The sequence below is a fragment of the Nomascus leucogenys genome, chromosome 17 (assembly GCF_006542625.1).
Source record: "Nomascus leucogenys isolate Asia chromosome 17, Asia_NLE_v1, whole genome shotgun sequence".
NCBI lineage: Eukaryota > Metazoa > Chordata > Mammalia > Primates > Hylobatidae > Nomascus > Nomascus leucogenys.
Window position 1 is genome coordinate 39,274,105 of NC_044397.1, and position 115,280 is coordinate 39,389,384.

A 115,280-nucleotide genomic window follows, 5' to 3' on the forward strand; every position below is an offset into this window, starting at 1 on the left:
GGCGGGAGTGGGGGAAGGTTGAAATGGTAAATTGTTATGTATATTTATTACAGTAAAAAGAAAACTAAATAATGGCTACATTAGAGTTCCAAATACTAGTCTCTACCTTTGTTTACATATGAAAATGTTAAGATTAACTTTTAAATGTTAGAGAAGTGAAAGACTAGAAAATTCCAGTCCAATCTAGACCCACTGATATTCTTCCATTAACAAAAAATTACTTACGGATGGGCACAGTGGCTCACATCTGTATTCCCAGTACTTTGGGAGGCCGAGGCAGGAGGACTGCTTGAGCCCAGTAGCTTGAGACCAGCCTGGGCAACACAGCGAGACCCTGTCTCTATTAAAAAACAATTATTTAGCTCAAGCAGCAGTTCTTTACATTTGTGCAGTCTCTGAAGAAGGCCAAGATGTAAGCCTTTGGTCCTATTCTGGCCTGGAGGGCCACACCTTTCTTCCACTCAGCAGTCCCAGTGACTTAAGAGCTGCTGTATCACTGCTGCTGAGGCTTCTTTCGAAGGTCCTCACTGAAGTTGTTCAGCCCTTCCTCCTAAGATGAAGTTTCAGAGCCTGGCCATCCCCACTATCACCTTCTTCATAGGCTCCAGTGTGCTGATGCCTTAAAATATGGTTCCCAGAATGGTTCACAATATTCCACATTTATAAAGCAAAGACCTATACTGATCTCACAACAGGTCTTTGTGTTAATACAAACGAAGGCAGGGGCACCAAACTGCATTACTCATGCTTTCCCACCATGCACTTGAAGTATTTAAAATAGGAAGAAAAATCACAGCTTCAATTAGGAATATCCTTGGTAAAGCAGTAAAAATGAATCGTGACCCACTTTTTAATACCCTATGTTATGAAACACGCAAAGCACTTCTGCTGCATACACAAGCATGATGGCTGCTCCAGGAAAAGCACTTGAGCTACAAGCTGAACTAGCTGTTCTTTCTATAGAACAAACTATGGTTATTCAGACATGGGTATTAGTTTTTTAAAAATGAAGTTAAGTCTGTTCCTTAAGTAAAAGAACAGTATTTGGGTTGTTTTGAGACAGGGTCTTGCTCTGTTGCCCAGACTTGAGTGCTGTGGTGCAATCACTGCTCACTGCAGCCTCAACCTCCAGGACTCAAGTGATCCTCTAGCCTCAGCCTCCCAAGTAGGTGGGACTACAGGCATATACCACCACACCAGCTAATTTTGTTTTTGAAAAGACCAGGTCTGGACATATTGTCCAGACTGGGCTAGAGTGATTCTCCTGCCATGGCCTCCCGAAGTGTTGGGATTACAGACATGAGCCACAGCGCCTGGCCAAAATAACAGTATTTGTTGCCAATGGTAAAATTTAAGCTTTCAAGCAAAAAAGAGTTTCAGAAAACCTGTATCCATCAACATAAGCCTGACAGCCTTTCAATACTCACAGACTTTTCTAACATCTATGGTGAATGTGACTTTGACACTGTATAACAAAATGTACCAACATTTGGAAGATCTGCATGGCTCTGCCTGGCTCAGTGAACAGGTCTTTTCCAAATCACCAACACCTTACAAATGTATGCACTGGTAAAGGATCCAGTCAGAGTACAAGATAAAGTGACTTTTTTTTTTTTGGATACAGAGTCTCACCCTGTAGCCCAGGCTGGAGTGCAGTGGCGCAATCTGGGCTCACTGCAAACTCCACCTCCCAGGTTCAAGCGATTCTATGGCTTCAGCCTCCCAAGTAGCTGGGACTACAGGGGCCCCACCACCATGCCCAGCTAGTTTTTGTGTTTTTAGTAGAGATAGGGTTTTGCCATGTTAGCCAGGCTGGTCTCAGACTCCTGACCTCAGGTGATCCACCTGCCTTGGCCTCCCAAAGTCCTGGGGTTACAGGAGTGAGCCACCGCGCCTGGCTAAATGATGAACTTTAATGTAAAAGTATGAAGAGTTTATTGATAAGGTTTTAGGTTTCACATTGCAACTAACCTTCATAGAAACTACTGCTTATTGAGTTTTGCTATAGAATCAAATATTAATATCCAGAATTATTTGATTACTCCTTCCATTTCCAACTATTTATCTGTGCAAGGATTGAGCTGCTCCATAAAAGTCAACCAAAGCAACACATTCCAAGAGTGGAGACAGATGCAGGTATGAGAAACCAGTTGTGTTCTATTAAGCCAGACATTTAGAAGGCTCCAAAAATGTGAGTACACATGAAAGACAGAGGAAGAGTGTGCAGAACAAAGGGAGGTGACGGCCCCCCTAGCCCTGAACTGGAAGGCCATGCTTAACCAGAGGCTTGTCAACCGTGGAGCAGCCACATACTTGAGCACCTTCAGAAGGTCCTGATCAAGATGGAAAATCACATAAATCATGACGTGGGCAAACTTCGAAGAACATTCAACTTACACAAAAGAAGTCTTAGACGTACATACAGCTGCCATTAGGTTCTATCAAAATCATGCAATCACACTCATTTCGTGCCCGGGTGTGCAGGTCTAATCAGCTGCACACATGATGCAAAAGCAACCAGGCAGCAAATACTTTCCTGAACCTTCCAGGGGAAGCTGGAAGCCAGAGTGTGATCCTGGACAGACATTCAGAGTCTGCTTTGTATGTTCTAAGCTTCCAGGGAGACTCCTTAAAATTGTGAAGTCCTTCCAGAACACTAAGCTTAATTTCTTTTTCTTTTTTTTTTTTGGAGACAGTCTCACTCTGTCGCCCAGGCTGGAGGAATGCAGTGGCATGATCTCAGCTCAATGCAACCTCCGCCTCCCTGGTTCAAGCAATTCTCCTGCCTCAGCCTCCCAAGTAGCTAGGATTACAGGTATGTGCCGCCACACCCGTTACTTTTTGTATTTTTAGTAGACGTGGGGTTTTGCCACGTTGGCCAGGGTGGTCTCAAACTTCTGGCCACAAGTGATCTGCCTGCTTCAGCCTTCCAAAGTGCTGGGATAAGAGGTATGAACCACTGCACCCAGCCACTAAGCTTAATTTCTAATAGAAATATAAATTGAAGGCCGGGCGCGGTGGCTCACGCTTGTAATCCCAGCACTTTGGGAGGCCGAGGCGGGCGGATCACGAGGTCAGGAGATCGAGACCGCAGTGAAACCCCGTCTCTACTAAAAATACAAAAAAAAAAAAAAAAAAAAAAAAAAAAATTAGCCGGGCGTGGTGGCGGGCGCCTGTAGTCCCAGCTACTTGGAGAAGCTGAGGCAGGAGAATGGCGTGAACCCGGGAGGCGGAGCTTGCAGTGAGCCGAGATTGCACCACTGCACTCCAGCCCGGGCGACAGAGCGAGACTCTCGTCTCCAAAAAAAAAAGAAATATAAATTGAAGGCTGGGTACTGTGGCTCACACAGTAAGCCTTGGGAGGCTGAGTACTGTGGCTCACACAGTAAGCCTTGGGAGGCTGAGGCAGGAAGATCCCTTGAGCCCAGGGGTTTGAGAGTAGCCTGGGCAACATAGGGACACTCTGTCTCTACAAAAAATACAAAAATTAGCTGGGCGTGGTGGCACACCCTGTAGTCCCAGCTACTTGGGAGGCTGAGGTGGGAGGATGGCTTGAGCCTGGGAAGTCGAGGCTGTATTGAGCTATGATCCTGCCACTGCACTCCAGCCTGGGTGACAGAAGGAAAGCCTATTTCATAAATAAATAAATAAATAAATAAATAAATAAATAAATGTTTCTAACTCATATGTGGGGAAAATATGAGGTGAAGGAACTTACTTCAGATCACACAACTAACACATGGCTGAACTGATGAAACTCTGGTCTGCCTTATTCCAAAGCCAGGGCTTTTGCATGAACCATCATGCAGAGACCTCTCAGCAAATCCAAATATTTCTGGTAACACTTTTCATATAGGATAATGGTTTGGAATTAAGCAATGGAACACTTGGAGTGAAGGATAACAAACCCAAACGACTTGACATTTGACAGGTAAACAGCATTTTAAAATAAGCTTTTCAATAGCTTTACAGGCCCTAGCATCAGTGAAAACCAGCTGTAGTTTTTATACACTGCCTTCCTTCCTATTTCATACAAATCTTAAAATATGCTCAGAGACAGGAAGTAGAATGGTGGTTGCCAAGGACCAGGGGGAAGGAGGGCAATAGGGAATTACTATTCAAAGCGGACAGGGTTTTAGTTTTACAAGCTGAAGAGTTAAGGAGCTGGATAGTGGTGATGGTTGTACATTACGAATACACTCAATACCCCTGAAATGTATACTGAAAAATGGGTAAAGTGGCACATTTTATGTTATGTGTATTTTACCACCATAAAAAATTTGGATAAAAATATGCTCAGAAATTTAGACAGAGATGCTAAGTTTAAAGATTCAAAGGTTAGAATTCTAAACTCCTAGGCTGGGCGTGGTAGCTCATGCCTGTAATCCCAACACTTTGGGAGGCTGAGGCGGGAGGACTGCTTGAGTCCAAGAGTTCAAGACCAGCCTGGGCAGCACAGTGAAACCCATCTCTATTTAAAAAAGAATTCTAAACTCCCTAACTGAATACTGATAAAGAATAAATTTGGAGTTTTGCCAGTTTTTAGATGGCACCATTTCAGGCACCTCAATTCTTGCCACCTCCGATTTCTACCCTAATTCTCAGGATCGGTGGTTTTCCACTAAGCACTCACAGCTTTGTTGCAATCAGAAATATAAAATCAGTATTACTCTGCACTTTACTGCCAATGGCAAATGAGAAACTGGAACCTCAAAAAGATAATTTAGCAAACTGCAAAACAAAGTCCATTCAAGATCTGGTACAATCAACTCTTGATCATTTGGAATTTTGTTTTGATTTGCTTGCTGAACAATGCAGTCCCTGGTTCTCTCCCTGGCTGCTGGGGACATGCCCTAATAGGCTCGGGGGAAAAAAGCAGTGGTTCAATACTGTTTCCTGACAACTGCACTGGTTATTAAACACAACTACGAAATAAACTTAGGAAGATGTATAATTACCAAACTATGTTTTATGATTATAACTGTTCATTTGAGGCCTACCATTTCTTTCACCTGTGACCCAAGTAATTTAGAGGGAGATGTACTAGCCTGTCTGAGGCATTTCAGACAAGGGAGAAGGTGCCTACACAAGTACCAAACAATGCAGTGCTAAAATTGCTTTCCATAGGTGGCAATCTTCTATGATGCTTAAGCATTGTAAAGCAGTGGCATTTGTTCATGTGGACATAATTAAAATAATTGAGGCCGGCCGCGGTGGCTAATGCCTGTAATCCCAGCAGTTTGGGAGGCTGAGGCAGGAGAATCACTTGAACCAGGGAGGCGGAGGTTGCAGTGAGCCGAGATCGCACCATTGCACTCCAGCTTGGGCAACAAGAGCGAAACTCCATCTCAAAAAAAAAAAAAAAAAAAAAAAAAAAGAATACACATGTATAAATGAATATGTAAATTCACCAACAGGTTTTTAAAACTACTTGTAAAAGTAGCAATACTTATGTACTTTCACATGAATATGAAGCCAAATAGAAAATTCCAAGTCAGACATAGAAGATGCTTAATAGTAAAGAGACTCTATTAAGAAGTTTAAGTGATGCACAGTGCTACCTAGGAAACTCTCCTATCAGTTTTTGGAGTACACCTGGGGAAAATGGCTAATATTTTCATTTGCCTGGGGATATATGAAATTAATAGCATCTTAACAGAATTTTACTTTTGATTGTTCCAGGCACCCCCAAATGTCAAAATTTGACACCAGAAGAGCTGGCAAATGTGTCTGAAGGAATTTTTTTTTAAATCCCCACACTCAGTTTAATAAGGCCACCTTATTGTAGTACCAATGCAACTACAACTTAAACCGACCACGCTGTTTAAGAAGAATTTTTCTGGGTACTTCTGTGAACGTTTTTTGGAACTAGGTAAAACAAAACAATACAAAAAAAAAACCTAGTTGTTAAATTTCGAAATGATTTGAGAACAAATTTGATGTCTAGAAACCTACCCCAAAGGCGATAATTTCACGTCATCCAACATTTATTTCTTTTTTTATTAGCAAATAAAATGTTCTTTGGAATGACAATAGCTCCACCTACCCCAACACACTTCCATGAAACTTACAGTATCATGAATGATATTAGCTACACTACTGCACCGAAACAAGCTTTTGTTTGAGCCGTTCCCAAACCAAGGTATTAAAAGTGATCATTCTTTATCAAACAAGGATACTTTTGGACTGCAACCCAGGAGACTGAACACCTCAGTGTGTACTATTGTGGTGTTATCCTGGGAAAGTAATCCTTTCTGCAAGAAAACACAAAGCCCAAGTGTGTCCTTGACAAACAGCAAGATGTTCATAGCCTATATTCTAACGAGGCAACTTGTATTTAAAAAAAAAATAAAAAAAAGTGCAGATTCCTGGAATTAAACACCATGAGCTCTCTATTCAAAGATGTTTCTTTTAAGCAACGTGTTTCAATTATACATAGTTGTCTGCATTTGACAACAATCAGGACGACGCTAAATGCGGTTCCTTCTCCAGGTCAGAGCGAGAAACCAGGGAGAAATAAAATTGTGCCAAAGAGCACGTAGCACCTGTCAAGGCACTGTGACCCAAGAAAGATTAATACAAAGAAGCTACGATGGATTTGTCTCCTTGGTCTCCCCCCGCCCGCAAGGAGTCGTACCATCCCCGGGCCAGAGCCGCCAAATTCCTGCCTCACACGTAAGGGGAAGGGAATCGCCCCGCTTGGCTTCCGACCTTCCCCAGTCGGCCGGCCTCATGGCGAAGGGGCCAGGGGCCTGCAAAGCGGCCAGACAACAGAGGGCAGCGAAAGAGGCCGGGACCGGAGCGGGGCAGGCCGTGTGGCCCGCACCCCAGCGCCTCAGCTCAGCCCCGCGCTGGCCCTACCGTAGGGGGGATGGGGCTGGAAGCGGGCGCTCGTCTCCGGGCACTCGGCGCTGCCGCGGCCGAGGCAGGGCAAAAACCAACACGTTGTCGTTGGCGGGAAGCGGTGGAAGGGATCCGCCCCGCGAGCAAGACCCCGGGAGCCCATCCGCCGCCGCCCCGTCTCCGAGCGCGCCATTTCCAGGCCCCGGCCCTCCAGGAGCCGCTCCTAGGCCTCCGCGGGCCCCCGGGCGGGCCCCCGCCTCCTGCCGCCCCGGCTGAGCGCAGGACGGCCGCCACCCTGACGGCCCCGACTCCGCCGGTCCCGCAGCCCCAGCCGGGGCCCGCGCACGCCCGCCTCACCCTCTGCCGCCGCCGAAGCTGCTGTAGGCCCGATCGTCGTAGGTATCGAAGTCCGCCATTTGCCGTCTCCGCTCCGAGAGGAACCAGGGTGAGCGAGGAAGGACCCCGCAATATAACTCCCCCCGCCCCGCCGCCGGGGTTGTCCGCCGCGCCGCCTGATCGCAAATCCCTTGGACGCACGCGCGCGCGCGCGCGCGCACGCACGGACGGTCGCTTGCCGCGCCGCGCCCGGCCCTGGGCCCACGGGCAGCTGCCTGCCCCGTGCGCTCTGCGGCCCACGTGGTGCGGCGGCGCCCCAGCTGGACGCCTGCCCGGCCGCCGCGGCCCATTATGTGCTGGCCCTGGGGTGCGCCCGCGGCTGCCTCCTATCCCCGCCGCACCCCGCCCGTGTGCGCCGGCCTTTCTGTCCGTCGGCGGGAGGTGACCTGGAGAGCTGGGGGTGGGAACTCCCTCTCCGATTCGCGTGGGACCCTGCCTTTCGGCCTCCAGACATGGCAGGGACCGCGGAGGCCTGTCCCGCTTGGACCCGCAAGTGGTCCCCGGGTGACACCCAAGTAAAGGCCACCTCCTTCTCCAGGCAGGAGCTGGCCACACGATGAGGATGCCCCGGAAGGGGGTGCGAGGCGGTGGGATGCAGACACGAATCATGCCTTCCAGGGCTTACTCTCAGCCTGGGTATTGGCGGGGTGGTTTTGAGAGGAGAGAGCATAGGTGGTTGGTGACTTAGCAAGAGAGACTGCACATCTCGGTTTTTTGCAGAAGTCGTTGCCTTGGAAAAAGAATTGGATACTGATGCGGATTCCATCATCTAGCAATAACAAAACATGGTTATGCAGTGGGAATTAATTACACGGGTAAATTTCCAGGTTTGTGATTGAGATGGTGGTAATTGTGGGTGCCACGATGTTGACAAACCTTAATTATCTAAGCACACTTTGAAAGAACCTCATAGAATTTTCTTGTGATGTGTACCTAGGTATCTTACGCTTAACCATTACTTTTTATTATGTATTTATTTGTTCGTTGTTGAGACAGGGTCTCACTCTGTCGCCCAGGCTGGACTGCGGTGGAACAATGGTAGCTCACGGCAGCCTTGACCTCTTGGGCTCATGCCATCCTCCCGCCTTAGCCTCTGGAGTAGCTAGGACTATAGGCGGGCAGTACCTCGCCTAATTTGCTTTTTTTTTTTTTTTTTTTTTGAGATGGAGAATCAGGTTGGAGTGCAGTGGCGCAATCTCGTCTCACTGCAACCTCCACCTCTTGGATTCAAGCGATTCTCCTGCCTCTGCCTCCCAAGTAACTGGGATTACAGACGTGCACCACCACACCCAGCTAATTTTTGTATTTTTAGTAGAGACAGCGTTTCACCATGTTGCCCAGGCTGGTCTTGAACTGAGATCCACCCACCTTGGCCTCCCAAAGTGCTGGGATTACAGGCATGAGCCACCGTGCCTAGCTCTAATTTGCTTTGTAGAACATTTATTTGTAGAGACAGAGTCTCACTATGTTGCCCAGGTTTGTCTCGATCTACTGGCTTTTAAGTAGTCCTCCTGCCTCTGCCTCCTAAAGCGCTGGGATTACAGGCATGAGCCACTGTACCCTGCCAACTTTTATATTTGAGTATCTTCTCCTTTATAGCAGCATTGAGATTGACAGAGCAGGCCGGCCCAGTGGCTCACCCCTGTAATCCCAGCACTTTGGGAGGCCGAGGTGGGCAGATCACGAGGTCAGGAGATCGAGACCATTCTGGCTAACATGGTGAAACCCCATCTCTACTAAAAATACAAAAAAAAAAAAGTTAGCTGGGCATAGTGGCGGGCGCCTGTAGTCCCAGCTACTCGGGAGGCTGAGGCAGGAGAATGGCATGAACCCAGGAGACGGAGCTTGCAGTGAGCGGAGATTGTGCCACTGCACTCCAGCCTGGGCGACAGAGCCAGACTCCATCTCAAAAAAAAAAAAAAAAGATTGACAGAGCACTATCAATTCATGAGTTAATAGTGTTGAACTCACTCATTTTTCTGTGCCTTTTTCTTCCCAAGTAATAAAACACTTTGCTGCCTGATAGACCTAGATTGAACCTAGGCTCAGTTAACCTTTTACTGGCTGAGTGACCTCAAGGACGTTGTTTAACCGCTTTAACATGCCCATTTTCTCATCTCTATAATAATGTCACCTACCTCTTCAGTGTTGTAAAGATTTAAATTAGTAAATATGTACAAGTCCTGGCACACAATGTACATTGGGGACCTACCAAGGTGTCTGGCACCATTATGGGTGCTTTACCTGTAGATAATAATTTCCAAACCTGTTTAACAGCTGTGGAACCACCCAGAGAGAAAGAGACTTGTCCAAGGTCACCTAGTTTTGACCTTAGCACGTGGCTCAGAAAATAACCAATGGTTTCTTCTCCTTTCACAGTTTAAGCTTGGTCCCCTGCTCCATACTCCTGCCCCCATTACTCTATTACTCTTATTTAATTTACTTTTTTTTTTTGGTAGAGATGGGTCTTGCCATGTTGCCCAGGCTGGTCTTTTTTTTTTTTGAGACGGAGTCTGGCTCTGTCGCCCAGCCTGGAGTGCAGTGGCGCAATCTCGGCTCACTGCAAGCTCCATCTCCTGGGTTCATGCCATTCTCCTGCCTCAGCCTCCCAAGTAGCTGGGACTACAGGCGCCTGCCGCTATGCCTGGCTAAGTTTTTGTATTTTTAGTAGAGAAGGGTTTCACCGCGTTAGCCAGGATGGTCTTGATCTCCTGACCTCGTGATCCGCCTGCCTCAGCCTCCCAAAGTGCTGGGATTACAGGTGTGAGCTGCCGCGCTGGGTCCCCCAGGCTGGTCTTGAACTCCTGACTTCAAGTTATTCTCCCTCCTTGGCCTCCCAAAGTAGTGGGATTACAGGACTACAGGTGGGAACCATGCGCCCAGCCACTCCATTACTAATTTTTTTTTTTTTTTTTTGAGACAAGGTCTTGCTCTGTTGCCCAGGCTGGACTGCAGTGGTGCGATCTCAGCTTATGCAGCCTCTGCCTGCAGCATTCAAGCCATTCTCCTGCCTCAGCCACCTGAGTAAGTGGCATTACAGGTGTGCGTCACCACACCTGGCAAATTTTTGTATTTTGGGGGGAGATGGGGTTTTCATGTGTTTCCCAGTCTGGTCTTGAACTCCCGGCCTCAGGTGATCCGCCCACCTCAGCCTCCCAAAGTGCTGGGATTATAGGCATGAGCCACCATTCCTGGCCACTCCGTTACTCTTTTTTTACTTTTTTTTTTTTTTTTTTTTGAGACGGAGTCTCACTCTGTCACCCAGGCTGGAGTGCAGTGGCATGATCGCGGTTCAGTGCAACCTCCGCCTCCCAGGTTCAAGCAACTATCCTGTCTCAGCCTCCTGTGTAGCTGGGACTACAGGCACCAGCCACCATGCACGGCTAATTTTGCATTTTTAGGAGAGACGGGGTTTCACCGTGTTGGTCAGGCTGGTCTCGAATTCCCGACCTCAGGTGATCCACCCGCCTTGGCCTCCCAAAGTGCTGGGATTATAGGCGTGAGCCACCACACCCGGCTACTCCATTACTCTTGGAATGCATCAAATTGCATTTGACTAAAGGGAAACATTAAGGGCTGGGTGCAGTGGCTCACGCCTGTAATCCCAGCACTTTGGGAGGCTGAGGCAGGAGAATCACTTGAACCTGCGAGGTGGTGGTTGCTGTGAGCCGAGATTGCACCATTGCACTCCAGCCTGAGCAACAAGAGCAAAACTCCGTCTCAAAAAAAAAAAAAAAAAAGGGAAATGTTAATATTTATTCCTGAATGGCCTTACATTTTTTTTTACTTCCAAAGAGTCCCAGTCCAAAGTCACTTCAGGGTGAGATCTTGAAGGACAGGAGCCATGTTAAGGGGTTTATGTCCCACGGGGCCTTACATGTGGGAGAAGGGGTGCAATTTGTCATTAATAAAGTAAAAAGCAGGGCATGGTGGCTCACACCTGTGATTCCAACATTTTGGGAAGCCGAGGTGGGAGTGTCGCTTGACCCCAGCAGATGGAGACCAGCCTGGGCAACATAGTAAGACCCCATCTCTACAAAAAAATAAAAATTAGCCAGGTGTGGTTGCACATGCCTGTGGACCCAGCTACTTGGCAGCCTGAGATGGTAGGATCGCTTGAGTCAGGGTGTTGAGGCTGTAGTGAGCCATGATCACACCACTGCACTCCAGCTTGGGCCACAGATTGAGATCCTGTCAAAAAACAATAAAGTTTTTTTTGTTTTTTTTTTTTTTTTTTAAAGGAGGGCTGTGCATGGTGGCTCATGCCTGTAATCCCACCACTTTGAGGGGCTGAGGCTGGTGGATCACTTGAGGCCAGGAGTTCAAGACCAGCCCGGGCTTGGTAAAAATATAAAACTTAGCCGGGCTTGGTGGCGTACAACTGTAGTCCAGCTACTCAGAAGGCTGATTCCGGGAGATGGAGGTGTCAGTGAGCCGAGGTCGCACCACTGCACTCCAGCCTGGGTGACAGAGCAAGAATCCGTCTAAAAAAAGTAAAAAATAGAAACACTTTCTAGGAAGGCTGGGGCTTTCTCAGCACTGGGACCAACCACAGGTCATCCCCTCCTTCCTGGCTTAATACCCCTTTCTCCCCAGCCAGCAGCTGGGGCCAGTCTTTTGAGCCACACTCGTAGACCCTCCAATCTATAGGGACTTCCCCCTTCTTTTGGTCTCCAGCACATAGCCCACCTCCACCTGGGATGCAGAGGATTGAGGCCAACCCCAGAAAGTTCTATATACATTGTGACTGCTTCCATGGCAAAGTTAAATGTCAGCCTCTCCTGAGGTTATCCTCATGAGCTTTGGTTGTATTAATAATTTGTTCCCTGGCCGGGTGCCAGGCTCACACCTATAATCCCAGCACTTTGGGAGGCCGATGCAGGCAGATCACATGAGGTCAGGAGTTCAAGACCAGCCTGGCCAACATGGTGAAACCTCGTCTCCACTAAAAATACAAAAATTAGCCAGATGTGGTGGCAGGCGCCTGTAATCCCAGCTACTCGGGAGGCTGAGGCAGGAGAATTGCTTGAACCCGGGAGGTGGGGGTTGCAGTGAGCCAAGATCGTGCCATTGCACTCTAGCCTGGGCAACAGAGCGAGATTCCATCTCAAAAATAAATAAATAAATAATAATAATTTGTTCCCTAAGCCCTTCCCCAGAGTGGATATTCCAAGCTTCACCAGTTCCCCTGAGCCCTGGGGTGGCTCTCAAAGGCCCAACTCAGATAACACTTTCTCCGACAAGCCTTTATTGCAGCGGTGAAGCCTGTGGGCTTGCATTTCAAACTGCCTGTCTTCAAATCCCAGCCAAGCCACTTACTGTTACTGTGTGACCTCCAGCAAGGTGCCTAATCTCTCTGTTCTTTGTCTATAAAACAGGAATAATAATTGTGATACCAGTTATCACTATTCATGCTGTTTTAATGTGCTGAAATGTTGGTGTTTTATTGGTATAATATGGCTATTATCTAAAGAAATCTGAAATTAGCCTGGCACGGTGGTGACTCATGCCTGTAATCCCAGCACTTTGGGAGGTGGAGGCGGGCAGATCACAAGGTCAGGAGTTCGAGACCAGCCTGGCCAACATGGTGAAACCTCGTCTCTACTAAAAATACAAAAATTAGCCGGGTATGCTGACATGTGCCTGTAATCCCAGCTACTCTGGAGGCTGAGGCAAGAGAATCGCTTGAACCCAGGAGGCAGAGGTTGAGTGAGCCAAGATCGCGCCACTGCACTCCAGCCTGGGCAACAGAACAAGATTCCATCTCAAAAAAAAAAATATATATATATATATATATATCTGAAATTGGGCATGTTGGCTCACTGCTGTAATCCCAATACTTTGGGAGGCCAAGGTGGGAGGATCACTTGAATCCAAGAGTTTGAGACTAGCCTGGGCAACATAGTGAGATTCTCATCTCTACAAAAATAAATTAGCCAGGCGTGATGGCACGTACCTGTAGTCCCAGCTACTCGGAGGCTGAGGTGGAAGGATAGCTGGAACTCTGGAGATGGAGGTTGCAGTGAGATGGCGCCACTGCACTCTAGCCTGGGTGACAGAGTGAGACCCTGTCTCAAATAAATAGATAAAAATAAAGAGGTTTATTCTGAGCCAAATATGAGTGACCAAGGCCCATGACACGATCCCAGGAGGTTCTGAGAACATGTACCCAAAGTGGGTTGGTTACAGCTTGATTTTATACATTTTACAGGGACATAAGTGATAGGGAAACATCAATCAATCAATACATGTAATGTATACGTTGGTTCTGTCTGGAAAGGTGGGACAACTTGAAGGAAGGTTTTTGGGGGAGGCTTCCAGGTCATACAGGGATTCGGAGATTTTCTTTTTTCTTTTTTGAGATAGGGTCTCACTCTGTTGCCCAGGCTGGAGTGCAGTGGTGCGATCTCAGCTCACTGCGACCTCCACCTCCCAGGTACAAGCGATTCTCCCGCCTCAGCCTCCCGAGTCACTGGGATTACAGGTGCCCACCACACCCAGCTAATGTTTTCATTTTGTGGAGGCAGGATCCTGCTATGTTGCCTGGGCTAGTGTCGCACTCCTGGCCTTAAGCAATTCTCCTGCCTCAGCTTTCCAAAGCTCTGGAATTACAGGTGTGAGCCACCACACCTGGCCTCATGTGCTTAATTTTTTTAAGATCACCCCTCCTAAAAGAAATACATGTCATTTTTACTTATTCATAATTAATTTAAACTTTTGCTAATTTTTTTTTTTTTAAGAAAGGGTCTTGCTCTGTCCCTTAGGCTGAGTGCAGTGGCGTGATCACGGCTCACTGCAGCCCTTGATTTACCAGGCTCAAGCAATCTTCCCACCTCAGCCTCCCAAGTAGCCAGGACCACAGGCACGCAACATGCCAGGCTAATTTTTTGATTTTTTGTAGAGGTGAAGTTTCACCCTGTTGCCTAGGCTGGTCTCAAACTCCTGACCTCAAGTGATCTTCCTGCCTCAGCCTCACAACATGCTGGGATTACAGGCATGAGCCACTGTGCCCAGCCTGTCTATATTTAGAACCATCATGATGAAAATACAGAACAACCCCGCCTGTACTGAAAATACAAAAATTAGCCAGGCGTGGTGGCACACACCTATAGTCCTAGCTTCTCGATAGGCTGAGGCACAAGAATCACTTGAACCTGGGAGGTGAAGGTTGCAGTGAGCTGGGATTGTGCCATTGCACTCCGGTCTGTGTGACAGAGTGAGACCCTGTCTCAAAAAAAAAAAAGTGCGGAACAAAGACAAAAAGAAAAATGTTTAGAGCTACCAGAGTGAAAACAAATGCTGTTTACCTGACCATAAGACTGACGATGACAGAAACAGTAACAGAAGATAATAGAATAACATCATACAAATTCCACTGGGAAATAATGCTGAACCACAGACTCTATACCCAGCTTAATCATCCTTCAATAACGAAAATAAATGTATTCATAGAAACCTGAGATTATTTATCTGTCACAAATCCTTTCTAAAAGAATTGTAGGCCAGGCTCAGTGGCTCATGTCTGTAATCCCAGCACTTCGGGAGGCCGAGGTGGAGGGATCACTTGAGGTCAGGAGTTGGAGGCAGCAGTGAGTCCAGTTCTTTCTTTCTCCTGATAGAATCCTATAGACCTATATCACATTTTTTTTTTTTTTTTTGAGATGGAGTCTCACTCTGTCGCCCAGGCTGGAGTGCAGTGGTGCGATCTCGGCTCACCACAACCTCCGCCCCCTGGGTTCAAGCAATTCTCCTGCCTCAGCCTCCTGAGTAGCTGGGATTAGAGGCACACACTACTATGCCTGGCTAATTTTTGTATTTTTAGTAGAGACAGGGTTTCCTCATGTTGGTCAGGCTGGTCTCGAACTCCTGACCTCAGGTGATCTGCCCACCTCGGCCTCCCAAAGTGCTGGGATTACAGGCGTGAGCCACCATGCCAGGCCTATTTTTGCTTTTTAAAAATAATTTTGATATGGTTTGGCTCTGTCCCCACCCAAATCTCAAATCTCATCTTAAATTGTAGCTCCCATAATCCCCACGTGTCACGGGAGGGACCCAACTGAATCATGGAGGCGGGTTTTTTCCACGCTGTTCTCATGATAGTGAATAAGTCTCAATCTGCTGGTTTTATAAAGGGGCGTTCCCCTGCACACACTCTCCTGCCTGCCGCCATGGAAGACATGCCTTTGCTCCTCCTTTGCCTTCCACCATGATTGTGAGGCCTTCCCAGCCATGCGGAACTGAGAGTCCCATTAAATGTCTTTTTCTTGATAAATTACCGAGGCTCAGGTATTTCTTCATAGCAGTGTGGAAGTGGACTAATACAAATTTAAACTTTTATTTTAGAGTCAGGGGGTGCACGTGCAGGTTTGTTACATGAGTATATTGCATGATGCTGAGGCATGAGGTACAAATGATGTGATTACGTGGTTACCCAGGTAGTGAGCATACCTGCCTACAATTTTTTTTTTTTTTTTTAGACGGAGTCTGACTCTTGCCCAGGCTGGAGTTTAGTGGCGCAATCTTGGCTCACTGCAACCTCCCTCTTCCGAGTTCAAGTGATCCTCCTGCCTCAGCCTCCTGAGTAGCTGGGATTACAGGCTCCTGCCGCCATACCCAGCTAATTTTTGTATTTTTAGTAGACACAGGGTTTCACCATTTTGGCCAAACTGGTTTTGAACTCCCGACCTCAGGTGCTCTGCCTGCCTCGGCCTCCCAAAGAGCTGGGATTATAGGTGAGAACCATCACACCCGGCCCTGCCTACAGTTCTTAGTAATAAACCCATTAACCGGCATCATCTCAGTCAGGACACAGAACATTACCTGGACCCCTGAAAACCTCCCTATGTTCCTTCCCACCTACAGTACTGAGCATACCAGCCTACAGTTCTTTTGTTTTGTTTTTTGAGACGGAGTCTTGCTCTGTCACCCAGGCTGGAGTGCAGTGGCGCAATTTTGGCTCACTGCAACCTCCGCCTCCTGGGTTCAAGTGATTCTCCCGCCTCAGCTTCCCTGTTGCAGTACACTGAGGAACGGAGAGACCAATACGGAGTACAGGAGGATTGTTTATTTTAGATACGCACCAGCTCTGTGGACTCACATCCAAAAAACTGAGCATTAAACAAAGACTGAGCAGAGTTTTTATAAGCAGCATTACAGAAGCAAAACAAAAGCAGTTAATCATACAGTGACAGGTCACATAATCTATAGCATAACATAACTTGTGACCTTGCGTAGCTAGTGACCTTGTAGCTGCGTTGAAAGAAAAACAAGAACTCGCTAAATACAGACATTTGTAAAACATAATCATGCTTAAGAAGCCTGGGAAAGGATTCTTTCTCTTTTTTCCCTTCAACCTTGCTCTGGAAGGGGGCGCTGTCTGGAGCCCATTCCTTTGGCCTTGGCTATTCGGACAACGTTATAACTGTCCTTGAAGTGAGCTTGCTAGGCACAGGAAAACTTGTTCTTTTTTTTTTTTTTTTTTCTTTTTAACCCTTGCCTTGCCACATTCTGGGCCTTAGCTTTTACTTTTCTTGGAGTGAATAAATGCAGTACTTATTATTATTATTATTATTATTATTATTAAATTTCTGCCTCATCCCAAGTAGCTGGGATTAGAGGTGTGCGCCACCATGCCTGGCTAATTTTTGTATTTTTAGTAGAGATGGGGTTGCCGGGCGCGGTGGCTCACGCTTGTAATCCCAGCACTTTGGGAGGCCGAGGCGGGCGAATCACGAGGTCAGGTGATCGAGACCACGGTGAAACCCCGTCTCTACTAAAAATACAAAAAATTAGCCGGGCGTGGTGGCGGGCGCCTGTAGTCCCAGCTACTCGGAGAGGCTGAGGCAGGAGAATGGCGTGAACCCGGGAGGCGGAGCTTGCAGTGAGCCGAGATCGCGCCACTGCACTCCAGCCTGGGCGACAGAGCGAGACCCCGTCTCAAAAAAAAAAAAAAAAAAAAAAAAGTAGAGATGGGGTTTCACCATGTTGGTCAAGCTGGTCTCAAACTCCTGACCTCATGATCCGCCCACCTCAGCCTCCCAAAGTGCTGGGATTAAAGGCGTGAGCCACTGCGCCCAGCCTACAGTTCTTTTAGAAAGAATGTATGAGAGATAAGTGAGCAATAGTTTTTCAACTCCTTCCGTGCTCCCTCATGTTTTTTAAAAATGGTTTTATTTATTATTTATGTTTTTATTTTTTGAGATTGAGTCTCATTCTGTCACCCAGGCTAGAGTACCGTGACATGATCTTGACTCACTGCAACCTCCATCTCTGGGGCTCAAGCGATCCTCCCACCTCAGCCTCCTGAGTAGCTGGGACCACAGTCACGTACCACCATGCCTGGTTAATTTTCTGTATTTTTAGTAGAGACAGGGTTTCACCATGTTGCCCAGACTGGTCTCAAACTCCTGAGCTCAAGCGACCTACCAGCCTCGGTCTCCCAGGGTGCTGGGATTGCAGGCGTGAGCCACTGTGCCCGGCCTTCATCACCATTTTTATTATTTTTATTTCATTTATTTATTTATTTATTTTGAGATGGAGTTTCACTCTTGTTGCCCAGGCCAGAGTGCAATGGTGCAATCTTGGCTCACTGCAACCTCTGCCTCCCAGGTTCAAGCAATTCTCCTGCCTCAGCCTCCCAAGTAGCTGGGATTACAGGCATGTGCCACCACACCCCACTAATTTTCTGTATTTAGTAGAGATGGTTTCCCATATTGGTCAGGCTGGCCTCGAACTCCTGACCTCAGGTGGCCCACCCACCTTGGCCTCCCAAAGTGGTGGGATTACAGGTGTGAGCCACTGTGCCTGGCCCGTTTTTATTTTTAAAGGTTGTATTTAGTTCTTCTACAAAACTACCTTCCCCTGCTACCCACAATGTCTTATTCTTTTAGCGTTCTGATTCTTACTGTTTTTATTTTAATTGGTTGTTAAGTTACTTCCTTGGGTTACAACATACATCCAGAAAAGTGTACACATCACACAAACTCCCTAAGTGTTAAAAAACAGAATAAATTCATGTAACCAGCATCTCCACCAGGACACAGAACATTATCAGGACTCCCAGAAGGCTCTCTTATGCTCCTTCCCACCAAGGTAACCACTGTTATAAATTATTATTATTTTGAGAAATAAGGTCTTGCTCTGTTGCTCAGGCTCTAGTGGAATGGCACAATCATAGCTCACTGTCGCCTCGAACTCCTTGGCTCAAGTGATCTCCTGCCTCAGCCTCCTGAGTAGCTGGAACCACAGGTGCACACCACCACACCCAGCTAATTTTTAAATTTTTTGTGGAAACAGGGTCTCCATACATTGCCCAAGCTGGTCTTGAACTCCTGGGCTTAAGCAGTGTTCCTGGCTTGGCCTGCCAAAGTGCTGGTGATACAGGAATTAAAAAGAAATTATTTAGGCCGGGCGCGGTGGCTCACGCCTGTAATCCCAGCACTTTGGGAGGCCGAGGCGGGCGGATCACGAGGTCAGGAGATCGAGACCATCCTGGCTAACACGGTGAAACCCCGTCTCTACTAAAAAGATACAAAAAATTAGCTGGGCAAGGTGGCAGGCGCCTGTAGTCCCAGCTACACGGGAGGCTGAGGCAGGAGAATGGCGTGAACCCCGGGGGGCGGAGCCTGCAGTGAGCCGAGATCGCGCCACTGTACTCCAGCCTGGGTGAAAGAGCGACACTCCGTCTCAAAAAAAAAAAAAAAAAAAAAAGAAATTATTTAGGCAGACAGGGAGGGTAAGAAAGTCCTTGGTAAGGTTTCCCTTTTAATAAAAAGCAGTGCCAAAATCATTTCTTGTCTTTTTTTATTTTTTTTTTGAGATAGAGTTTTGCCCAGACTGGAGTGCAGTGGTACGATCTTGGCTCACTCCAATCTCCATCTCCCAGGTTCAAGCGATTCTCCTGCCTCAGCCTCCCGAGTAGCTGGAATTACAGGCATGAGCCACCACGCCCGGCTAATTTTTGTATTTTTAGTAGAGATGGAGTTTCACCATGTTGGCCAGGCTGGTTTCGAACTCCTCACCTCAGGTGATCCACCTGCCTCGGCCTCCCAAAGTGCTGGGATTACAGGTGTGAGCCACTGTACCTGGCCAAAATCGTTTCTTTTCTAACAAACAGCAGCCTGTAAAATCGAGCTGCAGACACAGATAAGCAAGCTGGAAGCTTGCACAAGTGAATGCCTGCAGCTGTGCCAAAAGGAAAAGGCTACGGGCATGTTGAACATGGTGGCTCCATCTTCCCTTTTCTTTGTCAACATGTATGTAGTAAGGAACAGGCAAGATGGCACCGGCCAGGTAGAGATTCTATATGCATAATAAAAGATTAGGGGCCAGGCACGGTGGCTCACACCTGTAATCCCAGCACTTTGGGAGGCCGTGGCGGGCGGATCACGAGGTCAGGAGATCGAGACCATCCTGGCTAACACGGTGAAACTCCGTCTCTACTAAAACTACAAAAAATTAGCCAGACGTGGTGGCGGACACCTGTAGTCCCAGCTACTCAGGAGGCTGAGGCAAGAGAATGGCGTGAACCCGGGAGGCGGAGCTTGCAGTGAGCAGAGATCATGCTACTGCATTCCAACCTGGGCAACAGAGCGAGACTCCGTCTCTAAATAAATAAATAAATAAAATAAAAGATTAGGGTGGGGTGGCCAGCTTCTTTACATGCTTTGTAAGTGGCACACCTGGTCCAACCAACCTTTGGCTCCTATGCAAATCAGACACAGCCTCCTCAAGTCAGTCTATAAAACCTGTGCACTTGGCCACAGATCAGAAAACCCACTCCAGTGCCCCTCTGTCTCTGCAGGAGAAAGAGCTATTCTCTTTTCTCTTCCTTTCACCTATTAGACCCCTGCTGTTAAACTCACTTCTTATGTATCCTTGACTCTCTTGGAGACAATGAACTCAGGTATTTACCACAGACAACGATGCCACTTCATTGAGATTACTGGTGTGAGCCACCTCGCCTGGCCTTATAAAATCATTTTTAATAGCTCTATTTTGTCCTGTTTTTCAGGTGGTTATCGTACATTCTGGACACTTTGGGCCTCTCCTTCTTCTGTTTCTTATTCTTGTGTTTGCTGAGTTTCAATCCTGGTGGATTGTGCCCCAAAATGTTTGACATTTCTTACTGTGAGCTCATCAAAGTGGATGGATGGTTCTTGATTTTCTTTTCCCCCAATAGAATCCATTGCTGGCCAGGTGCAGTGGCTCATGCCTGTAATCCCAGCACTTTGGGAGGCTGAGGTGGGCAGATATCGAGACCAGCCTGGCCAATACGGTGAAACCCCGTCTCTACTAAAAATACAAAAATGAGCCAGGCGTGGTGGCACGCATCTGTAGTCCCAGCTACTCGGGAGGCCAAGGCAGAAGAATTGCTTGAACCCAGGAGGCAGAGGTTGCAGTGAGCTGAGATTGTGCCACTGCACTCCAGCCTGGGCAACAGAGTGAGACTCTGTCTCAAAAAAAAAAAAAAAAAAAAGAATCCATTGCAGCCTCGATGTTGAGAACACAACTTCAGAGCTTTTCCATGCTTTGCCTGGAATCATCAGATTGTAGTACTGGAAAGGGGTCCCTATCCGGACCCCAAGAGAGGGTTCTTGGATCTCATACAAGAAAGAATTTGGGGCAAGTCCATACAGTAAAGTGAAAGCAAGTTTATTAAGAAATTAAAGGGGCCCGGCATTGTGCCTCACACCTGTAATCTTAGCACTTTGGGAGGCCAAGGCAGGCAGATCACTTGAGGTCAGAAGTTCCAGACTAGCCTGCTCAACATGGCGAAACCCTATCTCTACTAAAAATACAAAAATTAGCTGGTGTGGTGATGCACACCTGTAATCCCAGCTACTCAGGAGATGGAGGTTGCAGTGAGGCAAGATCGCACCACTGCACTCCAGCCTGGGTGACAGACTGAGCCTCTGTCTCGACAAACAATAATAATAATAATAACAATAAAAAAAAGAAACTAAAGGAATAAAGAATGGCTATTCCACAGGCAGAGCAGCCCCGAGGGTTGGTGGTTGGCTTTGTTGTTGTTGTTGTTGAGACAGAGTCTTGCTCTATCACCCAGGCTGGAGTGCAGTGGCATGATCGCGGTTCAGTGCAACCTCCACCACTCAGGTCCAAGTGATTCTCCTGCCTCAGCTTCCTGAGTAGCTGGGACTACATGCGCATGCCACCATGCCCAGGTAAATTTTTGTATTTTTAGTAGAGACAGGGTTTCACCATGTTAGCCAGGATGGTCTCGATCTTCTGGCCTTGTGATCCACCTCGGCCTCCCAAAGTGCTGGGATTACAGGCATGAGCCACTGTGCCAGGGCTGGTTGGCTATTTTTATGGTTCTTTTTTTTTTTTTTTTTTTTTTTTGAGATGAAGTCTCACTCTGCCACCCCAGGCTGGAGTACAATGGCATGTTCTCAGCTCACTGCAACCTCTGCCTACTGGGTTCAAGCAATTCTCCTGTCTCAGCCTCCTGAGTAGCTGGGTCTATAGGCGTGCAACCACCACGCCTGGCTAATTTTTGTATTTTTAGTAAATACGCGGTTTTACCATGTTCCTCAGGCTGGTCTCACACTCCTGACCTCAAGTGATCTACCCACCTTGGCCTCCCAAAATGCTGGAATTAACAGGCGTGAGCCACTGTGCCTGGACGGTTATTTCTTGATTATATGCTAAACAAAGGGTGGATTATTCATGAGTTTTCCAGAAATGGGGTAGGCAATTCCCAGAACTGACGGTTCCTCCCCTTTTTAGACCATATAGGGTGACTTCTAGACATTGCCATGGCATCTGTAAACTGTCATGGCGCTGGTGGGCGTGTCATTTAGCATGCCAGTGCATTATAATTAGTGTATAATGAGCAGGGAGGACGACCAGAGGTCACTTTTGTCACCATTTTGGTTTTGGTGGGTTTTGGCTGGTTTCTTTACTGCAACCTGTCTTATCAGCAAGGTCTTTGTGTATCTTGTGCTGACCTCCTATCTCCTCCTGTGACTAAGAATGCCTTAACCTCCTGGGAATGCAGCCCAGTAGGTCTCGGCCTCATTTTACCCAGCCCCTATCAAGATGGAGCTGCTCTTGTTTCGATGCCTCTGATGACTGGGCTCAATATTTCTGTCAGTGGTTGACTAGGGAGTTCCTGGACCACTCCTGTCCAGTCAACAGATATCTGAAACCGTGTGATGCAAGGTTGGGAGTGTCAACCTAAAAGGAATAAATGAGGACAAACTTATATAAGGAGAGAGTTTATTTGGGGCAAGCTTGAGGGTTACAGCTTGGGAGCATAGATTCCAGTTGTCCTGAATATACACTCTGATAAGCAGCAGTTACAAATAGGTTGTTTTTTCTTTTCTTTATTTTTTTGAGACAGAGTCTCGCTCTTGTCGCCCAGGCTGGAGTGCAATGGCACAATCTCGGCTCACTGCAAACTCCATCTCCTGGGTTCAAGTGATTCTCCTGCCTCAGCCTCCCGAGTAGCTAGGATTGCAGGCGCCAGCCACCGCACCCAGCTAATTTTTGTATTTTTAGTAGAGACAGGGTTTCACCACATTGGCCAGGCTGGTCTTGATCTCCTGACCTCAGGTTATCTGCCTGCCTTGGCCTCCCAAAGTGCTGGGATTACAGGCGTGAGCCACTGTGCCCGGCTGTTTTCTTTTTTCGAGACAGAATCTCGCTCTGTCACCCCGACTGGAGTGCAGTGGTGCCATCTTGGCTCACTGCAACCTCTGCTCCCTGGGTTCAAGTGATTCTCGTGCCTCAGTCTCCTGAGTAGCTGAGATTACAGGTGCCTGCCACCACAGCCGGCTAATTTTTGTATTTTTAATAGAGACGGAGTTTCACCATGTTGGCCAGCCTGGTCTTGAACTCTTGGCTTCAGGTGATCCACCTGCCTTGGGCTCCCAAAGTCCTGGGATTACAGGCATGAGCCACCTTGCCTGGCCACAGATAGGTTTTTTTGAGTCAGGGTCTTGCTCTGTTGCCCAGGCTGGAGTGCAGTGGCGCCATCATAGCTCACTGCAGCCTCCAACTCCTGGGCTCAAGCGATCCTCCTGTCTCAGCCTCCTGAGTAGCTCAGACTATAAGTATGTGCTACCACACCCAGCTAATTTTTTAATTTGTTGTAGAGATAGGGTCTTGCTGTGTTGCCCAGGCTGGTCTCAAACTCCTGGCATCAAGCAATCCCCCTTCTGCCTCAGCTTCCCAAAGCGCTGGGATTATGGGCCTGAACCATGGAATCCAACACAAGGAGGTTTTTAATGGAAAAGAAGAGGCAGTTTCCTAAATTAGTTACCAGGAATTTATATGACAATAACGTGAGCTATTGATTGGCTACATACTGTTATTTGTATCACTGATTCTGAGAATTTAAAGATAATGGAGCTGTAATCCCAGCAGTTTGGGAGGCTGAGACAGGTGGATCACCCGAGGTCAGGAGTTTGAGACTGGCCTGACCAACATAGTGAAACCCCTTCTCTACTAAAAATACAAAAAATTAGCTGGGTGTCGTGTTGGGTGCCTATAATCTCAGCTACCAGGAGGGAGGCTGAGGCAGGAGAATCACTTGAATCTGGGAGGCGGTGGTTGCCGTGAGCCAAGATCGGGCCATTGCACTCCAGCCTGGGCAACAAGAGCGAAACTCTGTCTCAAACAAACAAAGATAATGGATGAGACAGCACCTTGGGAACAAAATGACTTTAAACAATTGCCCCAGGCCCAGCACAGTGGCTCACGCCTGTAATCCCAGCACTTTGGGAGGCGGAGGTGGGCAGATCACTTGAGCCCAGGAATTTGAGACCAGCCTGAGCAACATGGTGAAACCCCATCTCTACAAAGCATGCAAAAATTAGCCAGGCATGGTGGTGCATAGTTGTAGTTCCAGCTACTTGGGAGGCTGAGGTGGGACGATCCCTTGAGCCCGGGAGGCAGGGGTTGCAGTGAGCTGAGATTGTGCCACTGTACTCCAGCCTGGGCGACAGAGTGAGACCCTGTCTCAAAAAAATTAAAATAGCTGGGCATGGTGGCTTACCCCTCTAATCCCAGCACTTTGGGAGGCCAAGGCTGGTGGATCACCTGAGGTAGGGAGTTTGACCAGCCTGACCAACATGGTGAAACCCCGTCTCTACTAAAAATACAAAAAAAGTTAGCCAGGCATGATGGTGTATTCCTGTAATTCCAGCTAGTTGGGAGGCTGGAGGCAGGAGAATTGGTTGAACCCAGGAAGCGGAGGTTGCAGTGAGCCGAGATTGCACCGTTGCACTCCAGCCTGGGCAACAAGAGCCAAACTCCGTCTCAAAAATAAATAAATAAATAAATAAAAATCGCCCCCTGGGCATGGATTAGGGAGGGAGGGTGGGGAGAGGGTTGGTGCAGGTATGGGGGTCATGCCTGAATTCCCATTCACGTGTCTTTTTGGACCTGCTTACATCACAGGCCCTAGATTGCTCCAAGCTATTCACCTTTTCTTAGGAGTTTTGAATTCTTGGGCTGAAACAGACAAGCTTGCTTGTCACTTCTCTGTGTAGATGGGTACATGTTCTCAAGCTGATCCTATAGCTGTAATATATCTGTTGTCTGATGCTCACAGCAAGTCAGTAAGCCCAGATGCCAGGTTGCAAGAGATGTTTCAGGCCAGGTGCAGTGTCTCATGCCTGTAATCCCAGCACTTTGGGAGGCTGAGGCAGGCGGATCACCTGAGGTCAGGAGTTCAAGACCAGCCTGGCCAACATGATGAAACCCTGTCTCTACTAAAAATACAAAGATTAGCAGAGTGTGGTGGCACAGGCCTATAGACCAAGCTACTCAAGAGGCTGAGGCATGAGAATCACTTGAATCCAGGAGGCGGAAGCTGCAGTGAGCCAAGATCATGCCACTGCTCTCCAGCTTGTGTGACAGAGCGAGGCTCAGTCTCAAATAAATAAATAAATAAATAAGAAAGACAAAGAGGTGTTTCATCATAGAATCACCAAACAAGGAGAAGGGAAGAAACCTCAAATCTGGCTCCCCAGGAGTTTGGGACTGGGGCTATTCTGGGTCTTAGAGTGGGCTGAAGTGTGGAGGTCATTGATTGGTTGAAGAGTGCAGAGTAAAGTCATGGGACAAGGAGAGGTGCAGCTGTGTTTTGTTGTTGCTGTTGTTTTGAGACAGAGTCTTGGTCTTTCGCCCAGGCTGGAGTGCAGTGACGCGATCTCGGTTCACTGCAACCTCCGCCTCCCTGGTTCAAGTGATTCTCCTGCCTCAGCCTCGCAAGTAGCTGGGACTACAGGCTAATTTTTATATTTTTAGTAGAGACTGGGTTTCACCATGTTGGCCAGGCTGGTCTCGATCTCTTGACTTCATGATCTGCCCGCCTCAGCCTCCCAAAGTGCTGGAATTACAGGCATGAGCCACCACGCCCAGCCTCTGTTGGTTTTTTTGAGACAGGGTCTCAGTCAGTTACCCAGGCTGAGGTGCAGTGGCGCGATCTTAGCAATCTTAGCTCACTGCAGCCTCAACCTCCTGGGCTCAAGTGATCTTCCTACCTCAGCCTTCCAAGTAGCTGGAACTACAGGCATGGGTCACCATGCTAATTTTTTTTTCTTTTCTTTTTTGTTTTTGAGACCGAATCTCACTCTGTCACTCAGGCTGGAGTACAGTGGTGTGATCATGGCTCACTAAAACCTCTGCCTCCCAGGCTCAAGCGATCCTCCCACCTCAGCCTTCCAAGTAGCTGTGACTACAGGTTTGCACCACCACATCCAGCTAATTTTTTTGTTTGTTTGTTTGGTAGAGACAGGGTCTTGGCTGTGTTGCAGAGACTGGTCTCGAACTTCTGGGCTCACCCAATTCTCCCACCTCTGCCTCCCAGGTGGTGTGATTACAGGTGTGAGCCACTGCCCCCAGCCCAGGAAGAAGCTGTATTCTATGCTGATACTGTTTCTCTGTGGGGATCCTCAAACTGGTTGGTATTAGCTATTTCACAGGAATTTGGGGCCTGAAAAACATCTTAAGCAATCTTTACAGTAAGCCTTATGATCCTAGTGTCAAAGATCCTGTCTGTAGGAACAATGGGATGCAATGGTCAGGAACTAGTGCTACGTGACATTTAGCAACAAGGAAGTAGGCCAAAGTGCAGCCTGAAGGATGCTAATTATAATAATATTTCTGTCCGGAACCGGGTGTGCAGTTCTTGTCAACCCTGTGGGGATGGTTTCAGTCCTTTCGGTGAAGGTGTGGCTCCTGAAGGATGAAGTGATCTCAGTTCTAACTCTGTACCTTAGGTGGGCCTGGGCTTGTCTCCTGTACCCCACATGGGATTTAAAACAAGCCCTAGCGAGGTGCAGTGGCTCACACCTGTCATCCACTTTCGCGGGCCGAGGCGGGTGGATCACCTGAGATCAGGAGTTCAAGACCAGCCTGGCCAATGTGATAAAACCCCGTCTCTACTACAAATACAAAAATTAGCTGGGCGGCTGGCGTCCTCTGGACGGAGTTGCGTCCGGCTCACTGCAGCAAGCCGCTCCCTCACCATTCTCCCCCAATTACTCAGGCGAGGCCAAGGGCCACCTGAGGAATCCACTTGAACCTGGGAGGGGCAGGCAGAGGTTTGCCAAGGTGCAGGCTGAGATCACCCTATTGCACTCCAGCCTGGGGGACAGAGCGAGACTCCGTCTCAAAAAATAAATTAATTAAGAAATAAAAAATAAAACACAAGCCCTGGCCAGGTGCGGTGGCTCATACCTGTAATCCAAACACTTTGGGAGGCAGAGGCAGGAGGATTGCTTGAGACTATGAGTTTAAAACCAGCCCCAGGCAACATGGCAAGACCCCCATCTCTCCAAAAACTTTAAAAAATTATCCAGTTGTGCTAGTGCACACCTGTTGTCCCAGCTAATCAGGATGCAGAGGCAGTAGGATCACTTGAGCCCAAGAGCTCGAGGCTGCAGTGAGCTATGGTCGTGCCACTGCCTTCCAGCCTGGGTGACAGAGCAAGACCCTGTCTTACAATAATAATAATAAATAAATAAACAAAACATAAGCCCCGATTGCTCACCCCATCCTCACTCCAGGGCAGAAGCAATGAGAGCTCACCAGTTGTTCTTTGCATGGATCAGTCTTTTCTCATTTCTGCCTTTGGAGATTTCCTTTTCTTTCTTAGAAATGCAGCTGTGAATTTGAAATAAATTTTTCTTTTTTTCTTTTTCTTTTTTTTGAGATGGAATTTCGCTCTGTCACCCAGGCTGGAGTTCAGTGGCGCAATCTCGGCTCACTGCAAGCTCCGCCTCCTGGGTTCACGCCATTCTCCTGCCTCAGCCTCCCGAGTAGCTGGAGGCTACCCACCACCATGCCTGGCTCATTTTTGTGTACTTAGTAGAGACGAGGTTTCACCATGTTAGCCAGGATGGTCTCGATCTCCTGACCTCGTGATCCGCCCGCCTCGGCCTCCAAAAGTGCTGGGATTACAGGCGTGAGCCACTGCGCCTGGCCGAAATAAATTTTTCTTACATTTCATTGACCATTTTAAGGATTTTGTGATGGGAAAATGTTCAGATTATTTATTTGTTTGTTTATTTTTTGAGACAGACTCTTGCTCTGTTGCCCAGGCTGGAATGCAGTGGCACAATCTCGGCTCACTGCAACCTCCGCCTCCCAGGTTCAAGCTATTCTCCTGCCTCAGCCTCCTGAGCAGCTGGGATTATAGGTGTGCGCCACCACACCCAGCTAATTTTTGCATTTTTAGTAGAAACGGGGTTTCACCATGTTGGCCAGGCTGGTCTCGAACTCCTGACCTCAGGTGATCCACCCTCCTCGACCTCCCAAAGTGCTGGGATAACAGGTGTGAGCCACCACACCTGGCCCAGATTATTTTGCATGCAAAATCAGAAATACACAAGGAGTTATTCGCTGAGCTATCAAGCACTGGGAAATGTAGCCAATGTGACTGAGGAACTGACTTTTCAATTATATTTCATTTGAATTACTTTTCATTTAAGATTAAGTAGCCACATGTGGCTAGAGGCTTTCATATTGGACAGGGCAGCAGTAGAAAGGAAGGAGGAACTCATCACTGCCCTAGTAGCTGGGAAGGCTCAGGTCATAGCCTAATCCCAGGGCGTGGAACCTGCATTCTAACCCTGCCCTTGTCTAGGTCTCCCAGGTCCTTGGTGGAGGTCAAGATAGAAGGAAGTGGTTGGCCTGGATTCCATACCTTAAATTTGGACCTAGGAAGTGGCTGATGAATGGATTAGCCAGCCTGGAGATCAGCCAGGCCAGAGAGGAAGCCTCAGGGCTTTGGAATAGGCCCTGCCCATTTCCAATTTGGGGGTGGGGCACAAAGTTGAGTAGGATCAGGACAACTTTTTTTCTTTTTTTTGAGACGGAGTTTCGCTCTTGTTGCCCAGGCTAGAGTGCAGTAGTGCAATCTCAGCTCACTACAACCTCCGCCTCCTGGGTTCAAGTGATTCTCCTGCCTCAGACTCCCGAATAGCTGGGATTACAGGCATGTGCCACAATGCCCGGCTAATTTTGTATTTTTTAGTAGGGAGAGGGTTTCTCCATGTTGGCCAGGCTGGTCTCAAACTCCTGACCTCAGGTGATCTCCTCCCACCTTGGCCTCCCTTACTCAAGCTGCCTCGGGCCCATTCCGCACTTTAGTAGCTGGGACTACAGCGCGCCACCACGCCCGGCTTTTTTTTTATTTTTATTTTTTTGATGATGGAGTCTGGCTCTGTTGGCCCCAGGCCTGGAGGAGTCTGGCCAGGTGAGTGGCGTGATCTCACCTCACTGCAACCTCTGGCTCCCCGGTTCAAGCAATTCTTCTGCCTCAGTCTCTCCGAGTAGCTGGGATTACAGGCATGTGCCACCACACCCGGCTACTTTTTGTATTTTTAGTAGAGACGGGGTTTCACCATGTTGGCCAGGCTGGTCTCAAACTCCTGGCCTCATGTGATCCACCCGCCTCGGCTTCCCAAAGTGCAGGGATTATAGGTGTTAGCCACTGTGCACGGCCTTTATTTTTAAAAGTAAGTTTACAGCTGGGTGCGGTGGCTCACGCCTGTAATCCCAGCACTTTAGGAGGCCAAGGCAGGCAGATCACAAGGTCAGGAGTTCGAGACTAGCCTGGCCAACTTGGTGAAACCCCCGTCTCTACTAAAACTACAAAAATTAGCTGGGTGTGGTGGCACACGTCTGTAGTCCCAGCTGTTCAGGAGGCTGAGGGAGGAGAATTGCTTGAACCCGGGAGGTGGAGGTTGCAATGAGCCGAGATCGCGCCATTGTGCTCCAGCCTGGGCAATAGAGCAAGACTCTGTCTCAAAAAAAAAAAAAAAAAAAAAAAAAGTAAGTTTACTTGCACAATATGCAAGATTCAAAAACTATCCATGAGGCCAGGCACAGTGGCTCACAGCTGTAATCCCAGCACTTTGGGAGGCCAAGGCCAGGGGATCACTTGAGGTCAGGAGTTCGAGACCAGCCTGGCCAACATGGTGAAACCCCATCTCCATTAAAAATACAAAAATTAAATGGGTGTGGTGGGCGCCTGTAATCCCAGCTACTCAGGAGGCTGAGGCAGGAGAATCACTTGCACCCAGGAGGCGGAGGTTGCAGTGAGCCAAGATCGCACCATTGCACTCCAGCCTGGGCAACAGAGTGAGTCTCTGTCTCTAACAAAAAAAAAAACAAAACAAAAACAAACCTTCCAGGGGTATATGGTATAAAGTTTGTCTCCCGCATACTTTGGGCAACAGGCCATCCAATTCCCCTTCCCAGTGATAACTATTGTCCCTCAACAAGTTCTCAAGGGCCATATGGATTTCCTTTTGACCTGCCAAACAGATCGGGCCTGCCCGTGGGGCAGGGTTGATCTTGCCCGTTCCCCGCAGGCTCTCTGTGGACACTAAGGAAGGGTGTGAAGCTTGGGCAGATCCCAGCCATGTGAGGACAGGGGCTGGTAAGGGGGAATATGAGAGCTGTAAGGAGGGCTCCAGCCTCACAGTAGACTTTGTGAACCCCTCCCTGGCTGAAGAAAGGACAACAGCACTACCGACAAGCTATCAACCACCAGCTTCTTGGAGGGTTCAAGGGTGGGAATGGGAATTTGTTCCTGGCCAGTGCCTTCTCCATAAAATCAGTCATTGCTGTTTTTGTAGTAAAATTTTTTTTCTTTTTTTTTTTTTTTGAGACAGAGTCTCACTCTGTCTCCCAGGCTGGAATGCAGTGGCGTGATCTTGGCTCACTGCAGCCTCCACCTCCTGGGTTCAAGCAAGTCTCCTGCCTCAGCCTCCCGAATGGCTGGGACTATAGGCGCCTGCCACCACGCCCGGCTAATTTTTGTGTTTTTAGTAGAGACGGGTTTCGCCTTGTTGACCAGGCTGGTCTTGAACTCCTGACCTCAGGTGATCTGCCGACCTCAGCCTCCCAAAGTGCTGGGATTACAGGTGTGAGCCACCGTGCCCGGCCTTTTTTAAATCAAGCCCCTGCCTTCTCTGTTACAGAATATCATGACTGTGATCAAGTATCAAGTACTTGAGCCCCTTCTCCTTTTTTCTCTTTCCTTGTTGATGACCCCAGCTGTCTGCTGGAGAAAATCTTCTAGCGTTAAACACAAACAAAGAAACTAAGAACAACAACAACATCAAAAAGCGGAAGGCTGCAGTGAGCCCTGATCGCACCACTGCACTCCAGCCTGGGCGACAGAGCGAGACTCTGTCCCAAAAAAAAAAAAAAAAAAAATTCTTTTTATTTTCTGAGGCAGGGTCTCACTCTGTCGCCCAGGCTGGAGTGCAGTGGTGCGAGCCTAGCTCAGCCCATGGGGATGGTGGTGAGCTCCTCCATTTATTTATTTATCTGGAGTCTCACTCTGTCACCAAGGCTGGAGTGCAGCAGTGCAATCATAGCTCACTGCAGCGTCAAATTCCTGGGTTCAAGTGATGCTCCCACCTCAGCCTCCCAAGTAGGTGGGACTACAGGCACACCCCACCACGCCCAGCTAATTTGTAAAAACTTTTCTGTAGAGATGGGGTCTCATATGTTGCCCAGGCTGGTCTTGAACTCCTGGCCTCAAATGATTCTCCTGCCTCAGCCTCCCAAAGTGCTGGAATTACAGGCATGAACCACTGTGCTCTGCTGGATAATGACCTTTCTCGAGCAATTACTATGTGCTCTGCCATAGCAGGTACCATCTAGTTTGATCATATATTAGACATGCAAGATAAGTTTTATCCACACCCCCCCCTCCATTTTTTTTTGAGACGAAGTTTCACTCTTGTTGCCCAGGCTGCAGTGCAATGGCATGATCTCAGCTCACTGCAACCTCTGCCTCCTGGGTTCAAGAGATTCTCCTGCCTCAGCCTCCTGAATAGCTGGGATTATAGGTGCCTACCATCACGCCCAACTAATTTTTTGTATTTTTATTAGAGATGGGTTTCACCACATTGGCCAGGCTGGTCTTGAACCAGCCTCAGCCTCCCGTGATCCACTGGCCTCAGCCTCCCAAAGTGCTGGGATTGCAGGTGTGAGCCACTGCGCCCAGCCAGCTTTCTCCCTCTTTTATGCTGACCATGAAGTGTCTGCCAAGAGTCATTCATGCATTCCTCGTTCATTCACTCAGTATCTTCTATGGGCCATGAAACTGTGTTAGAGGTTGGGGAAACAAAAGTCTAAGACTTAGCTGGGGCCGGGCATGGTGGCTCACGCCTGTAATCCCAGCACTTTGGGAGGCCGAGATGGGCGGATCATGAGGTCGGGAGATAAAGACCAACCTGGCTAACACGGTGAAACCCCGTCTCTACTAAAAATACAAAAAATTGGCCAGGTGCGGTGACTCACGCCTGTAATCCCAGCACTTTGGGAGGCCCAGGCGGGTGGATTACGAGGTCAAGAGATGGAGACCATCCTGGCCAACATGGTGAAACCCCGTCTCTACTAAAAATACAAAAAATTAGCCGGGCGTGGTGGCGGGCACCTGTAGTCCCAGCTACTTGGGAGGCTGAGGCAGGAGAATGGCGTGAACCCGGGAGGCAGAGCTTGCAGTGAGCCAAGATCGCGCCACTGCACTCCAGCCTGGGCGACAGAGCGAGACTCCGTCTCAAAAAAAATAAAAATACAAAAAAGACTTAGCCGGGCATGGTGGTGTGCATCTGTAGTCCCAGCTATGCAAGAGGCTGAGGAGGGAGGATGGCTTGAGCCCGGGGTTGCCAAGACTACAGTGAACTAAGATTGTGCCACTGTACTCCAGTCTGGGTGACAGGGCGAGACACTGTCTCAAACAAAACAAAATGAGAACAAATGTCTAAGACACAAAGAATTGAATCAACACTGGGAAAGTGGGTTGTGTGTTATTTTCCAAGCACATAGGAGCCAATCTATACCCCACCCCAATTCTGGCCCAAACTCCATCCAGATTTTGTTGTTCTCGAGGGGGCTATATCAGAATTTTGGCAGAGAAAGAAGGGCTATGAAACATGTACTGAAAAACCTCTCCATATGTTTCTGATTTGGCAGGCAGGGAGAACCAGAAAACCTTCCTATTGAAACTCTTTGAAATGTTTAATATAATTTAAAAAAAATTATTTTCAATGCCCAGCTGAGCTCCCATGAAAGAAAGGGAAATCCTAGGAATCCAAAAACAAAGAGGAAACTAAACGCCACAGATGATAGGCAATGAATTGATCGCGTCTCTGCTCTGAATGGTCACTGAGGGTCAGTGGCCAGGAGCTTGCTTTAATGCCAGTGTCAGGTCAGGAAATGAGGCCCTAGGCTAGAGTTACCAGATAAAATAGGACATTATAGGATGTATGCACTTTTTTTTTTTGCAAAATATGGCTAATTTTTTTAAAAATTAAAGCAATATGGAGTAAATTAAGCTAAGGGCCCCCATGCGCACTAGGAGGATGGGGTGGAGCTAGCAGAAATTCACACCTTATGTAAATGAAATGCCCAGCCCTCATTGGTTTCTTATAAAAGCTTTTGCATTCAACTGTAAAAATGGTCTCTTTTGGCTGGGCACAGTGGCTCATGCCTGTAATCCCAGCACTTTGGGAGGCCGAGGTGGGTGGATCTCCTGAGGTCAGGAGTTTGAGACCAGCCTGACCAACATGGAGAAACCCCATCTCTACTGAAAATACAAAATTAACTGGGTGTGGTGGTGCATGCCTATAATCCCAGCTACTCAGGAGGCTGAGGCAGGAGAATCACTTGAACCCGGGAGGTGGAGGTTGTGGTGAGCTGAGATCATGCCATTGCACTCCAGCCTGGGCAATAAGAGTGAAACTCTGTCTCAAATAAATAAATAAATAATAATGGCCTCTTTCAGGCCCCCTCTCCATGGCAGAGAGCTTTCTTCTTTCGCTTATTAAACTTTCACTCCAGCCTTATCCTTGGTGCCCATGCTCCTAAATTTTCATGGTTGTGAGACAAAGAACTCCGAGTGATACTTCAGACAATGAGAGACTGCTACATTGAGGTCCAGTTCAAATGGAAATTGTATCTGGACCCAGTTCAAATGGAAATTGTGCCTGAGATCCCTTTGAAATGTGATCCTTGAAAAGCCACACTGTCTGTGAAAGGGTAGACTGGAGATCATGAGTTCATCTACCTCAAGGAGTGACAAACTTGCCTGCCTCAGCCTGATAATTCAAAGAATTCAAAGCCCTGACCTGGCTTCACATATGTATGGGTTTCCAGATCATTCCATAGAAATAGTTCAGCCACTTGCAAGCCCCCAAGTCAGAAATAAAGATATTCTTTTTTTTTTAATTGTTGTTGTTGTTTTGAGACTGGGTCTCACTCTGTCACCCAGGCTGGAGTGTGGCAGAACAATCTTGTCTCACTGCAGCCTCAACCTCGTGGGTTCAAGTGATCCTCCCACCTCTGCCTTCCAAAGTTCTGGGATTACAGGAGTGATCCACCAAGACTGGCCATTATTCTTATTTTTTAAATAGAGACAGGATCTCACTTTGTTCCCCAGGCGGGTCTCAAACTCCTGACCTCAAGCATTCCTCCTGTCTCAGCTTCCCAAAGTGCTGGGATTTCAGGCGTAAGCCACTGCACCTGGCCAAGATATTCCTAAGGAAGAAAAGACAGTGAGGAGTGGGAGAATTCCCTGAATCTATGCCCCCAGGCTGCAAGGGATTCTCAGACAATAAAATGAAAAACAGGCCGCACGTGGTGGCTCATACCTGTAATCCCAGCACTTTGGGAGGCCGAGGCTGGCAGATCACAAGGTCAGGAGATCAAGACCATCCTGGCTAACACGGTGGAACCCCGTCTCTACTAAAAATACAAAAAATTAGCTGGCTGTGGTGGCGGGCGCCTGTAGTCCCAGCTGCTCAGGAGGCTGAGGCAGGAGAATGTCATGAACCTAGGAGGCGGAGCTTGCAGTGAGCCGAGATTGTGCCACTGCACTCCAGCCTGGGCAACAGAGCAAGACTCCATCTCAAAAGAAAAGAAAAGAAAAACAAAAGCAAAAGAAGAGTTTACAGTTAAGCAATGTCATACAAAATGTCACCCAGGTGGAGTGCAATGGTGCGATCTTGGCTCACCACAACCAGTGCCTCCTGGATTCAAGAGATTCTCCTACCTCATCCTCCCAAGTAGCTAGGATTACAGGCATGCACCACCACGCCCGGGTAATTTTGTATTTTTAGTAGAGACGGGGTTTCTCCATGTTGGTCAGGCTGGTCTTGAATTCCTGATCTCAGGTGATCCACCTGCCTCGGCCTCCCAAATTGCTGGGATTACAGGTGTGAGCCACCGTGCCTGGGCAGTCAACAATAATTTATTATGCAATTAAAAATAACTAGAAGAGCATAATTGGAATGTTTGTAACAAAGAAATGATAAATGTTTGAGGTGATGGATACCCCATTTACTCTGATGTGATTATTATGCATTGTATGCCTGTATCAAAATATCTCATGTACCTCATAAATACATATACCTACCATGTATCCATAAAAGTAAAAAAAAAGAGGCCGGGTGTGGTGGTTCATGCCTGTAATCCCAGCACTTTGGGAGGCCAAGGTGGGTGGATATCTTGAGGTCAGGAGTATGAGACCAGGCTGGGCAACATGGCAAAACCCTGACTCTACTAAAACTAATAATAAAAAAATTATCTGGGTGGCACACACCTGTAATCCCAGCTACTTGAGAGACCGAGACATGAGAACCGCTTGAACCTGGGAGGCAGAGGTTGCAGTGAGCTGAGATAGCGCCACTGGACTCCAGCCTGGGCGACAGAGCGAGACTCTGTCTCAAAAAATAAAATAAAATAAAATAAAATAAAATAAAATAAAATAAAGCTGAGCATGGTGGCTCATACCTGTGGGAGGCTGAGGTGGGCAGATCCCCTGAGGTCAGGAGTTCGAGACCTGCCTGGTCAACATGGTGAAACCCCATCTCTACTAAAAATACAAACAATTAGGCGTGTGACGCATGTCTATAGTCCCAGCTACTTAGGAGGCTGAGGCAGGAGAATTGCTCACACCCGGGAGCCAGAGATTGCAGTGAGCCGAGATCATGCCATTGCACTCCAGCCTGGGCAACAAGAGCGAAACTCCATCTCAAAAAAAAAAAAAAAAAAAAAAAAAAGAAAGAAAGAAATGTCAAGGCCCTTGAGGAAATAATCTAACATGTGCCCCAACCCCCCTTCCCCCCGCCCACAGGTCCTCTTGACCAAGGAAGGCTTAGTGGGTCAAGGTGTTTACGGAAACCTTCTGACCAAACAGTGGCTGGGCACTAAGCAATGCTGATTCAGAGATGGACCCCTAGGAAGCCAGTCTTGAAAATAAAGGCAAGAATCACAAAACAAAACAGAGGCTTCCTTTAGTGGCTTCAAGTTATTAAACAACCAAACAGACAACCAGCAAACCACAACAACAATGTCAAAATCGACAACAGCTACCACCAGGACATCAGAATTTAGGATTACAATACATGATCTAAAATGTCCAGTTTTTGCTGGGTGCCATGGCTCACATCTGTAATCCCAGCACTTTGTGGGGCTGAGTCAGGAGAACCACTTGAGCCCAGGAGTTCCAGACCATCCTAGGCAACATAGTGAGACTCTGTCTCTACAAAAAATAAAAATAAAAATAAATTAGCCAAGTGTGGTGGCTGGAGCCTATAGTCCCAGCTGCTCAGGAGGCTGAGACAGGAGGATCACTTGAGCCCAGTAGGTTAAGCTTCCAGGGAGCCAAGATTGCACCACTGCACTCCAGCCTGGGTGACAGAGTGAGCCAGACCTTGTCTCAAAAATAAGTAAAATAAGATAAAATAAAATGTCCAGTTTTCTTTTTTTTTTTTTTTTGAGACGGAGTCTCGCTCTGTGGCCCAGGCTGGAGTGCAGTGGCGCAATCTTGGCTCACTGCAAGCTCCACCTCCTGGGTTCACGCCATTCTCCTGCCTCAGCCTCTCCGAGTAGCTGGGACTACAGGCGCCCGCCACCATGCCCAGCTAATTTTTTTTTTTTTGTATTTTTAGTAGAGACGGGGTTTCACTGTCGTCTCGATCTCCTGACCTTGTGATCCGCTCGCCTCGGCCTCCCAAAGTGCTGGGATTACAAGCGTGAGCCACTGCGCCTGGCCAAATGTCCAGTTTTCAACAAAAATGTGAGACATATCTCATTTAATCCTCCCAACAGAGGAGTTTCTACCTCTCATTTGGGGAAAATGAGGCTCAGGGAGGTAAAGTAGTGTAAACCAAAGAAAATGACTGGCTGGGCGTGGTGGCTCATGCCTGCAATCCCAGCACTTTGGGAGGCTGAGGCGGGAAGATCACTTGAGCCTGGGAGGTGGGAGGTTGCAGTGAGCTGTGATTGTGAAGCAGGGTGTTGCCTGAGAACTAGCCAGCTGCTTTGGTGCTGATAGGGGTGAACTCCACTCACTCACTACTCCACCCCTCACAGGTGAGGGAGCACAGGTGAGCAGGTGCAGGAGATGGGGCGAGCACTTTTAGGTGCCAGCAAGAGCCATCTCCATACCAGCCCCATGATAGTGTCTAGCAGAGGGTGCCTGAGACTACTGAAGCCCCAGAGGCAGTGTTAGAGTACTCTTTTAGCTCTGCTGTCTATGAATGACTTAAGTGTTAACAGCTCAGTGGAGGATCGGTGTGACAGCCTTTTGCATCCACACTCGTGGCACCCAAGTTCTTTTTCAGTGTCCAGGAGGAAGGAGGTCACACAAATTAACTGAAGATGGTAAATGCAGGAGACTTTATTGCTGATGAAAGTGGCTCTAAGTGGGAAGGGGAGCTGAAAAGGGGACAGAGCAGGAAGGTAATCTTTCTCTGAAGTCCAGCTGTCCCTGGCCATACTCCTCCAAAGCTACTCCAGCAAACTGTCCCTCTGAAGTCAAGCCACTTCCCTCCAATGTTCAACCATGGCCTTTGATGTCCAGCTGCCTCTCCTCTCTCTGCTGGCTGGGCCTGGGGTTTTTATGGGCACAGGATTGGGGGCAGGGCAGGTCAAGGGTGGTTTTGGAAAAGGCAACATTCAAGCAGGAAAAGAGCGATGTTGGCCGGGCGCGGTGGCTCATGCCTGTAATCCCAGCAGGGTGGATCACAAAATCAGGAGTTCAACACCAGTCTGGCCAAGAGAGTGAAACCCCTTCTCTAATAAAAATACAAAAATTAGCCGGTGTGGTGGTGTGCACCTGTAATCCCAGCTACTTGGGAGGCTGAGGCAGGAGAATCACTTGAACCTGGAAGGTGGAGGTTGCAGTGAGCCAAGATCGCACCACTGCACTCCAGCCTGGGTGACAGAGGGGGAGACTCCATCTCAAAAAAAAAAAAAAGAAAAGAAGGGCCGGGCGCGGTGGCTCACGCTTGTAATCCCAGCACTTTGGGAGGCCGAGGTGGGCAGATCACGAGGTCAGGAGATCGAGACCACCGTGAAACCCCGTCTCTACTAAAAATACAAAAAAATTAGCCGGGCGTGGTGGCGGGCGCCTGTAGTCCCAGCTACTCGAGAGGCTGAGGCAGGAGAAGGTTGAACCCGGGAGGCGAGCTTGCAGTGAGCCGAGATTGCCCACTGCACTCCAGCCTGGGCCACAGAGCAAGACTCCGTCTCAAAAAAAAAAAAAAGAAAAGAAAACAGGGATGTCAGTTCTTACTTTGGGCTGCAGTTCCAGGTTTTTCAGCTTGAGGGCAACACCCTCTCTGGGGACCCACCCTCTTCTGCCCAGAATTTGCCTGCCTCTTGTCCCTATCATTTGCACCACTGTACCCTGGCCTGGATGACAGAGTGAGACCCTGTCTCAGAGAAAGGGGAAGGGAAGGGAAAAGGAGGGGAGGGGAGGGGACTCAATGAATTTAGAGGTTTATTTTGCCAAGGTTGAGGACATGCCCAGGAAAGAGACCCAAGCCAAAGGAAAATCTGTGACCCGTGCCTTTTCCAGAGAGTTTTGAGGACTTCAATATTTAAATGAGAAAGAGTGGGCAGGAGGGGAAGGAGGAAAGAAATGAAAAAGGAGGGAAGGTGGCTGGGTGCGGTGGCTCAAGCCTGTAATCCCAGCACATTGGGAGGCCGAGGCGGGCAGATATCACGAGGTCAGGAGATTGAGACCATCCTGGCTAACACGGTGAAACCCCGTCTCTACTAAAAATACAAAAAAATTAGCCGGGCGTGGTGGCGGGCGCCTGTAGTCCCAGCTACTCGGGAGGCTGAGGCAGGAGAATGGCGTGAACCCGGGAGGCGGAGCTTGCAGTGAGCCAAGATCATGCCATTGCACTCCAGCCTGGGCAATAGAGCGAGACTCCATCTCAAAAAAACAAAACAAAACAAAACAAAACAAAACACTAGGGAAGGTAGTGAAATAAGTGGTCACTTTCTGTGAGGCTTTCATTCATGATCACTGAATCCACGTTACATATGTTAATCAAGTTTAGCCTAAAGCTGCCTCTTTACATATTTCAATTTGGCCTAAAGGTTTTTCTGTACATTGTGAACTGTAATAAGTGGAGGTATAACCTGGCCATAGCCCACACCCTGTGCCAATCACTGACTTTTGGCCAATCAGATGTAGCCAACTGTTTGAGCCGTATTCAAATAAGGCAAATGCCGACCTGTAGCCAATCCAGTTGTTTTCGTACCTCACTGATTTCTGTATGTCATTTCCCTTTGTCTATAAATCTTCTTCCATCACATGGCTGCACTAGAGTCTGTCTGAATCGGCTGTGATTCTGGGGGCTGCCGGATTCACAAACTGTTCATTGCTCAATTAAACTCCCTTAAGTTTAATTTGGCTGAAGTTTTTCTTTTAACACATGTGAAAGGAGGGAAAAAAGAACAGTCAATTATGAATTCATCTTGTGCTGAGTATATCTGTATTTTACACAAGATAAAGTAAACACAGAGTATAGGAAGAAGTCAATTATGCTTTTGTCTTAGGGTGGGTGGAAGTAATGATTTAAAAAAAAAATTTTTGGCCAGGTGCGGTGGCTCACGCTTGTAGTCCCAGCACTTTGGGAGGCCGAGGCAGGCGGATCACGAGGTCAGGAGATCGAGACCACGGTGAAACCCCGTCTCTACTAAAAATACAAAAAAATTAGCCGGGCGTGATGGCGGGCGCCTGTAGTCCCAGCTACTCAGAGAGGCTGAGGCAGGAGAATGGCGTGAACCCAGGAGGCGGAGCTTGCAGTGAGCCGAGATTGCGCCACTGCACTCCAGCCTGGGTGATAGAGCAAGACTCTGTCTCAAAAAAAAAAAAAAAATATTTATTTATTTATTTTTATTTATTTATTTTTTTTTTTGAGACAGAGTTTTACTCTTGTTGCCCAGGCTGGAGTGCAATGGCACGATCTCGGCTCACCGCAACCTCCGCCTCCAGGGTTCAAGCGATTCTCCTGCCTCAGCCCCCCGAGAAGCTGGGATTACAGGCACGAACCACCACGCCCGGCTAATTTTGTATTTTTAGTAGAGATGAGGTTTCTCCATGTTAGTCAGGCTGGTCTCGAACTCCCAACCTCAGGTGATCTGCCCACCTCGGCCTCCCAAAGTGCTGGGATTACAGGCGTGAGCCACTGTGCCCGGCCTATGATTTTTTATTATTATTATTTTTTCTGAGACAGAGTCTCGCTTTGTCCCCCAGGCAGGAGTGCAGTAGCGTGATCTCAGCTCGTTGCAACCTCTGCCTCCTGGGTTCAAGCAATTCTCCTGCCTCAGCCTCCTGAGTAGCTAGCATTACAGGCGCGCACCACCACGCCTGGCTAATTTTTGTAGTTTTTAGTACAGACAGGGTTTCACCATGTTAGCCAGGCTAGTCTTGAACTCCTGACCTTGTGATCTGCCTACCTCGGCCTCCTAAAGTGCTGGGATTATAGGTGTGAACCACCTCACCTGGCCTGGAAGTATGATTTTAAAAAAATATATATTGGCCCGACGCAGTGGCTCACGCCTGTAATCCCAGCACTTTGGGAGGCCAAGGCGGACGGATCACGAGGTCAGGAGATCGAGACCATCCTGGCTAACATGGTGAAACCCCGTCTCTACTAAAAATACAAAGCATTTAGCCGGGCGTGGTGGTGGGCGCCTGTAGTCCCAGCTACTTGGGAGGCTGGGGCAGGAGAATGGCGTGAACCCGGGAGGCAGAGCTTGCAGTGAGCCGAGATTGCGCCACTGCACTCCAGCCTGGGTGACAGAGCATGACTCCACCTCAGAAAAAAAAAATATTATTGTTATTTTTTTGAGACAGAGTTTCACTCTTGTTGCCTAGGCTGGAATGCAATGGTACAGTCCTGGCTCACTGCAACCTCTGCCGCCTCGGCTCTAGTGATTCTCTTGCCTCAGCCTCCCAGGCAGCTGGAATTACAGGCATGTGCCACCATCCCTGTCTAATTTTTTGTCTATAGTAGAGACGGGGTTTCACCATGTTGGTCAGGCTGGTCTCGAACTCATGACCTCAGGTGATCCCTTGGCCTCTCAAAGTGCTGAGATTACAGCCGTGAGCCACCACGCCTGGCCATGATTTTTTTTTTTTTCTGGACACAGGGTCTTATTCTGTTGCTCAGGTTGGAGTGCAGCAGTGCGATCACAGCTCGATAGAGCCTCGACCTCCTGAGCTTACGCAATACTCCCAATGCAGCCTCCCAAGTAGCTGGGACTACAGGTGTGCACTACCACACCAGGCTAATTTAAAATCTTTTCCGTAGAGACAGGCTCTCACTGTGTTGCCCAGGGTGATCTCCAACCCCTGAGCTCCAGCAATTCTCTCACCCCACCCTCCCAAAGTGTTGGGATTACAGGTGTGAGCCCTCACGCCTGGCCAGATTTCTATTCTTTTATTTGTCCTGTACCTGTGAAGGTAAGTTGAATTTACATGGTCAGGGTGAGGGAGGCCACCTGGGGAGATACGTGGCATTCAATCCTGCAGCCATCTGGTTAGGAACAAAAGAAAATGCAGTTTCCTGCATGACTCAGTTCCTAAGCTTAGCTTTTCCCTTTGACATAGTGAGTTTGGGGTCTGGTGATTTTATTTTTCTTTCACTCTGTTACTGGAAAGGAGTCCCTATCCAGACCCGAAGAGAGGGTTCTTTTTTCTTTTCTTTTTTCTTTTTTTTTTTTTGAGACAGAGTCTCACTCTATTGCCCAGGCTGGAGTGCCATGGCACTATCTCGGCTCACTGCAACCTCTGCCTCCCGGGTTCAAGCGATTCTCTTGCCTCAGCCTCCTGAGTAGCTGGGATTACAGGCGCGTGCCACCATGCCCGGCTAATTTTCTTGTATTTTTAGTAGAAACAGGGTTTCCCCATGTTGGTCAGGCTGGTATCAAACTCCTGACCTCATGATCCACCTGCCTCGGCCTCCCAAAGTGCTGGGATTACAGGTGTGAGCCACCACACCCAGTCAAGAGAGAGTTCTTGAATCTCACACAAGAAAGAATTCCAGGCGAGTCCATGGAGTAAAGTGGAAGCAAGTATATTACGAAAGTAAAGGAATAGGCTGGGCACAGTGGCTCACACCTGTATTCCCAGCACTTTGAGAGGCCAAGGTGGGTGGATCATTTGAGGTTGGGAGTTCAAGACCAGACTAGCCAACATGGTGAAACCCTGTCTCCACTAAAAAATACAAAAACTAGCTGGGCGTGGTGACACACGCCTGTAATCCCAGCTACTTGGGAGGCTGAGGCAGGAGAATCGCTTGAGCTGGGGAGGTGGAGGTTGCAGTGAGCCGAGGTCGCGCCACTGCACTCCAGCCTGGATGACAGAGTGAGACTCCATCTCAAAAAAAAAAAAAAAAAGAAAGTAAAGGAACAAAGAATGTCTACTCCATAAGCAGAGCAGCCCCTAGGTTGCTGGCTGGCTATTTTTTATAGTTATCTCTTGATTACATGCCCAACGAGGGTGGATTATTCATTAGTTTTCTGGGAAAGGCATGGGCAATTCCTGGAACTGAGGGTTCCTCCCCACTTTTTTTTGAGACAGAGTCTGGCTCTGTCTCCCAGGCTGGAGTGCAATGGTGCAATCTCAGCTCACTGCTACCTCTGCCTCCCGGGTCCAAGTGATTCTCCTGCCTTGGCCTTCTTGAGTAGCTGGAATTACAGGCGCCTGCCACTATGCCCAGCTAATTTTTGTATTTTTAGTAGAGACAGGGTTTCACCATCTTGGCCAGGCTGGTCTTGAACTCTTGACCTTGCAATCCACCAGCCTTGGCCTCCCAAAGTGCTGGGATTACAGGCATGAGCCACTGCGCCCAGCCGGTTCCTCCCCTTTTTAGACCATATACGGTAACTTCCTGATGTTGCCACGGCATTTCTAAACTGTCACGGCACTGGTGGGAGTGTCTTTAGCATGCTAATATATTATAATTAGCATATAATGAGCAGTGAGGACGACCAGAGGTCACTTTCTTTCTTTTTTTTGAGATGGAGTTTCACTCTTGTCATCCAGGCTAGAATGCAATGGCACGATCTTGGCTCACTGCAACCTCTGCCTCCCGGGTTCAAGCGATTCTCCTGCCTCAGCCTCCCAAGTAGCTGGGATTACAGGCATGTGCCTCCACGCCCAGCTAATTTTTTGTATTTTTAGTAGAGACGGGGTTTCTCCATATTGATCAGGCTGGTCTAGAACTCCCGGCCTCAGGTGATCCGCCTGCCTCGGCCTCCCAAAGTGCTGGGATTACAGGCGTGAGCCACCGCGCCCACCTACCAAAGGTCACTTTCATCGCCACCTTGGTTTTGGTGGGTTTTGGCCGGCTTCTTTGCTGCAACATGTTTTATCAGCAAGATTTTTTGTCACCTGTGTCTTGTGCCACCCTCCTGTGTCATCTCGTGACTGGGAATGCCTCACCTCCTGGGAATGTAGCTCAGTGGTGATGCAGGGTTTTTCCAGGCCCGTTTGCCAGACTCGTGGAAGGGATGCCCCATCTACTCAGCCCGCTGTGCTCAACCCCTTGCAGGAGGGAGCACATGAGTGACTAAGTGTGGGATCTGGCCAGCTGGCTTCTCCAGGCACCAACACAGGAGCAAGCTCTATGCAGGGCCCGTAGCCAGAGCAGGCACGTCACCTTGAGGGGAATGCAGCAGCACCTAGGTGAGGGTGCCCGTGTCTCTGAAGCCCCATAGGGGGTGTTATTACAGTGCTCCTTTAGTTCTGCTATCCATGGATGGTGACATGTCAGCAGCTCAGCTGGTCCTTTGTCTCATCACATGGGGACAGCTGCCCTTCACCGGTGAGGGCAAAGGCCCAGTGTGACAGCCTTTCTGGGTACCCTCACTTGCTGGGTCCCAAGCTCTTGTCCAGCATCCAGGAAGAACGAAGTTACATGGATGATTGAAGGATGATGAAGGTGGAGAATTTTATTGAGCAATGAAAGTGACTCTCAGTGGAGAAGGGAGCTGGAGAGGGGATGGGAAGTGCAGGTTGCCTTCCCCAAAGTCAGGTCGTCTTTTCCCCTGCTGACTGAGTCTGGAGCCTTTATAGGCACAGGGTGGGGAGTGTGTGCTGATTGGCTTGTGAGTATGCAAAAAGAGGTAGTCCCAGCTATTCAGGAGGCTGAGGCTTGCTTGAGGGATCCCTTAAGTCCAGGAGTTGGAGGAATGTCTTTTGTTATTTATAATGAGCCCTTTTGATCACACTGGAGTTTATGCTAATGAGGTGAGTTAAAGCAAAGACTCTACTCAAAGGTGGGCATGAAAGAGTAGAAAACTGCCGGGCACGGTGCCTCACGCCTGTAATCCCAGTACTTTGGGAGGCCAAGGTGGGCGGATCACAAGGTCAGGAGATCGAGGCCATCCTAGCTAACATGGTGAAACCTCATCTCTACTGAAAAATACAAAAAATTAGCCGGGTGTGGTAGCGGGCACCTATAGTCCCAGCTACTCGGGAGGCTGAGGCAGGAGAATGACATGAACCCAGGGGGTGGAGCTTGCAGTGAGCCGAGATTGCACCACTGCACTCCAGCCTGGGTGACAGAGCGAGACTCTGTCTCAAAAAAAAAAAGAAAGAGTAGAAAACCAATTAGGAAAGGGTGGGTATATGTAAAATAGGCGAAGGGTGGGGATCAATCAGAGGAAAGCGCAACAAACAGGAAGGTAAGCTCTCAATCCTGTCTGAGGTTTAAACTTGTACCTTCAGTTTCAGGCTTTAAACTGTCTTCGGGTTGGAGGTGGGGTTTCACCGGGGACCCTCCCCTATTGGCCTAGGCACTTGGCTGCCTCCTGTCAATATCAGCAGGTCTCAGCCTCTTTTTACCCACCCGCTATTCAAGATGGAGTCACTCTGGTTCAAACTCCTCTGACAATAGTAGCTTGCTCCAGATCACACAGCTAATACAAATTGACTCACAAACTCTGGTCTACCCACCATTCAAAGAGGCAGGAAGGTATAGCCCAAACACAGGAAAAGCAGCAGTAACGATAAACTGTGTCTAAAAGAATACCTTTTCTCCCACAGCACAGGATGAAGTTGAAGCTACTTTCTCTGCCTAAGATCCAGACATTCCTCCCCACAAGGAAAACAATTGTTTTTTTTTTCTTCTCCTTTCTATAAGATCAAGGATGGAACCACACCTGAACAGACTCTTCCGCAAGATAATGTCTCCCTCAGGCTCATTGAAATTCCAAAGAGAATTATGTACAAGTTAATCTCTGTTCCTAAATCCATTCGTTCTCCCCAGTAATGCTTTATTTTTATTTTTATTGAGATGGAGTCTCGCTCTGTCACCCAGGCTGGAGTGCAGTGATGCCATCTCAGCTCACTGCAACTTCCTCCTCCTGGGTTCAAGTGGTTCTCCTGCCTCAGCCTCCTGAGTAGCTGGGATTTCAGCTACGTGCCACCATGACTGGCCAATTTTTGTGTTTTGAGTAGAGATGGGGTTTCGCCATGTTGACCAGGGTGGTCTCGAACTCCTGACCTCAAGTGATCTGCCCACCTTGACCTCCCAAAGTGCTAGGATTACAGGCGTGAGCCACTCTGCCTAGCCCCCAGTAATCCTTTATGTCCCCTCAATAGAATTCCTCTTTCTTCCCCCTGCCATAACCTGTTTTACCAGGATCCAAACCCCTATTCTTTCTGTAACTGCAAGATGGTATATATATATATCGATATATATCTCTATATAGAGATATGTGTATATATAGATATATATATCAATATATAGAGATATCTCTATATACTCTATATATCGATATGTATACATATCTATATATATGTATATAGTGCCAGGCACAGTGGCTCATGGTGGTAATCCCAGCGCCACTTTGGGAGGCCAAGAGGGGAAGATCACTTGAGCGCAGGCGTTCGAGACTAGCCTGGCAACATGGCGAAAACCCAGTCTCTACTTAAAAAAAAAAAAAAAAAAAAGAAGATGGTATATAAGCTTCTGAACGCATTTGGGGTGGTGGGTAATCACGCTGTGGTGTGGTTCTCCCCAGATACGTGTGAATGCAATTTGTATCACCCTTTTTCCAATTAATCTGCCTTTTGTGAGCTGATTTATCAGCAAACCTTCAGAAGGTGAAGCAGAAGTTTTTTCCTTGGTTCCTACAATTGCACTTCTATGCACATAACAAAATTTCACATGCACCCTATAAATATGGACAGCTATGATGTATTAATAATATTAGGCTGGGCATGTTTGCTCACACCTGTAATCGCAGCACTTTGGGAAGCTGAGGCAAGAGGATGGATCACTTGAGCCCAGGAGTTCAAGACCAGCCTGGGCAACATAATGAGACCCCCATCTCTACAAAATAAAAAAATTAGCTGGGCATGGTGGTGCACTCCTGTAGTCCTAGCTACTCAGGAGGCTGAGGTGGGAGGATTTATTGAGGCCAAGAGTTTGAGGCCAGCTTGGGTAATATTATGAGACTCCTCTCTAGAGAAAATAAAATTAAAGGCTGGGCGTGGTGGCTCACACCTGTAATTCCAGCACTTTGGGAGGCCAAGGTGGGTGGATCACCTGAGGTCAGGAGTTCGAGACCAGCCTGACCAACATGGTGAAACCCTGTCTCTACTAAAATACAAAATTAACCAGGCGTGGTGGCAGGTGCCTGTAGTCCCAGCTACTCGGGAGGCTGAGGCAGGAGAATCGCTTGAACCCAGGAGGCAGAGGTTGCAGTGAGCCGAGACCACGCCATTGCACTCCGGCCTGGGCGAAAAGAGTGAAACTTCGTCTCAAAAATAAAAAAAAAGGAAAATTAAAAACTTAGCTGCATGTGGTGGTGTGCACCTGTAGTTCCAGCTACTACAGAGGCTGAGGATGAGGTGAGAGAATCACTTGAGCCCAGGAATTCAAGACCAGCCTGGGCAAGATAGCAAGACTCCATCTCTATTTTAAAAATTAAGTAAAAAAGGCCAGGTGTGGTGGCTCATGCCTGTAATCCCAGCACTTTGGGAGGCCGAGGCGGGCGGATCATGGAGTCGGGAGATCGAGACCATCCTGGCTAACATGGTGAAACTCCGTCTCTACTAAAAATACAAAAAATTAGCCGGGCGTGGTGGTGCACGCCTGCAGTCCCAGCTACTCGGGAGGCTGAGGCAGGAGAATGGCATGAACCTGGCAGGCGGAGGTTGCAGTGAGCCGAGATTGTGTCACTGTACTCCAGCCTGGGGGACAGAGTGAGACTCCGTCTCAAAAAAAAAAAAAATTAAGTAAAAAAATTTAAATATAATAAACTAGTTGGAGCGGGTGCAGTGGTTCATGCCTGTAATCAATCCCAGCACTTTGAGAGGCTGAGGCGAGTAGATCACGAAGTCAAGAGATCGAGACCATCCTGCCAACATGGTGAAACCCTGTCTCTACTAAAAATACAAAAATTAGCTGGGCGTGGTGGCCTGCGCCTGTAGTCCCAGCTACTCAGGAGGCTGAGGCAGGAGAATCGCTTGATCCCAGGAAGTGGAGGTTGCAGTGAGCTGGGATTGCGCCACTGCACTCCAGCCTGGTGACAGAGTGAGTCCCAAAAAATAAAAAAATAAACTACTTAACATAAGTATTTCCCTGAGCTCTGTGAGCCATTCTAGAAAATTATCTAACTCCAGGAGAGGGTTTTTGGAAACCCCAGCTTTTAAAAAAATTATTTCTTGGGGCCGGGCGCGATGGCTCACGCCTGTAATCCCAGCACTTTGGGAGGCCGAGGTGGGCGAATCACGAGGTCAGGAGATTGAAACTATCCTGGTTAACACAGTGAAACCTTGTCTCTACTAAAAATACAAAAAATTAGCCGGGCGTGTTGGTGGGCGCCTGTAGTCCCAGCTACTCGGGAGGCTGAGGCAGGAGAATGGCGTGAACCCAGGAGGCGGAGCTTGCAGTGAGCCGAGATTGCGCCACTGCACTCCAGCCTGGGTGACAGAGTGGGACTCCATCTCAAAATAAAATAAAATAAATAAATAAAAATTATTTCTTTATATTTATTTATTTATTTTTGTTTCAATAGGTTTTTGGGGAACAGGTGAACAGGTGGTATTTGGTTACATAAATAAGTTCTTTTTTTTATTTTTTATTTTTATTTTTTAGAGTCTCGCTCTGTCGCCCAGGCTGGAGTGCAGTGGCTTGATCTCAGCTCATTGCAAGCTCTGCCTCCCGGGTTCAAGTGACTGTCCTGCCTCAGCCTCCTGAGTAGCTGGGATTACACGCATGTGTTACCTTCTGCTATTTTTTTTTTTTTTTTTTTTTTTTTGAGACGGAGTCTTGCTCTGTCGCCCAGCTGGATGCAGTGGCATGATCTTAGCTCACTGCAATCTCCGCCTACCAGGTTCATGCCATTCTCCCATCTCAGCCTCCTGTAGCTGGGATTACAGGCGCCCGCCACCATGCCTGGCTAATTCTTTGTATTTTTAGTAGAGATGGGGTTTCACTGTGTTAGCCAGGATGGTCTCGATCTCCCCCCTCATGATCCGCCCACCTCAGCCTCCCAAGTGCTGGGATTACAGGCGTGAGCCACCACGCCTGGACAATTTTTGTAATTTTTTAGTAGAGGCAGGTGTTTGTCATGTTGGCCAAGCTTTTTTTTTTTTTTTTTTTTAAATAATATGATCTCACTATGTTGTGCTGGTTGGTCTTGAATTTCTAGGCTCAAGCAGTCCTGCCACTTAGGCCTCCCAAAGTGCTGGGATTACACATGTGAACCATCACACCCCATCTGAAAGCAAGCTTATCAGGAAAGTAAAGGAATAGCCAGGTGCAGTGGCTCACGTCTGTAATCCCAGCACTTTGGGAGGCTGAGGCGGGTGGATCACCTGAGGTCAGGAGTTCGAGATCAGCATGGCCAACTTGGTAAAACTCCATCTCTGTTAAAAATACAAAAATTAGCTGGGTGTGGTGGTGCATACTTGTAATTCCAGCTACTTGGAAGGCTGAGGCAGGAGAACTGCTTGAACCTGGGAGGCAGAGGTTGCAGTGAGTCAAGATCGTGCCACTGCACTCCAGCCTGGGCAACAGAGTGGGACTCTGTCTCAAAAAAGAAAAAAAAAAAAAAAGAATAGGAAAGGAATAAAGAATGACTCCTCCATAGGCAGAGCAGTGGCATGGACTGCTTGACTGAGTATACTTACAGTTATTTCTTCATTCTATGCTAAACGAACTGGATTCATGCCAGGGCTTCCGAGTCTCCTAGCATGGATTCAGTGTTCCTGGACTTTTTTTTTTTTTTTTTTTTTTTTTTTTTTTTTTTTTTTTTTTTTTTTTTTTTTTTTTTTTTTTTTTTTTTTTTTTTTTTTTTTTTTTTTTTTTTTTTGATTACAGGCCTGCCACCATGTCTGGGTAATTTTTGTATTTTTAGTAAGACAGTGTTTCACCATGTTGGCCAGGCTAGTCTTGAACTCCTGGCATCAAGTGATCTGCCTGCCTCAGCCTCCCAGAATGCTGGGATTACAGGAGTGAGCCACTGTGCCCTGCCAGCATCCTGTTTTATCAGCAGGGTCTTTGTGACCCGTATCTTGTGATACCAGTTCTGCCAACCTCCTGTCTCATCCTGTGAATAAGAATGTCTCACCTACTGGGAATGCAGCCCAGCAGGTCTCAGCCTCATTTTACCCAGCCTCTATTCAAGATAGGGTCACTCTTGTTCAAATGCTTCCTTCCAAAAACAAAGGATAACAGGCTGGGTGCAGTGGCTCACGTCTGTAATCCCAGCACTTTGGGAGGCTGAGGTGGGCAGATCACTTGAGGTCAAGAGTTTGAAACCATGGCCGGGCGCAGTGGCTCACACCTGTAATCCCAGCACTTTGGGAGGCTGAGGCAGGCGGATCATGAGGTCAGGATATCGAGGCCTTCCTGGCTAACACAGTGAAACTCTGTCTCTACTAAAAATAGAAAAAATTAGCCGGGCGTGGTGGCAGGCGCCTGTAGTCCCAGCTACTCAGGAGGCTGAGGCAGGAGAATGGCGTGAAATGGGGAGGCGGAGCTTGCAGTGAGCCAGGATCGGCCGCCACTGCACCCCAGCCTGGGCGACAGAGCGAGACTCCGTCTCCAAAAAAAAAAAGAGTTTGAAACCAGCCTGGCCAACACGGTGAAATCCCGTCTCTACTGAAAATACAAAAATTAGCCGGGTGTGGTGGCACATGCCGGTAATCCCAGCTACTCGGGAGGCTGAAGCAGGAGAATCACTTGAGCCCAGGAGGCGGAGGTTGCAGCAAGCCGAGATGCCACCACTGCACTGCAGCCTGTCCAGCAGAGTGACTCTGTCTCCAACACACACACACACACACACGCACACACACACACACACACACACACCACAAAGGATAATAGGAGACAGGAAAATTAGAGGACCATCTGAATCTTAATGTTTTCAAGGTGATTGCAAAAAAAAAGGGAGAGACAAGATATGAAGTATTCTGTAAAATGTAAAAAGAAAAGTGTTAAGACCTCAGTAGAGAAAATTATGAAGTATTTGTTCACAAAACTTAAGAAATTTTTTTGTTTTTTGAGACGGAGTTTTACTCTTGCTGCCCAGGCTGGAGTGCAATGGCGCAATCTCATCTCACTGCAACTTTCGCTTCCCGGGTTCATTGATTCTCCTGCCTCAGCCTCCTGAGTAGCTGGGATTACAGGCATGCGCTACCACACCCGGCTAATTTTGTATTTTTAGTAGAGACAGTGTTTCACCGTGTTGGCCAGGCTGGTCTCAAACTTCTGACCTCAGGTGATCCACCAGCCTCAGCCTCTCAAAGTGCTGGGATTACAGGTGTGAGCCACTGTGCCTGGCCTTCCTGTCTCTCTTTTTAGTATATGTGCTGCCAAAGGGAGCACCCGTCTCTCTTTTTAAAAAAAGGAAGGGGCCAGGCACGGTGGCTCACGCTCACGCCTGTAATCCCAGCACTTTGGGAGGCTGAGGTGGGCAGATCACGAAGTCAGGAGATCGAGACCACCCTGGCTAACACGGTGAAACCCCGTCTCTACTGAAAATACAATTAGCTGGGTGTGGTGGTGGGCGCCTGTAGTCCCAGCTACTCAGGAGGCCGAGGCAGGAGAATCGCTTTAATCTGGGAGGCGGAGCTTGTAGTGAGCCGAGGTCCCACCACTGCACTCCAGCCTGGGCGACAGAGCGAGACTCCGTCTCAAAAAAAAAAAAAGGAAGGAAGGGAGGGTGGGAGGGAGAAGGGAGGAAGAGAGGAAGGAAGGAAGGAAGGCAGGCAGGCAGAAGATCTGAAGAAATATGAGTGGCCAATAAACACATAAAGATGCTCAACTATAGAGGAAATCAGGGAAACTCAAATTAGTACCACAGTAAGATACTGTATTGTACCTGTTAGTCTGTAAAAAATTGAAAAGATCTGGACAACGAAGAATCTGATATACTGCAAATGAGACCGTAAATCACTAGAACTGCTTTGAGAAACAATTTGGCACTTTTCTTCTCTTTCTTTTCTTTTTCTTTTTCTTTTTTTTTTTTTTTTTTTTTATGAGACAGGGTCTGGCTCTGTCACCTAGGCTGCAGCGCAGTGGTGCAATTATAGCTCACTGCAGCCTTGAACTCCTGGGCTCAAGCAATCCTCCTGCCTCAGCTTCCCAAAGTACTGGGATTACAGATGTAAGTCACTTTGCCTGGCCTTTTTCTTTTTTCTTTGTTTTTGAGATGGAGTCTTGCTCTGTTGCCCAGGCTGGAGTGCAGTGGTGCAATCTTGGTTCACTGCAACCTCAGACCCCTGGGTTCAAGTGATCCTCCTGCCTCAGCCTCCTGAATAGCTGGAATTACAGTGATCCGTCCCAAAGTGCTGGGATTATGGGCATGAACCTCTGCACCTGGCCTTTTTTTTTTTTTTTTTTTTTAATTTATAGAGGAAAAGGCTGGTCCAGGTGGTGTGGTGGCTCACTCCTGTAATCCCAGCACTTTGGGAGGCCGAAGCAGGCAGATCACTTGAGGCCAGGAGTTTGAGACCAGCCTAGCCAACATGGTGAAACCCTGTCTCTACAAAAAATACAAAAATTAGCCAGGTGTGGTGGCTGGTGCCTGTAATCCTAGCTACTCAGGAGGCTGAGGCAGGATAATCGCTTGAACTCAGGAGGTGGAGGTTGCAGTGAGCTAAGATTGTACCACTGCACTCCAGACTGGGTGACAGAGTGAAACTGTCTCGAAAAAATTTTAAAAAAGTATAATTTAAATCCCCAAATAGGATAATTGACTTTTTTTTTTCTGTGCACCATGCCTGGCTAATTTTTGTATTTTTAGTACAGACGGGGGGGTTTCACTATGTTGGCCAGGCTGGTCTCGAACTTCTGACCTCAGGTGATCCACCTGCCTTGGCCTCCCAAAGTGCTGGGCTTACAGGCATGAACCACCAAGCCCAGCTGAGTTTGGAGCTTTAAATAAAAGAGATCCACCAGCATAAGCCCCAGCCGAATGACCTATTGATCATTAAGGGTTGCCCTGTTTATGGAAGATTTACCAATACTTGAAAAATGGCTTTAATTTGGTATTGGAACTTTTTTTTTTTTTTTTTGAGACGGAGTCTCAGTTTGTCGCCTGGGCTGGAGTGCAGTAGCACGATCTTGGCTCACTGCAACTTCCGCCTCCCAGGTTCAAGCGACTCTCCTGCCTCAGCCTCCCGAGTACCTAGGATTACAGGCGCCCGCCACCATGCCCAGGTAATTTTTTTTGTATTTTTAGTAGAGACGGGGTTTCACCATGTTGGCCAGGCTGGTCTCGAACTCCTGACCTTGTGATTCGCCTGCCTCGGCCTCCCAAAGTGCTGGGATTACAGGCGTGAGCCACTGCGCCTGGCTGGAGCTTCTTAAAGTAGAGTTTTAAAGCTTTTTGTGAGCAGTTTTGGACCAATCCCAGAAGGAAATGTAGCATATTTTATATGCTCATGATTTCTCTACTGTGTTAACCCTGCAGCTTTTAAAACATTTTTATTTTTAGAGACAGGGTCTTGCCATGTTGTCCATGCTGGTCTCAAACTCCTGAGCTCAGGAATTTGCCGGTCTCAGCCCCACAAAGTGCTGGGATTACAGGCATGAGCCAGTGTGCCTGGCCAAGAAATTATATAATTTTTTAAAAGCCATATTAATTTGTGTGAAACAACTGACTCTGTTATAAACTGTCATGAAAAGCCTTCATAATTTGATTTAGTACTTAGGTGGTACTTTTGCAGTGGAAATTATTATTAAAGTCATATATGACTCCAACAAAAACACAGTTTTATTGTATTACAAAGTACTGTATTGATTTGCCAAAATTTTATAATTTGGAAAAGGTATTACCTTCTTTAGATCCGTATTTCTAAAACACTGTCTGATTTACAATGCTATATTCTAGGCTGATTATATTAACTGAAAAATATTACCTAAATATTGTTGCACTCTACATTTAAACAGAGGAACCATTGTTCACCTCTTTTATAGCATTTTTTATTTGCTAACCTCATAAAATTTCTATGTGTCAAAATCACACTTCTATAATTGCCAAAGCATGAGCTATTAGATTATTTGAATGTAATTGGGTTTTGAAGTAATTGTGACCACAAAACATTCTTATAAAAGGAGCTTTGTACATTATGTAACTTATAAATCAACTATAGCATGAATTCCAAGTGCTTAATGCTTTTAATAATATGATGTCACAGCCGGGGGGAAAAACTCTACGTAAAGTACACTAATCACTAAAAGCACTGCAGTGGTTTTTATTTATAGGAAATCATTATTTCCGATTACCGAAGGCCAGGTGCTATCTTAAAAACAATGTAGTAAATGAATTTTGTTTCATGTTTCAGGGCAAGTAATTGTCAGCCATTAAATGGTATTTTTGAAACCAGACACAGTGGCTCACACGCCTGTAATTGCAGCACTTGGGAGGCTGAGGCAGATTGATCACCTGAGGTCAGGGGTTCGAGACCAGCCTGGCCAACATGATGAAACCCCGTCTCTACTAAAAATATAAAAATTAGCTGGGCGTGGTGTGCACATCTGAATCCCAGCTACTCAGGAGGCTGAGGCATGAAAATTGCTTGAACCCAGGAGGTGGTGGTTACAGTGAGCCAAGATTGTGCCACTGCACTCCAGCCTGGGCAACAGAGCAAGATCCTTTCTAAAAAAAAAATTACCCAGTTTCAGGTATTTCTTCTTCCTCCTTCCTCCTTCTTCCTTCCTTCTTTCCCTCCCTCCTTCCTTCTCCTTCTTCTTTTTCCTCTTCTTCTCCTCCCTCTCTTCCTCCTCCTCCTCCTTCTTCTTCCTTTTTTTTTGAGACAGAGCCTTGCTCTTTCACCCAGGCTGGAGTACAGTGGTGCAATCTAGGCTCACTGCCACCTCTGCCTACCAGGTTCAAGGGATCCTCTTGCCTCAGCCTCCCAAGTAGCTGGGACTACAGGCACACACCACCACACCTGGCTAATTTTTGTATTTTTAGCAGAGACGGGGTTTTGCCATGTTGGCCAGCCTGGTCTTGAACTCCTGACCTCAGTTGATCCACCTGCCTCGATCTCCCCAAGTGCTGGGATTACAGGTGTGAGCCACCATGCCTGGCCTGGAAGACTTAATATTATTATGATGTTGATATTCCAGTATTCCCCAGTTCACATATAGATATAAACCAATCCCTATCAAAATCCTCAGCTGGACCAGGAGCAGTGGCTCACGCCTGTAATTCCAGTGCTGTGGGAGGCTGAAGCAGGAGGATCACTTGAGGCCAGGAGTTTGAGACCAGCCTGGCCAACATGGAGAAACCCCATCTCTACTAAAAATACGAAAAATTAGCCGGGCATGGTGGCAGGCGCCCATGCCCATCAGCTACTTGAGAGGCTGAGGCAGGAGAATCACTTGAACCTAGGAGGCAGAGGTTGCAGTGAGGTGAGGTTGCGCCATTGCACTCCAGCCTGGGCGACAGAATGAGAGTCCATCTCAAAAAAAAAAAAAAGATCAGCCTGGTCAGGAAAAAAGGTCAGGAGTTCGAGACCATGTCTCTACAAAAATTAAAAAATTAGCAGGGCATGGTGGCATGTGTCTGTATTCCCTGGTACTCAGGAGGCTGAGATGAGAGGATCACTTGAACCTAGAAGTTCCAGGCTGCAGTGAGCTAGCAGTTGTGCCACTGCACTCCAGTCTGGGTGACAGTGTGGCACCTCGTGTCTAAACAACCAACCAACCAAACAAATCCCCAGCTGCCTTGTTTTCAGAAATTGACAAGCTCATCCTAAAAATTTATGTGGAGGCCGGGCATGGTGGCTCACATCTGTAATCCCAGCACTTTGGGAGCCTGAGGTGGGTGGATCACTTGAGGCGAGGAGTTCGAGACCAGCCTGGACACATGGTGAAACCCCATCTCTACTAAAAATACAAAAATTAGCATGGTGGTGCATGCCTCTAGTCCCAGCTACTTGGGAGGCTAAGTTGGGAGAATTGCTTGAACCCGGGAGGCAGAGGTTGCAGTGAGCTGAGATCTCAGCACTTAAAAAAAAATTCTTGTGGAAATTCAAGGAAATTCATATAGCCAAAACAATCTAGAAAAAGGAAAACAAAGTTGGAAGGCTCACATTTCTCAATTTCAAAAGTTACGACAAAGCTACAATAATGAAGATAATTAGTACCGAGACAGGCATATAGCTAAGTCCCCAAATTGTGGATTAGCCTGGGAGAGTTTGTGGTTTCACTCAAAGAATTCAAGGGTAAGCTGGTGGTGTTAAACAGCAATCTTTTATTGAACCAGAGCTGCTCCTTGCAAAGCAGGAGTTAACTCATAAGCAATGCACCCAGAGCTGCGCTTGTGGGCAGTTGGCTAGCTGTAATTTTTTCTTTTTTTTTGAGATGGAGTCTTGCTCTGTTGCTCAGGCTGGAGTGCAATAGTGCAATCTTGGCTCACTGTAACCTCTGCCTCCCAGGTTCAAGTGATTCTCCTGCCTCAGCCTCCCAAGTAGGTGGGATTACAGGTGTGGGCCACCACGCCCAGCTAATTTTTGTATTTTTTGGTAGAGACAGGGTTTTGCCAAGTTGGCCAGGCTGGTTTCAAACTCCTGGCCTCAAGGGATCCTGTCTTGGCCTCCCAAAATATTGGGATTACAGGCGTGATCCACCGCACCTGGCCTCTTTTCTTTTTTTGAGATAGCGTCTTACTCTGTTGCCCAGGCTGTAGTGCAATGGTACAGTCCGGCTCATTGTAGCCTTGACCTTCTGGGCTCAACCAATCCTCCTGCCTCAGCCTCCCAAATAGCTGGGACCACAGGTGTGTGCCACCATACCTAGCTAATTTCCTTTTTTCTTTCTTTCTTTCTTTCTTTCTTTCTTTCTTTCTTTCTTTCTTTTTCTTTCTTTTTTTTCTTTCTTTCTTTCTTTCTTTCTTTTTCTTTCTTTCTTTCTTTCTTTTTTTGAGATGGAGTCTTGCTTTGTCAGGCTGGAGTACAGTGGCACGATCTTGGCTCATTGCAACCTCCGCCTCCTGGGTTGAAGCAATTCTCCTGCCTCAGCCTCCTGAGTAGCTGGGATTACAGGAGCCCGCCACTGTGCCTGGCTAATTTTTGTGTTTTTAGTAGAGACAGGGTTTCACCATCTTGGCCAGGCTGGTCTCGAACTCCTGACCTCATGATCCACCTGCCTTGGCCTCCCAAAGTGCTGGGATTACAGGTGTGAGCCACCATGCCCAGCCTAATTGCTTTTTTTTGTTTTTTTTAAGTAGAGATAGGGTCTCCCTACATTGCCCAGGCTGGCTTGAACTCCTGGGCTCAAGGGATCCTCCTGCCTCAGCCTTCCAAAGTGCTGGGATTACAGGCGTGAGCCACCACGCCCGGCCCCTAGTGGCACTTTTCTTTTCTCTGCTGGGATATTCATTTTGGAGGCTGCTGTGGGGACTCTGAAGTAGCCCTATGGAGAGGCCCATGGGATAGACTGAGGCCTCCTACCAGTGAAACCGTGCCCGAAACAGTTAAAGAAACCAATGACTAGCAGAAATTTTCCAGTTTGCAGGATGGCAGATAAAAAAAGAAACGACTTGCAGAAATGCTGAAATTCATCTGCTGGTGGGATTAACACGCTGGCTGAAATAGATTGGAACCAATATGGCCAACTGCAGTTTGCACAGAACAAGCTTGCTGATGTCACAGCCCGAATTTCCACTGCATGTTACATACTAACCACCCCCGGAATTTGCACATGCCCCCCATGAGGTAACATGAAGAGGGAACTGCGCATGCCTGAGCACTTTCCAGGCCTCCCCTTTCCTTCCACCAATCACCTAATCTCAGAATCCACCCCCTAAACCTTTCCTAATAAAATTACCGCCTTAAAGCCGGCACAGGGTAACAGATTTGAGCTAGACTTCTGTCTCCTTATTGGTTGACTTGCAATAAAGCTATTCTTTTCTCAAAAGCCTGGTGTCAGCTGGGCGTGGTGGCTCATGACTGTAAGCCTAGCACTTTGGGAGGTCGAGGCAGGAGGATCATTTGAGCCTTGGAGTTCAAGACCAGCCGGGACAACACAGTGAGATCCCAACTTTAAAAACAAAAAACTGGCCAGCACTTTGAGAGGCTGAGGCAGGTGGATCACTTGAGGTCAGGAGTTTGAGACCAGCCTGGCCAACATAATGAAACCCTGTCTCTACTAAAGGTATAAAAATTAGACATGTGTGGTGGCACACCCCTGTAGTCCCAGCTACTAGGGAGGCTGAGGCATGAGAATCCCTTGAACCTGGGAGGTGGAGCTTGCAGTGAGCCGAGATTGTGCCACTGCACTCCAGCCTGGGTGACAGAATGAGATTGTGTCTCAAAAAAAAAAAAATAATAAATAAATAAATAATAAAAACAAAAAACCAGCCGGGCATGGTGGCTCACGCCTGTAATCCCAGCACTTTGGGAGGCTGAGGCGGGTGGATCACCTAAGGTCAAGAGTTCAAGACCAGCCTGGCCAACATGGAGAAACCCTGTCTCTACTGAAAATACAAAAATTAGCTGGGTGTGGTGGCACATGCCCGAGGCTGAGGCAGGAGAATCGCTTGAACCTGGGAGGCGGAGGTTGTGGTGAGCCCACATTGTCCCATTGCACTCCAGCCTGGGCAACAAAAGCGAAACTCCGTCAAAAAAATAAATAAATAAATAAATAAAATAAAAATAAAAACAAAAAACCAAAAGCCTGGTGTCATAGTATTGGCTTGTAGCACATTGGCTCAAGCCCGTTTTGCTCTGTAGAATCAACTGCTAGCACCAAATTGCCCACCATGTGAGTGAGCCACATAGGAGGGTTCTCGGAAGGGACCTTCAGCCCCAGTTACACCCTCAAAGGACTGCAGCCCCAGGAGAGACCCCCACACCCAAATCCCCCACCTAAATGACTCCCAAATTCTTGACAAACAGAAATCAAGCCGGGCGCAGTGGCTCACGCCTGTAATCCCGCACTTTGGGAGGCCAAGGCGGGCAGATCACGAGGTCAGGAGATCGAGACCATCCTGGCTAACACAGTGAAACCCCATCTCTACTAAAAATACAAAAAATTAGCTGGGTGCGGTGGCAGGTGCCTGTAATCCCAGCTACTCGGGAGGCTGAGGCAGGAGAATGGCATGAACCTGGGAGGCGGAGCTTGCAGTGAGCCGAGATCACACCACTGCACTCCAGCCAGGGTGACAGAGCGAGACTCTGTCTCAAAAAGAAAAAAAAAAGAAATCGTGAGCAATGAGTGATTATTGTTACTTTAAGCAACGAAGTTGAGAGGTGATTTCCTATGCAACATTAGGTAACTCAAGTGATCACCTCTCCCCGTCAATCCCCCCCGCCGAGGGTGGTAGCTCTCTCCTGCAATCATCTCTGGGTTATCTAAGTATCCACTTTTGGCCTATTCCTCTGTCTTTCAACAGCCATGTAAAAATTTCCCCGTATTGGCCGGGTGCAGTGGCTCACGCCTGTAATCCCTGCACTTTGGGAGGCCGAGATGGGCGGATCACGAGGTCAGGAGATCAAGACCATCCTGGCTAACACAGTGAAACCATGTCTCTACTAAAAATAGAAAAAATTAGCCGGGCGTGGTGGCAGGCACCTGTAGTCCCAGTTACTTGGGAGGCTGAGGCAGGAGAATGGCGTGAACCTGGGAGGCGGAGCTTGCAGTGAGTGAAGATCATGCCACTGCACTCCAGCCTGGGCGACAGAGCAAGACTCCGTCTCAAGAAAAAAAATTTTCTCGTATTAAATGCGGCTGAACATGGAGGCTCATGCCTGTAATCCCAGCACTTTGGGAGGCCCAGGAGACTGCTTGAGCCCAGGAGTTTGAGGCCAGCCTAGGCAAGAAAGTGAGACCTTGTCTCTAAACTTTTTTTTTTTGAGATGGAGTTTCACTCTTGTCACCCAGGCTGGAGTACAATGGCGTGATCTCGGCTAACTGCAACCTCCGCCTCCCAGGTTCAAGCGATTCTCCTGTCACAGCCTCCCGAGTAGCTGGGATTACGGGCGCCTGCCACCACACATGGCTAATTTTTGTATTTTTAGTAGAGGTGGGGTTTCACCATGTTGGCCAGGCTGGTCTTGAACTCCTGACCGCAGGTGATCTGCCTGCCTCAGCCTCCCAAAGTGCTGGGATTACAGGCGTGAGCCACCATGCCTGGCCTCTCAAAAAATTTTTTTTAATTAACTTGATGTGGTGGCTTGCTTCTATAGTCTCAGCTACCTGAGAAGCTGAGGTGGGAGGATTGCTCGACCCAGATGTTGAGGCTGCAGTGAGCCATGATTGTGCAGTGTCCAGCCTGGGTGACAGAGTGAGACCTGTCTCAAAACAATAACAACAAAACAGAAACAAAACACCAAATTAAATGCCCTATATTTGCAATACCTAGTGTGTTTTCAAAATTTTTTATTTATTTTTGAGACAAGGTCTTACTGTGTCACCCAGGCTGGAGTGTAGTGGCATGATCACAGCTCACTGCAGCCTTGACCTCCCAGGCTCAAGCGATCCTCCTGCCTCAGCCTCTGAGTAGCTGGTACTACAGGCACATACCACAGCATCTGGATTTTTTTTATTTTTTGGGTAAAAACAGGGTCTTGCTACGTTGCCCAGGCTGATCTTGAACTCCTCGCCTCAAGTGATCCTTCCACCTCGGCTTCCTGAAGCACTGGGATTCTAGGTGTGAGCCATCACGTGCAGCCCATCTTCTTGATAGGACCCTTTAGTTTAGTTTAGTTTTGTTTTGTTTTGTTTGAGATGGAGTTTCGCTCTTGTTGCCCAGGCTGAAGTGTAATGGCATGATCTCGGCTCACCGCAACTTCCACCTCCCAGGTTCAAGCGATTCTCCTACCTCAGCCTCCCCAGTAGCTGGGATTACAGGCATGCGCCACCACACCTGGCTAATTTTTTGTATTTTTAGTAGACGGGGTTTCTCCATGTTGGCCAGGTTGGTCTTGAACCCCCGACCTCAGATGATCCGCCCACCTTGGCCTCCCAAAGTGCTAGGATTACAGGCGTGTTTTACAAGAAAACATTAAGTATGAAAGCAGTACCTCCGGAATATGCGCGGCCCTCCAAACCCAGCTTTTGAAGAATCTTCACTTGTCCTGGCTGGGCCACCACCTCAGCTCCACCTAAAACTGGGCTGTGCTCTCTTCCCCTCTACATCCCGACGGGCCCCTTGCTGCCCCTCCATCCTTTTTTTTTTTGAGACAGAGTCTTGTTTTGTTGCCCAGGCTGGAGTGCAGTGGTGCAAACATGGCTCATTGCAGCCTTGATCTCTTGGGCTCAAAGGATCCTCCCACCTCAGCCTCCTGAGTAGCTGGGACTACAGGTGCATGCCACCATGCCCAACTAAATTTTTTTTTTTTTTTGAGATAGAGTTTCGCTCTTGCTGCCCAGGCTGGGGTGCAATGGTGCAATCTTGGCTCACTGCAACCTCTGCCTCCTGGGTTCAAGCAATTATCCTGCCTCAGCCCCCCAAGTAGCTGGGATTTCAGGCATGTGCCATCACACCTGGCTAATTTTGTATTGTTAGTAGAGATGGGGCTTCACTATGTCAGTCAGGCTGTTCTCAAACTCCTGGACTCAGGCGATCCTCCTGCCTCGGCCTCCCAGAGGGCTGGGATTACAGGCGTGAGCCACTGTGCCTGGCCTGCCCAATTAATTTTTTTTTTTTTTTTTTTTTTTGGAGACAAAGTCTTGCTCTGTTGCCCAGCCTGGAGTGGAATGGTGCCATCTCGGCTCACTGCAACCTCTGCCTTTCGGGTCCAAGCGATTCTCCTGCCTCAGTCTCCCAAGTAGCTAGAACTACAGGCACGTGCCACCACGCCTGGCTAATTTTTGTATTTTTGGTAGAGATGAATTTTCACCATGTTGGCCAGGCTGGTCTCGAACTCCTGACTTCAGGTGATCCACCCGCCTCTGCCTCCCAAAGTGCTGGGATTACAGGCATGAGCCACCACACCTGGCCTCTGCCCAACTAATTAAAAAATTTTTTTTGTAGAGACAGGGTCTCACTATGTTGTCCAGACTGGTCTTGAACTCCTGGGCTTAAGGAGTCCTGTCTCAGCCTCCCAGAGTGCTGGGATTACAGGCATGAGCCACCACACTCATCCTTGTCTTCTGGTCAGGGAAGACTAACTCCTCTTACCTTGACTATTTCCCCAGGGCCCCAGACACATATCGCCACGCAGGACCTGGGTGGGGAGTATGGAATTTATTTTATTGTTCTGCATCTGGGTTTGGTTCCTTGGACGTCATGGTTCCTGGATGGGGGTGGGTGGGTCCCACCTCCCTAAGTCATGGTCCCACAGGCCTGTCGGGATTGTTTTCCAGGTTCAAAGTGCACTGAGAAAGCTTCACAGTTTTAATACTTCCTAGATGCTCAACTGAGGCAAAGTGACAAAATGGCCCTCCCACCCCCGCCCGCCACAAAAATAAAACCCCAAGCCCCTGGCAGCTGCTGCTGCAGCCGTATGAAAAAATAATACAAACTCTTCTTAAAAAATAGATTACACAGAAAAAACGCAGAGGACAGAGGGGCATGAGGAGGGGCAGGGAGCCTTGGGGGAGAGGCCCGGGAAGGGGCTCTGAGATGACTGCAGGGGCTGAGCTGCTGGTGGACACCTGCCCTGTCCACTGTGCCTATCCTCTCGCTGCCCGAGCTGGCTCCTCCCCATCAGCGCCGGCCCGGGCACCACAGCTCCACACTCCCTCAAGGGACCCCCTTCACCCTGAGGCTTGGTACCTGCTTCTCACTAAAGTGGCTTTGAGAAAGAAACAAAAAAAAGACCCAAAGCAAGAGAAGGGGCTGTTTGCTCAGCCATCGGGGACCTCTGCCCCAGGGGATCAGCCCTGTCTCTGCTTTGGGGGTTTGGAGATTCCTCGATACCTGTTGCTACCTAGACACCCCCTGGGGGGAAAACGGGCCCCAGACTCCCCGTTTGGTTCCTGGGAACACAGACACGTGGGAACTTGGCCTCTGCCCTGATGTGCGCCCTCCCATGCACCCAAGCGTTATATGGGTCATGGTTCGGAGGCTGCCTCCTGGCCCAGCCTCCAGGGAGCTACGGACCAGACAGGTGGAGCGTGCACAGGGTTGCTGGGGCAGTGGCCTGTGGAAAGGGGCATAACTCACATGGGCCCTCCAGCTCATGCAAGGAGAAGCGAGAGGGGACAGCCCTGCCAAGACAGAGGTTACAGCAGGGCGAGAGCATGGTGTGTGTGTGCAGCTGGGCCGGCTCCAGGCCACGGCAGAGAGAAGGCAGGGGAAGCGGTCCACGGGGTGGGAGAAGGCAAGTCAGGGCCTGGCTCTGAGGAGAAGCCTGGGCCCCCACTGTACCAGCTGAGGGCCACCTCCCACGGAGGAATCTGGCGGGGGTGGATTCTCCGGAGGTGGGGACAGGGGGGGCTGAGTGGCCCTGGCTCAGTCGGGGACCTGGCTCAGTCGGGGACCTCAGGGTGGGCAGGCAGTCCACTCTCGCCGCGCCGGTAGGTCTCCCAGAAACCTCTGTCCAGCTGCTCCAGCTGTGGGCCCAGTGGTAGGTGGCCGGCCAGGTGCATGCGGAGGGTCTCCAGCCAGTGTTCCAGCTTCACGAAGGATGGCCTGAGTGACAGGCGGGTGGGGAACGGTGGGTCTGGCTCTTCCGGGAATTGGCCCCACCGTCTCCCAGGCCAGGGCCCCATCCTACTCACCTCTTCTCGGGGTCCAGATCGCAACAGCGCACGGTGATGGGGAAGAAGCTCGGGGGGCAGTTTGGGGGGCAGTAGCGGTCCAGGAACCCTCGCACGTTGAGGCCAAAGTCCATGGTGCGGGGCAGGTAGTCGGGGTCTGCATTCACCCGCCCGATGATCTGTCCAGCACAAGGCCCAGCAGTTACTCCAGGAGGGCCCTCAGCCTGGGCGTCTCGGTGCCATCCAGGTGGCTTGAGGGCAGGTGGCACCGGGCCTGGCTGCAGCCTGACTGCGGTACCCCACAGGGGCCAGCCCATGCCTTGCTGTGGGCAGCCTTCCTGGCATGAGGCCCCTGCAGATGCTGAGCCTGTAGCCTGGGTGAGTACGGAGGAGCCCAGGCCTCGACACTGCTGCTACCCACCCCTGGACCTACCTCGCATAGGACGATCCCAAAGGAGAACACATCCACCTTCTCATCATAGCTGCGGCCTGGACAAAGAGAATGACTGTCAGCAGATGAACACACGGGGGTGCCAGGGGTGCCAGGGATGCCAAAAGGCAGGGGACCAGGCCAGCTGGGAGGATGCCCCGGCCGGGAGGTCCAGGCCCAGGAGGCAGATGCCGGCAACCTCTATGGGAACCCAGGCTTAGGCTTTCCCCCAACCCCACCAGGTCTGAGCAAGCCTTTGGGAGCTCTGAGGAGCAAGGGGCAGAGCCCTGGACAAGGAGTTCGAGGCACTGATCAGCTGCGTGACTTTGCACAAGTCATGACCTCTGTGCTCTGTGCTGGTCCCAAAAGGCAACCACGTCAAGTCTCCGGAATCCGTGAATGTTACTGGGTCAGAAAAAGGGTCGTTTGAAGATGGGATTAAGGATCTGGAGATGAGATGGTGCTGGATGATCTGGGTGGGCCCCAATGCCACTGCAAATGCCCTCATGAGAGAGACACAGAGAAGACACAGCAGAAGAGGAGGAGGTGGCCCTGTGAAGACAGGGGTGGAGACTGGAGTGACGCCAACACAAGCCCAGGAATGCAAAACCACCAGAAGGTGGAAGAGGCAAGGAATGCATTCTCCCCCAGATCCCCGTGGAGGGAGAGCAACCCTGTTGGATTTCAACCTTCTGGCTTCCAAAACTAAGAGGGAATAAATTTCTGCTGTTTATTTTACTTTGAGATGGAGTCTTGCTTTTTCGCCCAGGCTAGAGTGCAGTGGCACGATTATGGCTCACTGCAACCTCTGCCTCCTGGGTTCGAGTGATTCTCCTGCCTCAATTTCCCGAGTAGCTGGGATTACAGGTGTGTGCCACCATGCCCGGCTAATTTTTGTATTTTTAGTAGAGATGCTGTTTCACCATGTTGGCCAGGCTGGTCTCGAACTCCTGACCTCAAGTGATCTGCCCGCCTGGGCCTCCCAAAGTGCTGGGATTACAAGTGTGAGCCACTGTGCCTGACTATTTTCTGTTGTTTTAAATAATCAAGTTTCTAACAATCATTACAGCAACCTCAGGAAACTGACACAGACTCTCTGAGCCAGTTTCCTTATTGTAAAATGGGAATGATACCAGCTACTTAACGATGTTAAAAACAATTGGTACAGGGCCGTGCACAGTGGCTCACACCTGTAATCCCAGCACTTTGGGAGGCTGAGGTGGGTGGATCACCTGAGGTCAGGAGTTCGAGACCAGCCTGGCCAAAATGGTGAAACCCCATCTCTACTAAAAATACAAAAATTAGCCAGGCATGGTGGCAGGTGACTGTAATCCTAGCTACTTAGGAAACTGAGGCAGGAGAATCACTTGAACCCAAGAGGTGGAAGTTGCAGTGAGCCGAGATCACGCCACTGTACTCCAGCCTGGGTGACAATGCAAGCCTCCATCTCAAAAACAAAAAACTAGCAGGGCACGGTGGCTCACACCTGTAATCCCAGCGCTTTGGGAAGCCGAGGCAGGTGGATCACGAGGTCAGGAGATCGAGACCACGGTGAAACCCTGTCTCTACTAAAAATACAAAAAATTAGCCGGGCATCGTGGCCGGCGCCTGTTGTCCCAGCTACTCGGGAGGCTGAGGCAGGAGAATGGCGTGAACCTGGGAGGTGGAGCTTGCAGTGAGCCGAGATCACACCACTGCACTCCAGCCTGGGTGACAGAGTGAGACTCCGTCTCAGAAAAACAAAAAACAAAAAACAAAAAACGAAAAACAAAATACCTGGCCGGGCGCGGTGGCTCACGCTTGTAATCCCAGCACTTTGGGAGGCCGAGGCGGGCGGATCACGAGGTCAGGAGATCGAGACCACGGTGAAACCCCATCTCTACTAAAAATACAAAAAAAAAAAAAAAAAAAAAACTTAAAAAAAAAAAGAAAAACAAAATACCTAAAACAATTAGTACTAAATGCCAATTCTCATTTACTGAATGCCAACTAGGTGGAAATGAGTTTACAACCTTTAATCCTCACACTAATCCCTAAACATAGGAAACACTAAGACTTTTTTGTTTTTTTGAGACGGAGTCTTGCTCTGTCGCCCACTGCAACTTTTGCCTCCTGGGTTCAAGCAACTCTCCTGCCTCAGCCTCCTGAGTAGCTGAGATTACAGGCGCCCGCCACCACGCCCAGCTAATTTTTTTGTATTTTTAGTAGAGACGGGGTTTCAGTGTTGGCCAGGCTGGTCTCGAACTCCTGACCTCGTGATCCGCCTGCCCTGGCCTCCCAAAGTGCTGGGATTACAAGCGTGAACCACCGCGCCTGGCCACTAAGACTGTTTTATAGTCTTCTTTGGGGGCTATGTTAAGTGTGTGTGTGTGTGTGTGTGTGTGTGTGTGTGTGTGTGTGTTTGAGACAGAGTCCCACTCTGTCGTCAGGCTGGAGTACAGTGGTACAGTCTCAGCTCACTGCAACCTCTGCGTGCCGGTTTCAAGCAATTCTCCTGCCTCAGCCTCCCGGGTAGCTGGGACTACAGACATGTGCCACCAAGCCCAGCTAATTTTTTTGTATTTTTAGTAGAGACAGGGTTTCATCATGTTGACCAGGATGGTCTCAACCTCTTGACCTCGTGATCCGCCCACCTTGGCCTCCCAAAGTGCTGGGATTACAGGCTGGTTTTTTTTTTCTTTTTGAGACAGAGTCTTGCTCTGTCGCCCAGGCTGGAATGCAGTGGTGCAATCTTGGCCCAATGTAACCTCTGCTCCTGGGTTCAAGTGAGTTTCCTGCCTCAGCCTCCCAAGTAGCTGCGCCACCACACCCCAGTAATTTTTGTATTTTTAGTAGAGACAGGGTTTCACCATGTTGGCCAGGCTGGTCTCGAACTCCTGGCCTCAAGCAATCCGTCTGCTTCAGCCTCCCAAAGTGCTAGAACTACAGGTGTGAGCCACTGTGCCTGGACTATTTTTTGTTTTCTTGAGACAGGGTCTCGCTCTGTTGCCCAGGCTAGAATGCAGTGGTATGATCACAGCTCACTGCAGCCTTGATCTCCTTGGCTCAAGTAAATCTCCCGCCTTGGCTTCCTGAGTAGCTGGGACCACAGGCATTAGGCACCACACCACATGCCAGGCTAATTTAACTAGGTTAACCATGATGAGGTGATGGCTGGGGTCTGCCTGCCCTGAACCTGTGTTCATGTGTCACCTGCTTGTAGAAGGACTTTATAACCTATAATCTGGGCATATATAGGACCACTGACAGCAAAGAAATGGACTGAGGGAGGCAGACCCTGTGGGAGACAGAATTATGGTCCCCAAAGATGACTGTGTCCTGATCACTGGGACTTGTATATGTCCTACCTTCCATCGGACTCTGCAGATGGGATTAAGTTGAGGGTCTTGAGATGGAGGGCTGATTTTGGATTATCCAGGTGGGCCCAATGTCACCGTAAGGGACCCTATCAGAAGGATGGAGGGCCGGGCATGGTGGCTCATGCCTGGAATCCCAGCACTTTGAAAGGCCAAGGTAGGTGGATTGCCTGAAGCCAGGAGTTTGAGACCAGCCTGGGCAACATAGTGAGACCTCCGTCTCTATTAAAAATTAAAAAATTAGCTGAGTGTGGTGTTTCATGCCTGTGGTCCCAGCTATTCAGAAGGCTGGGGTGGGATGACAGTTTGAGCCCAGAAGGCTGAAGCTGCAGTGAGCTATGGTGGCACCACTGCACTCCAGCCTGGGCAACAGAGCGAGACCCTGTCTCTTTTAAAAAAAAAAAAAAGGAAGGAGGAAGGTTAGAGCCAGGGAAAGAGATGCGGGGATGGATGCAGAGATCAGAGAAGAGAAGATGCTTTGCAGCCAGCCCTGAAGACAGAGGAGGGGGCAGCAACATGAGGAATGAGGAAGCCTCCACGAGCCAGAAAAGGTAAGGAAACAGGTGCCCCGGAGCCTGTAGAAGGAGCTCACCCTGCCGGCGCCTTGATTTCAGCCCGGTGAGGCTGACGCTGGACTTCAGACTCCAGAACTGTATAATCATTTATTTAAGCCACTAAGTGTCTTTTATTTATTTATTTTTTGAGATGGAGTTTCGCTCGTCGCCCAGGCTGGAGTGCAATGGCGCGATCTCGGCTCACTGCAACCTCTGCCTCCCGGGTTCAAGCGATTCTCCTGCCTCAGCTTCCCTAGCAGTTGGGATTACAGGCACCCACCACCATGCCCAGCTAATTTTTGTATTTTTAGTAAAGAACGGGGGTTTCACCATGTTGGCTAGGCTAGTCTTGAACTCCTGGCCTTAGGCGATCTACTCACCTCAGCCTCCCAAAGTGCTGGGATTACAGGCGTGAGCCACCGTGCCTGGCTGCCATTAAGTGTCTTATAGGAGAAACAGGACCCACAGGGTAACTGAAGAGCCAAGGAGGCTGGGAGGGGCCAGGGGCTCGGGAGGTTGCAGCTCTGCTGGGCTCCCCCATGGCTTCCCGTGAGGGCCATGATGGGCAGGGCCGAACCACTCACCGTTGATCATCTCGGGCGCCATCCAGTAGGGGTTGCCCACCACGGTGTAGCGCTTCTTGCGGTCTGGCTTCTTGAGGCTCCGCAGGCCCTCAGGCTGAGTCTTCTCGTCCACCATGAGCCGCGCCAGCCCGAAGTCAGCCACCACCACATTCTTGTTCTGGGAGGGTGAAGCCGGGTCACGCTGCGACCTGATCCTGGTACTGCCCGCTTGGCCTGCCCCTCCCCAGGACCCCAAGCCAACCCGTAGACAGCCCAGAGAACATACCTCTGATATGCTGTATTGGCACAGGGTGGGGACCCCTTCCTTCCCTAAACCCGTCGGCTCTTTGCAAATGGAGCTGCTGGAAGCATCTGAAGATAGCAGTGTGGCTTCCTCCCTCCCACCACACGCTGCACCCTCTGCCCCCTCCCCACTTGCTCCCCAAACCGTCCCAGCGGCCCCACTGCTCCCTCCTGCAAGCGCTCCCTCCCTCCTACGAGGGCACTGACGCTGCTTTGTTTCGGAAAGAAGACAGGAATTATTATTATTTTTTTTCAGACGGAGTCTCGCTCTGTTGCCCAGGCTGGAGCGCAGTGGCGTGATCTTGGCTCACTGCAACCTCCGCCTCCCAGGTTCAAGCGATTCTCCTGCCTCAGCCTCCCGAGTAGCTGGGATTACAGGCACCCGCCACCACGCCTGGCTAATTTTTGTATTTTTAATAAAGACGGGTTTCACCATACTTGGCTAGGCTGGTCTTGAACTCCTGACCTGAGGTGATCCACACACTGCGGCCTACCAAAGTGCTGGGATTACAGGAGTGCGCCACCACGCCTGGCCCAATTTTATCTTTATTTATTTATTTATTTTTTGAGACGGAGTCTTGCTCTATTGCCTAGGCTGAAGTGCAGTGGTGCGATCTCAGCTCAGTGCAAGCTCCACCTCCTGGGTTCACGCCATTCTCCTGCCTCAGCCTCCCAAGTAGCTGGGACTACAGATGCCCGCCACCATGCCCAGCTGATTTTTTGTATTTTTAGTAGAGACGGGGTTTCACCGTGTTAGCCAGGATGGTCTCGATCTCCTGACCTCGTGATCCGCCCACCTCGGCCTCCCAAAGTGCTGGAATTACAGGCATGAGCCACCGTGCCTGGCCTAATTTTATCTTTAATATTCCCAATAAGCAGGTGAGGTCTATGTTTTTTGCTTTTCAGGTTTGATTTTTTTTTTTTTTTTGAGGCAGAGTCTCCCTCCCATGGCCCAGGCTGGAGTGCAGTGGCACGAACACAGCTCATTGCAGCCTCGACTTCCCAGGCTCAAGCGATCCTCCCACCTCTGCCTCCTGAGTAGCTGGTACTATAGGTACTTGCCACCACGCCAGCTAATTTTTTCTTTTTCTTTTTTTTTTTGAGATGGAGTCTTGTTCTGTCACCCAGGCTGGAGTGCAGTGGCACGATCTCGGCTCACTTCAAGCTCCGCCTCCCGGGTTCACGCCATTCTCCTGCCTCAGCCTCTCCGAGTAGCTGGGACTACAGGCACCCGCCATCACGCCCGGCTAATTTTTTGTATTTTTAGTAGAGATGGGGTTTCACCGTGGTCTCGATCTCCTGACCTCGTGATCCGCCCGCCTCGGCCTCCCAAAGTGCTGGGATTACAAGCGTGAGCCACCGCGTCCAGCCAATTTTTTCTATTTTTTTGTAGAGACGGGGTTTTGCCATGTTGCCTGGCTGGTCTCAAACTCCTAGGCTTAAGCAATCTGCCCACCTTGGACTCCCAAAGTGCTAGGATTACAGGTGTAAGCCAACACAGGTCTATGTTTTTTATTTATTTTTTTTGAGATGGAGTCCCACTCTGTTGCTGGAGTGCAGTGACGTGATCTTGGCTCACAGCAACCTCTACCTCCTGGGTTCAAGCAATTCTGCCTCAGCCTCATGAGTAGCTGAGACTACAGGCACCCGCCAGCACACCCAGCTAATTTTTGTAGTTTTAGTAGAGAGGGGTCTCACTGTGTTGGCGAGGCTCGTCTTGAACTCCTGACCTCAAGTGATCTGCCCACCTCGGTTTCCCAAAGTGTTGGGATTACAGGCATGAGCCACTGTGCCTGGCTTGTTGTTGCTTTAAAAACAGGGGCTCGCTCTGTTGCCCAGGCTGGAGTGCAGTGACACAATCAGAGCTCACTGTAGCATTTACCTCCTGGACTCAAAGCATCCTCCCACCTAGCCTTCCAACTAGCTGGGACTACAGGCCCATGTCACCATGCCTGGCTGACTCTAGTGTTAAGAGGCAGGGCCTGTTAAGAGGTGATTGGGTCATGAGGGCTCTGTATGAATTAATGGATTAATGGGTTATTGAGGAAACAGGTTAGTTATCACAAGAGTGGGTCTGTATAAGGGTCAGTTTGGGGGTCTCTTGTCAGCCCCTCTTGCCATGTGATGCTTTTTTTTTTTTTTGAGATGGTGTCTGACTCTGTCACCCAGGCTGGAGTGCAGTGGCATAATCTCAGCTCACTACAACCTCTGCCTCCTGGATTCAAGCAATTCTCCTGCCTCAGCCTCCCAAGTAGCTGGGATTACAGGCATGCGCCACCATGCCGGCTAATTTTTGAATTTTTAGTAGAAACAAGGTGTTGCCATGTTGGCCAGGCTGGTCTTGAACTCCTGGCTTCAAGTGATCCACCCACCTCGGCCTCCCAAAGTGCTGGGATAACAGGTGTGAGCCACAGTGCCCAGCCTTGTTTTGTTTTGTTTTCTGAGACAGGGTCTGGCACTATCTCCTAGGCTGGAGTAGAGTAGCACAATCTCGGCTCACTGCAACCTCCACCTCCCAGGCTCAAGTGATCCTCCCACCTCAGCCTCCCAGATAGTTGGGACCACAGGCTTATGCCACCACGCCTGGCTATTCCGTTTTGTATTTTTGGCAGAGATGGGCTTTCGTCATGTTGCCCAGGCTGGTCTCAAACTCCTGAGCTCAAGCAATCTACCTGCCTTGGCCTCCCAAATTGCTGGGATTTTAGGTGTGAGCCACTATGCCCAGCACATTTCTGTTGTTTTGAGCCATCTGGTTCACAGTACTTCATGATGGCAGCCCCAGGACACGAATACCCTACCTCTCCAGACGGGCATGGTTATTTGCTCCTCTGCTTTCGGTGGAGAACTGGGCTCCCCTCCCTTGCCAATCCTTAGACACTGGGTTCTTTGCCTGCCCATCCCCTGCTTAAATATCTACCTAAAGCCTCCTCTTTTTTTTTTGAGACGGAGTTCGCTCTGTCACCCAGGCTGGAGTGCGGTGGCGCGATCTTGGCTCACTGCAAGCTCCGCCTCCCAGGTTCACACCATTCTCCTGCTTCAGCCTCCCAAGTAGCTGGGACTACAGGCACCCGCCACCATGCCTGGCTAATTTTTTGTATTTTTAGTAGAGATGGGGTTTCACCGTGTTAGCCATGTTGGCCAGGCTGGTCCTGAACTCCTGGCTTCAAGTGATCCACCCACCTCGGCCTCCCAAAGTGTTGGGATTACAGGCGTGAGCCACAGTGCCCTTGTTAGCCAGGATGGTCTGGATCTCCTGACCTGGTGATCCACCCGCCTCGGCCTCCCAAAGTGCTGGGATTACAGGTGTGAGCCACCGTGCCCGGCCAAGCCTCCTTTTTCAGGAAGCCTGCCTTGACCACTCCAGCCCACACGCCTATGCCCCCCACTCTGATGCTGGTGCTGTCTGGTGTAGCCCGTGGCCACTCTGCTGTGGGCTGTGCTCTATGAAGACCACGGTCCTGGTCCTTTGCAGCTTACATGTCACTTTCTCCTTCATTGATTTATGAGACCCTTCTACCAGCCTGGGATGCTGATGGTCCACCATGAGTCAGTGGCAGAGACAGGACTCAAACCCAGGTCTGTCTGCCTCCTGACCCTGTGCTCTTCCCCACGGGCTGCTGCCCCCCAACCCCCACCTCAAATTGAAGTCATGGAGGCAACCCAGGAGCCTCCAGTTCTGGGAAGGCCCTGAGGCTGGGAGTAGGTGGGCTCCTGCTGTCTCCCCGACACCCAGCCACATGGAGGGGGGCCCTGGTACTCACCTCACGGACCAGGCAGTTGTGGGAGTTGAGGTCTCGGTGGATAATGTTCATGGAGTGGAGGTAGGCCTGGGGACAGGGACACGGGAGTCAGGGGGTAGCTGTGCAGAGGGACCCCAGCCCATTCTGGCCCCCCAGGAACTCCCTCCGCTCCCACCCCAATCAGGCCAGTTGGGACGATTCTTCCCACTCTCCCATCGACCCCCTCTGCCCTCTTTCAAAGCTTCTTTGTGGGTTCTGTTTGCAAATTCCTGGTGGGATTATGAATGGAGTTGGAGCACCCGGCTCGCTCACCATCCCCGACGCGATGTCCTTGGCAAAGCTCACTCTCTGGCTCCATGGGTACTGGCTGTCCTGGGATGGAGAAAGAATGGCCAGGGTGGGGCCGGCGGGGGCCCCGGTGGCAGGGATGGTTGCATGAGAGAGAGAGGCAGGAAGGGGCAAGCGTCCTAGAAGGTCCCACGGGCTCCCCAACACCCCGATTTCTTTGGGCACCCACAACTGTCTGCTTCTAAGGAGTATGAGTCAACACAGCTCACAGACGTTATTTCCTTTTTTTTTTTTTTTTTTTTTTTTTTTTTTTTTAGATGGAGTCTCACTCTGTCACCCAGGGTGGAGTGCAGTGGTACCATCTCAGCTCCCTACAACCTTTGCCTCTGGGGCTCAAGTGATTCTTGTGTCTCAGCCTCCTGAGTAGCTGGGACTATGGGCATGTGCCACCATGCCCGGCTAATTTTTTGTATTTTTAGTAGAGATGGGGTTTCACCACGTTGGCCAGGCTGGTCTTGAACTCCTGACCTCAGGTGATCTGCCCACCTTGGCCTCCCAGTGTTGGGATTACAGGCATGAGCCACTGCACCCGGCCTCAAGCAATTCTCTTGCCTCAGCCTCCCAAGTAGCTGGGATTACAGGTGTCCACCACCAAACCCAGCTAATTTTTGTAGTTTTAGTAGAGACGGGGTTTCACCATGTTGGCCAGGCTGGTCTCAAACTCCTAACCTCAAGTGATCCACCTGCCTTGGCCTCCCAAAGTGCTGGCCTTACAGGCGTGAGCCACTGTACCCGGCCCCTACAAACATTATTTCCTAACAGAACTGATTTCAAACTCTAAGCAGGAATATTCCTCCATAGCTCCCAATCTGCCTCCTCTGAGAAAACAAGCTATATTTATTTTCTATAAAATCTCATCTTTCTGTTGGGTGCAGTGGCTCACGCCTGTAATCCCAACACTTTGGGAGGCCGGAGCAGGTGGATCACCTGAGGTCAGGAGTTTGAGACCAGCCTGACCAACATGGTGAAACCCTGTCTCTACTAAAAATGCAAAAATTAGCTGGGTGTGGTGGCGGGCTCCTGTAATCCCAGCTACTCGGGAGGCTGAGGCAGGAGAATCGATTGAACCTGGGAGATGGAGGTTGCAGTGAGCTGAGATTGCGCCATTGCACTTCAGGCTGGACAATAAGAGCAAAACTCCGTCTCAGAAAAAACAAACAAACAAAAAAACTCATCTTTCTAGGTTTTTAAAAAATTGGAACCTACTTTCACAGACAGGTAAGAGGGAGAAGGGCCCAGTTAAGGTCACCTGCGGAGTGGCAGCACTGAGCCACACCAGGAGAACAGGGCTTTGGGCTCAAATCATTTGGGGGAGATGCCTCATTCTCAAACCCCATCCCCTTGGAGATCTTTATTTTTTATCAAGACAGGGTCTCACTCTATCACCCAGGCTGGAGTGCAGCCTCGACCTCCTGGGCTCAAGTGATCCTTCTGCCTCAGCCTCCCGTGGAGCTGGAACCACAGGCATGTGCCACCACATTTGGCTAATTTTTTTATTTTTTTTGTAGAGATGGGATCGGGATCTCATTATGTTGTCCAAGCTGGTCTTGACCTCCTGACCTCTAACGATCCTCCTACCTTGGCCTTCCAAAGTTTGGGAATTCAGGTGTGAGCCACTACGCTTGGCCTAGCCCAGAGTTTCTAAATTACACCTGACAACGGAACCCATTGTGTCAAGTTACACCTAGCAGGAGCCCATAGGGTCCACACCTTGGATACAAGGTAATCCAACCTGAGGAAGATCCCATGGTCTCAGGGTGGTACAGAAATGGGGCTGGAGGCCAGGACTGGATCCCCAGGGTGTGGTCCAGCACAGGGCTCTGTGAGGCTTCCTCCAAGCGCTTTTTTTTTGAGACGGAGTCTCGCTGTCACCCAGGTTAGAGTGCAGTGGCGCGATCTTGGCTCACTGCAGGCTCTGCCCCCCGGGTTCAACGCCATTCTCCTGCCTCAGCCTCCCGAGTAGCTGGGACTACAGGCACCCGCCACCTCGCCCGGCTAATTTTTTGTATTTTTAGTAGAGACGGGTTACCAGGATGGTCTCGAACTCCTGACCTCAGGTGATCTGCCAACCTCGGTCTCCCAAAGTGCTGGGATTACAGGTGCCCGCCACCACACCCAGCTAACTTTTGTATTTTTAGTAGAGATGGGGTTTCATCATGTTGGCCAGGCTGGTCTCGAACTCCTGATCTCAGGTGATCTGCTGGCCTCAGCCTCCCAAAGTGCTGGGATTACAGGCATGAGCCACTGCACCTGGCCTGAGTACTTTATTTCTAAAGATAGATTTGTAATTTTATTAAAATCCTCAAGGAAAGCTCTGATTTTTATTTTAGTTTTTGAGATAGGGTCTTGCTCTGTGGTCCAGGTTGGAGTACAGTGGTGAGATCACAGCTCACCGCAGCCTTGAATTCCTGGCCTCAAGTGATCCTCTTGCCTTGGGCTCCCAAAATGCTAGAATAATAGGTGTGCACCATTGAACCTGGCCTTTCCCAGCTTTAGATGGAGTCGATCGCTCCCCTATTTGATTAGGAATTGGGGTTCAGAGGGCCTTTGAGACCCCTGTGGCTGCCCCCCATTGAAGAGATGAGACTGAGGCTCACAGAGGGAGCTGCTTTGCCCGGGGCCACGCAGCAGGGGTGGCTGGCTCTGCCCAGGACTCACCATGCTCTTGATGATGCCCCGGAGCGTGCCGCCCTTGATGTACTCAGTGATGAAGTTGAGCCTCTTGTCCTTGTAGAGTACCCCAATGAACTTGAGCACGTTGGGGTGTTCCAGGCATCGCATGACCTTCACCTGGCAGGGCACAAACAGGCTGGGGCCTGGCCTGGACTCTGTGTGGTCTGAGCTGTGCTTGGGTCTGCTTCTCCCTTCCCCATCCCACCAGAGCTGTAGGAGGTCTCAAAGATACAGAACCCCCAGTTCCCCTCTCCTGCCTCTGCCACACCCACTGGCGTGCTGTGCCCTCTGCTTGAGCTGCCCCCATCCCCAGCAATGCTCTTTTTCCCAGTCCCCTGCCTGCATTTACTTTCTTTTTTTTTTTTTTTTTTTTTTTTGAGAAGGAGTCTCACTCTGTCGCCCAGGCTGGAGTGCAGTGGCACTATCTTGGCTCACTGCAACCTCCACCTCCTGAGTTCAAGAAATTCTCCTGCCTCAGCCTCCTGAGTAGCTGGGATGACAGGCACTCACCACCACCATGCCGGGCTAATTTTTTTTTTTTTTTTTTTTTTTTTTGAGACGGAGTCTCACTCTGTCGCCCAGGCTGGAGTGCAGTGGCGCGATCTCGGCTCACTGCAAGCTCCGCCTCCCGGGTTCACGCCATTCTCCTGCCTCAGTCTCTCCGAGTAGCTGGGACTACAGGCGCCTGCCACCACGCCCGGCTAATTTTTTTGTATTTTTTAGTAGAGACGGGGTTTCACCGTGGTCTCGATCTCCTGACCTCGTGATCCGCCCGCCTCGGCCTCCCAAAGTGCTGGGATTACAAGCGTGAGCCACCGCGCCCGGCCTAATTTTTGTATTTTTAGTAGAGACGGGGTTTTGCCATGTTGGCCAGGGTGGTCTCAAACTCCTGACCTCAGGTGATCCGCCCGGCTCAGCCTCCCAAAGTACTGGGATTACGGGTGTGAGCCACTGCGCCCGACCAATGCAGTTACTTTTTTTTTTTTTTTTGGACACAGGGTCTTGCCTTGTTCCCCAGGCTGGAGTGCAGTGGTGCGATCATGGCTCATTGCAGCCTCCAACTCCTGGGCTCAAGCGATCCTCCCACCTCAGCCCCCCGAGTAGCTGGGATGACAGGTGCACATCGCCAAGCTCGGTTAATTTAAAATTTTTTTGTAGAGACGGGATCTTGCTATGTTGCCCACGTTGGTCTCAAAGTATCCTCTCTCCTTAACCTTCCAAAGTGCTCGGATTATAGGTGTCAGCCACTACGCCTGGCCTGCTCGCTCTTCTTTCAATGGTTCTGAGTCCTTTTTGGACCTGTGTTGATGGGGCAGGGGTGAGCACCTGGAAGTCCCTCTGGAGGGAAGAGGGCATTCCGCTCACTGACCTCCTTGAGGAACGTCCTCTGGGTCTCCTCGTCGAACCGGATCAGCTCCTTCATCACCATCACCTCACCTGTCTCACGGTGTGTCACCTGCGTGTGGGACACAGAGGTGTGAAGACAGAGGCTCTGCTGTAAGCCCGCCTTCTAGGAAGCCCCATCTCCACCCCAGCACTGCCAGGGAGATGTGCAGATGGCTTCATACTCTAGGCTGTGCATGGGATGTTCCCAAATACCCAAGTGGATGGGATGTATTAACCCCTTGTCTTTTTTTTTTGAGATGGGGTCTTGCTCTGTTGCCCAGGCTGGAGTGCAGTGGCATGATCATAGCTCACTGCAGCCTTGAACTCCTGGCTCACAATCCTCCTGCCTAAGCCTCCCAAGTAGCTGGGACCACAGGCATGCACCACTATACCCAATTAATTTTTAAATTTTTTGTAGAGATGACGTCAAGGCTGGTCTTGAATTCCTGGGCTCAAGCGATCCTACAGCCTTAGCCTCTCACAGTGCTGGGATTACAGGGATAAACCACTGTGCTGGCTAGGAGCCACCTTTCAATGACCTCCCACACATAAGGTCTCAGTCTACCTGACCTGTAGGAGGTCCCCTGCTCCTAATTAGCTCCAGGAGGCCAAGGGAGGAGAGGGCACTGGCCAGGGAGTCTAGAAGCCAGATATCCCTTCCATTGTGTATCCATAGACTGGGGAGGAAGGAGGATGGAGGGGTCCCACCCAGACTGTCCCCAGAGACCCTGGCATGCCCTGTACCTTGATGGCCTGGCCGAAGCAGCCCTTGCCCAGCACCTCCCCATGGATGAGGTCCGACGGCCGGAAGATACGGTGTGGCCGGCAGACTACGCGGAGGGACTCAGAGCGACCTAGGTCCTTGCGCTGGGAGGCCGGGGAGCCCAGTGAGCCGGCACCCGGAGACCTTTCGATGCTGCAGCTCCTCCTGGGGGGCATACATGGTGCCCAGTGCCACCAGGGGACAGGTGGCACCCGGCCAAGGCCCTGCCCCTTCCTCCTCCTGCCTGCATGCCCCTGTCCATGCCAGTCTGTGCAATCACCCCCTGCTTTGGGAGGGCCCGCCTGGGACAGTCCAAAGGCTGCCCATCCCAGTGTCTCAGCCTATCCTGGCTCTAGTGGCAGCCCCCAGCTCCCCCCAACCCCTCAGATCCCGCTCTGTCATCCTCTTTTTTTTTGAGACAGAGTCTCTCTCTTGCCCAGGCTGGAGTGTAGTGGCGTGACCTTGGCTCACTGCAACCTCCACCTCCTGGGTTCAAGTGATTCATCTGCCTCAGCCTCCTGAGTAGGTGGGACTACAGGCACCCGCCACCAAGCCCAGCTAATTTTTGTATTTTCAGTAAAGATCGGGTTTCACCATATTGGCCAGGCTGGTCTTGAACTCCTGACCTCAGGTGATCCACCTGCCTCAGCCTCCCAAAGTGCTGGGATTATAGGCATGAACCACTGCGCCTGGCCCCGCCCCCAGCTTTTAAAAAAATTTGTTTCCTCTTTTGTTTTGAGGCTGGGTCTTGTTTTGTCACCCAGGCTGGAGAGCAGTGGTGTGATGACAGCTCACGGCAGCCTCCACCTCCCTGGCTCAAGCCTGGGCTGCATTTGTGCAGGGCTGGCTCCCCGACCTAGGTCCCACAGCCCCTGAGCCCCATCAGGAGTGAAAGCACCCAGCTGAACCGAGGAGCAGGCTGACTTACAAGACAGGTTTCTGCCGGGCAGAGCCGCCCGCCTCCCCACTGGGAGTATAAGCTGGAGAGCTCAGGGGGCTGGTCTCAGGCCCCGGCCCATGGCCCAGTGTATCGTGAGGGTCGTGCTCGAGGGTCAGCTGGAGCAGGCGGCTGGTTTCCTGAATCAGCAGGTCAATCTGGGGACAGCAGGCATGTGAACGGGGGTGGAGTGGGGAGGGGGCTAGGCATGAAGGCACTACCTCCCATCCTGCCCCCCAGACTCAGGACCGTACCTCATCCAGGGGCACATTTCGGATGGGCGTGCCATTGATTTCCAAGATCCGGTCTCCGACGTGGATGGAATTCTTCACATCTGGGCTCATGCAGCCCGGATCCACTCTGTGGGTAAGGCAGGGGTCAGGCCAGTGCCCACCTGTCCCTCAGAGCCCCAACAGGAAACCAAGGCGAATGGGACCAGATCCAGGGTGAGCAGGCGGAGGATTCTACTTCGTGTGACTGGGAAGTAGCAGATGGCCAGAACACCGAGTTCTGGTTGCAGGGGAGGAATTCTGTAATCAATTACTGATGTCTGCCACAGGTGTGAGCTGGAGAAAGGTGGCGTGCTTGTAGGCACTGGCCACCCACACGAGATGCTCAGCTGTTCCCATTCAATGGACCATTGTCTCCACCCTGGGGGAACAGATCTATCTATCCTTCCAACTCCCAGGTATGCTTGGTCTCGATTTTTATTTTTTTTTTTTAGAGACAGAATCTCACTCTGTTACCCAGGCTAGAGTGCAGTGGCACAATCTCAGCTCACTGCAGCCTCCACCTCCCGAGTTCAAGCGATTTTCGCACCTCAGCCTCCTGAGTAGCTGGGATTACAGGTGCACACCACCATACCAGCTAATTTTTTTTGTATTTTTAGTAGAGATGGGGTTTCACCACATTTCCCAGGCTGGTCTCGAACTCCTGAGCTCACGCAATCCGCCCGCCTTGGCCTCCCAAAGTGCTAGGACTGGCCGGGCACAGTGGCTCACGCCTGTAATCCCAACAGTTTGGGAGGCCAAGGTGGATGGATTACTTGAAGTCAGGAGTTTGAGACCAGCCTGGCCAACATAGTGAAACCCCGTCTCTACTAAAAATACAAAAAAATTAGCAGGGCGTGGTGGCGGGTGCCTGTAGTCCCAGCTACTTGGGAGGCTGAGCCAGGAGAATGGCGTGAACCCAGGAGGCGGAGCTTGCAGTGAGCCGAGATGGTGCCACTGCACTCCAGCCTGGGGGACAGAGGCAGACTCTGTCTCAAAAAAAAAAAAAAAAAAAAAAAAAAAAAATTAGCCGGCCGTGGCAGTGGACGCCTGTAGTCCCAGCTACTTGGGAGGCTGAGGCAGGAATTGCTTGAACCTGGGAGGTGGAGGTTACAGTGAGTCAAGATTCTGCCACTGCACTCCAGCCTGGGTGGGCAGAGCGAGACTCCATCACAAAAACAAAGTGCTAGGATTACAGACGTGAGTCACTGTGCCTGGCCTGCCTGGTATGCTTGGGTCCCAAAAAGGTCCCGGATTAGTGGCTTCCTATCTGACTCCCAAACTCGCCCTGCAAGAGGAGGCCAAGCTCTATTGCTCCTGCATTGGCAGGAGGGAGCTGGCAGCTTGCCCTGAGCCACAATTGCAGGGTGAAGACGGGACAGAGACCCTCGATCAGTTGCCCATAAGCTAACTCACAAAAAGACCAATTTGCCAAATTTACTTATTTCTTTTAACTCTTCGGTGTTAGGGACCTGGTTTTCTTTTCTTTTCTTTTTTTTTTTTTTTTTTTTTTGAGACAGAGTTTTGCTCTTGTTGCCCAGGCTGGAGTGCAATGGAGTGATCTCGGCTCATTGCAACGTCCGCCTCCCAGGTTCAAGTGATTCTCCTGCCTCGGGCTCCTGAGTAGCTGGGATTACAGGCATGTGCCACCATGCCTGGCTAATTTTGTATTTTTAGTAGAGACGGAGTTTTTTTTTTTTTTTTTTTTTGAGACAGAGTCTCGCTTTGTCGCCCAGGCTGGAGTGCAGTGGCGCAGTCTCGGCTCACTGCAAGCTCCGCCTCCCGGGTTCACGCCATTCTCCTGCCTCAGCCTCTCCGAGTAGCTGGGACTACAGGCGCCCGCCACCACGCCCGGCTAATTTTTTGTATTTTTTAGTAGAGACGGGGTTTCACCGTGGTCTCGATCTCCTGACCTCGTGATCCACCCGCCTCGGCCTCCCAAAGTGCTGGGATTACAAGCATGAGCCACCGTGCCCGGCCAAGACGGAGTTTCTCTATGTTGGTCAGGCTGGTCTTGAACTCCTGACCTCAGGTAATCTGCCCACCTTGGCTGCCCAAAGTGCTGGGATTATAGGCGTGAGCCACCACGCCCGGCCTGGGACCTGGTTTTCATTTTGCCTCATAAAAGCTTTTTAGGGAATGCTCACTTTGTCTCTGCCTTAGGTCCTGGAGATGGAAAAGGGGATGGGGGTAAGGCAGAGAGGAGATTGAGAACTTTAAGAAAAACAGGGCCAGGTGTGGTGGCTCATGCCTGGAATCCCAGCACTTTGGGAGGCCAAGGTGGGAGGATTGCTTGAGACTAGGGGTTTGAGACCAGCCTGGGCAGCATAGCAAGACCCCATCTCTATGAAATTTTTTAAAGAAAATTAGCTGAGCATGGTGGCACTCCTGTAATCCCAGCTATTTGGGAGGCTGAGGTGGGAGGATCACTTGTGGCCAGGAGTTCGAGACCAGCCTGAGCAAAATAGACCTCACCGTTACAAAAAATAAAAAATTAGCCAGGCATGGTGGTGCTGCCTGTAGTCCCAGCTACTCGAGAGGCTGAGGCGGGAGGATCGCTCGAGCCCATGAGGTCGAGGCTGCAGTGAGCTATGATTGTGTCACTGCACTCCAGCCTGGGCAACAGAGTGAGACCCTATCTCAAAAAAACAACCAAGCAAACAAAAAGACTATTCTTGTATGGGGGAGAAGCTCTTCCTTACAGTAACAAATGCAGAAGGAAGAACAGAGTTAGAAATTCAGCATTTGGTAGCCACCCTAGTAATAATCGCTACAGGCAAGAATCATCAATAGATGCTAAAATCATTTGGGGAAGGGTTTTTGGGAACAGGATATTTATAGACTCAAATCTCACAAATGGTTTATTGATGACAAAGGGGAAAAAAATCCTTACAGTAGAGAAAAATCAAGTAATCAAAGTGAACATCCTCAGCAAAGGGCACACTGACATCATATGTCTCCCGGCAAGATCCACTCGGAAGGACAGAGGATCACTTATGCAGTATCAGGCCAGACCCGCAGAGCCTGTCTCCCTAAGAGGAAACATCAGTCAAACCCAAATGCGAGGGCGGGTGCGATGGCTCACGCCTGTAATCCCAGCACTTTGGGAAGCTGAGGCGGGAGGATCACTTGAGCCTAGGAGTCTGAGACCAGCCTGGGTAACACAGTGAGACCCTGTCTCTCTTTAAAAATAAATACATAAATAAAGGAAAAATATTTTACTTTAATGACTGGCCTGTATACTTCAAAAATGTCAAGATCATGAAGAGGAAATGGCCAGGCGCAGTGGCTCCTAGCACTTTGGGAGGCTGAGGTGGGTGGATCATTTGAGGTCAGGAGTTCAAGACCAGCCTGGGCAACATGGTGAAACCCCGTCTCTAATAAAAATACAAAAATTAGGCATGCATGATGGTGCATGCCTGTAATCTCAGCTACTTAGGAGGCTGAGGCAGGAGAATCACTTAAGCCCGAAGGTGGAGGTTACAATAAACTGAGATTGCGCCATTGCGCTCCAGCCTGGGCAACAAGAGCAAAACTCTGTCTCAAAAAAAAAAAAGATACTGATGAGACATGACGGTTAAATGCAATGCTGATCATGGACTGGACTGTGGATGAGGGGGAGATTGCTATAAAGGACAGTTCAGTAGTTCAATATAGAGACAATTGGCAAAATTTGAATATGGTCTGTGTATTAGATAATGGTATCAATGTTAAATTTCCAAAATGTGATCACTGAACTATAAGATACAATTGATAATTACATAAGAGAATGCCTAGCCAGGCGTGGTGGCCCATGCCTGTAGTCCCAGCTACTTGGGAGGCAGAGGTGGGAGGATCACTTGAGCCCGGGAGGTTGAGGCTGCAGTGAGCTGTGATTGCATCACGCACTCCAGCCTGGTTGACAGTGATACCCTGTCTCCAAAAAAAAAAAAAAAAAAAAAAAAAAAAGAAGAGAAGGCCCTTCTTTTGACAATATCTAGCATATTTGTGGGGGAGTCAATGATCCCTGCAACTTACTCCCAAATGATCAATAAATAACAACATGTACATATATGTACAAATATAAACAAGTCACTAAATATGTATATGTATCTGTGTCCGTATCTGTATATATAGAGAGACACACATATAACTTCCAAATATGGCAGTTACGAATTGATGAACCTTGCTGAAGGGTGTGTATATATTCAACAGACTTATTATTTTAGCAAATTTTCTATAAATCTGCAAAATATGAAGATGAAAAGTTGAAAAAAAACAAAGAAAATATTTTCACTGATACGGGCTTTGCATGCATATAACCTTAAAAATAAGCCAGGCATGGTGGCTCACGCCTGTAATCCTAGCACTTTGGGAGGGCAATGTGGGAGGATCACTTGAGCCCAGGAGTTCGAGACCAGCCTGGGTGACACAGCAAGATGCAGTCTCTACAAAAAATTAAAAAATTGGCCAAGCACGGTGCCTCACGCTTGTAATCCCAGCACTTTGGGAGGCCGAGGTGGGCGGATCACGAGGTCAGGAGATCGAGACCATGGTGAAACCCTGTCTTTACTAAAAATACAAAAAATTAGCCGGGCGTGGTGACAGGCGCCTGTAGTCCCAGCTACTCGGAGAGGCTGAGGCAGGAGAATGGCGTGAACCTGGGAGGCGGAGCTTGTAGTGAGCCGAGATCACGCCACTGCACTCCAGCCTGGGTGACAGAGCGAGACTCCATCTCCAAAAAAAAATTAAAAAATTAGCTGGGTGTGGTGGTGTGTGCCTGTAGTCTCAGCTACTCAGGAGGCCGAGGTGAGTGGATTGCTTGAGCACAGGAATTTGAGGCTACAGTGAGCTATGATTGTGCCACTGCACTCCAGCCTGTATGACAGAGCAAGACCCTGTCTCAAAAAAAATTGTATATATATATATATGTAACATACATATATAAATTCCTTAGAATCTAATATCCTCTCCCTTGGTTTGCTAAAGCAGCAGGTGGCCTGGATAAATTAGACCTTCCTTAAAACGCTGCTATACACAAAATGAAAAGCGGTCAACTAAAACCAGTTAAAAACAACAAGTCTTTGGCAAGTTGGGCTCTTTCTGGGAAGGGTGTGGCTCTTTGCAGAAATTACTGGGATGTTTCAGATGTTGGCTGGGCAGAATGCTTACCCAGTGAGGCAGACAGGGAGGAGACGTCATTAATTATCTTCTTTATTTTTATTTTAGAGACAGGGTCTCGCTCTGTCGCCCAAGATGGAGTGCAATGGTGTCATCATAGCTCGCTGCGGCCTCCACCTCCTGGGCTCAAGCAATCCTCTCACCTCAGCCCTCCGAAGTGGCTGAGACAACAGGCATGAGCCACTGCACCCAGCTGACTGTCTTCATTTCTAAAATTCTGCCTGGATTTCAGGGACCAGCTGCAGCCTCTGACTCTGTGGGGACCTCCCTTGGCCCTCCGGTAAGAGCTGCTGGTCTGGGAGTTTCCTCATCTCTTTCAGCAGCTGTCTGCTCACTCATGTATGTAAAGCAGCTGCTGGCTTCGCTGATGTCAAGGGATGGAGACCCACAGTCAAGCCCAGTATAATTTTCTGTCCCCAGGGCCACCTTCACATCTCACCAGTGCCTATGCAGTGCCAGGCACCTGCCAGGTGTACAAGAAACATTCACGGCGTCAAATGAAAGCTAGCACTTGGGAGGGCCAGGCGCGGTGGCTCACGCCTGTAATCCCAGCACTTTGGGAGGCTGAGGCACGCAGATCACGAGGTCAGGAGATCGAGACCATCCTGGCTAACACGGTGAAACCCTGTCTCTACTAAATATAAAAAAAAAAATTGGCCAGGCATGGTGGCGGACGCCTGTAGTCCCAGCTACTCGGGAGGCTGAGGCAGGAGAATGGCGTGAACCCAGGAGGCAGAGCTTGCAGTGAGCCGAGACCACACCACTGCATTCCAGCCTGGGCGACAGAGCGAGACTCCGTCTTGAAAAAAAAAAAAAAAAGAGAGAAAGCTAGCACTTGGGCCGGGCACGGTGGCTCACACCTGTAATCCCAGCACTTTGGGAGGCCGAGAAGGGAGGATCACTTGAGCCCAGGAGTTTGAAACGAGCCTGGCCAACATGGTGAAACCCTGTCTTTACTAAAAATACAAAAATTAGCCACGTGTGGTCGCCTGTAGTCCCAGCTACTCAGGAGGCTGAGGTGCAAGAATTGCTTGAACCTTGGGGGTGGAGGTTGCAGTGAGCTGGTATCACACCACTGCACCCTAGCCTGGGCGACAGAGTCAGACTGTCTCAAAAAAAAAAGGAAGTGACCAATTGCCCAAAAGTGGAAACACTGCATGCTACTTCTCAAGGTGTCAATAAAGGCTCCACAGAAATCTTAGAAGGCTCCAATGTATCCAACTTCCTCATTGTTCAAACAGACCCCCAAAGCCCAGAGAGAAAGGAGCTGCTCAAAGTCACACAGTAATCTAATCTTTATTGGCCCTGCCCCATTTTTTTTGAGACAGGGTTTTGCTCCATTGCCTAGGCTAGAGTGCAGTGGTGCAATTATAGTTCACTGTAGCCACAACTTCCTGGGCTCAAGAGATCCTTCCGCCTCAGCCTCCCAAGTAGCGTGACTACAATGTTGCCCAGGCTGGTTTCGAACTCCTGGCCTCAAGTGATCCTCCCATCTCAGCTTCCCAAAGTGTTTTGATTATAAGTGTGAGCAACCATGCCCAGCCTTTATGTGTTCAGTGATTTCACCATGCCTGGCTAATTTTTTTTTTTTTTTTTTTTTTTTTGTAGAGATGCAGGTCTCGCTATATTGCCCAAGCTGGTCTCAAACTTCTGGCCTTAAGTGATCCTCCCACTTTGGCCTCCCAAAGTGCTAAGATTACAGGTGTGAATTACCGCACCCGGCCTCTTCACTCATTCCTGACTTGGTTCCTCCTCTTTCTTGTTGGATCAGACATGGACTAAAGAAAATGTCTTTTTATTTTTTGAGTGTGTTTTTTTATTTTTATTTTTTTGATACAGAGTTACACTCTTGCTGCCCAGCCTGGAGTGCAATGGCAGCCTGGGCTCACTGCAACCTCCACCTCCTGGGTTCAAGTGATTCTCCTGCCTCAGCCTCCCAAGCAGCTGGGACTATAGGCACACACCACCATGCCCGGCTACTTTTGTATTTTTAGTAGACACAGGGTTTCACCTCATTGCCCAGGCTGGTCTCAAACTCTCGACCTTAGGTGATCCACCCACCTTGGCCTCCCAAAGTGCTGAGATTACAGGTGTGAGCCACCACGCCTGGCTGAAAATGTCTTTTTATTGTATCTGGCATTTGTAATGGTATTCAGAGGAATGACTGGGCCAGAAATCTGGTAAACCAGGTTGACAGAACTGGGCCCCATCTGTACCCAAACACTCGCCCATTCATTTTTAGGGCCCCCAGTGCCAGACTCTGCCACCCACATCAACAGCCACAGCCACACCGACGGCAGCCTCGACAGGCCGGCCACTCACCCCTGGACGCGGACGGTGTGTGAGTGCTCGGTGCCGCAGCCCGGTGGGCCGTGCGGAGGGTCGATGGAGACTGAAAGTCCACGCTTGCCATGAGATGAGGCTGGGATGGACACTAGGGTGACGGTGTGGGGCAGGTGGGAGCCGGGGGAGTCGGGCAGGATCTGCTCGATGACGGGGGTCACCACAGTCTGGTAGTAGCAGTGCCCGCTGCAAGAGCCACCAGGGGTGGGAAGAAAAGAGTGTCAAGGGCGTCATCAATTTCAGCATCTCTGCAGCCCCCAGCCCCAGGCTCTTTCCCCACCGGCTTCCTTTTTTTTTTTTTTTTTTGAGATGGAGTCTCGCTCTGTTGATTACAACACTGCACCCCACCCTGTGTGACAAAGCGAGACTCCGTCTCCAAAGAAAAGGAAAGCTAGCAATTGTCCAAAAGTGCAGTGGTGCAATCTCGGCTCACTGTAACCTCCGCCTCCTGGGTTCAAGTGATTCTCCTGCCTCAGCCTCCTGAGTAGCTGGGATTACGGGCAGGCACCACTATGCCTGACTGATTTCTTATTTTTAGTAGAGACGGTTTCACCATGTTGGCCAGGCTGGCCTCAAACTCCAGACCTCAGGTGGTCTGCCTGCCTTGGCCTTCCAAAGTGCTGGGATTACAGGGGTGAGCCACTGCACCTGGCCAGCTTTCTTTTCTTTCACTCCTCCTACGGAACTGGGAGCAGGAACTGTCCGTGCCCAGCCAGCCCTCATCCCTCTGAGTCATTCGGGTCTGTCTACTCGCTGTGATCCTGTAAGGCGGCCAGGACAAGGCCTGAGGATAAATCCAGTTCAGGAGGAAGTCATTAAAAGCCCATCTGGGATCAAGCCACATTGTCCTCTAATCCAGCTTGATCAGTGTTGTATAAGAAAGAATCTGTCTGGGTTTTGTCCTGATTCCTGGGAGGGAGACTTAAGTCCTTGGAATGGGGTATCTTTGTTATTCATGAGCCCCTTAGACTATTCCTGAGTTGATACTAATGAGATGACTCAGCCCTGCAAAGACACATCATGTGATTTGAAGAGGGTTGCAGCTTTCAGCCAGCCTGACCTCCAAGAATGGGGGCTAGAGACTAAGTTTGATCATACGGCCAATGACTCAATCAGTCATGACGACGTAATGAAATCCCAATAAAAACTCTGGCTGCTGAAGCTCAGTGAAGCTTCCTGGTTGGTGATCACACTGATGTGCTAGAGGAGGGAGGGGAGATGCTTCTTCATTTGGTCGGACCTGAGCTGTGTCCTTCATAATAAAACTGGAATCCTAAATGGAGGCTTTCCTGAGTTCTGTGAGTCCGTTAGCAAATGATCAAACTTGGCAGGGTCTTGGGAGTCCCTGAATTTGTAGCCAGTCGGTCAGAAGTATGAGTGGGTTGGGGACCCTTGAACTTGTGGCTGGTGTCTAAAGAGGGAGCAGTTGTGCTGGGGATGGTGTCCTTAACTTGTGGCATCCACCCCAACTCTGGTGGTTTGTGCCAGCACCATGCTGCAGTCATGGCCAGTAAGAAAGCTGATGTCTGAGGCTTTTTTTTTTTTTTTTGAGACAGAGTCTTGCTCTGTTGCCCAGGCTGGAGGGCAGTGGCGCAATCTCGGCTCACTGCAACCTCCACCTCCCAGGTTCAAGCGAGTCTCCTGCCTCAGCCTCCTGAGTAGCTGGGATTACAGGCACCCGCCACCACACCTGGTTAATTTTTGTATTTTTAATACAGATGGGGTTCCACCATGTTGGCCAGGCTGGTCTTGAACTCCTGGCCTCAAGGAATCCACCTGCTTCAGATTCCCAGAGTGCTAGGATTACAGGCGTGAGCCAGCATGCCTGGCCGTCTGAGGCTTTTTCACACTGACTTCTGTGTGTTATTTCTCACTTGTTTCCATGCCAGGATGGGAAAGGAGATAAGAATATTTGCCCCAACAAACCTCACCCCATGGGAAAGGGCAGGAGGCCCGGGTGTGGGAGAGTCAGCATCCTTGCAGATTTGTGACACAGGTGAGCCCCCCAGGCTCAGGGAGGGGCCAAGGCACTCACCAGTACAGCTTGGAGTGCTCCACCAGTGTGTAGGTGTCCCCGTCGCCGATAAAGGTCCCACAGGTGAGGCAGATGAAACACTCGGGGTGGTACTTCAGCTCCCCAGCCACCTGGTGCGGGGGTGAGGAGGGAACAGCCCAGCTCAGCAGCCCCAACAGCCCCCACAGATCCTCCCCTAGGCCTCTTCTCCAAAGGGCGTCACCAAAAAAAACAACTGCGGGGGACCCAGCTGGCTAGCTGCTGAGCTCCTGGACAGAGCTGGCTCCACAGATGGGGGCGCTGAGGGATACAGACAGACAGGCTCAGAAAGCAGCTCCAAAGACCAGCAAAAAGGAGACCAGGAGAGACGATGATGGGAGAGAGACCTGGAGCATGGGGTCTGCTTGGATACCCCCACCCCAGGTGAGTGTGCAAGGCAGGGGGCGCTCACCATAACCAGTCCCTTGGTGATTTGCTCCGAGCAGCCATGGCAGGACTCGCCATAGCGGGCCCAGTAGTCCTTCTTGCAGAAGAGCTGCCCATCCTTCTCATAGTACTGGTGCGACAGGGAGGCACTGCAGTCACAACACCTGCAGGAGAGGGGCCGGGCTGAGACGTCCACTCCCGCCCTCCTCCACTGCACCTGGGCCCCCGCCTCGGCTACAGGCACCTTTGTAAGAATTAGAACAAGTTTTCTTTTTGTTTGTTTTTTGAGACGGAGTCTTGCTCTGTCGCCAGGCTGCTGTGCAGTGGCTCGATCTCAGCTCACTGCAACCTCTGCCTCCCGGGTTCAAGTGATCCTCCTGCCTCAGCCTCCTGAGCAGCTGGGACTACAGGCACGCACCACCACACTCAGCTAATTTTTTGTATTTTTAGTAGAGACGGGGTTTCACCATCTTGGCCAGGATGGTCTCGATCTCTTGACCTTGTGATCTGGCCACCTCGGCCTCCCAAAGCAGTGGCTCACACCTGTAATCCCAGCACTTTGGGAGGCCGAGGTGGGCATATCACTTGGGGTCAGGAGTCTGAGACCAGCCTGGCAAACATGGCGAAACCCTGTCTCCACTAAAAATACAAAAACTAGCCAGGCATGGTGGTGGGCACCTGTAATCCCAGCTACTCGGGAGGCTGAGGCAGAAGAATTGCTTGAACCTGGGAGGCAGAGGTTGCAGTGAGCCAAAATTGTGCCACTGCACTCCAGCCAGGACAAGAGAGTGAGACTCTGTCTCAAAAAAAAAAAAAAAAAAAAAGCAGAATGGAGGAGAATCCCCAGGTGTGCAGGGTCATCAAAACCAGGGTTCGCCCGTTTGCTCACTAGAGGCCACCAAGGAGGCCTGGTTGGTGGGGCCTTGAAGGGCAGATGGGGAGGAATGCCAGGCTGTAGGTGCCACAACACAGGCCAGGGGTTAGACCTACATTCCCGGCTTTTTCCCAGCCAAGCATCCCGGTGGGGTAGGGACCAGCAGCCCTGCCCAGCCAGGATGAACAAATATAGAAATGTGGGTCTGAGATGGGCATGGTGGCTCATGCCTGTAATCTCAGCACTTCAGGAGGCCAAGGTGGGAGGATCACTTGAGGCCAGAGGTTTGAGGCCAGCCTGGGTAACACAGTTAAGACCCCATCTCTTAAAAAAATTATGAAAAAATTAGCCAAGATACAGTGGTGTGGTCCTGTACTCCCAGCTACTAGGGAGGCTGGGGAGGGAGGATCACTTGAGCCCAGGAGTTCAAGCCTGCAGTGTGCTATGATTACACCACTGCACTCCACCCTGGGTGACACAGCAAGACCCTCTCTCTAAAAAATAAACAAAATGCGGGTGCCCCAGTGAACCTGTACGCACACACATACCCCCCTGGGTCCTGCTGTGGGTGGGCATGTCTGGGTCAGGGTACAGACCCACACAGAGAACAGGCTAGGGGGTCTGTCCCGCTCTGCCACTGTTTGGGTGCTATGGGTCGGTCACACAGGAACAGAAGAACCAGGCTCTCTATAGGGCCACAATCTAGGAGAGAGGCAGGTAGGAAAGACTGGGACCTGGATGAAATGAGGGACTCCTAAGGGCTGTTTCCTACCCAGGAAACTCTCCACCGCCTGGGGCCTGCATGGGTATCACTCATGGCTGTCTGCTAATGCTAATTAACTGTAACTAGGGAACTGGGGTTGAGGAGGGGAGTTCAGCAGTAAGCTGGCGGGACACTGTCCCTTTAAGAGGATCCAGCCAGTTCCCCTTTGTCTGGGAGCCTGGGGGAAAGGCTGGGAGTAAAGGGGGAGCAGAAAATGCCAGGGTTTGGAAGCATGTGGGTGGGGGGCACATCCAGGAAGGGGGGTCTGGTGCATTCCTCCATGGGGGTGGGGAATGCGGAGGCTGGGCCACTGGAGATGGTGGCAGGGGTGGCGGGAGACACGACGTCAGGGTCACTGCCCCCACTCGGTGCACAGCAGGAGGGAAGGCGGTGAGGGGAGTGGCCCCCAGGGCACCTCCTGTCCCGGGGCTCTAACCTAATTCGAAAGGAGTGCTGCAGCCGGAAGGCCAGGCCGACTTTGGGTCCTGCCCTCATGGAAGCCCCCACGCCCGGTGCAGACCAATGACCCGCTTCCTGCCCTTACACTGATCACACATGACCTCGGTCACAGGGGTGCCACATCACAGGAGTGCCCCTCACTCCTGCCTGCAGGAAGCAGGGCCCCCGCATGCCTCTGCAGTGGGCGGTGGGTGGGTGGGGGATTAGGAACTGCTGTAACCAAGTGTCCCCATCCCGGGGAGGGAACGCTCTTCCGCAGCCTGGAAATTGCGACTGGTCCATTCACTCGCTCACGCAGAAACTCACAAACCTTCATCACTGTTGCTCACTTTCAGCAGCTGTGAAAGACCCGGTGGTGATGACTCACCCGAGGGTTTGAGTGCGCTTGGCTTCCCCTCCGGTCACCACTTCCTTGATGCCTGTTCTACCAGACACTAGGTCTGCCCACCAGTGTCTGCCACTGACCTGCCAGCTCCCCGTGGCCCCAGGCTGGGCATCCACAATGCTTGGCCCAGAAGAAAGCATAAGCGATTCCTGCCGGCGAGGCCCCCGCTGTGCACCCAGCATCCTCAGAACCACCCTGAGACCCCATCTCTGCCTCCATTGCAGACAGGGCACCCAGGCCTGGCCCGGGCTGACTTGGTGGCTCAGTGGCTGGGGCTCAGGGCCTCAGTGAACCTTTGTGGATGGAGAGCACGCAGGAGTTCCTGTCCCTGCCCCTGCCCTGCCCCTCACCCCTCAGGCCTGCATTCTGGCAGGAGCTAGAGGCTGACGGGCCTGGCTCTCTTGAGTGCCCCACACAGAGTGCCTGACTGTCCCTAAGAAGGATGTCAAGGGAGGTGCGCCAGGTACTGAGGCTGTGCAGAGCTGCCCTGGGGCCAGCCAGAGAGGAACTCCCTCGGAGGAGAGCCATGCCCTGGCCCCACTCCAGGGTACCCCTCCCTGAGAGCAGGGTAGGACAAAGCGAGGCTGGGGCAGGAGAAGGGGGAGGCACTCGGAGGGCATGAAAGGGGTGCTCTGCAGCCCAGGTGGCTGGCTGGGCTGGGAGACAGCAGTGGCTTCCGTAATGACAGGAGTGGAATCATCGATCTACCCAGGGCCACATCCCTGGCCACCAGGTGTGAAGAAACAGCAGGTGGAGGACCGGCCTCATGGGGAGACTGTCCTGGAAGGGCCCGAAGCTTTGGCAGTGGCCTGCTCCCAGACAGCAGCCGATGGTGACCAAGGAGTTTCAGTTCTGCCCCAGAGCCTGGACCTAGGTGGGTGGGCTTCCAGCCCCAGGCCTTACACCAGGGGTCCTGCCTGGGGCCCGGGACAAGTAGGGAGGGGGATTCCCACTTACTTAGTCCTCTGGAGGAAGCGGCGTCTTCTTGGGGCTGAAGCCAACAGCATCCTCTGTGGCTACACTGGGGACTCTGGAGGTCTAAGGGAGGGCAGGGGTGGCCAGACCAGCCGCTTCCCCATCCTCCCTCAGGAGCTCAGGATTGGAGGCTGCAGAGGGTGGGGCCAGCGTGGCTGCAGCGCACAGGAGGAGGATGCAGCCGCGTGGGTGCCAGGGGACTTGGTCTGAGCCTGCAACAGGAAGTGGCTGAAGCACCCTTTGCCTGGGCTTTGGTGCGGGTGGGGAGCGAGCGATCTAGGCTTGGACCCCAGGCAGGGAGGCTGTGGCTCATCCCTGGCCCTCAGTCCTGAACACACACTGTAGGCTCCTCAGCCTTGGCCCTGGTAACGGTACTGAAGGCCTCAGGCTTCTCTGGGGACAGGAACAAGCTCAAAAGCAGCTGCCTCTTCCACTGCTGCCCCCAAGGGAACAGAGGTCGACTTCCTATGGACAGTTTGTCCTCGCCAAAAAGGTCTCCTGAAGAAAGGGAGGTTGCATCCCGCCGCTGCTTCAACCCCACAGGCCAGCAGCATGCTCAGCCCTCCTTGCCCAGGGCCAGCCCACCCAGCTGCCAAAGAGATGCTACCAGGGCTGCAGCAGCTCTGGGGGTTGTGCACTGGAGGCTTCCTGTAGGGTACCTCGCAGAGGCGGTATCTGAGCCAAAGGGAAGCCTGGACCAGTCCAAGCCTGGTCATAACCTTCCGGGAGGCGGTGCCTGCAAGGGGGCGGTGCCTGCAAGGGCCTGGGAGGTCAGAACAGAGAAAGGGACAGGCCCCGGAGTGATAACCCTCAGGGCTAATACCAGAGGTCCCATGGGCCTGCAGCAATTGTTCCACTCTACAAAGAGAGGCAGCATCTGGTCCCGGCTGAGCCCTCCAGCAGCCTGCAGCCCCCATCACAGCACTTATGACCCTGTCTGTCCTATCAGCGTGAGACTTTCAGAGCAGGGGCCAGGGGACAGGAGCAGCTCTCAGACGCTCACGTTATGACATTCAAAGATGCACAGCTGGCTGTGAGCAGTGGCTCATGCCTGTAACCCCAGCACTTTGGGAGGCCGAGGTAGACAGATCGCTTGAGGTCAGGAGTTCGAGGCCAGCCTAGCCAACATGGTAAAACCCTGTCTCTACTAAAAACACAAAAATTAGCTAGGTGTGGTGGTGTGCGCCTGTAGTCCCAGCTACTGGGAAGCTGAGGCAGGAGAATCGCTTGAACCCGGGAGGTGGAGGTTGCGGTGAGCTGAGATCACGCCACTGCACTCCAGCCTGGGCAACAAAAGCGAGACTCTGTCTCAAAAAAAAAAAAAAAAAGCTGCACAGCCAACGGCACCTTCCACGGGGCGCACAAGGCTCTATGCACCCCTGGCCACTGACTGCACTCCCGCACGCTGGCTTTGTGGTCCTCAGTTGTGCCAAGCACATTCCCACCCCAGGGCCTTTGCACATGCACCACCCCCCACGCCCGACATCCTCTAAACACTGCTCCCTTCAATTCTGTCCCTTAAACATCACTTCCTGAGAGTGTAGTTCCCCAGAACCTGACATTACATTTGTTCACTGAGTGTCTCGCCCACTAGAAGGCAGGGACCCTGTTGGTCTGGGAGGTGTGGGACTAAGCTGTGGTTACACTGTAGGCTCTGAAGCCAGGCTGCCTCAGTTCGAGTCCTGATTCTACTCCTCACACGCTGTGAGACTTTTGGCAAGTGACTGAACTCTGCACCTCATTTGTAAAATTGCTTTTTAAAAATTTGAGACAATGTCTCGCTCTGTTGCCCAGGCCAGAGTGCAGTGGTGTGATCACAGCTCAATGCAGCTTCAACATCCTAGGTTCAAGTGATCCTCCCATCTCAGCCTCCTGAGTAGCTGGGACTACAAGTACGCACCACCACGCCTGGCTAATTTTTTTGTAGAGATGGAGTCTCACTATGTTACCTAGGCTGATCTCAAACTCCTGGCCTCAAGCAATCCTCCTGCCTCAGCCTCCCAAAGTGCTGGGATTACAGGCATGAGTTACCAGGCTTGGCCTTAAAATCGCTTTAATATTGCCGGGTGCAGTGGCTCACGCCTGTAATCCCAGCACTTTGGGAGGCTGAGGTGGGTGGATCATGAGGTCAGGAGATTGAGACCATCCTGGCTCACACAGTGAAACCTCGTCTGTACTAAAAATACAAAAAAAAAAAAAAAAAAATTAACCGGGTGTGGTGGTGGGCGCCCATAGTCCCAGCTACTTGGGAGGCTGAGGCAGGAGAATGGCGTGAACCTGGGAGGCGGAGCTTGCAGTGAGCCGAGATTGCGCCACCGCACTCCAGCCTGGGCGACAGAGCGAGACTCGTCTCAAAAAAAAAAACTGCTTTAATAAATAAATAGCAACCCTTCCTGGGTTGTCGTGAGAGGGGCCTAATGCAGAGAGGGCGCGCCATAATTATTTGCAAGTGACTGACTCAGGGACCTTAGGAAGTTCCACTGGGAGGGGCACGCAGAGGGGCCAGGAAGGCGGAAATCACTGGTCACCTCCCCAGTGGGGCTGGAGGCTGTAGACCCCTCATGGCCTTATCACATTGCTCCTTCCCGAACACCTTCAGAGGGGTGAGGGGCCCTGGAACAAAGGTCTTAGTGCATGAAATGAGGTCTGGGCCGGGCCCAATGCCTCAAGCCCAGGGCCCGAGGGAGACTAAGCAGAGTCTAGCACCTTGGGCATCCCACTGAGAGCCAGCCTGGCTGTGGTCAGTCATGCACCCAGGTGAGCAGTGACCCCCTCTGAGCTGCTTTGCTCACTGTCATGCGGTGAGGACCACCAGCTTTGGGGACTGTTGGGAGTATCACACCCACAAGCCACGAGGTAGAAGCCATGGCTCTTACTTCCAGTGGATCTTCCCCCATAGCGAGACTTTTTTTTTTTTTGAGATGGAATCTTGCTCTGTCACCCAGGCTAGAGTGCAGTAGCGCGATCTTGATTCACTGCAATCACTGCCTCCCGGGTTCAAGCGATTCTTCTGCCTCAGCCTCCTGAGTAGCTGGGATTACAGGCACCCACCAACATGCCCGGCTAATTTTTATATTTTTAGTAGAGATGGGGTTTCACCATGTTGGCCAGGCTGGTCTCAAACTCCTGACCTCAGGTGATCCACCTGCCTTGGCCTCCCAAAGTGCTGGGATTACAGGCATGAGCCACTGCACCTGGCCTCTTTCTTGTGTTTCACTACACCAGGGACAGCACAAACATGTCTCCTCCTTACTGCCCTGACCTGGGGACTCACCCCTCTCCTGGTGAGTGATTTTGGGCAGGCCGCTCCAAAGCCAGGTACACCCATCCTGTATCACGGCTTCCCTCCTGTGGCTTCTGTGGCTGTACTCCTGACCCTCTCTCCATCACCCAAGGCTCCATCTCCCCACTCACCACAGACACAGGGGTCCCCAAAGTTCTTCCCTTCATTCGTCTTGGCCCCATCACAAATCCCACTCACCATCTCAGGGCCAGCTCCGAGGGGGCCGTTTTTTCTGACTTTCCTACCTCCAACTGGACTCAGGCTCCCATGGCTAGCTCTGGGCAGGGCATAGCCACCCTGGATAGCCCATGTCCCCTCCAGCTCAACACAGATGAGCCTGTCTCCTCCCCAACCTGACCCCCAACTCCATCGGAGTCAACAAACCACCACCTCCCCAGGGCCCAGGTTAGAAAACCAGATGGCTTCAGGTTCCACCCTGCCATTCGCCAGTGCCCACGCCCTCCCCAAAGCCCCTGCCTCCTTCCTTCCTTCCTTCCTTCCTTCCCTCCCTTCCTTCTTTTCCTACCTTCCTTCCTTCCTTTCTTTCTTTTTCTTTCTTTTTTTGTCACCCAGGCTGGAGTGCAGTGGTGTGATCACAGCTCACTGCAACCTCCACCTCCCAGGCTCAAGCAACCCTCCCATGTCAGCGCCCTTGAGTAGCTGGGATTACAGGCACCACCACCACGCTCAGCTAATTTTTTTGTAGAGATGAGGTTTCGCTATGTTGCCCAGGCTGGTCTCGAACTCCTGGGCTCAAGAGATCCACCCGCCTCCACCTCCCAAAGGGCTGGGATTATAGGCATGTGCCACCGCCAGCCCCTGCCTTTCCTACTCTGTGGCGATGTGGAGTGAGAAGGTTTGAGTCCCAGCTCTAGATGTTACAACCTTCAGCGAGGCACTTGATTGCACGGAGTCTCTGTTTCTCCCGTGCAAACTGGGCACATACAGTCCCTCATAGAGTTATGATGAAGATTTAACAAATTAGCATGAAGAGTGCTCAATGCATGGTAGCCAATATGACAAATACTCAGCAAAAACTGTCCCTTCTGCCTGAAATTCTCTCCATCCTCAGTCACTGTCCCAGGTCAGGTCCTGTGAGCTCGGACTCTTGAGTTACTGGGACAGTCCCTTCCCTGCCTAGATACCACCACCAGCCCACTGGGATGGCATTCTTCAACAGCAGGTCACCCCAGTCCCTCCCCGGCTTTCTGCCGGCTCCCTTCTGACTTTTTTTTTTTTTTTTTTTTTTGAGATGGAGTCTCGCTCTGTCACCCAGGCTGGAGTGCAGTGACGTGATCTCAGCTCACTGCAGCCTCCGCCTCCCAGGTTCAAGTGATTCTCCTTCCTTAGCCTCCCGAGTAGGTTGGATTACAGTCATGTGCCACCACGCCTGGCTAATTTTTGAATTTTTAGTAGAGACGGGGGTTTCACCACGTTGGCCAGGCTGGTCTCGAACTCCTGGGCTCAAGTGATCCGCCTGCCTCGGCCTCCCAAAGTGCTGGGATTACGGGAGTGAGCCACCTTGCCCATCCTGACTTCTGAAGCTCCTTATCTTGGCATTCTAGGCCCTTCACGAATCAGTCTCAACTTTGTTTCTTGTTGGATCCCTCAACTTATTCTGTTCCTTCCAAGTGAATTGTTCCTGTTCCCTCAGCAGTCCGCACCGTCCCACCGCTGTGCAGATGGTTTTCTCTGCCTGTTGAGAGCCCTCTTGCCCCCCGAAGGCCTCCTTCTGAGCACCTGATGCAGAACCCCAGGGCATGATGTCTGTCTCCGTTCAGCCACACCGAGTGTGTTCATTTCACTCACTGGCTGTGTGACTTTCATCAAGAGAATTAACCTCTCTGTGTCCCAATTTTCTCTCTAACAAAACAAAGACAGCACTAATATCTAACTATGCAAAGTGCTTAGAACAGGGGTTGTCCCTTACTGAATGTTAGAAAACGTTAGACGTTATTCCTAAAAAAGAAAAAACAGGCTGGGCACGGTGGCTTATGCTTGTAATCCCAGCACTTTGGGAGGCCGAGTCGGGAGGATTGCTTGGACCAGTTGGAGCTGGAGGCTGCAGTGGGCTATGATCTCGCCACTGCACTCCAGCCTGGGTGACACAGCAAGACCCTGTCTCTAAAAAAAGAAAAGAAAAGAAAAAACAAAAAAACAAAGTGAGGCTGGGTGCAGTGGTTCATGCCTATAATCCCAGTATTTTGGGAGGCTGAGGCGGGCAGATCACTTGAGGTCAGGAGTTCCAGACCAGCCTGGCCAACATGGCGAAACCCTATCTACTGAAAATACAAAACTTAGCTGGGCGTGGTGGTGCACACCTATAATCTCAGCTACTCGGGAGGCTGAGGCAGGAGAATCGCTTGAACCTGGGAGGCGGAGGTTGCAGTGAGGCGGGATCGCACCACTGCTCTCCAGCCTGGGCGACACAGCAAGACTGTCTCAAAAAAACCAAAAACCAAAAAATAAACCAAGGCAGAAGCCTAAAATAAAGTCCTGGTGGTGGATATCTTGACCCCTGCTGGGCATCCCAGCTTCACCTTCTACCCTCTTATGGAGTCTTCTCCCCTGAATCTTGCTGTTGGGTGACTATGCCTATAATTCTCTCCCACTCCATTTGTTTTTCTTTCTTTCTTTTTTAAAAATTGAGACAGGGTCTCGCTCTGTTGCCCAGGCTAGAGTGCAGTGGTGCGATCATAGCTCACTGCAGCCTCCACCTCCCGGGCTCAAGTAACTCTGCCACCTCAGCCTCTGGAGTAGCTGGGACTACAGGTGTGTGCCACCATGCCCAGCTAATTTTTTGTATTTTTGGTGGAGACAAGGTGTTGCCATATTGCCCAGGCTGGTCTCGAACTCCTGAACTCAAGTGATCTGCCTGCCTCAGCCTCCCAAAGTGATGGGATTATAGGTGTGAGCCACCACGCCCCACCTCCACTCTACTTTTCTACCCAGGAAATCTCACATCTTTTGAGACCCCTGCTCTGGCCCTGCTCTGGCTCAAGGCAGGTAGACCCCTGCTCCTGGCTTCTCAGGATGGTCCCTACTGGGTGACCTTCAGGTCCTCATGTACTCTTTATCCTCCACCACAACCCTGACCCTACTTTCTTCCTACCTGTGGATGTGTGTCTGGAGGCTGGGGCTGGTGTGACTGGGTTATGCATCTTCGCAAGCAGCCTGGAAGACACTGAGGGTGGCCTGGTTTCCCTCAAGGCCTGGTTTGTCTTCCCTCCCTGCAAGAGCATGAACACCCAGAAGGCAGGAGGGACATTCCTTCCAACTCTTCCCCCTGTCTGGGTGCCAGCAGGGGGCTGAACTGCAGGCACTGGCTCAATTGGAGGTCTCTCCCATCCTCTCTAAGATTTAGATCTCAGAGATATAGGATGACAACAGAGGCCAAGGCGTTAGCTCACGCCTGTAAGCCTAGCACTTCCAGAGGCCAAGGCAGGAGGATTGCTTGAGGTCATGAGTTCAAGACCAGCCTGGGTCTCAATAGTGAGACCCTGTCTTTATACAAAGTTTAAAAAATTAGCTGACCATTGTGGTGTACACCTATAATCCCAGCTACTCGGGAGGCTGAACTAGGAGGATCACTTGAGCCCGGGAGATGGAGGTTGCAATGAGCCGAGATGGCACCACTGCACTCCAGCCTGGGCAACAGAGCAAGGCCATTTCAAAAAAAGAAAAATACATAAAATAAAATAAAATGAGGCCAGGAGCGGTGGTTCATGCCTGTTATCCCAGCACTTTGGGAGGCTGAGGTGGGAAGATCACTTGAGGTCAGAAGTTTGAGACCAGCCTGGCCAACATGGCAAAACCCCGTCTCTACTAAAAATACAAAAATTAGCTGGGCATGGTAGTGCACGCCTATAATCCCAGCTACTCCAGAGGCTGACACAGGAGAACTGCTTGAGCCCAGGAGGCAGAGGTTGCAATGAGCCAAGATCGCACCACTGCACTCCAGCCTGGGTGACAGAGCAAGACTCCGTCTCAAAAAGAAAAAAAATAAATAAATAAAATGACAACAGGAAGGCCTGTAGGGATTTTCTAGTCAAAACACCTCATGTCATAAATGGTAAATTGAAGCCACGAAGTCACAACGGGGGACGGCACCAGGAGGCATACCCCGGCCTCTCCCATTCCTTGACCAGCCTGTCCTCTCTGGCAGGCCTTGCTTAGGGCAACACAGGCCCTGGGTACCCCACCCTACCTGAAGCAGTCTGCGTGCCAGTCCGCGTTCAGGGCCTGGAGGTACTGGCCATCATAGATCCTCTGGCCGCAGCTTGCACACACGGGCAACTCGCTTCCTGCAGGGGTGGGAAGTGAGTTGGGAAGCGTTCTCAGGAGGTGTGATCTGGTGCAGGCCCAGCCTGCCCTGCCCACCCCACATGTACCTACACCTGCACCAATCCTCGCACACTGCACACATGCAGGGCCCAGGCAGGGCAGTCGCTGTGCCAAACAGGAGAAGAAAGGGCGCTGGCCTGAGTCTTGCTGAGATACTGACTAGGTTGCCAAGCCTCTCTGGCCCTGTTTCCCTATGTACCAGCCTAGGAGGAGGATCAGGTCCATCCTCCCGCTATAGCATTGGGTCTGGCAAGGTAAATGGGGAGAAAGGAAGCAGTGGCTTTAGGGATAAGGCAGTGGGTGACATTCCTATCACAGCCTCCTTTCCTCCCTCTCCTGCCCAGGAAGAAGTACTAAGAGGGCCCTTCAAAGGCAGGGACTGGACAGGGCTGGATTAGTGCATCTTGGGCTGAAGCCACCTGGGAGGTCAAGGGCAGGAAGCCTGGAGGTGCCGGCCCTAACAGATCCTTGGCAATGAATGCCCTGGCTTGGCGAGGGGAAGGGGCTGCAGAGCTGGGTACTCCCAGACACCTGTCCCAGGGAGGCCTGGCACCTCCTCTAGCCAGGCACAGGCATGCTTAGTCATCCTTGGGGCCTGGCACCCTTGGAACTGGTGGGCCCTGGAAAATGCCCCAGACCTGCCCCTCCCCACTGTACAGAAGGGGAGACTGAGCCCCAGAGATGGCATGGCTTGCCCAGTCACATAGCTAGGTCCCAAGGCCACAACAGCCTGCCCTTCTGTGAAGATGCAGGTACCTTAGGTAGGTAGGGGCTACAGGAAGGTGGACCCCTACCCCAATCAGGTTTTCATGGGCCTAGGAAGAGTTGGTGGCAGGGGGAGGTGCGGAGTCAGGCCCTGCCTTGGGGCCAGGTGGATCTATGTGACAGGTCAGCGAAGAAGATCCAAGGAGGGGCCCCCAGACCCTGTCCTAGGCTGGGGGTCTGGGGGGAGTCCTTGAACGCTAATTGCAGTGCAGTACTGCGCCTTGGGCCCCAGTGAGGGAGAAGGGGCTAAAGAGGAGGTTAGGATGAGTCATGCTCCCAGCCAAGACTGACGGCAGGCACCGGGTTTGGGGCACGGACAGGGAGAGTGGATGAGGGTCCCGCAGTACATGGCCTCCGGCTTCCTGGACGCCTATCTCCACTCTACCCATCTGGCCCCCAATCACCGATACCGGGGGGCAACTACCCAGTTTCCAAATGTACAGAAGGGGAAACTGAGGCCCAGGAAGTCAGCGCCTGGCTCAAGGTCACGGATGCGGGCAGGCGCCCGGCGGCCACTGGGACCCAGGGCTGCGGCTTCCCCAGCCGCTCTTTCTTCCGAGACTGGATAAAGGGTGGCCCCAGGGCGAGGCCCGGGTGGTGGACAGAGCACGCGGATGGAGGCCGGCGCAGGGTGTGCAGTGCCTGGGAGTCCTTCGCGGGCGGGAGTGGGGGGAGGAAAAGGGTCCGGGGCCCCCCAGACCCTCAGGAGGGCAGCTCGCCGGAGGCCGGGGAGGGGGATCCCGGGCGGGAGGCGGACAGGGAGGGGCCTGCGGGCTTCGGAAGGACGAGCTCATCCCGGAGGAGGCAGGGGCGCGGCCTCCTGGCAGACCTGGCCCCCTCCCGTGCCCCAGGCTGCCCCGGGCACCCCCCCAGGCCCTCGCCCCACACCCCGCGGCCCGCGCACCTTCCTCTCCCATACGTTCTTCCCTCCAGGTGCAACAAAGTAGCGTCAACCTCATGCACTCGACGGGGGGCGGGGCCCGGCGGGGCTGGGGCTGGGGGCGGCCGGGCCCGCGAGCTCGCCCACCGCCGCCGGCCCAGGGAGGCGGGGGCGGAGGGCGCGGGCCAGGCCGGGCCGGGGGCGCCTCTCGGACACCGGCGGGGAAACCGGCTCGGCGCCGCAGCGGCTTGGGGAGCGAGCGGAGGGGCGGACCGAGGCGGGGCCTGCGAGCTGCGGCACGGGGGCGGGGCGCGGGCGGCCGGCGGCGGGAACGGCCCTGCGCGGCCCCGCCCCCACCCGAAACCCCGCCCCACGCCCAAGGCCACGCCTCCAGGGGCCACGCCCCGCTGCGGCCTGGCCTGGGGGCGCCGCGAGCCGGCGCGCCCCGCCCCTCCCCGCCCCTTCCGCCCTTCATTCATTCTTCTTTCTCCCAGCGACAGATCTCGGCTGGGAGCTGCGAGGCCCAGCTGTCTCGGAGGCCCGCTCGCTCTGCTGGGGCATCCCAGGAGGATGTAGGAGCCTAGAGAAGGGGCCTCTGCTTCCCTGCGGGAGGCCCTCACAGACCCAAACAAGCTGCAGCCAGGAACTCGGACCAGAGCTGGAGGAGGCCTGGTGGACCCCCAGGACACTGGTGGTCGCCTTGGGGAGGGGAGGGAGGCGGGCCGGGTTTTGTCCCTCTCTCTGAGGCCTGCATTGAGGCCAGGCTGGGCCCGGGGAAGGTGATGGTGCGCGTCTCAGGCCTCGCGAATTAGCAGCACCGGAGAAAGGAGCGAGCCCCTGCCAGGCGGTGACAGGTGTACTCTTCTCAGTGCCGGTTACCTGGAGCTGGGGCTGCCCTGCCCAGGGTCCTGGAGGGGGCACTGGTTTGGGCTGAGTCAAGCGTCCAAAGGAATTGGGTGGTCCGGTCCAGCACTGATGGTGGAACGCCCTACCTAGATGTGGACAATTCTAGAATGCTGGACATGGGCAGGAAGCAACCCTGTCCCCCCTAGGTCTACCTCCCACGTCATCCCTCTGCCCAGGAAGCAGTGACCCGAGTGGAGCCACGTGCCCACGTGAACCCAGTGAACAAGAGGCAGCGCTAGCCCAGCTCCAACTCTAGCCGTCATGTTTGTGAGGAGAGGTCTAGGCATGTCTGCAAAGTGGGGGGCACTCACCCCTGGGTGCAAAACAATTACGTGGGGAGGGAAGAAAATACTAGATTTTTTTTTTTAGATGCGGTCTCGCTCTGTTGCCTAGGCTGGAGTGCAGTTGCGGGATCTCGGCTCACCGCAGTCTCCACCTCCGAGGTTCAAGCAATTCTCCCGCCTTAGCTTCCCGAGTAGCTAATATTACAGGCGTGCACCACCATGCCGGACTAATTTTTGTATTTTTTAGTAGAGATGGGGTTTCACCATGTTGGCCAGGCTGGTCCTGAACTCCTGACTTCAGGTGATCCACCCACCTCGGCTTCCCAAAGTGCTGGGATTACAGGTGTGAGCCACCACGCCTGGCCGGAATTTTTAATTTCTCATGAGAAAGAAGGCTGGGCACAGTGGCTCACACCTATAATCCCAGCACTTTGGGAGCCCAAGGTGGGAGGATCACTTGGGGCCAGGAATTGGAGATCAGCTTAGGCAATGAAGTGAAACCCTGTCTCTTCTAACTTTTTTTTTTTTTTTTTTTTTGAGACGGAGTTTCACTCTTGTTGCCCAGGCTGGAGTGCAATGGCGCGATCTCGGCTCACAGCAACTTCCGCCTCCCGGGTTCAAGCCATTCTCCTGCCTCAGCCTCCGCAGTAGCTGGGATTACAGGCATGCGCCACCACGCCCAGCTAATTTTGTATTTTTAATAGAGATGGGGTTTCTCCATGTTGGTTAGGCTGGTCTCGAATTCCAGACCTCAGGTGATCACCCACCTCGGCCTCCCAAAGTGCTGGGATTACAGGCGTGAGCCACCGCACCCGGACTCTTTTTTTTTTTTTAATTAGCCAGGCATGGTGGCTCATGCCTGTAGTTCCAGCTACTTGGGAGGCTGAGGTGGGAGGATACTTGACCTCAGGAGATTGAGGCTGCAGTGAGCTATGACTGCACCACTGCACTCTAGCCTGGGTGACAGAGACCCTGTCAAAAAAGATGGGGAGGGAAAAAGAGGGGAAGGAAAGAGGGGAATGAGAGGCTTGTAACTTGGCTGTAGGGCATATACCAGGCAGGACCCTGGCTGGAAACAGAAAGTGCCACTTAGTGGGGCTAACTGGGGAGAGTTTGATAAAGGGGATGTTTACAATGCACTGGGGAGGGGGGATTAAAGGAGATCAGTAAGGACTGGCACAGTTGGAGGGGTGGCAGCAGTTACCAGCCCAGGGTAAGGGGGCATCAAGGGGGTCCCTGGAGGAGAGGCCTGCCTGAGAGGAGCTGTGCAAGAGGGGTCCCCAGTTCTGGGAGACTCATGGGGAAGAGGGCCCAGAAGGGCTATTCTGATCTGACTCCCCCGCCCTTCTTATTCTTCCATTGCCTCCCGTTAACCAATCCCGTCTGGATGCAGCGGGCAGGGCCGTGTTGATGCTGTGCCCACAGTGCAGGGCAGAGAAGTGCACAGTGGCCTGGAAGGGCTGTGAGCCTGAGCCAGCTTGGTTGAGTGATGTTATCCAGTTTTGACTAAATTAACACTCACAGAATGGACTCATAGCTGAAAACAATTCCTGCAAAGAAAGCACAGATTGGGCCTGGCGTGGTGGCTCACACCTGTAATCCCAGCACTTTGAGAGGCTGAGGTGGGTGGATCATGAGGTCAGGAGATCGAGACCATCCTGGCCAACATGGTGAAACCCAGTCTCTACTAAAAATACAAAAATTAGCTGGCCATGGTGGTACGTGCCTGCAATCCCAGCTACTCGGGAGGCTGAGGCAGGAAAATCGCTTGAACCAGGGAGTTGGAGGTTGCGGTGAGCCGAGATCGCGCCACTGCACCCCAGCCTGGTGACAGAGCAAGACTCCATCTCAAAAAAAAAAAGAAAGCACAGATTGAAGATAATGCAGACTGGGTGCAGTGGCTTATACCTGTAATCCCAGCACTTTGGGAGGCTGAACCGGGAGCATCGCTTGAGGTCAGGAGTTCAAGACCAGCCTGGGCAACATAGTGAAACCCCCTCACATCTCTACGGAAAAAAAAAATATCTGGGTGTGGTGGTGTGCACCTGTAGTCACAGCTACTCAGGAGGCTGAGGTGGGAGGATCGCTTGAGTCCAGGATTTGGAGGCTCTAGTGAGCTCTGATTGTGCCACTGTACAGCCTGTCTCAAACAAACAAAAAAAAAAAAAGAAGAAGAAGATGCTAACACATCCAGATGAGCGAAAAGATGGAGCTGGCACGTCCACACCCTGTAGGAGCTCCTTGTCAGCCGCAGTTCCAGGTGAAACATCAGATCTGAAATATTCAGTTACATTGCTCATGCAAGATTTTTTTTGCTGAAAGCAACAAGGATTTTTGCTTTTTATTTTTATTTATTTATTTATTTTGAGATGGAGGTTTGTTCTTCTTGCCCAGCCTAGAGTGCAGTGGCACGATCCCAGCTCATTGCAATCTCTGCCTCCTGGGTTCAAGCAGTTCTCCTGCCTCAGCCTCCCAAGTAGCTGGGATTACAGGTGTGCACCACCATGCCTGGCTAATTTTTTGTATTTTTAGGAGAGACGGGGTTTCACCAGGTTGGCCAGACTGGTCTCGAACTCCTGACCTCAGGTGATTCACCCGCCTAGGCCTCTCAAAGTGCTGGGATTATAGATGTGAGCCATCTCGCCTGGCTGCAAAAAGGATTTCTTGACTTTTTTTTTTTTTTTTTTTTTTTTAAGAGAGACAGGGTCTCACTCAGTTACACAGGGTGGAATGCAGTGGCACGATCATAGCTCACTGCAGCCTCGAAATCCTGAGCTCAAGTGATCCTCCCACCTCAGCCTTCTGGGTAGGTGGGCCCGCAGGCACACACCGCCACGTCTGGCTAATTTTTATCTTTTGTAGAGATGGGGGTCTTACCATGTTGCCCAGGCTAGTCTCGAACTCCTGTGCTCAACTGATCCTTTCCAGTTTGTGTTCCCAAAGTGCTGGGATTATAGGTGTGAGCCACTGAGTCCGGCCTGATAAAAGTTTTTTGTTTTGTTTTTGTTTTTTTGAGATGGAGTCTCGCTCTGTTGCCCAAGCTGGACTGCAGTGGCGCTAACTTGGCTCACTGCAACTTCTGCCTCCTGGGTTCAAGTGATTCTCCTGCCTCAGCCTCCCGAGTAGCTGGGATTACAGGCGCCTGCCACCACGCCTGGCTAATTTTTGTATTTTTAGTAGAGATAGGGTTTCACCATGTTGGCCAGGCTGGTCTTGAACTCCTGACCTCAAGTGATCATCCCACCTCGGCCTCTTAAAGTGCTGGGATTACAGCGTGAGCCACCACTCCTGGCCAATAAAAGTTTTTTCTATGAGGAGTTGAGTGCCCCATGGGAATGGCTTACTCACTCTAGAGGTTAGAATTGCCCAGTTGCAAATTTGTGCCTGTCTGGACACAAGCCAGTAACAAGCAGGAGGCTCCTTGGGGATGCTGCCATAACGTGAACCCAAGGCTGTTGTTGAAGGCAGGGCCAGAGCCTGAGCTGTCCTAGCATGCAAAGCAGGCTGGCATCATGGGATCCCTGCTGTCAGACCCTGCCTGCTCACTTCTCGCCCACTCTGGGTGACCTCACTCAGACGCGTGGCTTGGTGACTCCTCCGACCTCTCCTCGAACTGCAGACACAAGAAACCGAATGTCTATTTGGGATCTCCACTTGGATGGCAAATGGGACCTCATACTTAACATGTCCAGGTCAGAGCTCATAATTTGTGCCCGGATGGTTCCTCCCCAGGTGTTTCTTATCTCAGTAAATGACACCACCATCATCCAGTAATTTAGGCTAAATTCACAGGCATTTTTTTTTTTTGAGACAAGTTCTCCCTCTATCACCCAGGCTGGTGGGCAGTGGCACAATCAAAGCTCACCTCAGCCTTGACCTCCCAGGCTCAAGCGATCCTCCCATCTCAGCCTCCCTAGCTGCTGGAACTACAGGTGTACTATATGGCGTGACTGCTCCCATTCCCTCTCTTGACTCCCTGCCTCTGATCCATTGGCAAATCCTATTGGCTCTGTATGTAAAATACATCCAGAATTCCAGCACTTCTCCCTCCTTCTTGGCCTAGTTAGGTATTTAGAGCAACAGCCTCCCAAGTCACGTCCCTACGCCCTGTCATCCTGCAGAGCCTCTGAACATGTGTGACATTCCTTTGCTTTCTAACCCTAAGGTCCTTGCTTCTGCACTTATGGGACCTAGCCTCTGGCTACTACTTTGCCCTTATTTTTATTCTCCTTGGTCATTTTTGTTAAAATCATGATGGTCAGTCATGGTAGCTCACACCTGTAATCCCAGCCATTTGAGAGGCCAAGGCAGGAGGATCCCTTGAGGCCAGAAATTCGAAACCAGCCTGGGCAACATAGTGAGACCTCATCTCAAAAAAAAAATTAGCCAGGTATGGTGGCACGTGACTGTAGTCCTAGCTACTCGGGAGGCTAAGGCAGGAGGATTGCTTGAGACCAAGTCTCACTCTGTCACCCAGGCTGGAGTGCAATGGTGCAATCTTGGCTCACTCCAACTTCTGCCTCCTGGGTTCAAGCAATTCTCCCGCCTCAACCTCCTGCGTAGCTGGGATTACAGGCGCCCGCCATCATCCCCGGCTAATTTTTTTTTGGCATTTTTGTAGAGACGGGATTTTACCATATTGGCCAGGCTGGTCTTGAACTCCTGACCTCAGGTGACCCACCCGCCTCGGCCTCTCAAAGTGCTGGGATTACAGGCATGAGCCACCGCGCCCGGCCCTTTTCTCTTATTAAAAAAAAAGAAAAATCGTGGTGCACTTCTCTGCTGTTCTAACTTCCCAAGTACGTGTTTGTTACAGGGCTTTTGACTTGAGGCCAGGTCCCTTAACCATCCTAAGTTAGGGTGGTAACATTCCTTGTCACTATCTCCTCCCTGGCTTTTTATCTTCATAGCACTGATTTACCTGGCATTAGAGTTATTACTTATTCATTGTACTGTATCAGTTTCTCCTGGCTGCTATGAAAAATTACCAGAAACTTCGTGGCTGAAAACAACAGACATTTATTTTCTCACAGTTCTGGAGGCCAGAAGTCTGAAATCAGATTGTTGGAAATCAATCCTGAAATCAACTTGCTGTGTCTTCTTTTAGGCATTTTATAGTTTTGGGTTTTACATTTAGTTATTTAATCTGAGTTAATTTTTGTATATGGTGTAAGATAAGGATCGAACTTTTTTTTTTTTTTTTGAGACAGGGTCTTGCTCTGTTGCCCAGGCTGGAGTGCAGTGGCGTGATCTCGGCTCACCACAACCTCCGCCTCCCAGGTACAAGCAATTCTCCTGCCTTAGCCTCCCAAGTGGCTAGACTTACAGGCGCATGACACCAGGCCCAGCTAATTTTTGTATTTTTAGTAGAGACGGGGTTTCACCATGTTGGCCAGGCTGGTCTCAAACTTGTGATCTCAGGTGATCCACCCGCCTCAGCCTCCCAAAGTGCTGGGATTACAGGTGTGATCCACCACGCCTGGCCCCCAGACTTTATTCTGAGACAGGGTCTTGCTCTGTCACCCAGGCTGGAGTGCAGTGGCATGATCTCAGCTCACTGCAACCTCTGCCTCCCTGGTTCAAGTGATTCTCCTGCCTCAGCCTGCTGAGTAGCTGGGATTACAGGCACCCACCACCATGCTCAGCTAATTTTTGTATTTTTAGTAGAGATGAGGTTTCACCACGTTGGCCAGGCTGGTTTCAAATTCCTGGTCTTGTGATTCGCCTGCCTTAGCCTCCCAAAGTGCTGGGATTACAGGCATCAGCCACCCTGCCCGACCACTTTATTCTTTTGTATGTGGGTATCCAGTTTTCCCATCACAATTTGGCTTTTTTGTTTTGTTTTTTGTTTTTTAAAGAGAGATGGGATCTCACTATGTTGCTCAGGGTGGTCTTGAACTCCTGGGCTCAAACAATCCTCCCGCCTTGGCCTCCTAGAAGTGCGAGGATTACAGGCATGAGCCACCGTGTCCAGCCACCAACATCGCTTGTTGAAGAGACTATTCTTTCCCCATTGAATGGTCTTAGCATCTGGTCAAATATCATTTAATCATATACACGAGGGTTTATTAATATTTCTGGGCCATTATGAATATTCTGTTCTGTTGGTCTGTTTGTCTGTCATTATGCCAGTATCACACTGTTTGGGTTACTGTAACTTTGTAATATGTTTTGGCATCACAAAGTGTGAGTCCTCCAACTTTGTTCTTCTTTCTCAAAATGTTTTGGCTCTTTGGAGTCCCTTGAGATTTCACATGAGGTTTAAGATGAAATTTTCTGTTTCTGCAAAAAATGCCATTGGAACTTTGATAGCAATTGTGTTGAAACCATAGATTGTTTTGAGTACTATAGACATCTTAACAATTAAGTCTTACCATCCATGAACATGGATGTAAATTTTTATATTTACCTGTCTTCTTTAATTTAATTCAGCAATGTTTTACAGTTTTCAGCGTACAAATCTTTCACTTCCTTGGTTAGGTTTATTTCTAGTATTTTATTCTTTTTGATGCTATTATAAATGGAATTGTTTCCTTTTTTTTTTTTTTTTTTTGAGATGGAGTCTCGCTCTGTCCCCCAAGCTGGAGTGCAGTGGTGTGATCTTGGCTCGCTGCAAGCTCCGCCTCCCGGGTTCACGCCATTCTCCTGCCTCAGCCTCCCGAGTAGCTGGGACTACAGGTGCCCGCTACCATGCCCGGCTAATTTTTTGTGTATTTTTAGTAGAGATGGGGTTTCATCATGTTAGCCAGGATGGTCTCAATCTCCTGACCTTGTGATCCACCCGCCTCGGCCTCCCAAAGTGCTGGGATTACAGGCGTGAGCCACTGCGCCTGGCCTGGAATTGTTTTCTTAATTTCCTTTTTAGATTGTTCATTGTGAGGATATGGAAACCCAACTAATTTTGTGTGCATGTTCGATCTTTAGGAGTTTTTACATATAAGAGCCTGTTATTTGTGAACAGAGATAATTTTACTTCTTTCTTCTCAATTTGGATGTCTTTAATTTCTTTCTTTTTTTTTTTTTTTTTTTTTTTTTTTTTTTTTTTTTTTTTTTTTTTTTGCCTAGTTGTTCTGACTAGGGCTTCTAATACTATGCTGAATAGAAGTGCTAGGAGTAGGCATCCTTTTCTTATTCCTAATCTTAGAGGAAAAGCTTTAAGTCCTTTTTATTTTTTTCGAGACAGGGTGTCACTCTGTTTTCCAGGCTGGAGTGCAGTGGCGTGATCACGGCTCACTGCAGCCTCAGCCTCCCAGACTCAAGCAATTCTCCTGCCTCAGCCTCCTGAACAGCTGGGACTACAGGCATGTGCCACTATACCCGGCTTATTTTTGTATTTTTTTGTAGAGACAGGGCTTTGCCATGTTGCCCAGGCTTGTCTCGAACTTCTGGGCTCAAGAGATCTGCCTGCCTCAGCCTCCCAAAGTGCTGGGATTACAGGTGTGAGCCACCGTTCCAAGCCCAGTCTTTCACCATTAAGTATGATGTTAGCTGTGAGCTTTCATCTATAGCCTTTATTAGGTTGAAGTGGTTTGCCTCTATTCCTAGTTGGTTGAATGTTTTTTATCATGCAAGGGTATTGGATCTTGCTGCTTTTTCTGCAGCAATTGAGATGATCATGTAATTGTCTTTCATTCTGTTTATATGTTATATTTCACTGATTGATTTTCATATGTTGAAACATCCTAACATTTCAGGAAAAATTCCACTTGGTTATGGTGTATAATCCTTTTAATCTGCTATGAATTTGGTTCGCTTGTATTTTGTTGAGGATTTTTGCATCAATGTTCATAAAGGATATTGGCCTGTAGTTTGCTTTTCTTGTGTCTTTGGTATTAGAATAATGCTGGCCTCTTAGAAGGAGATTGGAAGTGTTCCCTCTTCTTCAGTTTTCTGGAAGAGTTTCAGGAGGATTGGTGTTAATTTTTTAAATGTTTGTTAGAATTCTCCAGTGAAGCCATCTGGTCCTGGGCTTTTCTCTGTTGGGAGAATTTTTATTACTGATTTAATCTCCTTACTCATTATTGGTCTATGCTTATTTTCTATTTCTTCATGATTCAGTCTTGGCAGCCTGTGGCTTTCTAGGAACTTATCCATTTTATCTAGATTTTCCAATTTTTTCTCCTCAGATGGGGTCTTACTCTGTCACCCAGATTGGAGTGCAGTGGCACAATCATAGCTCACTGCAGCCTTGACCTCCTGGGCTTAAGTGATCCTCCTGCTTTGGCCTCCCAAAGTGTTGGGATTATAGGTGTGAGCCATCGTGCCCAGCCCCAGCTTCTCATAAGAATACCTATGTAGCATTTAGGGCCCAGCAGGATAATCTCCCTCTCTCAAGATCCCTAACTTAATCACAACTACAAAGACCTTTTTCCATGAGGTAACTCTTAGGGGTGGAAGTGTGTCTCCTCAAAATTTATATGTCGAAGCACTTACTCCAATACCGCAGCATATGACTGTATTTGGAGATAGGGTCCTTAAAAAAAAATTTTTTTTTTTTTTTTGAGACAGTCTTGCTCTGTTGCCCAGGCTGGAGTGCAGTGGCACAATCTCGGCTCACTGCAACCTCTGCCTCCTGGGTTCAAGCGATTCACCTGCCTCAGTCCCCGGAGTAGCTGGGATTACAAGCATGCACCACCACACCCAGCTAATTTTTTTTCTTTCTTTTTTTTTTTTTTTTTGTATATTTAGTAGCGATGGGGTTTTGCCATGTTAGCCAGGCTGGTCTTGAACTCCTGACCTCAAGTGATCTGCCTGCCTCGGCCTCCCAAAGTGCTGGGATTGCAAGCATGAGCCACTGTGTCTGGCCTGTGTTATTCTTAAAGCAGTGCCCATCTTAGAGTTTACAGTCTGGTGTGGAGAGACAGAAAACAAAGAAGTAAAATATATTTTGTACATGGTGACAGGTGCTCTGGAGTCAAAGAAGGCAGAGACAGGCTGGGCACGGTGGTTCATGCCTGTAATCCCACCACTTTGGGAGGCCAAGGAGGGCGGATCACCTGAGGTCAGGAGTTCAAGACCAGCCTGGCCAACATGGTCAAACCCTGTCTCTATAAAAATACAAAAAATATTTGCCGGGCAATGATGGTGGGTGCCTGTAATCCCAGCTACTCAGGAGGCTGAGGCGGGAGAATTGCTTGAACCCAGGAGGTAGAGGTTGCAGTGAGGTGAGATTGTGCCATTGCACTCCAGCCTGGGCGACGGAGTGAGACTCCATCTCAAAAAACAAAACAAAACAAAACAAAACAAAACACAAAACAGAGGTAGAGCCAGGTGAGGGAGTGCTGAGCAGGGGAAGATGGTGCAGCTTGCAATTTTATTTATTTTTTAAATAGAGATGGGGTCTCACTGTGTTGCCCAGGCTGGTCTTGAACTCCTGGCCTCAAGTTATCCTCCCACCTCAGCCTCCCAAAGTGCTGGGATTACAGGCACGAGCCACCACATCCAGCCCAATTTGCAATTTTAGAAAGGGGTCAGTGTAGGACCCTCTGAGAAGGTGACACTTGAGTCAAGACCTGAAGCAGTTGAGGGAGCCAGAAACACAGATAGCTGAGGGAAGGGCATTTTGGGCAGAAGAGATAGCAGATGCCAAGGCTGGCAGTGGGGTGACCTGCTGCACTCAAGGAAAAGTAAAATGGCCAGGGCGACCGCATGGCTCGAATAGCAGAATGTGAGGTCAGGAGAGCTGCTGCCATGCAAGTAGGGGCTTCTTGGCCATAGAAAGGCCTCTGGCTTTATTTCTGAGTGAGACAGGAACCACTGCAGGACTTCGAGTAGATGCATGACCCGAGTTGACTTATGCTTTGAAAGAATTGCTTTGGGCCAGATGTGGTGGCTCATACCTGTAATCCCAGCACTTTGAGAGGCAGAGGCAGGAGGATCGCTTGAGGCCAGGAGTTCGAAACCAGCCTGGCCAACCTGGTGAAACCTTGTCTCTACTAAAAACACAAAAATTAGCCAGGCATGGTGGTGCATGCCCGTAGTCCCAGCTACGCAGGAGGCTGAGGCAGGAGAATCACTTGAACCCGGGAGGCAGAGGTTGAGTGAGCTGATATCATGCCACTGTACTCCAGCCTGGGCAACAGGGCAACAGAGTGAAACTCCATCTCAAAAAAAAAAAAGAAAAAGGATTGCTTTGGTTGCTGAGTGGAGAGAAGGCCGAAGGGGAGCCAGGGGAGAACCAAGGGGTTCAGGGAGCTATTTCAGTAATTCAGGTAAGAGATACTGGGGACTGCGGTTTAGCCCTGAGATGTGGTAGGACTCTGGATATATTCTTTTTTTTTTCTTTCTTTTTTTTTAGACAGAGTTTCGCTCTTGTTGCCCAGGCTATAGCGCAATGGTGCAACCTCGGCTCACCGCAACCGCTGCCTCCCGTGTCCAAGTGATTCTCCTGCCTCAGCCTCCTAAGCACCTGGGATTACAGGCATGCACCACCGTGCCCGGCTAATTTTTTTGTATTTTTAGTAGAAATGGGGTTTCTCCATGTTGGTCAGGCTGGTCTCGAACTCCCAACCTCGGGTGATCTGCCCGCTTCGGCCTCCCAAAGTGCTGGGATTACAGGTGTGAGCCAGTGTGCCCAGCCGACTCTGGATAAATTCTGAAGGTGGTGCCGTATTATCTGCTGGTGAATCTGCTGTGGGGAGTGAGGGAAGAGCAGAGTCAGAGACGGTTCCAGAGTTGCAGACCGGAACCTCTGGAAGAGTAGGGCTGCTCTTTACTGAGATGGGAAAGGCAGGGAGGGAAAACCACACTACCTAGGCCATGTCTATGAGATTTCTAGGTAGAGATGTTAGAATTGGCCTTGGATGTGCAAGTCCTGGGCCCAGGGGAGTGGTCCATGCTGGAGAGGTGAATTTGCGAGTCACCAATGAATAGGTGGTATTAAATATTTAAAGCCACGAGCACACCAGGTGAGGTGGCTCACACCTGTAACCCCAACACTTTGGGAGGCCAAGGCCAGGAGTTTGAGAGCAGCCTGGGCAACATAGCAAGATTCTTTTCTTTTTTTTTTGAGACGGAGTCTCGCTTTGTCGCCATGCTGGAGTGCAGTGGTGCAGTCTTGGCTCACTGCAACCACCGCCTCCTGGGTTCAAGTGATTCTCCTGCCTCAGCCTCCCAAGTAGATGGGATTACAGGCCTGCACCAGCACACCTGGCTAATTTTTGTATTTTTGGTAGAGATGGGGTTTCACCATGTTGGCCAGGCTGGTCTTGAACTCCTGACCTCATGATTCGCCTGCCTCAGCCTCCCAAAGTTCTGGGATTACAGGTATGAGCCACCGCATCCGGCCACAACATAGCAAGATTCTATCTCTATAAAAAATTTAAAAATTAGCCGGGCATGTTGTTATGCGCCTGTAGTTGGGAGGATTGCTCCAGCCCAGGAGTTTAAGGCTGCAATGAGCTGTGATAGCACCACTGCACTCCAGCCTGGGTGAAAGACTGAGGCCCTGTCTCTAATAAATAAATAAAACTGCGAGCTATGAGAAACCAAGACAGGGAGTCCACAGGCCTGAATGCTGGGGCTTACTGACTTTTAGAGGCCAGAGACCTGAGGAAAAACCAGCAATGGATATTTTTGTTGAGTGAAGTAATGAATGGATGGATGAATGGAGGGATGGACTGGTGGGTGGATGGATGGGTGGGTGGATAGATGGGTGGGTGGGTGGATGGGTGGAAGGAGACGTGGATGGATGGATGAATGGTTGGGTGGGTGGGTGGATGGATGGATGGATGATAGGTGGAGGGACAGATGGATGGGTTGTGGACAGATGGATGGATGGATGGATGGATGGATGGATGAGTGGGTGGATGAGTGGGTGGATGGATGGATGGATAGGTGGAGGGATGGGTGAGTGGATGGAGGGATGGGTGGATGGGTGGAAGAGTGGATTAATAGATGGATAGGTGGATGAGTGTATGGATGGATGGTGTATGGATGGATGGATGGGTGGGTGGATGGATGGATGGATGGATGTGTGGGTGGATGGATGAGTGGATGGATGGACAGATGGATGGATGGATGGATGGATGGATGGATGGGTGGAGGGATGGGTGAGTGGATGGAGGAATGGGTGGATGGGGAGAAGTGTGGATGAATAGATGGATGGGTGGATGAATGTATAGATGGACGGTGTATGTATGTATGTATGGGTGGGTGGGTGGATGAGTGGATAGCTGGGTGGGTGGGTGGATGGATGGATGGATGTGTGGGTGGATGGATAGGTGGGTGGATGGGTGGGTGGATGGATGGATGAGTGGATGGATGGAAGAGTGGATGGGTGGATGAGTGCATGGATGGACAGATGGGTGGATGGGTGGATGGATGGATGGATGGATGGATGGATGGATTGGTAGATGGGTAGATGGATGGGTGGATGAGTGTATGAATGGATGGGTGGGGGGCTGGGTAGATGGATGGGTGGATGGATGGACAGGTGGGTGGATAGGTGGGTGAATGGGTGGGTGGATGGATGGGTGGATGGGTGGATAGGTGGACAGATGGATGGGTGGATGGGTGGATGGATGGATGGATCTCCTTTGCCACCATTCTAGGGCAGGCTCTGTCACCCCTCCCTGGACTATTACAGCAACCCTCTTGTGCATCTCCTTGAACCACACCACTCACCCCCCTCCTAATCCATCCTCCATAAGTCCTCAGTGCTGCCCTCTCCTACCAGACTTTCTAGTTGTCCTGTCCTCTGCCTGAAAAGCCTGACCCTCCTCTCTGTTCTATTCTTTGCCTGGTAAAATGTTTTCTGCCCTTTACTGTCCTCTGGGAAGCTCTCCCTGAGCATACTCTCCACCAGCTTTCTCTTTCCCTCCCAGCTCCTTCTGGGATCGCAAGGATCCTTGCGTGCAAACCCACATATGCTCCAGTCTGCACAGTGAGCCCCATCCACACTCCCCACGAACAGCTCTGTTGCCACGTTTCTGGCTT

The 115,280-nt window shown here is 50.3% G+C and overlaps 2 protein-coding genes across 2 annotated transcripts in view; both read right to left on the reverse strand.

Annotated features, from left to right (window-relative positions):
- The window catches only part of LOC100588453 (eukaryotic translation initiation factor 4H), a 24,406-nt gene extending 16,951 nt beyond the window's left edge, over positions 1 to 7,455 (reverse strand). Inside the window, 1 exon segment of the mRNA XM_030797012.1 lies at positions 7,201 to 7,455. Within this exon segment, the coding sequence (XP_030652872.1) occupies positions 7,201 to 7,259 (59 nt within the window). The 5' untranslated portion in view covers positions 7,260 to 7,455.
- Positions 7,456 to 61,685: 54,230 nt separating this feature from the next.
- LIMK1 (LIM domain kinase 1) lies at positions 61,686 to 101,439 on the reverse strand. The gene is made up of 16 exons (XM_030796675.1): positions 101,179 to 101,439; positions 99,373 to 99,469; positions 88,452 to 88,590; positions 88,022 to 88,131; positions 85,966 to 86,172; positions 78,469 to 78,574; positions 78,206 to 78,372; positions 77,259 to 77,442; positions 76,498 to 76,584; positions 75,114 to 75,245; positions 72,420 to 72,479; positions 72,129 to 72,194; positions 68,086 to 68,242; positions 63,595 to 63,650; positions 63,183 to 63,340; positions 61,686 to 63,093 (listed from the first exon to the last, which is right to left on the reverse strand). The coding sequence occupies exons 1-16, from the start codon at positions 101,231 to 101,233 to the stop codon at positions 62,931 to 62,933; spliced, it is 1,944 nt and encodes a 647-aa protein (XP_030652535.1). The 5' UTR covers positions 101,234 to 101,439; the 3' UTR covers positions 61,686 to 62,930.
- Positions 101,440 to 115,280: the final 13,841 nt, after the last annotated feature.

Excerpts from the sequence above, each read along its gene's own strand:
- LIMK1 (XM_030796675.1), bottom strand. The coding sequence starts at position 101,233 with ATGAGGTTGACGCTACTTTGTTGCACCTGGAGGGAAGAACGTATGGGA. Across the intron at positions 88,591-99,372 it reads TGGCACGCAGACTGCTTCAG|GTGTTGTGACTGCAGTGCCT; the intron begins GTAGGGTGGGGT and ends CCTCTCCTGCAG. Across the intron at positions 63,651-68,085 it reads GGCGCCCGAGATGATCAACG|GCCGCAGCTATGATGAGAAG; the intron begins GTGAGTGGTTCG and ends CTCTTTGTCCAG.